The 116480-nt window shown below is 38.2% G+C and overlaps 5 protein-coding genes across 10 annotated transcripts in view; 1 reads left to right on the top strand and 4 right to left on the bottom strand.

Moving 5' to 3' along the window:
- Positions 1-5914: 5914 nt before the first annotated feature.
- On the bottom strand, positions 5915-12462 carry LOC131708106 (POU class 2 homeobox associating factor 3-like). Its single transcript, XM_059010241.1, has 5 exons — positions 12292-12462; positions 9702-9805; positions 8468-8522; positions 6937-7175; positions 5915-6581 (listed from the first exon to the last, which is right to left on the bottom strand). The coding sequence occupies exons 1-5, from the start codon at positions 12296-12298 to the stop codon at positions 6243-6245; spliced, it is 744 nt and encodes a 247-aa protein (XP_058866224.1). The 5' UTR covers positions 12299-12462; the 3' UTR covers positions 5915-6242.
- Positions 12463-19757: 7295 nt separating this feature from the next.
- On the bottom strand, positions 19758-70104 carry LOC131708110 (POU class 2 homeobox associating-factor 2-like). Of its 3 annotated transcripts, none has more exons than XM_059010287.1 (5): positions 70036-70104; positions 25719-25822; positions 23161-23203; positions 21919-22226; positions 19758-21512 (listed from the first exon to the last, which is right to left on the bottom strand). In XM_059010287.1, the coding sequence occupies exons 3-5, from the start codon at positions 23165-23167 to the stop codon at positions 21108-21110; spliced, it is 720 nt and encodes a 239-aa protein (XP_058866270.1). In that variant the 5' UTR covers positions 23168-23203; positions 25719-25822; positions 70036-70104; the 3' UTR covers positions 19758-21107. The 3 variants fall into 3 exon arrangements, with proteins under 3 accessions (XP_058866270.1, XP_058866269.1, XP_058866268.1); XM_059010286.1 differs by lacking the exon at positions 70036-70104 and adding an exon at positions 33399-33551; XM_059010285.1 differs by lacking the exon at positions 70036-70104 and adding an exon at positions 26437-26870.
- Positions 70105-74423: 4319 nt separating this feature from the next.
- Positions 74424-89546, bottom strand: LOC117397201 (zinc finger and BTB domain-containing protein 44-like). 3 transcript variants are annotated; one of them, XM_034912794.2, is made up of 6 exons: positions 89207-89546; positions 82320-83381; positions 81312-81396; positions 80404-80555; positions 78709-79009; positions 74424-77755 (listed from the first exon to the last, which is right to left on the bottom strand). In XM_034912794.2, exons 2-6 carry the CDS (start codon positions 83338-83340, stop codon positions 77458-77460), a joined length of 1857 nt encoding a protein of 618 aa, XP_034768685.1. In that variant the 5' UTR covers positions 83341-83381; positions 89207-89546; the 3' UTR covers positions 74424-77457. The 3 variants fall into 3 exon arrangements, with proteins under 3 accessions (XP_034768685.1, XP_034768686.1, XP_034768687.1); XM_034912795.2 differs by having other exon boundaries at positions 89212-89546; XM_034912796.2 differs by having other exon boundaries at positions 77613-77755; positions 78926-79009.
- A 3622-nt stretch (positions 89547-93168) lies between these two features.
- Positions 93169-106290, bottom strand: LOC117416249 (A disintegrin and metalloproteinase with thrombospondin motifs 8). 2 transcript variants are annotated; one of them, XR_004661721.2, is made up of 10 exons: positions 105153-106290; positions 100833-101072; positions 100160-100292; positions 99914-100081; positions 98776-99068; positions 98200-98386; positions 97621-97793; positions 97294-97469; positions 95815-96630; positions 93169-95677 (listed from the first exon to the last, which is right to left on the bottom strand). XR_004661721.2 is itself a non-coding variant. In XM_034912668.2 (9 exons), the coding sequence occupies exons 1-9, from the start codon at positions 105858-105860 to the stop codon at positions 95898-95900; spliced, it is 2811 nt and encodes a 936-aa protein (XP_034768559.2). In that variant the 5' UTR covers positions 105861-106290; the 3' UTR covers positions 93169-95897. The 2 variants fall into 2 exon arrangements, 1 of the variants encoding a protein (XP_034768559.2); XM_034912668.2 differs by having other exon boundaries at positions 93169-96630.
- A 3933-nt stretch (positions 106291-110223) lies between these two features.
- Positions 110224-116480, top strand: part of LOC117416311 (A disintegrin and metalloproteinase with thrombospondin motifs 15) — a 23784-nt gene continuing 17527 nt past the window's right edge. Inside the window, exon 1 of the mRNA XM_034027425.3 lies at positions 110224-111410. Within this exon, the coding sequence (XP_033883316.2) occupies positions 110439-111410 (972 nt within the window). The 5' untranslated portion in view covers positions 110224-110438. The remainder of the gene's footprint in view (positions 111411-116480) is intronic.

Here is a 116480-nt window from a genome sequence, read left to right as displayed (position 1 = left end):
ACATGCCAAAAGTAGATTATATATTTGCTTAGTTAGATAATGGAGTGTCCTTAGGTTACTTTTTATTATACCAAGCACCTAGTAAGAATTTTATTTGAATAAATTCAGTTAATATAAAAATTGGCCAACATCAAATGATCTTAATTATAGGGCTGGGCTTTTTATAGGGCTGGGCTTTTTTTTACAGCAGCATCAACGCCAGCAACAGCAGGAATACGATTTCTGCCTCTCTCGTCCATCTTGGTCCTCAACTATTAATGCCCCCTAGCCTTGCGTTACCACAAAAAAAAGAGTTCCTTTTCAAATCCCACATGCTGTGACATTCTTCTGAATAAACACTGAGGGTCAGGAGAATGACACAGAAAAAAACACAGAGAGTCAGGGGAATGGCTTGGAAATAAACACTGCAACGGAACACAGCACTGAACTGTTTAAACTGTAACGACTCCTTTCTAAGATAACAGATTTTATGTTACACTGGAGACCTAACATGGCATATTAAAATGAACATTTACAAGTAAATGATATGTTATTTGATAAACGGGCGATAAGGCCAGTGCCGATTGTAAATGTCAGCCTACAAACACCTGCTTCTGTATGTAAATTGTGCTGATTCTTAGAAATCTGGTGTATGTGGTGAGTGGATAAGGATTCAATGGCATCTGTTCAGAGATTCAAGGGAAGTGGGTCATTATCATCAGGGATTATGTTGTTTAATTCCCAAATAAGAGTGATTATTGGTTGTCATAGCATTAGCTGTTAACAACTGCCAGCGTTCTGACGTATTAATAAATGTTTTCATGGTGCGTTAATGATTACTTTTTATATGGTAACCGTTTTTTAAGTTAGAAAAAAGGGTCAACATGATCTCACCGGTAAAACAGCTTAACAACAATTAAAAGCATGTTAAAGGTACATTTAGAGACCTTGGCAAAAATGTAATATTGATATTTAAATAATAAGAAAAAAATACAACCACGTTATATTGTCAACTATAGGGCAGTGTTTGTGCATTCATATTCACTAGACAGGGCAATGAGGAGACAGGAGTGGTGCTGTATGATTAGCCCTAGGGGCCCCGTTCTGGTGGAGCCACACCTAAAATTAACCCTTCGAGGCAGGGAGGATAGTACACCAGAGGGGAGAGGCGCAGGAGTAAGAACAAAAAGCATACGGTCGTGCGCTAAGTTATTAGACCACCTCAAGATTTACCATTTACATCCTTTATACCTTTATATACCAACCTGCATATACTCGTGTGAAAATGTTAGACCGCTGTGTGCTTTAATTAGGCATCTTAAACAACTTTTAAAAAGTCTCATGTGTTTCACCATGTGTGGCTAAGTGTTCCTTTTGTCTTACTATTAAAGTCATCAATTAAATCAGACTCACTAAACACTTTAAAACAGAATCACTTTCCAAGATTTTCAATGACAGTGGTCTGATTTGACATGCACAACAAATCAAAACTACAAAAGCAACGGAGTGTTCTAATACATTTGTACACGACTGTACCTCAGAGTTCAAACAGGGGTAAGGGGATAGAAAATATCTCTGCCTGAGATCACCAAACCTACAGTTATTCAATATTTGATAGCACTGACAGCGACGGATTTCCTTTACATTTTGGATGAACAACTCTGTTTAATGTGTGGAAAGCTGATGCTGAAATTGAGCAGGCTGAGGCGTTACTGTGTGAAACTGCTCAATGGCAGCTGTCAGCAGTTTCTTAAAAGATCATTTCTGTGAAATGAAGTGATGATTGCTGTGCAATCTTTTTCTTCTAAATAACTGAAGAGTGAATGTCAGATGTTACATGAATAAAAGCACTCTGGGCAGCTGCAGTGAGGGACCCTTTGTTCATAGGTTTGCTTCTGCTTGGTTTATCACATGCACTTTAACAATGCAGGGCCTGAACTTGTGTTAGTTTACTCCTGTGCATTCTGTTACAATTACAAACCTCTCTAAATGTATTCTTTTTTTTTTTAAAGAATGTCATGACGGTGTGCATGTGCCGTGCTCCTCCTTGCTGGTGAATCGCTTCCAGGTTTTATGTACTCGTATTACTGAGAGAACATCCTATTTATGAAAATAAATGAGTAAAAACGGTCCAAAGCTGTGTCATATGTCTTTTTGTCACATTGTTATGGTTTGATGCATTTGTGTTGTGCACTGCATTAGGTGTATTAGTATGTGGAAAGAAAGCAGGTATAACCCTAAATTAAACAGCTGAATTTGGAGAATTACTTTCCCCTGGGATGTGGGGTATGAACTACAGTCTGAACAAGGATATGGCAAGCTGCTGCTTGCCCAACAGCACTATGCATTGTACAGTATATCCTGTATAGGTATAGTTTGACTTACAGACAGCATTTTAATCTCCTCTTGCTCTCCACAAGACAGGACTTGTGTGTGGAGCTGTTCAGGGTCATAGGTCACAGAATTCAGCAGCACACTTTCCTGCCTGGAGTCATGTAGGTTCAAGCTGATAAGCATTTTGCCACTCCTTAACTCTCCTGGTGAATCATTCACTAAATGCAGGGGAATTCTGTTAGTAGGGTTCTGCAGTAAGGAAGTTTGAACCAAGCCGTCCTTCTGTGCATCTTCACTGTAACATTAATGTTTTTACTGTGCTAATATATACAGAAAAGACCCCTCCCTCACCCAGCTTTTCCATTGTAAACCCATTCAAAAGGGGAATTCCAAGATAACAGCACACATGATTAGAAGGAAGGACAGCTGTGGGGTATTGAATTGCATTGAATACAGCCATAAGTAATTTCAGATAGTCTGAATCAGATGGAAACAATGTCACATTAAAGTTAGCCTTACTGTTTAACTATTCCTATTTAACTATAAATTATACAAAATATAGTATAGGGCGCTAAGATAGAAGCTTACATATATATATATATATATATATATATATATATATATATATATATATATATATATATATATATATATCTTAGACAGTATGTTATACTATGTTTTTTTATAATGTGTAGTTAAATAAAATGATTTTAAATTGTGTCTGTTCTTAATGTGATAATGTGTCATCATCTAATATCTGATTCATTCTGTTTGGCATTTCAGACAACCACATCACTTCAATTATAATGTATCCTAATTTGGCCAGAAATAAAAAAAAGGACATTTCTTTTGTGTTAAGTTTTTTTTTTTTTTTTTTTTTGTATATCTTTGAGGTTTTTAAAGGAATCACTTGTAGCCATCAGCCTGCCTTCAGGGCTACTCTGGGGCTGATGGGATCTGGAGTTTTTTGATGACAATACACGTGACACACAGAATGAAAGGGTTCATTTACAAAACAGTAACCTTGGGAGGGTAGCGCCAACGCAAACAGTCAGTGTGGAGGTCTTGGATCAAATTAGAATAGTCAATGAAACTCCACAGACAGATAGTAAGATAGCATATAGAATACTGTCCCAAAACACAATTGTTTTTTTCTAGTTTAGTCATTAAATACTATAGTATATTTCAGTGGATTTGGCTGGTGGTGCAGTTTTCACTTTAAATTGTGATAGATATATATAGATATATAGATATATATAGATATATATAGATATATAGATATATAGATATATGGTGTGTGTGCTGCTTTCTAAAGTCATATTTCAGTGTTCCAAATAATAACTCACTTTCTTGTGTTACAGTACACACCTAGATTTGCAAATATTATTCACATTAGCAAAATCATGCAAAGTCCCCTTTTTGTGTGCAAGATGTGTTACCCATGCTAGACCAGACCTGCTTATTTCATTCATTCCATTCCTTGTGTTAAACATGATCTGATCTCCAATCCACTTTTGATATGCAGACACAGGATATAGAAACCTATAAAGAATCGGGGTGCTGTAGTTTTTACATATTTTCGAATGCTGTTGTCTTTGAAGTCTGCATCGTCTTTCTCAATATTCCAGTGGTTACCCAACTGATTTTAAAGTTGCCGTAATAAGTCATAAGGTCCTTCATGAATTTGGGCCATCCTATCTCCAAGAACTACTAAAGCCCTGGGTCACATGTGTGTCTCTCGTGTTGCCTTGCAGTTTGAGGTGGTCACACGAGAGACAGGCATGCAGGCGACAAGCTGGCAACGCACAGGCAACAACGTAACGCAAACCAATCACAATGCATGCTGCTTTAACAGCAATGTTAGACGAGGAAGAGGAGGAGAGTAGAAAAAAAAGAAAGTTGTGGGTTCGGCTCTGGTTTATGAGATGCTGAAAGACAAACCTTATGACATTTGTTTCAACAGCACTGCAAGCAGATGTTTGCACAAAATGCTAGCAGAAACATGTAGCGCTATAAATGCCAAACTCAGCCAAAAAAAAAAAAAAAAAAAAGGCTTTTGTGTGTGTGATAAGATCTTCAGTTCATTCAGGGTGTGTCGGGGCCTGTGGGACTAAATGGTCTGCCAATCCTACAGCTTAGTATGATTTATAGCACTGAAGCCCATAGAAAACATAATGTTCATACACTATTCCTGAGAGTTTCCACAAAATGCCTGCTGCAGGTAGAAGCAATGGGGGTTGCTGAGATGGCCGCTTGGAGCTATTCCTCCCAGATTTTAATTTCCATCTTAAATAGTTTATCAGTTAAACAGATTGCATGCAGGTGTTAAGTGAAAAAACAAATTGGCTTGCAGTTGCCAAACGTAGGCTGAGTAATTTCCTAGCTGGCATGCACTGGGAACTGTGCATATGCCTTTTATTTAAAAGGACTCATACCAATGACAATATGTCAAGTCAAGTAATGACATATGATAGCCGTACCTGTATCTTGTAGGCCCCCACTGTTGGCACAACAAGCGTGTAGAAATGAAGGAATAAACAAGTGTGGGAGAGTTTCTTGTAGTATTATATTTTGGTATTGATTGATGTTTCTTAAGCCCAGGAGAGGTCAGAGCTGTTATCCATGGCTTTGCCACTTGAATGGGTGAAAATCAGCTTGTATCTTACACAGCACCTTACAGTGTATTGCATTAACACTATTTAAGAACAATACATTAACAGTATAGGCTCATTTTAATGTGACGTCCTTTCCACCTTAATACAAGTGGGCTCTTACAAATACAAAATGCAGATGGTTGTATCACATCAGTATCAAGGGCCCACTTCATATTATATAAAGATGTGGAAATATAGCAAGTAAACAGAAGGAGGTTAAACAATACATTTCTTCTTCTTCTTCTTCTTCTTCTTCTTCTTCTTCTTCTTCTTCTTCTTCTTCTTCTTCTTCTTCTTCTTCTTCTTCTTCAGTAACTAAGGAGGGTTGATATGAAATCTTGCATGCCTATGGGGTCTGGTGTGAATTGGGGAAAGCCTTCTGCTGTCCTTATTTCCATTGCATTTCTTTCTCAGTGACAATGTTTCTTTGACTCATACTATTTAGGGTCCCTCTGGTGGTTGGTTTAACACTAAGCCCCAATGGATTTGAACCAAGCCCTGTTTAGCGTGGTGGATTTGTTATCAGCCCTTGGACTGGAAGATTAAGGGATCCAGTTACATGCGCGTCTCTCGTGTTGCCTTGCAGTTTGAGGTGGTCACACGAGAGACAGGCATGCAGGCGACAAGCTGGCAACGCACAGGCAACAACGTAACGCAAACCAATCACAATGCACATCTTTGTGACGTGATGTATGGTGCTGGCCATGGCACTCACCATTGCACCAGTGAAGAACACATGCCATGCCTCAGTCATTGTGAACTGATACCGGAAATACCACAAACTGATCAATACACACAGCAGGCCTATTAGAAAATGGGAGGAGAATCTTGAGATGTTAAATTAGCAGATCTGAATGTGTAAAATAGGCAATACATACCTGCTGCTCTCCTATAATAACAGGTTTCAATTTGGGACGCTGCAACTTTAAAGACATACACAATATATATATAAAAAAAATGTTTTATAGGATTTTATTATTATTATTGTTGTTCATGATAAAAACAAAACAAAAATATATGTACAAATGTGTTCAAAATTGAAAAATATACAAGATTAAAAAAAAAAACCCACAGGACATAAAAACATAACATTTGCTCAACGGTCAACATCCATTCACTTCAATGGGGACAAGCGGTTCATGGTGCGGTCATTCTTAAGCCGCGTTCGTTACATCGGCACTCCAAACATGACGTAATTGTTCCTGACAGTCTTGATTTCTATTGGCAGTACAGGTACGACCACAGCCACACAACTATAACCCGTATTTAACAGCTTTAAAGGTAGCACATATCCCAGTTGTTCGGTTCTCGCCTAATAAAGCTCTCTTCTGTCATGGCGGAGGAATATAAGCAGTCGGAGGTGGAGTATGGGATGTATTCAGGAAGCTGATTCATGTGGGCTTGGGGACTGGGAGCCTGCGACAAGCAGCAGCCGTATGGAAGCGTGCAGTGGTGGGAGTGGCAATCTTCTGGGATCGAACCGTAGTGCCGCGGGTCCACGTGGGTGGGGGAGCCGTAACTCGACGATGCGGACGAGTAACTCTGCGGAGGTGAATAACTGCTGTAATCCACCGGGCTGGATACATTGGAAGAGTCAGATATAGAACTGGGTGCCTGGACAATAGAAAGGTGGAATTAATTATGATTATGCAAAAAAAAAACCCCGACAATAACAGTATTTCGAACGTACAAATTATTATTATTATTATTATTATTATTATTATTATTATTATTATTATTATTATTATTATTGAAAACGTGTTCTTAAACACCTTTTGACGTGTTTTCTTTATACTAAACTGCAGGTAGACAGAGAGAAACGTATTATTATTCTTTCAATTCAAAGTGTATCCCTGTCTACCTTCAAACGTCATACATACGTTGATCAGACAACATGATTCCAGTATATGTGATCTATTCATGAACGCATACACCCGAATGAATGGGATATTCTAGACTTTATGCTTACCATTGCTGAGTTGTAATGGTCAGCTCCTTGCTGGTAGTTTCCATAGGAGCCGTGCTGGGCGATTGGCATAGGATACAGTGCGCTTGCCGTGTAATTGTCTGGTTGCATGAGCATATCCATAATCTGCTGGTTTTCCAAAGCATTAGACACCATCTGCTCGTATGAAAAGTTGTCCGTATACTGGCCGGGCTGGAAACAGTTGGTCTCAGCTGTGTTTGCAGGGGCTGTGTAATATGGAGCTACCAAATGAAGAAGACATTTAAATTAGTACCGACTTCACAAGTGATGTCATGAGATCTCCAGCCAACAGTAAAATCACATTTGAATACACGTTTATAAAGGGGGGTTATGACTAAACAGAAAAAGAGAATAGTTTATCAATCGATTCTTCTGTCTCTCCTTGTAAAAAACAATCCACACATTCTTCCCAGCTGAAGGGCGAGGAAACTTGTAATGTAAGTTTTTTTTATTGTTTTGGTTTTATTTATTTTTTTGTTTCAACATAAATGTACTTTGGCAGCAGTGTTTGAATACTTGGTTCTCTGAGAGCATCAAATAAGACCTTGTTACAGATAAAAAGGACTTTAGCTGGAAAGTCTCAAAAAATGATTTATTTTCTTTGTAGAAATCGTTACATTTTGATAAAGCTTATAAAAACGGGTTTTAACTTGTACCAGGATTCCAACACACACCAGCATTGTATAGTTAGATGTGCAAACCCTGATGCAAACACCCTACACTTAAAATAGTTTTTCTGACACTGTTACTCAATTCTTGCAGCAGTGAAGAACTGTATAAGTCTTTCAAATAAATGAACCCTGTTATTAAGTCAGTTTGATAATGTGTGGCCTTTTTTCTTTTATTGCATTGTCAGTATTGATCTAAAATCGAATGGTACAATATTTCAGGTATGTTTTAAATGTAATAATGGCATACACATTATTTTTTGTCATTTTATTTTATTATATTTTATTTTATAAGGGGCATATAGGGTAGAACTACTAAATTGAATTACTATATATATATATATATATATATATATATATATATATATATATATATATATATATATATATATACCTGCTAATGGTATATACCTGCTGGGAATTAAATGTACTTAACTCAGTCTTGGCCAATTTTTTAAACAAATTCATTTTATTTAATCCCTACTTTATTTATTCCAAGAAAGTGCTTTGCCATGTAACTGTGAACTTGCTCAATATTCAAAATGCCGACCTATAAAATGGGCGGATTCTAATGAAACAAAGGAAGATTGGCACCGACCAGGGTACCAAAAAGATTCGATGATTCTAGGCCTATTGAAAAGAAAGCGATTTCTAACTTCCAAAAGAACGCATCTAATCTCTGATCTTGAGCTGAGACAGCTTTATTTTAAACAAGCCAGGATCTGATCCGTTCTCAAAACTCATCTGCATTGGACCTAGGGGTTTCAGGGTCTGTGATTTGAATATGAAACCAACTCTAAGGAGAGCCACGTGAAAAAAGGGTCATCGGTGAATTTTCAACCTACCAGCAAAGGATGTGTGACTTGGAAACTGTACGCTGTTATCGGTACTTTGATATATCTGCCAAAAAGAAAGAAAGAAAGAAAATGGTTAAAATAAAACAGGCTCACACAACCATGAAGCCTTAACATGAATTGAACTGTTTTTATTATTATTTCTTATCGGGTAAGTTGATGCTTCTTCTGTTAATAAGCTCTTTACGAATCTGAAATGAATGAATAATGATCACCGGTACACCGTCTTGTGAAATAATTATACAAGTGATGTGTGATTGTAGTAAAAAAATAATGACCGCTGCGCACTTCCAGAAAACACATCTTGGATTATTAGAAAGTGCGGCTTCTTCCGGATCAGCTGTTTTGAGTTTGTTGGAGAGGGGCCAGTGTTACCTTACATCTCCATACAGCACCACTAACGGGTATTAGCTAGGGGGTTGTTTTATTTCTCTATGTGCCTATTATTGCAAAACGAGGATACACATGAATAAACTATTAAATAGGCATGCTTCCCAGATTTCAAACACCCTTGTTTATTTTATTTTTATTTTTTTTACCGTGTTGGCTTAGAATGAATAGAACCATAGTCCATGCCTGTGCGTTCAGACATGTCCGAACTCAACGGGGACGTGTATGCTTACACGGGAGCTGTTTTGACACGGGTTACTGCGCAAACGATACCCCTCGGGTGCGAACCAAAACACGCACTGGGAAATCTTATCAGAGTTGACGAAGCGTTTAAAACAATGCAGTTTCCTTGTTGAGCGGATTTGGGTGTTGAGGGGTCATAACGTTTTTACAAGAATGGAATGTTATTTTGTTGAAACTTTTCATAAACTATGTTATTTTTTACAGTATATTGCTGCATAGCATGGTGGAATGAGTGGAATATAAAAGTTTATCCAAGGAAATAAATAGCTTTCATTGGACACGGGGGGGGGGGGGGGGGGGGTGGTGGTGTTGGTCTTAAAATGTTTTTATTAAAAAAAAAAAGTGTTGCAGACTGCTTCTGTGCTGCATTTTTTTGTCAGTTTTATTTCTGTAGCATTTCACAACTGTGTCTACAATATTACACATCTCCTATACGGCTTTTCTATAATACATGACTTCATTATATCACTGGTTACTGCAGTTTGCACTCCCAATGTATTGCACCTTGGGGCACGGGTGCTGTTTTCTACTTGGCCTGCAGGGGGGAGGGGGGGGGGGGGGGGAGAGTTAATGACAGCTTGAGTTGTCTTACCTGCGTTGCTCTTTCGGCTGCCTGAAGCGCCCTCCTCTGTTGTAGTAATTCTTTCACAGTAGTCTTGACTCTCACTCCCTGGTAAACCTTGGTCTTATTTATTCCTATTAAAATAAATAAATAAATAAATAAAAAATAAATAACACACCAATTGAAACAGACACGTGAAAAGCGATACACATTTACGAACCTGTAGCGCGCTTTTAGGAGTAAGAGGTCGTTGCTGTTTAATATTAAAATACAGTGATATAAATCACAAGGTATTATCAATGGGATTGTCATGTTCTATGTGTTGGTAACAGATAACTTAGGTTTAGGTGGGGTGATCGGGGTAATATAGTTTTTATAAGGTATACACCAGATTGCATTTGTTATGACATTTGCATTTTTTAAAAATTGCATTTGTCCAGTTGGAAGCGTTTTTACGCGCGTAAAATCTTTAAATATATGGGCGCTCCACTCATACTTGTGAATACAAGTGTGCAGCTGTCTGATTCTTTATATGGGTTTTCATGACGTCACTAAACTGTGTACACATTTCTCAGCAAACCAGATATAACCAGAACCACCTAAATCCAATGACGCTACCCTCACTACTACTAATACAGAATGTTTGGTAAAGATAAAACGAGATAATGCGCAGATATTTCTTCTGTTAAAATGGCCTCTGGTTCTTGAATGTCATTTGCCATTTTACTTCTAATGGGTTTCAATAGGTCCGCCCATAGATTGCTGAATACTCTGTACAAATGTAACAATTTAACTATTTTCCATCTAAATTAGTACAATGTGACTAGATACACGACACACGTGCACATATACCACTTGCATATTCTACTTTTAGGAGATAATGTTAAAACAGACTGCCTAAATGCACCCAAATAAGAATAAATATATCTTTTTTCAAGCTAGGGCGGCAGTGAAGAGGTTAAAGGTTCAGATTACAGAACTGCATTTTACTTGAAGACAGACGCTGTGTGGAAGCGCCATTAGTACATTTTAGACAAAAGTATTTTTTTATTGTTTTTGACAAAATAATGCTAGGAAAATTGATGAAATGTATTGTTGCCTCAAACGCTGGTGTTTAAGTCACCTGGTTATAATTTTTGGGTTGAACTCCAAAAGGCACATAACGAAATTACCAGGACGAGAACAAAACTTGCGGATTTACAGCTAAAGAAAAACATGTTGCTTGAACCGGGGATCTTAACGATCACGATAGATGTAACTGTGTAATAGAAGTAAGCGACAGAGCGAAGATGTAAGTAATGTTTTAAGTACCAAAAACAAATAAGAAAACACAACACTTATTGTTTAAATGCGTTGTTATTAACTAAGAAAGAGAATAGCCTACGTAAGCAGTTTTGGTATAAAGCACATTTAAGGCTTCTGAATGCAGTTATATTACGTGGCTGTGGCGAATTTGTGCATTTAACAAAACAAATAAAAACTATGGTGTATTTTGCATGAAATGATTAAACCTTGGAGTGCGTAAAAGTAAGTATAGTTTAGGCGCCCAGCCAACCTAGAGAACGTACTAAAATGCCTTTTAAGAGCCTTCTACTGTGATTTTGAGAACTGGGACCTTATCGTATTTGAATACTCCGAGAGTGTGCAAATTAGGGTTTGTTTGTTTATTTGTTATAGCGACCCAGGTAGAATACTTCCTAAAATGTTTCTCTTACAAACAACGCCACACCTTGGCTAGAAAAATAAAAGGCATCTAGTAACTGCTGTATTTTAAAACCAAACAAAAAACAATGTATTATAGGCTATTACCGGTAATAAATAAATAAATAAATAAATAAAAAGTGTAATGTGAAAGTAGAAAAACGCCAGCACGGACCTAATAAATATTCATATATTAAGATGTCTGCGTTATTTAGTAGGGTTTTAAAAAGTTGGCGCATTGAAAGATACGCCCTGTTTCAACGGCCACGCTTAATCATCACCCACAAAGCTTATGCTCCTGTCCTTACTGTAAATTACGTCTGTATATAGTTTTTTTTTTCTGTAACGAACAGAAACGTAATATACATTTATTTTTTTCTAAAATCATTAACTGTACCCCCCAACCACTATTACGGTCACGTGTTTATTTTCCGATCACTATTTGCCTTTCATAATCGAATGCATTTTACAAAATGTTACAAAAATATATATATATATATCAACAAATGCTTACTAAAAAACAACTGAAGACCCGAGGACAGAAAGCGCTGTAAGCGCACCTGAGTTTGAAAGTTAGTTAACATAAGCGTGCTTCACCTAAGGAAGTGTACGTTCTTTGAATGGAAACGCTGGTTCAGATTATACCCGCCACACGCACATGTTTATTTTACCGGTAAAAGTGTCAAAACTGCTTTCCTTGTACATGTGTAAAGTTATAGAAGAAGAAGAAAAAAATACTTGTATGTGTTAACCGTAGTTTTCTTTTTTTCTCTCTGTGGAAAAATAGTTAACAGCAACTGTGATGGATTCCATGCCATTAACTAACATCCTTGCATTTTATATCTTGCAGGTAAATGAAAAGGACGATTGGAAGAAACAACCAAAAGCACCAAATTAAATAAATAAACAATAAACTTACCAGACATGTTGGGAGACGTGAAAAAATAAACGCTGAAAATCTTCACAAATTGTTGCTAGGAAAGGCTCAGCCAAGCGCTTCTAAGTTCAATATATGGAATTAAATATTTGCAAAAGTGACTGAAAATCTCAAGTTAGTCTGAGATCAGGCTGAGGGCATAGAATAATATTGTATTACAGCTTGTAAAATATAAGTTTGACTTTTTCTCCTCACATGCCAACTATTTAAAACCTCCAGAACCCAATGATTTGACGATCAATGATTGCGCTATACTTTCAATTTGAATATTCAAAGGCTCTACAAAAAGAGGTATCATTCAGTGGTACACAGTGCATCAATACCTAGGAGAAGGTCCCTTGTAATAGGGTTTGATGCAAATTGACCCTCAGACCCTAAACAAGGTGACATTTTAATCATTTTATCCGCCTTTTGAAACGGATGCATTATGTCCCCTAAGAAGGTTCGCAATTTCCATGTTACAGACAAGTGCCACGTCCAAATACTTCCAAATTGTACACACAGCATCTTAACATGATTTTGTAATATGAGGTGTCGGTTTGATGTTCATATTTGATCATTTTAGCAGCATTTTTCACTTTTTTTAATAAAACTTGATAGTTTGTGGGCGTGGCATGATGCTGCCTCTATCCTCGCGACCACATGCTAACAGCATTCACAGCTTGCAAGCCTTCTATGAAATCACAGCGGCGTTGATCATCTTATATCTCGTATTCGTGAATTAACTATTCGGATGATTTTAATAAAGTTGTATTGAGCAGTTGTAACACACCCATGTTAATCATTCTACCCCATGTACCTGCTGGAAGATGTTGAGCATCTTTTTAATGAGCTTTGCTATTACGAAACTACTTGGAAACAACTGTATTTCATAACATTTGAATTTAATTAATTAAATGTTATGCCTTTTAAGAACTGGGGGGGGGGGTTGGGGGGGGGGGGGGGGGGGGGGGGTATGTTGATATATTATATATTATATATTTCCAGTTCCTATTCGTATATCAACATAAAATGTGTGTTTTAAAGAAACGTTTTGGACAATATTATTATTTATTAATCTGGCAGGCGCCTTGATCCAATATCTTTATATAGCGCCTTTCGTAGTGGACCACCATCACAATGCGCTTTACAGGGGGAGGCTGTGAACGATGCATGCAGAGTCACTTACAATAGGACATCGACCGCAGGATGGAGCACAAGGAGGTTAGGTGATTTGGTCAGGGTCACACAGTGAGGCAGTCAGTGGCAGAGGTGGGATTTGAACCCTTGACCTTCTCGTTACAAGCCCATTGGACTTTAACCACTGGACCACACTGCCTCCTTAAGAGCCTTATACTCGTGGCTCAAAACGCTTTTAAATCCAGACCGTCGAAAGTACCCATTCAAATGAGTGTGTGTGTCTCAATGGGGTATGTGCATGCTCTCTCTTTCGAGTTTGTCTTGTACGTTTCATCGACGAACTGACGTCTTTTCCCATACCATGCTAAAGTTCCAGTCAAGCGATCTCTACATCAATTACCCATCCCTATCTCCTATCTTTTGTTTTAATTTATTTTTTTAAATGTATTTTTCTCCAATACACACAACAGTTTTACACTTGATTCAATCTCAATTGTAATGTTAGTATTGCATCATTCTTGCCATTATATTAATTATTATTATTTATTTCTTAGCAGACGCCCTTATTCAGGGCGACTTACAATTGTTACAAGATACCACATTATTTTTACATACAGTTACCCATTTATACAGTTGGGTTTTTACTGGAACAGTCGAGGTAAAGTACCTTGCTCAAGGGTACAACAGCAGTGTCCCCCACCTGGGATTGAACCCACGACCCTCCAGTCAAGAGTCCAGAGCCCTAACCACTACTCCATACTACTTTCTATGACCCAAATCAAGATATATTTGAACAAATAACAATGTTACATGCAGCAAGTGTGCATTTAAGTGATATTATTATTATTATTATTATTATTATTATTATTATTATTATTATTATTACATGTAAATGTTGGTTAGGTTATGTAGATAACTGTATCCCATCCCCGAATTGTAAACATGTGAGTATCATTTTGACTTTTCGAAGCATCTTTGCAGCTTACAGTAGGACTTCTTGCCTAGAAACAGTCAGTATACATTCATTTTCATCAGCCGGATTGAACGGCTTTACCTGTGTTTCATTAGGTGTCGGAAACAAATACGCAAATCATTTATACAACACGTGCAATTTGAAAAATCTATATAAAGCATTTGAAAGAAAAGTTGAACAGAACATTCCTAACCTCAAAAACAAAAATCCTTCCAAAAAGTTATTTTGGAATCAGTTACTTTAAGCTACGAAAACACGCGGTTGTTATGGAGCATGGTACCCGTGCCCGACCTGGTTAAAACAGTTTAATTATTAAGTACGGTGCTAAGGTTAAAAGGTAAAACATTTCTACATCGCTTGAGGGCATTGCCATCCTATACATGAAAACTCTGCGGGGTTTGTTAGACATCGTTCGTCTAATCCTAAATAAAATACAATAAGATGGGAAACATACAGACATGCAATTCGTACTGGGGTAAACAACCCGATTTTACATGTATTTTTTTTTTTTTTAAATAACATAAAACAGCACATATAACTCAAAGAACCACTCCCTCGGGCACTGTGTTGCTCTGTTCGAGGAAACAACTAACAAAGTAAAATCATTTTCTGAGGAAACACCGCCATCTGCTGTCAAAATGCTGCTAGAAGCTTTAGCCAAAATAATCATAAAAAAAAAAATCGTTTGATTTTCATAATAATTTTGGCTTCATCCATTATGGAGGCCATAAAATACCTCAACCGTTGGATCAATATTAATTTAAAAAGTGTGTCTTAACTGATACCAGGTGTAATGGGTTAGGAGCCTAATCTATGACATGCAAAGTTTTCAAACTGGCTTTGATTAGGGGGCTCATCAACAGATCAAGGGTTTCACCGGATGGTGCCTCGTCTGCTGTGGTGCGGCAGTGCGGGCTGAAACGATAGCGAATGACTGTTACTGCAGTTTGACAGCTAATTTATTTGTGTTTGCATTGAATGAGGACCAGTAGTCATCTGGGATCACGTCGTTAATATATATTCTTAGTTAATAATATTCTTAGCTATTAGTTAATAATATTCTTAGTTATGGCCTCTGTGCACTTCGCTATATATTGTTGACAAGCCAGTTTGTGTACATTCCCCAAAGCACAACTGTGAGAGGAAGCTTTAGCTGTGGAGACATTTTGTGAGCCAGAAGTGGATATTCGTGCAGGAGTTTAACGACACCTCTGAGCACGGTTACAGGCAAGCCAGGGATTTAAACAAAGGATTGCATTTTAATACACCTTTCATTGAGTCGAATGAAACCTGCTGAATAATGTTACGTTAACATATTGAATTACATACCGCGTTGTAGTTTTCCATAGTCTTAACGAAAAACTGAAGAAGAAAAAAAAGCAAAATGTGACATTTTTACATCTAACATGAAATACTGTACAACTATTGTGGCTTCACATAGACTTTTCAGATATCATTTTGTAGTTCCTTTGATTACATGATGTTAAATAAAAGATCTAAATTATCTTCATATCGTTATTTTATTTTGTATTAAATGCCTCAGTCCTAAAATTCTAGGTGATGCAAAACTTTTGGCCACAGTAATTCTTTTTATAGCCTACTGATAATATTTTACCAGGAATGTCTACAGTGCTTAGGCCTACGCTTGTCACTGTACCGGGCTGCACCTGGAAGTGTATGCATTCTTAGGAAATGTAATCGGTTGATTATTTAATTAGACACGGGTGTTGAGCTGCTGGTTAAGCTGGTATAAAGTGAGCTGTTGAAAGCATCGCTGCTTTGGGTCAGCAAACTAAAATGATATCGTACCTTCATGGCGGTTCGTGGATTGGTATTTATAGGAGACGGTCGGTTATATATTTGCATGCTATAGCAATTTAATTTTTTTTTTAATTACCATAATGCTCCACGAATCGGAAACACGTCTTAAATAATAAACAAAAAGTTTCCATTTCAAATCTTTTTTTCATTTTTTGCTGTGTAGCAAAAACTAGTAACGTGCACTTCGTTAACATTGTCGAGTGTTTATTTCTAATTCTGAGCATACATTTCACTGGGATCAAACCCCAGCCCACATAAGGTTTACATTACAGTTGTCTGCCGGCTTTTAGGAAGCAATCCATTTATTTATTTTGATATAGCCTATGGATAAAGGATGCCTTTACTATGGCATGCCTTCGACGTCTCTGCATCATGAAGGATTCTTATTGCACTATTGTCTGAGATTGAGTAGTGTGTCAGCTTTTATCTTCTTTTGTTAAAAAAAATAGGCAAATTAGGTAGTTGTCTGTTTTAGCAGCCTCTTTTGCAGAACAGATGAGTCCTTTGACGTCAGTGTTGCAGCTTGCTGCTCGTACAGTTGCCGTAACAGCCTCCTCGGCCGTTATGAGAGTGTGCACAGTCCTGTTTATTTAGCCATCCCCATTTGTTTGATAAAGCACACAGATGAATGAAGACGATACAGACGTTAGTTAGTTTGTCTCTGTAGCGCCTTTCTGGACATGCAAAGTGTTCTCGTGTGAATTAAAACCCTGGGTTTATAATATCCCTGTACCCACAATTTGGCCAAACCTAAGAAAATACATATTTATACCAAAGCAAAACAATTTTAAACATGTGTTTTTACCTCTGCACATAATGACATTGCTAGAGTGTGTTCGTCGGTATGGAACTCGCAATTCAGCAAAGTTGTTGGTTTTAACAGAAGTAATTAGAGAAGTTATTTCAATATATTTGTATTTTTTTTTCTTTTTTTCAGATTTACATGCATTTGTTTTTAGATTAACGTTATGCTTCAATCCAAGCTTCAATCCAGGACTAGCTAACATGCAAGTTTGACTGTGACCCGTAAAGTGTAGCATCCAGTCGGTTTGACATAAACAAATACAATAGCTGGGCTACAGCTCGATTCTAGAATATAATTCCACTGAGGGGTCCTGGGACACCATAAACCACAAGAGCAAGGTCTGACAGAACCAAGGGGTTGTAATAAGACATGACAACTGCTAAATATATTATTATTATTATTATTATTATTATTATTATTATTATTATTATTGTTGTTGTTGTTGTTGTTGTTGTTGTTGTTGTTGGTATATATTATTTGGTTTTTAAGGCTGGTTTCACAGACCCCGATTAGCACTAATCTCGTTGTACCTAATGTTATTTTAGGTAAAATACTCCAAGATTAGTACTAATCGGTTAAAGCAGCCAATTAAGTTGAATTAATTATTATACTTGTTAATTGATTGAGTAATACTTAATTATATCATCTTACCCCTTTAACTGAATAAAAATAACATTTCTATCCGTCTTATTAGCCCTGAAATCGCTAGTAGCCTGTGTATGTGTGTGCGTGCGTGCGTGGGTGTGCGTGCGTGCGTGTGTGTATGTATGTATGTATGTATGTATATGTATGTATGAATATATATATATATATATATATATATATATATATATATATATATATATATATATATATATATATATATATATATATATATATATAGTTTAATTGATAACACATTATGGAGTCCTCATTGAGATCAGTCGATTGAATGCGACGTTATCAAGCAAAAATCATCCCATAGTAATGGGCCAGTAGGTACCTACTAGCCTACTAACCCCTAAATCTACCCCCTACTCCTAAACCTAATGTCTGGCAACTAACCTAATCTCAACCTCTAAACCTAACTGTGTTATTATTAAAGTAATTTTTACTATTATTTCAACAACGCTTTTTAGCGCCCTCTAACGGCTACTACACCCGACGTCCATTCAAGCGCTTGATCTGGACCTGCTCTACCTGTTGGGTCTGGTGTCGTTGTTATAAATCAGCCACCCTTTTTAAGTCTGCCTGGGTTATAAACAAGAGAGAAATAATGCTGTAAAACCACCAGGGGGCGCTGTTGTATCTGGTTCATGTCAGTGTTCTTTGGTGTTTTGTACTCTGAAGCAGTGAATAGACATTCACAGACGTTGTTTATACTTAATGATAGTTCCAAAGTTCCAAATTTTTAAAAATGTATAATCAGTTAACACGCCACGTGTAGGAGTGTCTCTATGAGATACATCATTTTCTGGTCCTGTCATCCAAACTGTGCAACATGACATCTCTTAAACAAGAAGGGACCACCAACACAACACATACTAACTTCAAATATAATGCGGTGTTTATCCTTCTATACAGTGTATACACAATTACAGCAGGCCATGTGGATCCTCCAGTTTGTTAACATTCCCCAAAAGTGGGGTTAGCTTCCTCCTTCCTTGCTTGTCTTAACGACTCGAAGTATTGAGTGTGTCTTTTTCAATTAGCTAAAACATGCAGCCCTTAAAATGAATAACCATAATCATAGTCACATAAACATGGTCCTCATTTGACTGTATTTTTAAATGTATGTAGCAATTCTACTATTCAATCACTAATCACTCCTTGGGTAAAAACACCAGTTAGAATAATACAGGGTTAAATAGCGCTGCTATCTGCTACTGTTCAGATCATTAAAACATACGCCACTTCTTGATTATACAGCGGAGAGTTGACTTTATAAGTATACCTAATTGTATATATCTTGCATCAAGTACTATTTCTTTACAATGTATAGCGCAAGAACATCCAGACAGCTCCATGCATTAGTATGGTGTTAGTTACATCCCTGTACTCTAAATATACAAAGTGTACCCAACTGCACTTTAATTGCACATTTTCTTACGTTCTTACCTGGATTCTTACACATGCAATATTTATGCCTTAGCAGACACCATTATCGGATGCAATTTCCGGTCACAGTAAACGGGAAATGCTGATAACTGTAAGATATGACGTCGTTCGGGGCTCTAGCTGACTGCTCTTATCATGACATTATCAGATAGCGCAGCAGACAATGGTTCCCTTTCTTTTCTGTTTTATAGTATTGCTGTAAATAGGACAGACAGCCATTCATTAATTAGGTGCATGGCTACCACTGGTGTTGTCTGAACAAGACAAAAACGACAGCCACAACTAGTTGACTTTTCTTAAGGTTTGTGTTTAATGTTTCAATATTTACGGGAATGTAGAGGTATGTACAGAGTTAGCTGTTCAGCGAGTTTATCGACACGTTTCCAGCGATTGTTCCTGTTAGCAAAGCAGCAAATTCCTGTGCTACTCCGCAAGTTACCGGATGAATTTATATACAGAAGTAGAACGTTTTTGAAATGCTCACTGTCCTTCACAAAAATGTTCAAAAACAAAATAAAACAAAAAAACCATTATGTTTCCAAATGATTTTCAATCGACACACCAATATTGTTTTACACGTCTATCCATATATCATACAGTCACAACAAGAGTGTACACTAACATTGAGAATCTATAGTAAATTACCGGTAAAGTTTACCAGCTTGAGATAGAAGAATTGCAGTTGATAGCATGTCATTACCAAAAGGTTACAGGTGTTTTGTGGGGCACATTTCAACTCCCATAGAAATGAGCATTAGAACGTGGGTTTGGGGTGATAAACAAAATCCCACATCAGTGTTTTAGGACCCCGCAGTTCATTTTAATTATTTATTTCTAGTTCCAAAAAAGTGTGCATGATTTTATTAAGAAAGGTAAAAACATTTAAAAAAACATCAGTGTTCTAAAGCTAGTGAGAATGTATAAGCAGTTTGTTGTCTCATTTTCAGAAAACCTGTAAAAAAAAAGGCATAGGGTCCAGGGCATTCCATTTAGAAACAAACAAAAAAGTTTATATACCACCCTGGTTTGTCATAGATAAATACATAATTTGCAAAGACACTGATGCTGAATAATTTCCTCAAATATTTACCCCGTTTCCCTCTTTAACTATATCTTTAAACACGCTCTCATACAAAAATACAGCAGTAGTAAAAAGAAACTGATAAAGAAAGGTGTTATAACAGTAGACAAACATTTCTTTGAGAAGTCTGTTGGTGCTTTTTTATGTACCGGGTGTAGTTGTTTGGCGAGGAAGTAAATTTTTTTGCTATTTTTGGAAACACAATGGCTTGTTTTCCGACTACTCTCCTGTACCATGAAGTCTGCTTGGGAGCTACAGAATAAGTCACACCAAATGGCACTGTCATTTTTGATAAAATCCCACCAAATGGCATTGATCAGAATTGATATATTATTATTATTATTATTATTTATTTCTTAGCAGACGCCCTTATCCAGGGCGACTTACAATTGTTACAAGATATCACATTATTTTTACATACAATTACCCATTTATACAGTTGGGTTTTTTTTTTACTGGAGCAATCTAGGTAAAGCACCTTGCTCAAGGGTACAACAGCAGTGTCCCCCACTGGGGATTGAACCCACAACCCTCCGGTCAAGAGTCCAGAGCCCTAACCACTACTCCACACTGCTGCCTCCGCACTGCTATTACAGTAGCGCTTTGTGTTGCTTGTTCTTTATATACATATATAAATCCCTTTGACCTCCAGATGCACAGAAATAGTGTTCCCAAAAACAGAGGCCTGGCATTTTAGTCAGCCTGACTTAGCAATGCTTTATACAGGAAAATAACTAATATAGTCCCTTGTACCAACTCTTCAGACTTCAGATTTATATCAAAGAACATACAAATAAAATAAAAAAACGACAAAAGAATGAATAATAGTCTCTTCTTCAAAATTGTTAGTCCTCATACGGACTTAGCCGGTGAAGCTCATAAGTCTTTGTTTTGTCTTATAATTAGTATGGCCTCCGGACTTCATATGGTGACCACGTGTTGCTCCCATCATCCTTTGTCCAGGACGGGGTGTCATTTATAGAGGTCGCTGGGTTGTCCGAGTCTTCGGAGGCGAGGTGGGGCAACTTGGAAGCCAGGTCGTTGGGCACAGTCATGTAAGGAGGGCAGGTGGAGTAGCTGGAAGTGCCAGGGTAAGCTGGCGGATAATGAATGTCATCAAGGGAGTGGAGGGAGTAGGGTTGGGTGCCTCCAATGCTGGAGCTCCGAGCTGTGGACCGGTACTGAGAGGGGCTCCCAGACTCGTGGTTCGTCAAGGAGTTGCTGGGTGGAATTGATGGCATCGCGTCCGGACAAAGACCCTCCCCTTGGCTGATGCTGTCAGGCACTGTCTGCTCCCACGAGTCTCTCTGTGGGTTAAAGAAAACAAGGCCAATTCACTACAAAGCAGCGTACAGGGTGGGGCATTTATTTTATCAGGAACTAAATTGGAAGCACATGATGTTTTGAAGCTGGAACAAATGACGTGTTAGGGAATTGGCTGTGCAGTAATAGCAGTAGGAGTTAGTGGCTGGGAAATGGGTAAAAACAAAGATTTTCGAGAGAGTGAGAGACATTATACAGTTCTGACAATGCTGTCCTATTTAAACTAGATAAATTGTAACACCTCAAGTGTTTTTGAACATACCTATAAAATACAGAAGATGTTATGACCAGTTAACTGCTGTCAATATCTGCACAATTTTTAAACACATTAACCGTTGAAAAGATAAATAACGGTGCCATTAAAGATCATTTTGTCACGTTAATACACACCAGAAGAAAGTGAGCTGAATCTCCAGAGAATGGTGGCAGGAGGGATGGAAGCGCTGACTGGGGGAAGATGGGGCTGCCTCCAGAAGAGAAAGCAGCGCTACGATAGTCTCCGAAGGACTCGGGGTAATAGCTGTCTATTAGCGGAGTGTACCCAGAAACCGACGAGGGGTCACATGACAGGGGCTTTCCTCCAAGGGATGAGGAGTAAACATCGGCTGCAAACTGCTTGCTTGGGTGACAGTGCGAGAACTCAGACTCAGATAAAAATGATCTTCTCATTCCATAATATCCAGACAGCATGTGTGAACCTGTCGAGGACAATGAACAACATTCTGTTATATAGCTGCATAAAGGCTAGTTTAACCTAGCTTTCAAATCTACTAGAATCAGCCTATTATCCCTTCTAAATGTTTACCACGATATACTAGCTTTCCCATGCTTTTCCCGTGGTTATGCAATTCATTTACCATAGCTTGCTATGGTTTGCCATGTTTTTGAATATGCTTTCCATATCCCTAGGTTTTACAGTGCTTACTGTTTTATTTTACTTTGCTAGACTTTTATTAATTTATTACTGAATTTAAATTTATATTGCACAGATGCACAAATGGTGTGACACGCAGTATTCCCTGTATATATATATATATATATATATATATATATATATATATATATATATATATAAAACAATATTTAAACAAAGCATATAAAGGCCTTAACAGCAATGTTTGCTGACTTATAGTTGTACAGCAGTATTGGAAGTTAGATACAGTTAATGGAATACCACCATTGTGCTGAAGTTCTTGCTAGTTTAATACAATGTAAATTATTTGATTACTCTCTGAAAATCTACCTTTGCAAAATATGTATCATATTTTCTTAGCCTCTACTCCAACATGAGTGCTATAGAGATCTTATAAAATGAGTTACTACATGGAAACGCTTTCGAAACATGGCCTACCACAGTGAATATTGCCTTTTGAAATAGGCACCTGTCTTCATATTTATGTTGTGTATAACATTCAAATGTACGGTCGCTCATTAAGAACAGGGGAAAAACATAACAAAATGTAGTTACAGTGTGTCGAGATCACAAGTGATCTAATCACTACAGTGCTATAATTCTTTTTTTTAACATGTCCTTAATTTTACAAAAGCCTCAAGGGTTTGTTTATGTTCACCTGAGGGATATCTGCCTTGGAGTTATTGAAGCGATCATGATGTGTTTAAACACATTCTTACCTGACATCTGGACAAACGCTGGCTGAGAAGTATTAGCTCCACTCTAAAATACAAAGCAATAGTTTGATCAATACACATACAATACACACAATACAATGCTGATTTACATAATGACCCTTACAGGAGATCTCTTCAGAGCAATGTCTAACTTAACCTGGTAAAAAGCTTTGTCTTTAGGTTAACACCCAATACCCATACAGGACCGTAGTTACATAGACAGGGAACTTTGCAATTAAAAGCCCTATCACTTCTGAGTGATAGGAATTGGTGCTTGAGAAACCTAAAACTAAACTATTGCGCAATCAAAAGAAAGATTATTTGTACTGTGGGTTATATTTGGGGCACAACTATACTGTGTAGAGGAAATAAAACCCTACCATCTATATATATATATTTTAAAACAGTACTGCTGGACAGATCTGTCATCATTTCTGTGCAGTACTGAAGGTTTGTGGAAGGTTGTATAATTTTTATTCTTACTCCCTTTGAAGAAGTCAAATTGGATATTATTAGGGCAAGGTTATGCAATTTGTGATTGTAGCTAATCTCAACTATTAAACAGAAATCATTTACGAAATCAATTACTTTAACCTTAATAATAGCCCCTCAAACATGGCTAGACATGTATTTAAACAGCTTGTTTTCTGTTTAACATTTCAAAAAGAAACACTTTGAGGTAACACTCTACCTTAAGTGCATCTAATTACTGTGTATTCACATAGTCGTTACCTAGTAAATGCATGTGTAATTACACATAGTTACAATGTTATTATGCATAGTTGCAATGTAAATGTGTAAATGTGTTTGCATGATATGACCCTAACTCTAGGGCAAGTTGAAGAAAACGTAAGCAAATTTCTATATAAAAAAAGTGTGTTGTACAAGTACAATCTGCTGCATATCTAGTAAACACGGAATTAACTGTGCTCAGTCCCTTAAGGAAGTTAGTCAAATGGAATAGCATGTAACTTAATTGACTACAATTCATTTCAGATGCTTTGCACAGAAATACTGTGTCCCTGAAATAGATTTATTAAGGGGATTTGCACATAAACTACATCAGAGCTATAAACCATTCAGAAACATGACTTTACATTTATAAATACATACAAATCCACCTCACTCGCTTCAATGTCAGTTTATATAAAGTAATGTCAAATATATTAGCTCTTTTACAGCTCAGGAAAGTAAAATAAACACGTACAAAAGTGAAATCTATCGAAAATCACAAAATAAATTACAAGTAAAGGTTTTAATAGCTTACAGAGCAATCGAATAGGTGCACAGATTTACTGCATTTACATTATTAAATTGCATTTAATAATGTAAATACTAAATACAAAAAGTATTTCATGAAAGAAATGCCGCACTTGTTAATTTCTGGTTTGATAACTTTATTGGGTGCTTTTTTTTTTCTTTGTGATAACAATGGAATAAAGAGTGTGAGTATCTCCACAGTGATTAATCGACCTCTAGCATTCACAAGCTCTTATTAACTAATGTAAAGGAAATGCCCAGATTAAACATCTAAAGCACAATTATAATAATACTCTTAGTCTAGAAAAGAAAAGAAAATCAACGTGAATTCATTTCAGAGTATGGGCTAGATTCTCAAAGCCATTTACTCCACAAAACGACATTAGCACATTTTGTGTCGCATTATTATCCACCTGTACACTACCCCCATGTCGTCATGCCCTGGAGGAATTGAGGTAGCATCCTCCTCGCACCGTCCCTGTCTCCCCTGCTTGTGGCAGAGGACGAGCTCCGAGGTTTGCATACTGCAAACATGAAAGGTTGCTATCAATGCAGGTTAGCTTGGAGGGCAACCAAATTCTGAGGACTTGATTTGAATGAAATTTGCCAATGGTAAGACTTCCCTGTAGCCGAGTCGATATGCCTCGCCGCCTGTTTGAAGGATCCATATGGAAATGATGTCGTTAAAATTCGTAACTGCAATACAGCAGGCATTACGGGCTGATATACAGAGGAGATACAAGCAAGGCCTCCAAGTGAGCAAGTTGAAGTGAGCTTTTATACAACAGACACCACCCACATGAAAGAGTCGACTGCCTCTGCACGAACAGAGCAAACAGTTTGCTCCCTGGTTCAACAATACCCCAGGCAGGGCTATGCTGTGGTACACAGCAAAACAAATGCACCAGGTGTTTATTCATCTGGCTTTCTTAGCTTGCTTGTTTAAACCATAAAAGCGACTAGACTGCAAGCATGTAAAAGATTTGATGTCTATTATTATTATTATTATTATTATTATTATTATTAAATATGCTGGATTTTATCAACAAAGGCTCGCTAATCTTTTTTTCATCTCAGATATCTGGTTTCATAAAAGCATATTCATACACACGAATGGTCAAAAATCGAATTCCTTTGCAATAGCATATACAAAACTGAGCCCCTATGATACCATTAGCGATTAGTGAATACGATATATTTAATTTTCTTATGAAAGAAAGAAAGAAAGAAAGAAAGAAAGAAAGGTTAACTGATCTACAAACAGACCAAAGTTAATTATACTGGTTGTTCAGTTCTCTTACGTTATATCGGCCCGGCACATTGGTCTGTCTTGATCTCTTCTCCGCTAGCAGATCCTTCACTGTATGTTTTACCCGGACTCCCTGGTACACTCTTTTGGAATATTCTGTATTAAAAAAAAAAGGAAATATATTTTAGAAATAAGCATTCTGTGTCTTTATTGTTTAAAAGACAGATACATACATACATAAAGTAAGAATTATTTACACATTAAATGTAAAAATGTATTCTTAAATACATACATGTATATATTTTATAAGTTAAATATTTAGGTCAGTATTATTTACATTTTAGTACAAAGCTAGTTCGTGCTGTATATTATTAACACAAATAAAACTATATCTCACTTTGTCCGTTAATATTATGAATGGTAATTTAAAATACTGTTTCTAAAGTAGTTGTTAAGCTAGGTGCACATTATATACTTAAGTCTATACAGTCGATAATGTGCTATTTATAACCGATAAATTACATTTTTTGTTGACTTGTCCAACAATTAAGCAGCATTACAAACCGAAGCTCATTAAGCAACTCTATACACATATACATTATACATTATAAACATGCATTTCCTGTTTAGTTTTTATTAAAATCTAAATTAATATATAACATATGTAGAATATATATATATATATTTCGACATTTTTTTTAAGTAAATGGTTCTGGATGGAACATATAAATCAGTTATCCCCTTGCAATAACATATTTAAAACTACTTACCGTCTGCTTGCAGGGCAAATAAATAGAGCTGTCGCATAATTACAAAGAGAAATAATCAATAAACGGTATAGTTTAAATGTAACGCCTGCCAGACTCAGGCACGCAGTGGTGTAATTCTGCAGTCCGAGTGAAGGGACAATGCTGTGTGTGAAGCACAATGCTCTTCGCAACATTTAAACCCAGAAACTTTAAACAAAATAATTGCAAATAAAACCATCATATCCAAATATGTGGGGGAGGGGGGGCACCGACGAAGACATTTGGTTATCAATTTCTAACAGGCAAAAATGAAACCAGATTACAATGAAGGCCAAAAGCATCACCGGATTTATGCAACCTTCCACACTGAAGTGTTGTAAAAAATAAATACATACAGAAATAAATACATACATACAATGCTATGCAACTCTGGGGCCACAGAACATGCGGAACTTTCCACTATCATGTTTACTTTAACAGTAAGATGTAATATATAGCAGTCTCCCACAGTTTAGCCTTCATAAAACAAAAAGGTAACCTCTTTGACAGGCCGGTTCGTTTACAGTCTCTCCATTGTGTGAAGAAACAACGAAACATACAAGGCCAGAAATGTGCAACACATTGTAATTATTATTCCTAGTCAAATAGCTTTAAGCAAAAAGGAACAGATGTATTTTTTTGTTGATCTGTCAGCGGGATGTGGCTGCCCGGTTTAACAGAGAAAGCCTAATCGGCATTATTCATTATCTAATATTGCCTATGGTGCCTATTGCCTATTGCCTTATGGGACACCCTGTACATTGTTTTCTGAGATAAGTAAAGAAATGAAATGTTAATATGAAAATATAAATCTCTTTATAGTCAACTTAAAGTGAACAGAAAATCCGCCCAAACTTCTTTCTCCATTACGATAAGTAGCCCTCGGTTTCATCTTGTGCTACTAAGCAAGGATTCCCTTATAAAAGTTTAGAAGTGCAAAGCGTAATAAAGTATAGTGAATGAATGGTAAAGCATTGCTAAGCATTGTAAAGATTAGCGAGGTATAGTAAAACATAAATACATAAATAAATACTGTGCAGAAATACCGTGGTAAACTTTTATAAGGGTTATTACAGACTGCAATAAACGATTCGCTAATCTCAGTGTTAATAACCATACCCTATGTTTTACAGTTACCTATAACACATTAAAAGGCAGTCCCCTTTAAGAAACGTCGTTTTTTCACACATTGAAGCAAGCAAATAACATTAGCCAGCTGTATACCAAATCTAACAATAATTACGTGACGTATTTATTGTTATATTCATGATCTCGGCGCCTATCGCATTAACCACAGAACACGCCAGTATGAATACATGAACTGACAAAAAGCCTATTCAAGGCCTCTCCTTGTCTTTAATTTTCAAACATCGTTTGATGCCAAGGGCACTGGTACACAAAACCGAGAGACACCTGCAAATCGTATTTAACCCCTTCAGAATCAGACACCGCCTTTATAAAAGCTAACATTGGCACAGTAATTTAGGAGTTTTATGCATCTATCATAGTTTATCTTTGTTTCTTTTTATTATTATTATTATTATTATTATTATTATTATTATTATTATTATTATTATTATTATTATGCATTTATTTATTTCTTAGCAGACGCCCTTACCCAGGGCGACTTAAAGTTGTATACAAAAAAAAAATATCAAGAATTACAGTACAATTAAGAGCAAGATACAAAATAACTTTACTGTAATTTGCTTTACCATACTTATCAAACACATACAGATATATTTGTACATCGATGTAAATAATACTATTTATTTTTCATTTTTAATTAAGTAAAAAAAAAACACAAAACGATCACGAGATTTTTATTTTTTATAAAGAATTTGTTTAACAACCCCTCTCCCTCACCCAACGGACTCAGCCACGACTATGATGTATCTTATTATTAGGAAGCCTATCAGAAACATCTTTTAAAAAAAAAAATCCTTGCTGCTTTGCGTGCGCCATTTGGTTAGTATTCGTTGTGGCGGTAAAACAAAAAAAGCAGACTTTTGCCTATTGGATTGTTTGGTATAAAGTTTGTCTCCTTGATTATTATTTTAGTTGTACCCTACATCTAATATTGTTAGTTCACAAACACATAATGTAGGTATTGTTGCTTTTTGCTATAACTTTTATAACTGGATTATCCAGTGTCTGCTTCAATTACATGTGTTAGCAAATTAGCACCCTGGCTTCCAGCTGGAGATATCTGGAGCAGGTGCAACAGAAAAGGTTACCTCAGGGGCTGTTTTAAAGCAACTGTAGCTCACATATCCTAATAAACCTTGTGGCACCTCCAGTTGAAGATCAATCAGCTCCACATTAAGATCACTTCTGAAAATCTCCATACATTAGGAACAGATCACTATTGAGAGCATTTTGCTGGGTCCCTTTGCAGGGATCCTACTGTAAATTCAAAGGCTGTGCACTCAATGCATGCTGTTATAGTGTTAGAAGGGCCACGGAGTAACCATACAATATAGAACTTGGAACTGTCAGCAGCTTGGCAGGAGTTTGTGCATTCGCTCACCTACCTTGGAGCCATTCCTAAAAGCATTCAAGTAAGATGAGTTTATACATGGCATTGCACATAACAATTTGGTATAAATGGCTTTGAGAATATCAAAATGCTATTCAATTCTCAGGAGGAAGTTCACAATGCCGCTTCTTCACACAGAGAGTGGTGAGGGCATGGCATGGGTTAACTAGTCAGCTTATTGGATCCTTCAAGACTCAACTTGACAAGGTTCTGGGCCAAATGGCCTTCTCTCATTTTAAAATTATTCTTATGGACTCCAAAATTGTTATTTGCTGCATTTTGTCTGAAAGGCAAAACACCCTTTAATTTATAAAACTGGAAATCAGTTTAGGAATACAGCAAATTAAATTGCACAGCTGTTCATAACAACTTCATATAAAACACCTTTGTGAGTTTCCCTATAAATCTTACACCTGCTACAATGCACACTCCCCAGCAAGTGGGATATAGTAGAGGATTTAGGCAGGTGAGGCTCTTGATCTAAATAGGCAAAAAACTATTCTCTTCAGATCAGGATGAGATGTAAAACTGAGGTCCTGTTGTAAGTGACTCTGCAGCAGCGGTCACTTTGGATAAAAGCTTATGCTAAATGACTAAATAATAATAATAATAATAATAATAATAATAATAATAATAATAATAATAATAATAATAATGTATAAAGTGTTTAATTTCATTGGATACGAGTCACTGATAAGATGAAATAAGAATTCGACATCACATCACCAGGCCAGCCTGAAAGAGATTTACAACAAAATATACAAAGTTGGACAATAATCAGTATTGTTATATTATTGATAATTTGCCTAGTCTGGGTTATGTTCTGGGGCCTAGGCTCAAATGGATTGGTACCACTGCTACCGACATGCTTTCTTCCTGTAGGCAACAGATCCTGAGCAAGTCACTTCACCTCCTTGTGCTCCGTCTTTTGGGTGAGACGTAATTGTAAGTGACTCTGCAGCTGATGCATAGTTCACACACCCGAGTCTCTGTAAGTCGCCTTGGATAAAGGCGTCTGCTAAATAAACTAATAATAATAATAATAATAATAATAATAATAATAATAATAATAATTTATCCATAAAGATATGGGGTGGCAACAGACATGGAATATACTTGTGATTTACAAACAGCATTGCTTTGATGAGCAGAAGTGTCCTCCTTAGCAATAGAAATTCAGAAATACTAAAAGAAACACAGTCAATTCAAGGACAGACACTTTGACTAGAAGAGTCATGCTGAAGACATTGAAAAAGGCTGCCAGTTGAAACATTTGTCACTGAATTTATGAAGCAAGTTTCCTTTAGTATTTCTGAATTCAGCTCTATTTGAGTGTTTCATGGTTACGGGTGACAGCAGTGGAAATGTAACATCTTGTGTGGGCACACTGTGATGGGAACAGTGTTATCATTCAGTTATGTCCAGGTGATAAGGAGATGTCAGGGAGTCTACTGAAAGATGCACTTTCTTTGTAAACGTGTGTTCTGTGGTCCTTCAGCCCAGATACACATCTTTCTTTGTTAGTCCAACGTATTCGCCTCTGCCTGGGTGTATCCCAGGGATCATTTGAATAAAAACCTCCCCCTCCTGGGCCTGCTGAACTCAGCAGCTGTTACTGTTTGTTTTAACAGACTTTTAAAAGATGGATATGAAATCAATTAGACCCATTGTTTCACTGGAAAAGAACCAGTGAACGTTGTTCTCAAACAAGAAAAGGAGATAAAACTGAGCAGAATCGTAGCATAACCTCCATAGTCTTGTATTCCTCAATGTTTACCACACAGCCCAACGCTTTGATTGCCTGTCCAATTGCCTCACCATATTGACGAGATACTGTTAATGATGAGTCCTTTATAACCCAGAGATCCGCTCCAAAGACTTTATCCCATACTTCCATCCCATCGGCTTATAGCAAGTGTACTGGAGAAAACACCTGCTTATAATAATAACAATAACTAAGGAGAAACGGCTCTACGTTGACCTACAGTATTTATCCCTATCATTATCATTATTATTATCATTATTAGTAGTAGTAGTAATAGTGTAAAACCATAGCAGATACAGTAGTAGTAGTAATAATAATAATAATAATAATAATAATATTAATAATAATAATAATAATAATAATAATAATAATAATAATAATAATAATAATAATAATAAATACTTGGTGGAACTTCTTGCTCATTATCAGATAACATGATTTTTAGCATTTGTATTCCCGTTTAAATATTTTGTATTAGTAATTACTTGATTTGTTTCATAACTAATGTGTCTCTGGAGTTAAAAAAAAAAAGCCATAATGACTTATGAAGGTTATTTTGTTAATGATTTTTTTTTTAAAATCAGAATATATATATATATATATATATATATATATATATATATATATATATATATATATATATATATATTCATAACTTTATAGCTTTAATTAAATCTGAGTAGTAAATACAATATCTTGCATTGATATAGTAGCTCTGGTATAATGGGGTTGGGATATTTTGTCCTTTCCTTCAAGTAAATTAATTCAATGACATGAATGTATAAATGTCGCTCGCTATGTAATTAACACCATTTGCACATGGTCATGATAGGAAATGCACAGAAAAACATAATGTTATGTAAAATATTAAAGCTTCATACAATGTAGATACAGATACGTGGCCTTGATAGACTTTTGAAAGTGCAGCAATCTAACTTAACACATATATATGCAATGTGACATGATTGTGGAAGGACCCATTGAAGATGACTGATCGTATTCGTTTGAAAACAACGATGGGGTTTCTATGAATGTCTCAGGTATACAATATTAATGACTTGAACGCGCTGATGATGAATATCATCATGAATATCAGCATTTAATACTGTAAAAATGTTTCTGAATGAAACGCAGATATTACATTACGGATTAAAATAATAGTGTATGAATCCATATGAATTTCAACAGCGTTTCACGAGGCTGGATATTGTTGTTCTTTTAATTTTAATAATAATGAAAAGATAAGATAAAAATTTAAAAAATGGCCACGCATTCACAACGAATTCAAGTGTTAGACCGCTGGAACAGCGGGCAATGCGTTGGAATTCAGAGGTGAAACCATTATTGTAACTGACTGTACTTTATAAATTAAAATGGGTTGATAATCTTCTGAATAAAATGTATGTTTAATTCGTAAACACTTATTACGTTTGACATCGCATCCATCAATTGGTTAACTTAAACATTTTTTCAAGATGTATATTTTTAAGGAATATTTGCTAATAAGCGCCTTGCACACAATCTCAAAACACATTTATTATTATTATTATTATTATTATTATTATTATTATTATTATTATTATTATTATTATTAATAATAATAATAACTAATAATAATATTTAACCTTTTCTAAAAATGTTGTAAAAAAAAAAAGATCAATACATACACGTATTAATAAATAATCCATTACAGCTATACTGAATAATATTCGATATATTAAACCCCTTGTAACGACTTGAGAAATAAACGTGTTGGCAGGTTTTGACATCTGAATGAAAAGGGTGGTATTTATTTGTATGTAAACAAATCGCCACAGGCCTACCCGTACGGTATCAATTGCATTCCCCACTCCCTCACTTAGGTACGGTATGACTGTGCAGCTGGCTATAGCAACATCTCCCGCAGATTGATAAATCATTTGAAATCAACCAAATCACACGAGCAAAGCGGTGAGCACGTGGGAGAAATCAAGTAAACCTAAACCCAAGTGTCCAAGATTTAAGCATACCACGTTTATTTTCAATTTAAATGGTTTTAGACTGCCACAATTTATTTATTTATTTATTTATTGTTACCAAAACAAACATTACTACAGTTTACAGTTTATAAATACGAGTATGTGTTTGTACTTTGTGGAATATGATATAGGTCATATCTGTTGAACACTTGAGTGTATAAGTATATTATGTATGTGTTAGTCGGCAAAAGACCACATTTGTTGTTAATGATTCATAATTTCTCTTTAGTTTCACTAAAACTAATACATTTTAAAGACTATGTTTAAAGCGAGTTGTTTTAAATAAACCATTACTGATAGTAACAAAAATAATAAAATACTTTAACCAGAAAAGGCGCATCAGCAGGCAACACATAGAGCGCAACACAGCTAGCAGTTACTGATAGTCCGGTATATCCGGTTCCCTGTTATCCGGTCCATTTATCAAGTTTGCTCTGCAGTGAATATATCTCTTTTTGTTTCCTCGCAAACCCAATGAGGGTTCTATATGGTGTATGTTTTAATAGGCTGCAACTGGATTCTGTGTTTATTTGAATTGTTTTTAAATAAATACATAAATAAATACAAACAATGCATGTAATATTTGTTTTCTGTTCTACAGGTAGAATAAAGAGGTACTTACCGGTTTCCATGGTTCTTTAGAACAGGGGTCACTAACAAGAACTCGTCGTGGTCGGTCTTGACAATGTTGTTATGCTTAAGAGTCTCGATACCTTTCAGCTAGCTAGCAGTGTGCAGTATAACAGATCATTGTACCAGGGAACTGTTGGATCGAAGTGCGTTTCGGGACATTTTAACATTTTATACCAGTGATATACTAGTTATGAAGCGACCTTTGTCGATTTGTTTACATGCAAATACTCGGCAGGACGTTTCTCTTGAATTTGCATGGACATTCTAGATTAGAGTCGCCGAGCACTATGGTTCTGCTGGTAAAAATACAGCACAGATCAGCTTTTCAAGACCTTTTTTAAAATTATTTGCATGAAACAAAAAGGACGCAGCACCAGTTTAAGAAGTCGGCCTTTATAGAGAGATTTGGTTTAATACAACTTTCATTCACGGAGATTGAACTCTATACAAGCTGTCAAATGCAGCAAATGCGGTACCGATTAGGCCTATGTCAAATAATGTGTAAGAGATATTGCGTGCGGGCGGGGGGGGGTTCGGGGTATAGGCGTGGTTGCTAATACACTGCATCCTATATGCTAAATAAGAATTCTACTGTAATAAACCCAGATCTAGATAGAATAACCACGTAAAAAATAGAGGGCGCAACTATACGCCCCCCTTTCAGCATGGTCTATTTAATAGTGTAAATAAAGTAGGCTATATCAAATAAATAAAAAAAAGCTGAATCAGCTACTGTATGAAAAATACATGGTACGTTTTTTATTTATGTAATTGAGAGCGTATTCTAATGCAGGGCCTAGTTTGATAAATGTGTTTGATCAGTTATTTAAACACAAGGCTGAATACAAATATATGAAGGATAAATAGGCTTCACTTGACACATGTATCATACAAGAGACATTTAACACATCACAGTAATGTTTATTTGTGCATATATTAACAAACTATTAAAATAAACACCAAAAAATGTTTAAAATCTCTTGCGTAACCCCCAAGCTTTTTTTTTCTGTCCAGTGATAATAATGATGCACATAGTATTCTTGGGTGAAGCAGAACCCAGGTGGCGGATGTTGATTACAGTAGCTCAGAAATTGATATTGTTGTTCTTCACTGTTTTACTCAGACTAGCTTTGCTGTGTGTGGCGGTATCTGGCGGGTTTGCAACACTATACTAGTTTTACCATGAGGTTAAACATTGGTGTTGAAGGCACCGCCAATAAAATCGTTTAATTTATGAAAATCTGGAAGGAAAAGCATTTTCTTGGAAAAAAAACAAAAAAAAAAAAACAAAACAAAAAAAAAAACATGGCAAACTATAGTAAATACATGGAAAATACTGCTAAATAACCGTGGCGGTGTCCTGTTTGTATAACGGGTAAGGGCGTGTGTATCAAACCCCATGATAAATGAGCACAATGAAAGTAATGACGTCAGATAATCTGCTTAGGCTCCCTGCAGCAGCGTCATTTCTGGCACCCTGGGGAGTTTAAAATGTCCCCCAGTCACACAGCGCCCTGTATCAAGGGGGAGTACCTTTATCGGAACCGCATTACCTATATGTCCTGCCGGAGGCTAAACCAGGAGTTTGTGGAGCAAGCTGTCTGCTGTTAGAAAAAAAAAACAGGACTCGTAGCTTCAGAGACAATCATAGTCTTATTAAATATGCAAAACTATCTCATCAAGTTGAGTTGAACTGTTCTTTGACGTGTAGCTGGTCGATTGGTATTGAGTATCTGTACTGACCACAACAACCAATAAAACAGACCCTGCGGCTCTCGTCCCCTTTAACAATACATGTATTACTCTTGTGATACATTATTAGAAACATGTAGCTGTGAAATGCATGCTCTGAAAGGATTTACTGTCCAAATATTGAAATGCATGGAAGAGACCAGATATACCAATGTTAGCGCCAGCGCACTGTAAAGTGTACTACATGATCCCGTGACCTGCTGTGCACGTTCATCATAAAGCAGTCATTCTGTGTTCATTATTTACGATACTTACAGCAACTCGCACAGGAGCACTGAAGGGATCCTCCGATCTCACCGGCACCTCTTCTCTACAAAGCGCGTCAAGGGGTCTCAGTAGGGTGCTGAGGTAGTGCAGCCCCAGCTAATGTCATCTTCCCAACCCATGCATCAGGGCCAACTTTGCACAGCCAGGACTTGAACCTGCGCTCCCCTGACTGCACGACTCATCCTGCACACCTTGCCTAGCCTACATACCAGGGGAGCCACTCAGAGATCCCTTAACCTTCTTATTTCAACACAGCATGACATCACACGATTCAGGCCAAAAACAACAGCATAAGATAAGAGGTACTAAGTTTATCCAGACTTTTCAGGGGTTTTTAAGCACTGCCCCAGTTCAGACCGCTTGCTTATTAAACATCTTCGTATCCTCCATGAAAATAACAATATATATTTGCAAATGCAGTGAATGTGTTTGTTAAATGGAGTGATATGTTCAGTGCTTTGCCTGCAGGCCTCGTTGAGAAGCGCCGTGGAGCATGGAAGTAACTCACAGCTGTGCACTGTCAACGTGCTGCCCGAATCCAATCTCAAGTAAACAAACATTTGGGCTAATCGCTTGTATTATCAGTCCGGCTGCTTTAAAGAACACTCGTGTATATTAGTGTGTTGATAACTTCTTCTCAAGGGGCACTTTCTGGTTTATTAAAGGCTACATTAGTAATACATTACCGATATTTTTTGTCCTTAAGCGTGGGTATAAATGTAGAGACCAAATGAAACATCAATGCTGAACTTGCAGGCAATTGAACTGGGTCAGTCTCTCTCTATCTCTATTAATAGCGGTAAACAAACTAAGTAAAAATATGGGAAATGCATGGTATTACCATGGGGGAGGGCTAAATTAGCGTGGTAAACTTTTATAATCCAGCTCGTTGCATTGTCAGGCTTTCCTGGTGTCTCTTGTTAGTAAGCGCTGAGCAGGAATGAATTTCCCTTGCAAATCACCTGTGGCACGGCTTTTTTCATTCACACACACGGAAAGTTTTTTTTTTTTTTTTTTTTGTAACTTTCCTTGTAAACTATTCCTGCTGCAAAACCTGAGCCTGAAGAATAAAAACCTTTAGGATCGGCGGAGAGAACATAATCAAACCTACTGTAAGGCATAACTGTGTACAGAATGCTTATTTTTTATTTTCTGTGATGCAGAAGGTGTTGCCAGGCAGAATCCGTGACTCATTCCCAATATAAGATAATAACACAATAATGGACTGTGTTTTTATACTAGGTATATTTACACCCCCTTACTCTTCTTGTTGAACTTGTAAATTAAAGGTGTAGTATATTATAGATTCAAATCGTATATTTTTAAAGCCAATATTGAATAACCAAATATGTGATTATTTTTTATACGCATTTAGATTTTATTTGTATAGCTCCCTGTATAATTGCATATAATGCACATTAACCCGTATATAGAGTTTTTAAATCCAACCACACAAACTCGTTGTATAGTATGGACAATATTATTAAAATATTTTGCTATGATTTCGCTATACTCTAGCTAACACATTGCTTTTTATCCTTGCATCAAATACAAATAAACTGCCATATGGAAGATACATTTATTACTAAGAAGTGTCATTCATGTTTATGTTTTTAACTCCTGTGGTACAGGACTTTCTACCTCAGCCCGGCGTATCAAACCATTCAACCGAATGAAAACGAAGTAGAAACTATGTGGGAAATACTGCCCTCTGCTGTCTGAAACAGCAACTACAAAATAGAGCGTTCTGCTTCACTGCTGACCAAACATTCGCGAGTTATTTTACAGGGCACTTTTGTAGAATAATAACTGTTAGACATGACTACTTAGTTAATATATAGCAACCTATGTGATTAGTTGTTAAATAGGTTATTAATGAACCATTAAAAACAACATATAGTAAAACGAAAAGTGCCTTAAATAAAGCGTTACCTTCAAACAAATTGTACACAATCCTAGCCTGAATAATTGGCTGCCCTCTCCTAAGCAGTCACTGCCAATTGTGGCTGGTGGTTTTGTCATGTGCTGTAGACACATATCCACTGTGGGCTGGACTGAATCCAGCAAACTCATTCTAACCTCTCTATTTAAAGTTCCTACCAACGTTTCAGTCTCCTGCCTTCAACCGTCTTTCATTAACATAAAATAAACTGGCATTGCACTGAGATTCCTGTGAGAGCTGGAGATGTGTGCAAAATATCACTGCATCATACCAGTATCACAGCCCGGTTTGAAATAGCTGTCATGACAAAGACATTATCCTGGTGAAACACCGGTAGACACTCAGCATTGCAAAGGGGGTGGGGGGCTTGATCATCACTGTTCAGGGGCACACGGAAGGCAGGAGTCTTCCAGGGGAATCAAAGGACCCTGTCTAGTTTGCATTATGCAAATGTCTGGAGGGTCGGATGCAAATCAGAGGGCAGGTGGAGACTGCAATAAAGTGCATGCATAGCTGCTAAAGGACTTCTTTACTTATATCGTGTGGAGTTATACTATTTCTAATGAATTGACCTGCAGTTATTTTAGGACCACAGTTTGATACCCATGTAATAAATACAATCATTCCATGGTCTGCTACCTGGTTAAGAAGAGTGCATGGAAGGGAGTATGTATGAAAGACTGAAGGGAACCGACATCAAGCAATTGAGTAGACTGGTTTCAAACCCCCCATAACCTGTTTGCTTTTCAATGTATTCATCAGCTTCGTCTTGCTGGCCTCCGTTGTCTGTGATGCTGTCACCTGCTTTAGAAAGCAATGCTGCTTGTGGAAACACCAACCCATTAAAGTCTATTAAAAGGCAACGGGTAGATCAGTCAAGAAAAATGGCACGCAAGGCATTTATTAACTAGCTAACACAGAGCTGAAAGCGAGCGGCAACACTGATTGGGAAGTGCTGTGGTTGCTGACTGCACAAATCACTACGAACAAGACAAGCTGTCGATCACCCACAAAATCGGATATGTGTACAATTTTAGATAACCCCAATGTGTTGCCCATCAGTTCAAGTCACATACATTTGCTGAATTGTGAAAGAAAAAAAAAAATGATATTAAAAATAACTTTAGGGGTCACACTCAGTACATCGCACCCCGTTCCTTGTTTTCTGAGCTAAAATCATTTGCGCATGCCCGGGAAAGCGCCGTACACGGAGTACCACGTTGTAATGCGTACTGCAAAATAACACCACACCGGTACTGCAAAACACTGCAGTGTCTGATCATTGCATTACATCGAGCAAAAAAACCCCATCTGTGACCAGCAGAGGTTGCTAAAAGGCTACTTATGTTAAAAAAATGTGGATGAACTGTGCATTTCTAAAAGCCGCTTTTTGTGTGAACTTTTAATGCAGACAGTATACAGCTCAACTTGCCTCAGGTGCTTTGAAACCATGCTTCTCTCACCCTCATTTCACAGCACGGGGAGCCATGACAGTTCCTTGATTGTGTTTATAATCATTTTAACAGCTTCAGGTCTTCTGCTGTGCGCATGCAGGACAGCCTTCCTGCAGCTGATGGTGACTCATCCTGCTTTTCACCGCTTTCGGAGGTAATATTTAATCTTACTGTCTCTCCCAGAGCTGTCACTGCAGTACACTGTGTACAGGTTAGGACAAACCATTGACTTGGTTTTACATGTAAGATGATCCAGCCAACATCCTGAACAGCTCGCCAGAGGTGTCAGTACAGAAGAGCTCCAGATAAACCGAGGCTAACCAAACTCTGCACCAGGTTTTCTATACCAAGGACACTAGGGTTTTAGTATGCAGAGGTGATGTTTATTATTCATTGATTACACAGTCAATTGCAGAATCGGTGATAGCTGAAAGATGCATGTCCCTCTTCCAAGCCTGTTTCAGTCAAGCACATCCAGATCTGACAGACTGCTGGGCTGATTGAAGACCCTCAGTTGGCATTCTTCTCTCATTGAACAAATTGACCGATCAGTGACAATCTCCACTAGTTTTCTGTTGCTCCCAATGCATATGAAGGAAGGCTTTATGCAACACATCAACAGGAGTTTATCAGAAAGCTCTGTCAAAAGTGCCTGCAAATGGGTACAGCAAAAACAGATTTTATTTACCGTCCCAGGTTTTTGTCAGGCTGCGAGATCTTACATATTGCAATAATGGGCTGATTAGTACCATTATGAGTTTTCATTAACAGGCACCAGCAATTAAGTAGCATGCATTAGTACCTAGGTATCTGAGCTGTGTAGAACAGTGCCTGCTCATGTCAGGCTAGATTATTCCATACCATTTCCAACGCTCATGACCACAGTTCAATTCATAACAGTCCATTGTATGGTAATGTCACCCTTCTGATTTATGAGCCTAGTAAATGCAAACAAAACACACAGCACCTAACTAAGCAGATCAGCAGAAAGAGGACTGTGCTGTACAGTGGTTGAACTGTACAGGGCTCCAAGCATGGCGCCATTGACACAACCCTCCACCCCCCCCCCCCCCCCTCCTGAGCAGATTAGAAACAGAATAGAAGCATTATTGTGGTTTGTAATCTCTCTCACTCAAGACAGGTTGAAAACTTGCTGGCAGGTCTCCAGGGAACAGAAAATAAAGAGGCTCACATATACCCTGCCTCGAATGCCAGTCCTTTACTGTAACAATAAACGAGTTGTGCTTGTAGGGGTACCTGATGAATATTGCATCAAATAAGAGAGTAACTTGAGTAAAGACCGCAGTATCACCCCTAAGGGATATGATTTATTTTTTAAGAACAAGGACTAATGGTTTTTAAGATGCAGGTTTATTTCATATGACTTGTTTACTTAATTTAATTAAAGTGAAGACAAATATACAGTTGGATTTGTTGTAGCTCGCCTGCAAGTGAAAGCAAATATATTCTATTAGACCAGGATACTCAACCAAAGATATATTTCTTCCTTGGACCCTCAGTAACAGTGAAATGGACTTAAAAACTGAGAAAATCCTCCCAATCAGACCCCTCTCCATAGACACTCCATAGAAAACTAGCCCTGGAGCTCACTTTATATCTTATAGCCCCTTGTGCATCGCATGACAGATGTAAAGCCGGAGTTGAGTATCTTGGTGTATAGAATATCTTTGGTGAAAGTGTAGATGAACTCTTAAATCAAACTAACTGTTGAGGATGGATAAATGATATTTACTACTTTTAAAAATATTCGTTATAAAGAAATATCAAAAAATAAGAGATAAAGAAATGATTATTATTATTATTACATTTAATTTGTATACATATATATACACACACACAGAGGTTAGTTTATCTCCCACATAAACTGTTTAAATTACACAGTAAAATGACTTGAGAATTACCTCATCAAATTCTATTCCTTCTGAAGAAAATGTATCAATCTTGACCCCCCCCCACGGAGTTTTCAGAGTCTAACACTCTTGTTACCATTTCATTCGACAGCAGAAACGTGGGAACCTCATTGATTGCTGTGTTGTCTGGTACCACCCACCGCTGTTACTGTTACCACCTGCAGGCTTAATTCTCTTAGCAGCTTCAGTAGTCCCAAAGCCTGAATTAGCCGATTAGGGGTTACCCAGCGTCTGTCACACAAATCTTTTCTGAAAGTAATGATCATATTGTCATAAATCTGCCACTAGTTAACAAAGACAGTTAATGTCCCATGTGCATTCAATCACATCCGTTTTATAATCCCACCATGCCTTTGAAACAAGCGGCCTGGGGAGATACCCTATAAATTAAGTTTCGATATATAGGAGCATTTTTCCCTTCAAGTGGTTCATTTAGCACTTAGCACACCTGACATTGTTCATTTATCATCTAAGGCCCCGTGGCCAAAGCACACCAGGTAGAAAAAAAAAGGAGAAATGAGAGAAAAATGATGAAAAGAATTGCAATGCTAGAGCGAATATCATAAAATGAGCTGCAATTCCTTTTTTATGAGTTGCAATCATGCTCTTCTTATTGCAATGACTCACATTTTGTGTTTTTTTTTTGTGTGTGTGTGTGTGTTAAGTTGCTTTCACCCAAGTTTGTGAACCGCTCTGTAGTTCTAGCTGCGTGCTGTAGACGTCTGTAATGTGGGCTGGATCACCCAAAGCACACCCTGTTGTTCACAGCAGTGTATTGCCACCAATCCGCCAGGACAGTTACCCAAAGCGACAGAACACTATATGATGCTGTCTCGTATTTCTACAAACACACTGCTAGCCTGGCCGTTGTGGTATATGGCAATGGCAGTCAGAAAGGATTGTGAAATCAAGCACTTTGACACAGACTTATCGGCAAGACGTTGCAATAAGATCCATCAGAATGAGTTCAGTCATCATAGAAAGGCAAGAGGGGGAAGATACTGAAGGCAGAGACAGTGGGGAGCCGTTTCCTCTTTAATGAACTCCCAGAAGGACTGCTTGGTCTGCATGCAGTTATATTGACTGGAGACAAGAATTGGAAAGTGACAGCTGCAGAGGATTCCGACAGGTGAAAGGCGCAGTGCATGGACTGGGTGAGCTGCAATGGTGCTGGGTGGATTTTCACCCTATACTGGAGAAAGAGGTTATGCAGCTGCAATACGTCATTTGTTTCTTCAGTAGGAAAATGATGACAGACCAAATCTTACCACTGCGAATCTAGGTCTTGCAAACACAATATCATGGTATTGGTGCAGTAAGACATGCTGTCTGACGTTTCCAAAGAGTTTCAAAAACATCTGCAAACTGAGCTCAGGCTTCTACTGCTCACATCAAAGAGAGACGCTAAGAAGACAATAGCTGGATTCATGCCCTTGGCATGCTGTGCTGGCTTTTAACTTGTGTACTGTCTGTTGATGATGATGATGATGATGATGATGATGATGATGATGATGATGATGATGATGGTAATTTAGTAAAAAACAGGCCCCTGCCTGAGGAAATAGACAACACCAGCTGCAATCTGGCAGAAGAATAGGACAATATTAAACAGTTTTCATAAGTGTTTTATTTGTGGGTTCTGGTATTTTTTTCATACAGAATTCCTTTAGAAATCTGCAGTCTGCTTTCCTGTTTCAAAGTAGTTTATCTAGCGTTTTAAAGTTTTAATTTGTGAACACGTTCATAAGAAACTCTCAGCCGGCTCTAATCAGTAGTGTAGAGGAATTGTGATCCCTACAGGCTACTGTCCATTGTCCTTCTAATTCATTCACATGGGTTACAATAAGGAGGAAGACTCCCACATAGCAACTCCAAGGTTCCACAGGCCTGACCTGTGGAACCGTTGCCATAGGGATACAACTAACCCCGGGCCTCCTTTTGTGGTGTCGCTGTGTGTGTGTGTGTGTGTGTGTGTGTGTGCTCATGGGAGCTAAAGCTAAAAAAAACGGCCTGAATTCATTCTGCCGACGAGACCTACATTTGACAGGTCATATCAGAATGATTTTTCTGGATCACTTTGATGTGGGCCTGGGTTGAAGGGTCTGCATTAATCTACAGGGGCCACCCAATGCCCATTTATATGGATTGAAAAGGACAGACATAGCCCCAAGAACAGCTTAGTTGCCACATGGTAATGAATGCTGGGAAACCAGTGAGCCAGGTCAGCCGTTTCCTAACAAGACTGTCTAAATGGGCTCTTAGGGTATTTGACAGGTTGAAGTGTTTCCTGCTAACAAGAAATCCATGAAGAGGAACTAGGGGACATTGCAGACCTTTCACAGTTTCCTTTTCTAGTCTTTCAAAAGATTTCCAAGCCGTTGACTCTTGGGCCACCGTGATCTCAACAAGGCGGCTTGGGGAATCTGATAAATGTAGCCCATTTCTGTAACATTTATTTTAATTTATTTTTGATTTCAGGAAGATCATACATTTGCTGCGTTTGTAAAAAAATATTTACCCAAAAAGGGGAATAATTTGGAGATTGGATTGGACTGTTTAATGACCTACAATGTAGCACAAGCACACATTTAGGCTGCCCTCCTCGTTTTTTTGTTCACAACTTTGCAGCCGCGAAGAATGGCACTAATCTGAGACAAAGTTAAACAAATGAGGGTTTACCGGTCAATCTGAGACAAATCACTTTGTAGACAATCCTCTTAGTTTCTAATTAGCCTGAAGCAATGGACACCCTGCATGGACAAGGGCTTAGCTGGCCCTGGTTGACGGCTGTGTCACCCTGTTACATGGGAAACTTCACTGGGAGGTCCAGAGGTGTCAGCTGCTCCACTCTCTAGTGAATTAAATGCCAGACTGGAGCGGAACTGACAATTCGTTTCTAATGGGAGATAATATCTTGTTACCTGTGGGGTGACTTTTGACATCAGCTGGGACTCTTTAATTGAGCTAAACAGCAGTGGTATTGGATACTCCCACCATCGCCAAATAGTGTTTCGACTTTTCTTGAAATATCAGAAAAAAGACTGGGATGCTTTTCAAGCACAATGCTTTAAAATGGCTGAAATAATTATTTTTGAAACCTTGTGTTTTTTTTTTTTTCTATTGGATGTTTTATTTTGTAATGTGTTAGAGGTATTACCAGGGTTCTTTTACTATCCCAGTGCATTACCCTGAGGAACCCTAGCAAAAGCATTATGATGCCACAGAATTCCAGCAATGGCAACACATTTGGAACCCTTTGGAATAAATATAGCACACTGATTCTGGCAATAGATTATTTTACATGTTGGTTTGTTCAAAATATATCAGTGAAAAATGTTAAAATAATGTACCTGATAATAGAATCACTCACAGAATAATAACAATAATAATAATAATAATAATAATTATTAACTCAGCGTTTTATTGATCTGGTCACATGCTTTCTACTTTATTACTTGGTCTAGTTGGCTTTTTGTTTTTTGTATACCAGTAGGTTTCAGAACAGGGAACAGTCAGGTGCAATCAAAGAGGTACTGAGAGAAACGGATATGCATTGTCCTCCTTAGCCCATGATTAGATCATCCTTTGATCAACCGGAAAAAAGAGAGTAAGGTATTTGTTGAAATCCTGAACTGATTATCTGGTGTAATGGCCGCGGTACTGTCAACACCTCCTGTGATATTACCAATACAATTATCCTGAAGCAGAGTTTGCAAGACTTATCTGGAGCCGCAATGCTTTTTCTTCAAAAGTTTGCAAAGTCATTCCTGTTGGCAGAAAATGTAAGCGGTTTTTCTCAGTGGTCAGATCTGAGAGGCGTTCACAGAGTTTGTTGTGGAATAAAACCAACTATAGGGGACACTCCAAGCCCACGGGAAAGCTGTGGGACCCTTCTGAAATCCCAGATCAAAGCGGCGTACGAAATCCTGGCTTCTGCACACTTTCATTTCAAAGGGGTTTTCAGCAAGCTTCTTTCTGGAGAGATGTTGACAGCCCACCTAACTAGTAGAGGTGTGAGTGACACAGAGAGTAGCCACAGTGATTTATGTGTGCAAGGCAAATTGCAACACGTCTAAACTGTTTACTGTCACAGGTGGGAATAAAGTTTCACTTGAGACACCGATTAATATTCCTCCAGCTCAGCTTGCTTTCTGCCAGGCATAGCTGAGTATTTACACTTTTCATTTTTCTACAGATGAATGATGCTCATTCTCCACCTATATTCTTTCACAAAAGGGCCTTGATAAACTGTTGAACCAACATTCTGTTAATCTTCAAGGGCCTGCAGGTGACTTACCTTTCAGGGCGTTACTATATAAAAAAAAAATAAACATTAGGTATTGCATTAAATATTTTACTTACACCCACGGACTGTGTTATTGCAGCTGTAGACAAGAGAAACGTTGACTTGATCTGACATTTTTTAAGTGCCCAATTATTTGACCTTTTTCTCTCTAATTCAGAACATCCACTTACACTTTCACACTGGAGCAATTCCCCACAACAGCCCAGGAGAACTGAAGGTCAGTGGGCTCCCTCTGATCCCACGACCAATTGCCTCTTTACACCCTGGTACTCAAGAGAGGATACAATGAGGAGAAACCTAAACCTGTGGAATCCCCAGCAAAGACTGGCAACTCTGCAGAGTCAGGACACAAACCATCAATCCCCTGACTGTGTGACTCACCCTACACACCACACAGCCATGCCTTTACCAGGTGAGCCCATCATGGAGACATTTTATGCTGATTTTATGTTTATATGCAGGAAACCAACAACTGCCTAGACAGTTACATGAATATCAACCTTCATGTCATAAATCACATCGAAATGATGAGTTATTAGGCAGTAATTCATGGGTTGAGAGAAAAGCTTTTTTTTTTGGCTTTCACACCTCTTCATACAAATTCAAATGTTTAATTTCTTAATCCTGTAACTTTTACCCAACCTATTCATTGATGTGTCACAGACCAGTGATTTATTATGAATGCTACACTTTGAAGATATAAAAAGTAGGACAACTCAACACTAAATGATTATATATATTTTCTTCTAAATGAATGCTTCTTTACACTTGCATTCTTCCTCTGTAAATTACTGTCACCAGAATTATACTACTGCCATTGTCCCTGAGGCACAACAAAGACTAAACTGGCAAGACCGTCTTTGTTGCACTTTGGCACAGGTCCTGGTTGTGTCCGAGCTGCGTTTATGAGATATTACGAGCATTCTTTCTGAAGAAAGGAGTCTCAGGTCTAGAGTACCTTTCTTTCTTTCAATTGGCGTCTCTTTAAGGTAAATGTTTCATTGTAAGAGAAATATACAGTACACACCGTACCTTTACAAATATAACATGCATCCAGCGTGTAACTTGCATAACATAACTAATGTATACATCCAAGCCCTGGTGGTTTTTTGTAAATGGCTTCAATATTGCTCTCAAACTATTCAAAGCCCAGCTGGTACACCAGAGTGTAACCATTAACATGTCTCCCCTGCAACACGCTGCCCACAGTGGATGTCAGAAATACCACATCCGCTCTGCAGTATGTATTTATTTATATATCTACAATAGTAAAAAAAAAAAAAAAAAATCAGATGCATCCTATTAGAAAAGTCAAGGCCAGTAAGGATTTATGTTATAAAGAAAGACGTTCATCAAAGATTCATCTTTTTGAGGCCAGAAGATTATATGTGTTGGACTGTGCCTGTATGTCTGCCAAACAAATAAGTTCCCCTTGCATTAAGCACCTTCTTATATTGCAGTCTAATTACACAAATCTCCTAAGACGGGTGAATAAATTGCTTAAATTGTATCTACAGGGTGTCACAGCCTTTATATAAGTACCAATTGTTTAGTAGATTAAACTTCTTTAATGGTTGCACAAGTGTAGCATTCCAGTGTTTACGTGATTTTGTGTGTTCATTTTTTACTTTACATTTGCCACAGTATCTACAAAAATCAAAGCAATTTATTTCCGTTTTCTATTACAGTATCGATAAGGGTGTTCAACCACTTTATTATTATTATTATTATTATTATTATTATTATTTACAAATAGTTAATGTTCCATTGGCTTTTAAGTAATATAAAACAAATACGTTTTATACATTTTTACAAAAGATCAAACAAAATCAACTTCTGTGTCTTGAAATCTGAGAAGATATATTCTTCACAGAACGGCTGTATAGAGCTCTTCTTCAACAGCCTGGCTTTCATTTCTGGATCCTGCTGTCCTCCACTGGCTTGATCTCTTACTCCGCATTACATAGACTGAACTGCAAACATAATACACTAGCTTTCAAGACCATAATAATAAGGTCATGCATTATTTGTTAGAATTAGATGTAAATTAGTTTGCATATCATTTATAGTTTGTTGCAACATTCTGAAATCTGAATCAATGTTTTCTTCTTCGTAAATCGATATAATTTGATTTGGATTCTGCTGAGTTTGCCAGGTGGTTTGCACAGCTGTTCCGAGTCTTCCCTAATCATGACCGTGGGTGTTCATAAAGCAGTTTTGTTAACCCAGCTTATTAAATTGTAGCTGTAAAATTGGTAATATGACAACACATAAATATATAATATACAGTGCTTTGCTGTAAAAAAATCAAAAAACCTTTTATATAACAGCAGGTGAAGGAGGGCTTGGCACACAACACAACAGGTTACCAGGGGGCTATTTGTATGAGTGGTGAGCCTGCCTGCATTGATCACTTCGATGCATCATTCTGGTAGCCAGATCTGCATGGGGAAAATACTGTACAGTACATTGAGTGGAAAGAACATTGTATCATGAAAGAATCTGAATTATATCCACTAGATGGCGCCGTTTCCCACAAAAGAAAACACGACGCTTTTAAGAACTGTACTCCAGTTAGTATACCATATTAGGCAGGCAGTGAGCCCCCGATAAAACACTTTTGTCATTCCTTAAACCCTCCTAATCAAGCGTATGAATCACTTCAGCAAATGTGTTTATCACAAATAACCAAAAAATTAGCACAGGATAGATCCATCCAAATGTCGCAACCTTGACAATGCTTGTGTTTTATCGGCTGCTGTTCAGGTGTACCGTCTGTAACATCCATGATTGTAAAGTATTCGATGAGCTTCAATAGCAGATATGAAAGTCCTTTATTGTAGACAGTAAACCATCTGCTGATGCTCTAAGCTCTACTTGAGCTTTAGTGGCTGTCTGTCCTTGTGATATTATTTCTACTTCAGGGATTGAAAAAAAGACTCCAGTTGCATAGCAGTTTGATCCATGCCTGGTTTTACTAGGAGTTAAGATACACTTGAGTGTGTTACCTATACTCTGTGGCTAATCAAACTCGTAGTAAAACCTGTAATGGGTAAAATGCTATGCAATAGGAGTCTTATTTCCATCCCTGTATTTAGAGCCATCGAAATGGTAAGGAAATTCATATGGGTCTAAAAATCCCATGGAATAAAAATAACACTACCTATTCATATACACAGTCTACGCCCTCAGACACAGTGCAGACGATAAGACCGGAAAATCCTGTTCCAAGCTTACAGTACATCGACAAACTAAATCAACAAATAAGTCATAGTTTTCACAGGGAATTCCTGTGTAAACACAGCTTTTGTTAACCAAAAACCACAACGTTACCCAATAAAAGGGAAATCTGAGCCACTCTCACACTGGAGGCCATTTTGGTTTATATTGTCATACTTGGTATCCATAACATATTATAAACAGTGATGCTAACCTACCTGGAGAAATCCTCCATTGTACCATTTCAGAACATCCTATCGCTTATCTATATATATAAAAAAGCTTCAAACGATTCATACTGCCTCCTCATTTGGTTTCCAATCCTCATAAACTCAACAAGATTATACAATATGAAGATATGCAGTAAAACTGATTCATTGTTACAGCATTTGTTTAAATCAGTGCCGAGTCATATCAAGTGAAGTCATGCCTCTGCTTCAGGTGGCCCGTGCTCAATGAACCCCTGTGGTTTGCTTTGTTTTACCGGGCGGTTTTTGCTTCACTTTCTTGTCAGCACACGTGTGTGGAGGGTTTAGAGCTGACGTAGGTCAATAAGGGGCTGGAGACAGTAGAGCAGGGGTGTGCAGTCACCGTCCCGGACGGCCATTCCACTCCAGGCTTACCAGGTAAAACGAGATAATCAACTTCGGCCTCCCCTGTAGTGGAGGATGAATAGCGGAGCCATGTGGGAGTGACGGGGCTCAACGACGAGTTTAGATCTTTAGCTCAGAAGAGAATGTCGGGTTCTAGGCTTGTGCTCCAGTCTTTGTAACCTTTGTTGAGCTTGTCCTGGGTGGCTTATTATGAACATTCTTCATAAAGTACCTCAGATACCAGGACTAATGCCTCCTTATGTGTGTGCACGACCAAAATGTGAAATTCAAGCTAACCTGTTAATTAAAAAAAAAAAAAAATACAAAGTGATATACCTCAAGGTCTCTTGAGAACTCACAAGTTGTGTGTTTCTCATCTTGTAACGTTTTTCTCCTTTTAAAGGAAATCGTGAAAAAGCGGCCTTTCGATTGTTGTGTAGCAATCAGACAGTCAATGCTTTCTTAGTCTGGGTTTCCGCACACAATCAGGGACAGAAATGAAATGTTATGAAAACGTGCGGTACGTTGCGTGAACGACTGATTCATGTTATGCAGTCTTTTTGTGTACCGGTGTTTAAAAACAAACAAACAAACAAACAAACAGCTGCTATTTGATATCAGAATGATCTTGGTCTGTCAGCACTCTGACAAAGCTCCAAGTTCTTTAATATAAATAGCATGTTTCTGATATGAACAGTTCACTGAAGGCATGTTACCATCTGGTTTCAAATCTACACTACAATAACACCGTGACTCTCCATCAGGCTTACAAGGCTCTGCTGCATTTGCAGGCAATGTTGTGGTTGGTTAATTGTTCTCAGAGGGTTGTTTCAAGGCATCAAACAGGTATTATAACGTGTTCTCTATGGAATGGTTTCAAACTTCAAGGAGGACAGCCTTACCATGCTAAATTTGCAGCTTCCTCCATGCTTTTCTCATGGTTATACTATGCATTTTATCATAGTTCACCATTGTTTGCCACAGTGTTCGTTTGTATATACTTTACCATTCCTCTCTGGGCTTTACAATGGTTTTATTCCACTTTGCTATGCTTTTACTATTGAACCTTTTACAGGGCTGATTTTTAAAGTTGTCGTAGTTAATTGGAGAGCTTGATTCAGGTGATCATTAAAATACAGGTTTTATTGTATTCAGAAGCAACTTGTATCTGCAATGGCTTCAGTAAGTGGTCTGTAGTGTATGTGTTGCCATGAAACCATCGCCGCGGGGAGTAAATAAAATCACACGACAGAGTTGAACGCATATGTAGGAAAAAGCCTTTGGAAAAAGTTGTTTTGGACTGGAAAGCAGAGAAAATGCGGAGGAGGAAAGTTACAATAAATTACGTATGTGTGCCAAGAAACACGGAGGATGGAGAGGGTCCCTAAAGGTTGTGTAGGAGAGAGCGCTTGGCAGACTTTTAGCTGACAAACAAGCCAAGCAGACGTTCACGATGTCGCATTCTACTGTGTAGCAACGGCAACTCATTTCCAGAGGGAAGCTATTTGGAGCAGGAATCACATTCCAATTGTACAACAGAGAGAATCCGACTTATTAGAGTCGGTTTTCATCATTCACCTTACCTTCGTCTTAAACTAGCACAGTCACTGAGCTGCAGTCCAGTTAGCCGCTACCACGGTGTCTCCCGGCTGGGAACATCCACCTTGTGGTTGTAAAAAAGCTTGTTCACTTTCATTAAGAAATATAAGGAAATTAGCTGAAGGGCCCAATCAATCATCGCTGCTGAGCTAACGGACGGGAATCTAAGAGATATACACAAAGATTTTCGGACAGGACTAACCCTGAAAGTGTTTCGACCAATTAGGTTGCAGCATTTCCATGCCCTAGCAGAGCCCTAACTCCACTCAAAACATCAAACCAGTGAACAAAATGGCCTTCATTAAGACCAACGGCAAACAAACTTACCAGATCTGACACACAAAATAATGAAGAGGTTGTGCTTCTGCGTCTCGCATTCTCTATCTTTTCTCTTTGCCAAAATGTTATAATAGTGCTACTGGGTTATTTTTCATGTGTTTACTTGCGTACCAGGACTTATGGTTTGTGTCATCCCACAGCACTCATCAGTTCGTCTGGTATTTGAATATTATTGACTACGCTCCAACAAGGTTTGGGACAGTGTTGCTAAAATAAAGGATCGTTTATAGGGGGAAAGGACATATGATTGGACTTAGTGAGGGCAGTGATTTAAACCAGTACAGAATTTTATATTATATATATAATTTTAATAAAGCATGCCTCCCTCTGATTTACAATTGCCTTGTGTGGTTTTCACCCTGTTTAAGTCTTCCAGCTTTCATTTAACTCTGTAAGACACAATGTTCCTTGATAATCATTAAAATTAAGGCACTATGATGGGTAGTTATTATAACATTGTGACATACACCAGACACGCGCTGACATGCAGAAAAGGAGTCCTGGTAAATGAAAGCAGCTCGATCCACATTACAGCTGTTCCACTCGCCTCCAAGGAAAAGCACTATATATGGAAAACTCCAAAGCAAGGAGGCGCATACCCGCTGTACATATCCTTCGGATTGCAATGGTGTTCTTGGGGAATTCAGACGAGATTAACAGGTTGTAAAACTTCAAATATGGAAAGTGGATGCATGTTCTGTACACTGGCGTGTCAAATTGTGAAAATGGGGTAGCGCTCCCTCAACGTCTGTCCTTGTGCTTTATGACATTTTAATAAATCTAAAATCCGTATAGGTTTTGTGAAAACTGAACTGACTGATACACAGTTTTTATTATACAATAGTGGTGCTTCAGAACCAAGACTTTAAAAATGCCCTTATTTCCACTAAAGGGGTATGAAACAAGTTGCAATGCATTATTTAATATTCCAGTTGTAATATTTAGAATGCCCCGGGTGAAGTTTCCTTAGCATTCCATTCTATTAGGCAATATGTGTTACAAATCCTCTGTGCTGTTATTGTTAGCAACACTGGGGTCACTTTATTACAAGGTCAAACACTTGGACTAAAAAGGTGTCCCAGTTGTACATTGCAAATCTTTTTGGAAAGGGTTATTGTCTGATTTTGTGCAGACATTACACCTCTTCTTCCCAAAAATTCAACGATTTTTTTTTTTAATAAAGGTTGTGTTAGTCACTCATTCTAAATTTTTTTTTAGTCTTTGCAGTTGAAAAAATAAAACAAGTTGTATCAACTAGCAATGATGAGTCACACACATGCTGTTAAGACACAAAGGCATTATCCAAAACATGTTGGCTACTTGTTGCTTATAGAGCTGCCTTATCGAAACATGCCAGGTTTGAAAAACAATGCCTACTTCAACAGAGCACAAGTATTGATGAACAAAGCAACTACAGCATAGCATTTTTATACCATTTCTTGGAATATGATTGGACTAGGGCCTGCATTAAATGAAATTTTATGGTAGCCCAATAGCTATACTTTATAATGGCTAAGGTACTGCTATTTAGACTGAATTCATGCCTAGATTTGAAAACGACACAGTTCAAAAACTTATGAAAAACAGCAGTTTAAAATTTCCATTTTGTCCAAAACAAACTGATTACATTTTCCTCCTTTCCGATGAAAAGGACTGTTTTACTCATATCTAAAATTGCCCGACCGCAAGAGACGTGATTTCATGGAAATTTCAATAACGGTTTTCCAGAGTTTTCATAATCTCTAACAAAAATGTTACACAACAGAAGTTCCATACCAGACAGAGCCACGCTGCAGTCAGGGAACATCAAGTTTAATGGGGTATATTATCATCGCCCTAAATCTGCTTGTAAATTCTTCCTTTTTTCATAGAAAGCAAATTGTTTTGCATTTTAAAAATCATTGAGCACATTTTTTTTTTCCAAATTAAAAGTCCTTTTTATCTGTTTGCTACTGTTAAAATGGTGGAGTTGATGCATAGTACTTTCAGAAACACTTTTCCTCAAAACAAAGGGGGTACTGATTTCAGGGTTAAATGTAATATGTTGTTTTACTTATTAAGAGCAAGCTAAATTGGAACCGAATTTCACCCAATTTAAAATCCCGAATGCTATTTTTAAATGTAATCAGCACCCTTACTAATAAAGTTGCAGCATTCAAAATTCTAAAAGGTATTGACAATGTCAACCCAGGGGACTTTTTCGACCTGAAAAAAGAAACAAGGACCAGGGGTCACAAATGGAAATTAGATAAAGGGGCATTCAGAACAGAAAATAGGAGGCACTTTTTTTTTTTTTTTACACAGAGAATCGTGAGGGTCTGGAACCAACACCCCAGTAATGTTGTTGAAGCTGACACCCTGAGATCCTTCAAGAAGCTGCTTGATGAGATTCTGGGATCAATAAGCTACTAACAACCAAACGAGCAAGATGGGCCGAATGGCCTCCTCTCGTTTGTAAACTTTCTTATGTAATTATGTTCTTCTAAATGCATGAAATAATGTTTTTGTATTTTCAGTACTGAATTACAAGCTTCTTTTTCGGATGTATTTTGTATGCATGTACAACATTTAAATTCAATATACTACTTCTAATTCTTGTTTTTAACCTAAAGTGATTTTTATTTTTTTTCAGAAACTTCACCTAGAAGTCTTGCAGACTCTGATTAGCACTGGTCTTCCACCACCGTATCTAGAGTAACATTAGGTAGTCCAAGTCCAAGACTCACCGGGATGTATAAACCAGCACTTCAGAATAGGTCCTTATTTGATGGGATGTATGGTAACGGTATAGATAAAGTTCTACTCAATGGTAGTTCTAGACACACAAGAGTATTTGCACTATGTTGCTGCTTGGCAGCATGTGTTTTCAGCAGAATTTTGAGAAAAAGCTGTTTTCATTAAGATTCCAGAACTACACACACTGCCAAGCTCAACTTTACAAGCCCCTTCTGAATTAATCTACTAGCTGACATCAAATATGCTGGAAAATGTCACTGGTGTCATGGGCTTTCCACTGTCATCAACATCCTACTCAATTTTCCATAGCTCCCAAGAATTGTAATGAAAACAGGCTGCCTCGAAAGAATGGAAAGTCTCGTCAGAAGTGATGGAATTTGAGTTGGTGTCTTTCCTACCCGCTGCTGCGTTCAGCGCCAGAGGAGTTGTTGATAAATATGTTACTAATCATTTAGAGTCTCTTTGTTTTGCTTTGTTTACCTGTTAACCAGTGTTTTGAAGGCAGACAAGGGGAACAGACAGGAACGGCTGTCACAGGCATGTAAAAAACGAGACTTTGGATGAGAAATGGCTTCTGGCATTTGACAAAAAAAAATCTGAAATAATTTTTTTTTTAAAAAAGGCATCAAATTATTTCAGCTCACCATTGCCAGAAATTCAAGTTTACAGTAAAGCACCGTCATAGAATAGCTCTGTTCTGATGCAATTATGAAATGTAGGAGCATTCCTTGATTTGTGAATACAGTACTGGGATGCCTTTGAATAATAGATGGATCCATTTTAATGACTAATTTGGTCATGCTTTTCTTTAAGGGAGGCTAGTTAATTAACTGTTAACAACAAGCTTATTAACACATTAACAAACGTTGTACAATTTTGGATAATGGTTAGTAGTTATTTAAACAATTAAAAAAAAGCCATCTAAAACTGTAAAGCAAACATCAGATCCTTACTTTGGGATTCCAGTCAATCATATCACTGAAAAGGGGCTGAATTTGGGATAACAACTCTTTTTAAGATGTTACTGTAGTAATGTTTAGCAATGACAAAAGGCTTTATTTTTCCTTAATTTTTTAATTAGTTTATAAATAAACTATTAACACAAAATGAACCACTTTTGTTAGCAAACAGTAAAAATGATGCCACCTGTGAGGAAGTGTCTCTATCCTTCTGTTCGATCTCCATTTAATCCCCAGCTGGGTCCTCTGGTCCTGGTGTCTGAGCTGCACTTATTGGTTAGGGCTAACTTTGTCAACTCCTTTGAAGATTTCAAAGACCACTCAAGACTTCACCCAATTCTTCTTAGTCCCAAGCACTGTAGCATGCCTTACTTTCAGGAAGATTTATACATCGGAGACCATTTCACCTTGAGAGTAAAATGATCCTCACTCCCCAAACACCTTATTCCCAGTCATTACCCAACCAGCTGCTTTCCCTGATGACTGACATCTTTTGCTTTGACCTTCAAGTAAAACAATAAAAGTAAGGCATGCAAGCATAGAACTTCATTTAGTGTGATTGCAGATTTCATTTTTCTAAATGAAAATACATGTTTCCCAGATGCATTCGAATGAGTGAATTGTTCAGGATTGCATTAGTCCAACAATAGAGCCTATAGATTCAACTAGGTGTCAGACAGATATACGACTGTCATCATCCAGTTAGTAAATCTGTTTTTATGAAAGACACTGACCCAGGGATATATAATCCTCCACCATCTGTAAAGATTAACGTCAGAGATAAAATCAAAACTTGAGTGATTCGATGTTCGGTTCCAAAATGTGCAAGCAGAAAGACAAAGACGGTTCCCCTGGCAACTGCAATAAACAATTCCGCCTTGAAGGGAAGGATACTGCCAGGAATCAGATCCCAATATTGTTGTAAGAATTAGCCATTCTTGGAAGAAATATCCAAGCATTTATTCATCATTTCACCTCTCTCCAGTTTGTTACAAATCTAGCAATCCTAGCATATTCCATACTGTCCTTTATTTTATTTATTTTTTTATAAAATCTTGCCATGGTCTTGCCAATGAGTTGTTATTTTTTTTAGAGACATGGGTCACAGAGTCCGTCAAGATTTCTAAACAGTTTGGGGGATTATCTGTCCTCAAGTGTTGAGACAAGGCAAGCCTTTAATAATTTGGTGGTGATAAAATAAAACTTTTGTTGATCCACATCTGCCTGACCTAGTCCTGTCATTCACAATTGCACTGCAGCAGCAGCAGCAGGAAAATAAAGTATTTTTCTCAGCAGATCATTCTGTACAGTGGATAACGTACACATTTCCAACTCCAGCAATTCCAGGGCACGATGCATGAACCTGCTGATTGAAACACTTTGTTTAATCCTACAATTCTCTATGAAAATAAGGAGTTTCAAGACTCGGTCACCATCTGGAATCCTAGCTCACATATCTATTGATTGCACAATAAAGAGGATGGCTTAAAGGCTTCTGTTTTCTTCTAATATCACACAATAAAGGGGTGCTTTAAATAACCTGCATTTTCATGAAGTTTGCTTTCTTACATGTGTAATATCCTATTGTGTTTGTAGTCACCGTAGCAAAATCTATTGCAATATCATCTGAACATCTCGATGCACTGCTGTCATTTTGTGGTTTTGTTTCCCTTAAAGTTTCCCATTATAAAAGCCAAGCAAAATGCATTAAAGCATATTTTTTAAAAAACACATGGCAAACCATGATAAATGCATACTATAACCACAGGGTAAACGCACAATCTTCATGGTAAATGAACTATGAAGTAAGGGCTACCAAGGCTGTATTAAAAAAACAATTTAAGCATATTATTATGTGTAGATGTGTGTCTAGTATATATTGCAAATACTTTGTCACAGAACTCCCTTTGACATCTTTGTTGCTTCACAAAATTCCGATCTATAAATATACCTCTCCATAGTTTATAAATGTTATCTTGCAGGGTTTTTTAAATGATTGCACTGAATGTCTGTTCAGCACATTCATATGGTAACCATGTGTCAGAGCTCTCAGTCTGCCAAATCTGGACTACAGGTTTCAATTATACAGTTTTCACACTGAAGCTTCAGTGGTGCAAGGTAGACATTTCTAAATAGAAACTGATTTACCGCTATTTAAGCAGAGGTGTATTCACTTACTTAAAGTTTGAAAAGCGTAAATAACTTGTTTAAAGAAAAACACTTTGAGAATAAGTAGGCTATCCCGCTGCAGTCATTTGCATCTGCTGATTGAGAACACTGAAACTTGTATTCTGTGTTGTTGACACTATTCCCCATTAAATCCATTACAAAAACTCTGTATTTTGGTGTTCAGGCTCCTTGCATACCCCTGGTGTTTGGTTCATTCAGGGACAATCACTGATTTCCAGCTCATAACGTAGAATCTGGATAGGTTGTAACATTGGGACTCGCAGCTCTGCAATGTCTACGGCCTTTATTACTTTGAAAAACAGAATAGCTCCTGTGAACACAGTGCTGCATAACCCACATTCCACATCTGGTGGCAGAACAATACTTTATTAATGAGAATACAAGCTGTCCTTGAAGTTCTTAGAAATGTCAAAATATTGCCAACAGAAAGCTGAAATGCCACTCCATGATTTGCACTAGCGGTGCAGACTTGAGCGCTTTTTCAAGCAGGAAGCAATTTTTTTTTTTTAAATGTAGTTTGTTTTCTCCCCAGTTTACAATATCCAATTACAGACCCTCATTGCAGCAATTTCCTACAACTGCTCAGGAGAACTAAAGGTCCCACCATGCCAATTGCCTCTTTACACCCAAGTGCTTGAGAGCAGATGTCGGCTGGCTAGCGCCCCCTAGAGGGCCAGTGTCTTTACACTGTACAGCCTGCGGGAACGCCAGAGCCAATGCAACCTTCTCTATAGAATCCAAGACCGACGACTTTGCAAACCGACACTAGGATGTGGACCAGATATTCTGTCATGTTTTGTGCTGGATACATTTCTAAAGGCTGTTAAGTAAATAACAATATTGGGGGAAAAAGAGAAAATAAGAGAATATGTTATTCCATCCAAGCACTGCAGAATAACTGCAGCTTGACCCATCCAGTGTGTTCCTACAACAGTGATCACAAAGGCCTCCTTCACCACTCAATTATATTGCAGGCACATGCCAAAGGAAAGAGTCCTGGGAGCTTGCTTTGGCTCACCATGCCCTAAAACAATGTCTTCCATTATTAAATGTAGGAGATACAAGATTTACACTTGATCATGATGTTATAAAACAGGGTGCCAAGTTTGCTCGCAAGCCTCTGCTTTTACTGCTTGTGCTGATCAGCAGAGAGATGCTGCAGTTATATATTACAGATTCTGTCGAGGATCTCTCTGCCAATCAGAGGGCACGTTTCACCTGCTGTATTCTACGACACACTACAGAGAAACCCAGTTCATGACATCACCCATACCATAGTGAGTTTTTACTGTGCTGTATTCTCACTATCACCTACCTCAGTCACTTAACGGTATTGGCTTCACCACCTTTTATTTTTTGTCCAGCAGCTGAATATTGTGGCATGGCCGTCATTCTCTGACGTCATGATGACATACAAGACATTAGCATGAATATTCCTCTATACGGCGTGGTCGTCATTCTCCGACATCATATAAGACATTAGCATGAATATTTCTCTATGTGGCGTGGCCGTCATTCTATGATGTCATATAAGACATTAGCATGAATATTCCTCTATACGGCGTGTTCGTCATTCTCCGACATCATATAAGACATTAGCATGAATATTTCTCTATGTGGCGTGGCCGTCATTCTATGATGTCATATAAGACATTAGCATGAATATTTCTCTATGTGGCGTGGCCGTCATTCTATGATGTCATATAAGACATTAGCATGAATATTTCTCTGTGGCGTGGCCGTCATTCTCCGACATCATGATGACATATAAGCATGAAAGGAATATTACAACAGATGCAGCTGTAAAACAATGTTATTTTATTTATTTCTTAGGAGACGCCCTTATCCAGGGCGACTTACAATTGTTGCAAGATATCACATTATACATTATTTCATATATCACATTATATTTTACATACTATTACCCATTTATACAGTTGGGTTTTTACTGGAGCAATCTAGGTAAAGTACCTTGCTCAAGGGTACAGCAGCAGCGTCCCCAACTTGGGATTGAACCCACGACCCTCCGGTCAAAAGCCCAGAGCCCTAACCACTACTCCACACTGCTACTCCACAATGTGTTAGTAATCCTGTCAACCCTGCCCTTTAACATGCAGTACAATCCAGAGGCTTTAATTAGAGAAAAAACTGGTTTCCTGCTGTTTTAGCAGGGCAACCTTTCATTAAGCTACTGTTTAAAATACAGTTCACATGGTACCAAGGATACAAGCATCTCACCAATGACGTCAATCATGAATCCAGACAATGGGGAACCCGGTTTGCAGTTGGGGGTCGTGATTTTAAGGTTATCCAGCTACTAATTAACTTAAAGCAGATGCCAAACACACACTAAGATCTGAACTGGGTTAAGTACCGTGTAAACTAGGGGAAGAGAAACTTTTAAAGGGTTTGAAGAAAAAAAACAAAACAGTGCTTTCTTTTTGCTCTAACAATCATTGGCTCCAAATGAACTTCTGCTGCCAGGCTGATACGGTTGCCATGGCAAATTTATCCAGACAGCTACTGTAGGTCATGAAATGATCAGATGCAATTTCTTAATCCAAAAATTCTGGTCTTAAAGGGTCTCAGTGATTCAGGCCCAATGAGGCTAGGTAACCCAACCCATTCCCTCACCACTGTCCCAAGTCTGTCCCCATTTCATTCCAATGTCCTCTCGTCCTGGTTTCTGTGCCGAGTTTAAAGTATTGGCTAAGGTTAACTCTGTCAACTCCTTTTTAGATTTTAAAACATAGCAGAATACCTTTGCATATGATGGCATTAGACTATCAGATATACATTTGAGAATAAAGTCAATCTGAAACACTCTTTGTATCCCATTTCAGGAAGGTATTTAACAAATAGTGAATCAGGGCTTAAATTGCTAACTGGTAGAATCGATTGAATTCTTTTGTCCTGTCGGTTGGAGAGTATTTCGCCTTCTTTATTACCTTTTAAAGGTTTCTTTCCTTTCAGTTTATTTGGCACTTTTTTTTCTTCCTCTCACTGTGTAGCTTGCTGGTCTAATACTAAAGGAGAGTACAGTAAAGTAGATACTTATTCAAATCAGCTCTTCAGTCATTACCACAGGTCCTCTTTAACAAACAGCTGGGGATTTTTAATGCTGATGGGTTTCAGTTTCCTCTTGGAAAATAACAGCTCCTTCACTGACAAGATTATGGCAGATAAAATTGCATTAACTAACAGTGTTCTGCATTGCTTTCATAGATTGATAGTTATTGTAGATTAATAGTAGAAATGCCCACCTACTCATATCACTAATGGGATTTCGGAGATGGGTCCCCCAGCAGCTCACGTGGTAAAGGCACATCTGTGTGCTGTATAGGAGACATGCACACAGGAGAGTGATAACACGCATCCTTGGCGTCCATGGTGTGTGTCCCTACTGGCCCTGGTGCTCTTGACCAGGCTCCGAGTGAGCTTGAGCGGACACCTGCAGGGCTGGCTCTTGTCAAGCTCCTGGGTATAAAGAGGAGACTGGCTTGGTATTGGAATACGCTCGCTTTTAGTTTTAAACTCCAGTGCAAATGACCGTTTACAGCGCGGTCACATTATTGAAAAGAAACCACCGCGCAATGTCAGTTTGTGTAACTCGGGGGCATCGGCACGGCGCTTCACCACAGCGATTTGTTAAATGGCGTTTTTGCATGCCAGCAGGCTCAACTCTGACAGCAACACTGGAGTTGCAGAATAATGACAGTCATGAAACAATAAATTACTCATGAGCTCATAAACAGGAACACACTGCGGTCGAGAAACTACTGTGCGCTTAGTTATTGGTACTCATTTATTGTTCATATGGTAGCAAAATGTAGTTTCAAGGATGTACTGTGCTTTTGCTTGGTTTCATTTATTTGAATTGTTGCTCCAGAATTGTTTTTGCTGCGGTATACCGAGTGGTTCATTTTGTGTTATGTACAGTAATAGTATTGGATTCTCATTAGAATAGCAACACTACTTCTACTTTTGCTCCTCACTGACAACAGTCCTTTCATACCACAGTCCTGTACAGCCTATATTTCAAAGACATAACCACTAACCATTCTACTAAATCTTTAATAGGCCAGACTGCTGAATCAGACAATTTCCTGTAAAAAAAAAAGTACAGCTGAGAAATTAAAATCGAAATAGCCATAATCTCTTGGCAGCCACGAGAAGGGCTTTAAAATCCTGTGTTATATCAAATGGAAAACCAACGTGTGCTTGATGATTTCCATCTTGTACTATTATCTGCCTGCACTATTTTGTTGCAACCCTAGAACTGGTGAAAAATGATTATTAGGGCCAAGAAATAGTTGGTAGAGGATTTTATTGTGTAATGAAAATGGTTTTTGTTGAGCTCTGACAGATGTGGCAGACAATCATTGCAGGCAGCCTAATAGCATCATTAGAGAATGGGGTGATCTACACAATCTTAACTGGACATCATGTTTTGACATTCTTAATGTATTGAGTTTGTTTGTTGTTTCTAGATTTATGTTGGAATCCACAATTTGTAGGTGAATGTTTTGTATTTTAAAAGCATTTTCTTTCAAGCTAAACTTTATAGAATATTCCATTCCCCCTCACGTGTATTTTGAATGTCAAAAAATCTTATAATCCATGTGGAATCTGGTATGACCACAATAACTGAACAAGCATCTTGACTTCTGCTACGAAAGTCAACCCCTTAACCACCATTTTGACATATAACCAAGCCACATCTGTAAAATATCTTGCAAAGCCTATTGCATCTAGTATTGTACAAATAATGACAGAACGCATCAGTTGCAGTGATTTGTCAGCAGCAGTAATAAACTGATACATGAAGACATGCTCCAATATTGAGTGAAGATGGCTCTAAAGGAAGAAGAAGAAGAAGAAACAACACTGGATATGTTTCATGCTTGTGTTTACTGTACGTCTGTCTGTGTTGGAAGGTATTAAGTGCAGAAAGCTTACAATTTAAGATTCCTGATCTCTGCTCAAGGGCATTGCTGTACTCTGTGATGGATGATACACAGGGTCCAACAGCTTTACTCATCACTTAATAAGAATCCACTCAAGCGAGATGACTGTCTGCAACAGAAAACATCTGTGGTCTATGCTAAACCAATTGTTAAAACAAACAATTGATGCTAAATGATTAAGACAGTCATCATACAGATTTAGCACACATATTATTAAATTTTGGCACAGAGTTGAGGAATGTGAAAACCCTCCATTTTTGACATGGCAAACTACTGAAGGTTGTATTACATTATCATTACAGGACCTACAGGAGACCCAGCGGGTGCATGCAAAGAATGTCTTTGCTCACTGGTTTTCCATATTATTATCCCAGGTTTCCAGTTCCCAGGAAATCTGGGGAGCAAGCTCACACAGAATTCCTCAAAAGAAAAAAACAAATGCTATATAGCATTACTTTCAAAAACCTTGAACACAGCAAATTAGCTGTTTAATGTATCTTTTCCAGACATTGCAATATCATGATCATTATTTCACTCATGAGGATAGCTGTAAACAACCTGGCCATATTTGATTATTCACCCATTCTCATTAATGGAATAACTACTATACTTTTTGAACATCCATGGTGTATCTGCTATGTACAATTATGCAAATTTTAACCCCAGGGGTCAGCTGCAATAAGGCCAGGTGTCCAGATCATATATTTCCCCAGTTAAAGCAGTAGAATCAAGCCAGAGATGTAATCAGTGATGATGCTACGAACTGCAAAAAGCAAACTGATTTTAAAACATTGGTTAGCAATCCGTTAATAATTGCACTTAGCGGTATACAGCATGCGATAGAGGGGAGCTTGCTAACCACACAAGAGTCAGGCTCGCTTGCAGGAGCAGTTATCAAGCTTTTTGTGTCATCTCTCGTCGACAGGGTCAGACTCCATCACACAGCACTGCCTGTTACGCGAACTGGACAGGAATGCAACGTACAGAAGACACAACACTTAAAGCTTGACGTTACCGGCCATATAGTTTTGTGCACTGGGGATTAACTGTGATCCTATTAAAAAATCTTTGATCAGCTGTGACCAGACTATAAAGAGCATTCTTCTAAAACAGAAGCATATCTTGGATACCATTGCTGCTTTCTAGAATAATGAAAAGCAAAAAGATTAAAAGCAGCCTACAAACCCACCCCCACCACCTTTTGTTTGTTTGACTCCAGAAAGTGAACATTATTTTCAGGTGAAACAAAACCCCTTTTCTGGGAAGTACGATCTGACTTGTCCGCGTCTCATCATTTTAAAAAGTCCTTGCCAAATCGTTTAAATGTGTTTTCTTTCTATAACCCCGTCTGTTTACAATTATGTCACAGCAATCCTTATCCCATTTAAATAAAGTAAACCACTGCAGAGGATGGAATGCTCGATGGAGCTGCAAGATAACTGGCTTTCCTTACATTGATTTTGTAATTTGGATGTTTATGCTTCAGAATACTCCTCTGGCAAGGGGTTGTAATGAGAGTAATGACCTTAAACGCCATAATGGTTTTTTTGTCAAGCGTTCGGTTCTGTAATAAATGCTACATGCACAAATGAGGCGTTTTGTTTTGTTTTTCATCTAGCAATTGTAGTTGTGTGAGCAAGTTTTCGCATTTCTATGAAAACAATCACATTTGGAAATGCAACGTGATTTGTAAAGGACAAGAAGTATCCTCGTACAAATGACCTCTAAGGAGCACAATGCATTTTATGGAACACCCCTTTATTGTGGGGTTTGTATTGGATTATTTGCTAATGTGAGGATACTATAATAATCGTAAAAAAAAAGGTTATTTCCTCCAGTTACCAATCTTGCAAGTATAATGTACCATCAAAAGCATTGTGACAGTTACAGTACATTTCACTATCCATAATTAATGTGTTAATGTTAAGTCCATGTGATTTAAAAAAATGAATAAATCAAATATATATAAAAGAAAGTACTTTAAAACAGCAATAGTATAATCCAAGTATCTTTATTAAGTGGAGAAATAGCATTTAAAAAATGTTTGCATTATTATTATTAATATTACTACTTTCTTTGGACTATCTTTTTTTTTTTCCCTGATTAATCTCTTTTTAGCTCCCAAAATTAACACTAAATCCAAGCCTCTATTATTAATGAAGGATTAAGATTGTAAAACTTGATATTGAGAAGAACAAGCTTTAAAACGAACAAACAGCCAATGCAAGCTTATAAAACACATCAGTACAACAACGGAGGCCCTTATAAGGCAAAGATCTGGAGGAATAAGAAAGGGAGTGCTTGCCAGGTTGTGAGCGTGGATTTGGCACATGCTTATAGCGAGAGATATAAATCAGTTGCTCTGGGCACAAGTTACATCTTACTGGCATTCTGTGCGAGTGTTTGGCTTTATTGTACGGCTTAGATATTTTTTACGTACACATTAAAGCATGTAAAAAAAAATAAAAATAAGCAACTATTTTTCAAAGATCCGTACGTGCTGTTTTCACAATGAGATGTAAGAGTAAGTGACTGTCTCCTGCTCTTTATATGGGGTTTAAATATCCAGAGCCATTGCAACTCAAGCCTGTGTCAAGATGCTTTACCTTTAGAAGCTGCTCCTCAGTGCTAGTTGCCTGCCATAGACATACTGTACTGTATGTAGCCTTACACAGAGTTCCCATAGTAAAATCACAGCAACGTGTAGAACAGCGAAAGCATGGTAATGCATATTATTATTATTATTATTATTTATTTCTTAGCAGACGCCCTTATCTAGGGCGACTTACAATTGTTACAAGATATCACATTATACATTATTTCACATTATACAGATATCACATTATTTTTACATACAATTACCCATTTATACAGTTGGGTTTTTACTGGAGCAATCTAGGTAAAGTACCTTGCTCAAGGGTACAACAGCAGTGTCCCCCACTGGGGATTGAACCCACAACCCTCCGGTCAAGAGTCCAGAGACCTAACCACTACTCCACACTGCTGCCCTGCTTGCCCATAGGCAAGCATTGTAAGGAACAGCAAGGTATAGTAAAACACATGAATAAATACGGTTAACTATGGTATAGAAAGCCATGGGAAAACTGCACAAACACCATGGTAGACTTTTATAAGGGTAACATAGACTATATCAGCCAAATAGACTATAATTATTAGCAAGCACGGGTACCACCAAGAGCACAGCAGCATATTGCTAGTAAAACAGAAGAACACTTTGGTCAAAGTTCACTGGACGGGGCTGGAACTGAACATCAAATCTTCTGTTGCACGTTTCTACTATTCTTTACAAAGGCCCTTGTGACAGTATGAGCTAGTGTACAACAAAAGGGGGTGGTGGGAAGCAGGGTGAGGGTCCTCGGACAGGTTGCCTAGTGTCAGGAGCCAAGAGAGGCGACCACTGCGATATAGTCACAGGTCACGCTTCGACACACTACCGCCTTTTCAAATGGTCTGCTTTCTATATGATGCATGAAAAAGATTAAATGACCAATCGCAGTTTGTATTTTGCTAACAAGCTAAAAAAAAAAAAAATGAAATGAGAATGTTTTCATACCATAATACCATCATTCTGGCTCTAGAAGCTGCCAAGCCGTGCTTTGGGCCTTCTGAATCCCGATACGTCTATACAATACTCAATCATTTCAAGCACAAAGTGAACCTGGTACTTGATATACAGACTATGAATGGACATTAACCACAGAACACAGACAAACAGATGGACGATAGATGAACACATGGTTTCATTACCACTTTAAAGCATTTGAGGTTGCAAAACTGCTTAAATTGTTTTTCCTTCTGCCAAAGCAGTTCGTACCAAGGTGTCTCCAGAAATCTATCTTGCTGAATTGTCAAAAGATTTATTGGGCACCGTTACTCTTTACAGTCTGCACTTTTTCATTGCAGAATCTTGTTCTTTTCAGACACATTTTAATGTTTAAGACTCCCTCCGCTCACCTAAAATAAGAGAAAAAGAAAAATAATAAATAAAAATTGCATTAGCCAAAGTGCCAAGAAGACCAGATTCTAGTAAATCCAGAAGATGCACAAACTAAACTGATGGATTGCAGAACACAGGCAGCTCATGCAGGTGCTGGTAAATATAGTGCCTTTTCTGATGGATTTCTGTTTTACTCCAGTCACTGTGAGCAATACATTAGTTGCTGGGTGCTTAAAACTAGACATCAATCTTATATCATAAGACACAGGTTCAACTGTACATATTCATTTCAAAACGTAACACTGCTTGCAATTTTAAAGACTTACATTTTCTTCATCACAGTGTTATTTGGTACTTTTTAATTAAAATGTAAATTGTATTGCCATTCAGTTGAATTGCGTGGTGGTTTTGCGATAAGTGTGGGGCCTCCGCACTTAGTTTAATTGTGACTTGCCTGGTGAAGTAAATCACTGCACCACCTCACTACCACCTGAACCTTTTGCAAACCATGTTTAAGAGGGTTAAGTAGAGGAGCAGAACAGATGAAGCGATAAGTATGCAGCTCAGTGCTTTAGTGCCGGAGATTTTACAAGGCTTGAAATACACAGTATACATGGAGTGTTTGATCCCCAACTGAGAGCACAGTAAAGTGAGGCATCAAGCTTAGGCATTCTAACGGAAATACATCACCGCTGGCATTGAGTGATGAAGCACCATTACAGCAAAACATAACAGTTTACAATTTCTTTCTTTCAAGCTATCCATCCCTACATCATGTATACAAGTACAAATGCAAGACATGTCTGGCCCTCAGTCGCTTACGCAGAGAGTGATATTTCTTGGAAGAGGAAGGTGTTAAGGATCTTTGCTTTTGGACCAGACACAGATGCACTGCTTTGAGTTCAGTGTTTAACTATACAAGTCCTGGAGCTGCTTTCAGAGGCGTGTTTTCAGCGTCGTGGGTGGATTGTTATAGTACTGGTATCAGCAGGGTTCTTTGTTTTAATTGTTTTTAGGAGTGCACAAAGTACTGCGATGAACCACTCACCTTGTGGAGTGTTCGTTTAGAGCTGACTTCACTGAAATGTCATTAAACCTGTTAATAGTCAGCATTAAAGTACTGTTTTAATTTCCTCATGTCATGCTATTTTGCAAAACAATCAACAGTGGCTTCAGAATCCATTGGTTGCTCTGAAGGGCGAGTGCTGTATTGCGGTATTTTGCGTGCTCCTGAAAAATAACCGGAGAAAACAGGAAAAAAAAAATGATAAAGTGTCACTCGATGTGGTTTAAAAGTTACTGTATGTAAAATAAAAGGAAGTTTCGACTGCAGTGCCAGCAACAGCAAGAAGCAACACCTTCTACACTGAGAACAGAATGGGACAGGCTGGTATATGAAAAGGGGACCCTGACATTACCACCTGCAGAATGCACTTAGCTAGGATTAGATCCTAGTTCACTTTGAAGCATGCATTTAAAAAAAGACTGATTCGTCATGTAAATGGCAGTCGGTTTCCAGTGAAAGTCAACACAAGTTGCTGGTACGACTTGGCGCTCAAGAAGATTCTGTGAAGGTTCTCTGTGTAATTCTGCCTGGCCAGAGGCTCTAAGCTAGTTGAATAAATACACTCTGGCAATAAAGTAAACATATGAGATTACTTATATTGGCGTTCATCTATTTTAAAGGGACCTTGTTTCTGAATAATAAGAAATGTGGCTAAGCTGGTTGTTGCATGCTGCTGTGTGAGGTAAAAAAATAAATAAAATGCTAGCACTATGCTTTATAACTTCCCTTGAAACAAGAGAATTCCCTGAAGTGCAGTGAAAAGATGTTTTTTTTTCTCCAGTCAATACCAAAAATAGCAGCTTTTTTCTGTTTCTCTCTAAACGAGAGCTGTACATTCTGTCCCATAAAAGCGATTACGATCTTGGGACATGCTGTATGACCAAATAATTCAACTCTAACAGGTGGAAGTTTTTAAAGACAGAGGCGGATTCTCTTCTGAGGAAATTATTACTTGGTTTTCACACTTTAATGACTCACCATGAAGAAACTGAATCCCTAAAATGAAAAATAAAATAATCACAGCATGTGTGCGTCTAAATAAGGCTTCAAAGCATTTACCAGAGATAGCATCAAGGCTACACACATGCATTGAGAGACAGACCTGGGAATCTCACCACCGGTGTAGTGTCAGAAAGGGGTACATCGGCAGAATGTGGTACGCGTACCAAAACTTGACCCATATAATGTCAGAAAGCTGTACGCTGTCAGATTTTGGTACAGGTGCGATCAATTGCGATCTGATGGGTGTTTTCCTATTGTCAAACAGAGGTACGTTTACCGTTAATCATACATTATTTTTTTGCAAACTTAAACTGGAAACAGACAATTTCTCAAAAAAAAAAAAAAATCACGACAAACAAGACAATGAGAAGTCCGCCGCAAAGTTGCACAAGTGAAAAAAAATGTACAAGACCCGTTGTATTGCATATGATAAATATCTGCATATTATGTTCTTAATGGTGGACAAATATGATAAATTAAAAAAAAAAGATGTAAAAGACCGAAAACAGCATAACGTACCAGATCTGAATGGGCGCTTCCCTGCTTTCTTGGCAGTGCGCTGAGTACCACTTTTTAATGCGTACCTGAAAATAACAGTACACCGGGTCTCCGATAGTAGAAGATCCATAACGCATGGAAACTGCACTCCTGATAAAACTTGCTTCTACGGTGGGATGACCTGTAAGATTAATCACTAGAATAAGCACTGGTCTACGTAAGAAAAAGTAAAGCAGACCACTTTCAATCCTCCCCTTATGACTAATCTTGGTAGTCTATGACTTGTGCCAGTTGGCTTTCCTTCATTAGATATGCTAAAAAGGATACTTTTCTTAAAGTTGTATCTCATAATGTGTAAACTCTAACTGAATCTAAAACCAAGTCAAGGAAGGACAAGCAGATGGAGCCTGTCATTGCACAGGCTTGCATTATTATTATTATTTATTTATTAGCAGACGCCCTTATCCAGGGCGACTTACAATTGTTACAAGATATCACATTATACATTATTTCACATTATACAGATATCACATTATTTTACATACAATTACCCATTTATACAGTTGGGTTTTTACTGGAGCAATCTAGGTAAAGTACCTTGCTCAAGGGTACAACAGCAGTGTCCCCCACTGGGGATTGAACCCACAACCCTCCGGTCAAGAGTCCAGAGCCCTAACCACTACTCCACACTTTGCTTACAAGTCAGAAACCTTGAGAAATAAAACCGCTTGTGCTTATTAAGATGCTCATAAAACAACAAAATTACACTGTAGTGCGTCAGGCGAATTCGTTATTTACATCTATAGAATGCTTAGTAAGAAGGTTTTCTGTTAATTTCTTCTCCCCCTTGTGAAAAGAAAAGGAAATATTTGTGGTACATAAAAGAATCTAGGATCCCGGCTTTGCTGTCTCGGCTAAATTCGCAATCCTGAAAGTTTTCACACAGGAGATACCTGCAAGGTTTTCTACAGGAAAAAAAAAAAATAGTGTTTTACTTTGCACAAAACACGACCAGAGCAATGAGTTAATTACTGACTTCAAGAGTCAGTAGGCCTAATTGCACAGGTGTGTTGTAAATATCAAGGCTGGGTAGTTAAATGTCAAGTCGACTTGATGGAATATGGCGAGTGTCTATCTTTCAACAAGTGTGGTGAATTAACCTGAACGAAGAAATCAATGAATCCAAGCCTCCCCTCTCAAGATGGGATTGAAAATGGGAGGAACCAGGCTGGGACTGCGTTACAGAATATATTTCAGTGGTCTAAAAATTCAGAAAGATGATTGGCTGAAGAAAACGTAGTAACCTCTAGCACCTCATTACAGGAACCTAACAAAAATATTCCATAGCACGTGTAGCCTACAAGTCATTTTGGTACTGAATGCATTTACAGCCAACCAAATAGAGGCATTTACCTTTAAACTCTTCAGAATTACCATGTCTAATTTCAGCACTGTGGAACAGTGGCGGCAGGGAACAGCAAATGCAGTAACTGCAGACTCAGACATGTGGCTAAACTCCGGGGAGTACTCTCATTCACCAAATAAACAAAATATTCACTCAAACCAACAGCTATCATGCTGATGAGAGTGCACAGATACTTACTCTTCTTGAGTTATATCCTCCACTGCCATCCCCCTTAACCTGACCACATTCTCACATGGCTTTTCAGTTCCCTTCCAATCAGGCCAGACTTAACACAGTACAGCTATAGTCTTGCATGGTTGGCTCTCCCGTTCGTCAGCACTGAACAGAAAATATGCTTTCGTGTACTGAACTGTGGCCACACACAGTTTCTAGTTATCACAGTGGTTCAGTATAAATGCAGTACAAAGAACCGTTCAATTTACCTTCGCAGGGATATCTGGGTGCAGCTGTTCAAGTGTGCAACGGGGGAAGACCTTTGGCTCTGGATAGCTTCAGTAAGCACCACCCACGACACTAATTAATCACACTTAGCCACGCCATCATTAAGGTAATGAGGAACACATTGAGAGAATAGAGAAATAGCCATTAGGGAAATTAGAAACACCTGGGGACTGAGACTGTCTGATACTCAGCTAGGCAGGAGAGACAAACCACAGATTATATCATTTATAGCTGAGGGTCCATTTAAAACCAGCACTGCTGTACTGTGCCGACAGCAATTAGAAATGTCAGAGACTGTTATTTCATTTTCTGTTTACTTTTTTTTTAATGGTTAGGTTGCTTGTAAAGCTAAATGTGCGGTCTGTAAGAATTAGAATGCATTTCCCTGTCCCAAAACCATCTTCACTATAGAGACCGTTCATGATGTCATTATCCACCTATCCGTGGTTGTCCTGGGTTTATTTTCACAATGGATCCTGGAATTAAAATGTTACTGTTGATGCAGGATCTATACCATTTTTATATTTTCATATTTTATATTCTCACATCACAGTGAAGGAACAAATATGAAGGCATAGCCGAAAGGGGCTGATTTGAGCTGATTTGAGCAACCTATCTGAAATAAGCAATTTTTAGATCATTTTTCAGTACCAGGGAATTCACCAAGATCACATAAATGTGCTTTGAAGGATGTTATTAATACTACACAGTTATTATTAATAAAAACATACTATAGCAATACTGTAATCAAGACATGTAACTGAGGCATTTAAAAGAAGCCTTTGTGTTTTTTTACTTTACTGTAGTGTCATTAAAATGTTATGACTATAAGCTGTTGAATCATACAACGCTGCTGATGTGTTCCTCGTTCTTATCAGTCTGCACTTTCATTTATTATCTTTCTAATTAGAGGTTATGGCCCTTGGTTTGTACAGTTAATCCATTTTGATAACAGCTGATCTCCTGCCAAGCCAGCTGGGTAAATGCCCCTCGTAAAATTAGAGATCAGAGTTGAATAGGCGTTAAAAAAAGAATGAAAAAAGAGAACAAAGAATACGACTGAAGAGCTTGATGTCCACTCAGTCCACCCTGGTCCAGGTTTTTGATACGACATGAATTGTTTTCCATTGCTCTTAAGACAGCACTTACAGTCTCTGAGACTTCAAACAGTGTGTAGTTTAAGGTTTGCATCTGCCAGTGGGATTGACTTGAAATCGATTTGAAATCCACCGGAGGCAGATGAAGATCAGATCTCTTTCAGCCCCAGTTAAGATTGTGGGCTGGCTGAACCTGATCTCTCCAACGCCCGCTGAAGGTGGAAGTTGCCTAATTTGAGCAACCTATCCAACGCCAGGGACGCGGGAGTCAGAAAACGAGGGCTGTGAATATATTCTACATGCAGGGAAATGGAGAATTCAATTTTTAAATAGGAATTATACAAAAACCTGACACATACAGGTGTGATGTCTGCTTGCAGATTGGATTGTAATTATTACATGGGAGTAGCTGTTATTTACTTCATGCTAACACCAGACTTTTGCCAAGGTATAATGAGATAGCAGCAGTGGAGACCGAGCTGGGTGCTTTTCCTCCAGGTAACATGGCTTTCATGACCTGGTGTTGATGGCTGAAATGTAATACTGGCTCAGCCTGTCTGCGGCCTCCCTGGTGCACCAGCACACAACATAGAGACCCAGCCCCCTTTTTTTTGTTTTTGGAAGGCAAGGGTATGCATTCAAATTGTAACACTTCATGTCTACACATATAAATGACTACAGAGAGGAAATGCTCAATTTATAGACATTCGTTTCTTGCCTTCACCCTTGCAAGTTAAAAAAAAAAAAAAAGTTTCTAGAAAAATAAAAAGTTCATAAACATGACTTATCACCCCTGCAGGGCGCAATAAACTTTTAATGGCTCCTGAAGTGAATAAAAACAATACAGACATTTGATTCATACGCAGCCTTTAACTAAAGTAAGAGTCTGACATGAATGTATAATAGGGACATAAATGGCTCATGTCAGCTATGTTGGTGGTTTCTGCCTGTGAGAGACAAAGAAACAGTATTTTAGTTGCAACAATGAAACATGAGAAATGTTATGAGTGTGCTTCTCAGTCGTTAGCAAGCTTGCTGCACCTGAGGCTGTGTGTGGGTGCTATCAACAGAAACATTGTCTTATTTAGGAAACCCTGAAGTAAATACTTTATTAAATCTGACAGCATGGCGTTGAGACAAGCTGCGGAAATGTAATGAATAGCATACAAGTGCTTTTACAAGCTGAAAACCAGATGACAAAGAGTAATGAAATACTGATCCGGAATGGAATTTGAAGGGTTTGTTTTCGATATCATTTTTAAAAAACAATTCCACAAGTCCATATGAATTTCACTGCAATGGTTGTTAGACCTGTGATACCCCGTATGTGTGGCAATAACATTAAAGTTAACATACTTTTGAATATATTTGCTGTACAGATGTTATTCTCTTGATACCCTATTTGAAGCAATTAGACAATAAAGAACCCATAGGTGAGGCTAGCTTGAGGGGCATTGTGGGATGGAACCATAGGTAAATTCCCAAGATTGCTTTGCTGTTAACACTGCTGAGCTGAACGGGTACAATTCAAAGTGACCCGAGTTCTGTAACCACAGCGATACTCATTCTCATCGTTAAACATGTCCTTTTACCATCTCGGCTCAATCAGAGCACAGATTTCCCATCCACTGTAAGTGAATCTGAACCTGCAAACATGCATTACAAAAATGTGTTGATCTGCTTGTTGCTAGCAGGCAGTATAACCCTGATTAAATAATACGGATACAACTCTGCAGCTACTTTATAATAAAAGCAGTAGTAGGTACACTACCTTACCAATATTCACCTCTTCTAGCTGTAGTGCAGTACCCCTTTCACATGTGTCTATTATCAGAGTTTGATAAACATTTAAATGCAGGATTGTGTCAAACTTTTAAATATGTCTGTTTGTAAGACATTTTGTAATACAAATAGGCAAGTATTGTGTCATAAATAGATGGTTGCTGGGGAAATTAAAGACACTACATTTAAAGTCTCTTTTTATTAATGTTTATTGAGAAAGGAATCTTGATTTAGCGTAAATGCTTTGTTGTTTACAACACATTTCAGAAGCTGTTTCTTTCTAGATGTATATACTACAGAAAAAAGTGAAGTAAAATCTGGTCCTTAATCTACTCCATGTTGAATTTTGTATTCATTGTCAAAATGATGAATTCTTCAGCAAGTATAGGTTTCTGCACTAAAGCAGAAACCCATGAAACCCCAACAAGTTTGCACATTTTAAGAGAGCTGCATTTCATATCATGGGATAATCAGTGGGGGGGAGATTACAGATTTAATGACTGGCTATGCATTCCTAGAGTCACAAGTCATTAAACATTTCTTGAAATGGTACAATTCTGGGGCAATGTACTTTCCAGGCTGCAAAATTCTATTTTCAATATCCATAAATATGACGTTACTGGTATATCATGCCTAGTATTTTACAGTCATTCCATCCATGAACAGTTCTCAATCTATAGCCGAAAATGTAAATGTAATACACAGAAGTAGTCATGAATAAACTCTTTTGCAGGTGGTACATTTATTTGAATACAACTTTTTTTACATGAGAAAGCAAGTCTGGGCCATCTAAAGAAGCTCATAAATGTGTAGGGATGGCTAAAGGCAGGGTAAGTAAATGCATACAGTATATGGTTTGAGATAATACCTATAATCAAGATTACTCATATCTAAAGTAAAAGTAATAGACTTGCTGTCTTAAGGAGCGCGGTTCTATTACAGCAACTAACTGCAACCCTTTGAAATAGCACAACCTTATTTTTGCAGGTTTCTTCAAGCTAAGCTACTTAGCCAGCTGTCTCCTGGTGAAGAAATAAAATATTATCTTAATTGTTGGCATCAACTTCTTGATTGGTGCTGTAATAAAGCGGAACAGTGAACTGAAGCAATGCATACAATTATTTACCATTAGAGCTCTTTCAATCACAGATAAGGTTATATAGCAAAGCCTTGAAACTTGACACACAGACAAGAGAGGCTGAACTGTAATTCAGAGTTAATATTAGTGTAATAACCAATAAATCATATTAGTCAAGTTCTAGACGGAAGGCAGACTTTATCATGGCTTGAGGTTCATTCTATATAGTTTGCAACATTACAATGCTGTACAATCTATGCAAACAAAAGCATGTGGAGACTTGCACCTGTATGTGTGCACATTATGAAGATTTCGACAGCTTTAACCCTGTCCAAGATTCTAGAACTACTTTGATTGGGAATTTGCAATGTTTTATTGTTTTATAAAAATCAAAGCGACCAATTAGGATTTGTATATACTTTTTTTTATTATTTACAATTGTAACTTGTTTGTACAAAACTTTCCCATACAATATACTCACAAATTCAGAACACACTGGTTGACTACGCAAGTTAAGGATTCTTCCAATGAAATGGTTAGTAAAATGAAACAAAAATATATAGATTTCAAATTTTGTGAATCTCTAGAAAACCAGAAAAAAAACTATTTGTTTTTCCTGCACTAAATTGAAATGCTTCTTTGTCAGGAAACCACACAAGTTTATTTTTCGAAATTGTGGAAAATATCACCAGTTGTGTAAAACCGTTTAAATAAACTATAGATAAAATATCAAAAGTCACACGATACAATGTTTTGTTCATCAAATCAAACTATGTTTTAGCTTAATGAAACTATACAGAATATATACATTACAAACATAGTCACAAAGCGAACACTATAAGGCTCAGAGTTGTTTGACCGTTTTCTGGTATTCACATTGATTATAACTTTTAAAATGACATATTTAAATCGAACATTAATTAAAATACAAAAAAAAAGAAAATCACAAAAATATATAGTGACAAAGAGCTAAGCTTTCTGATGAATACTACTAACCAGAGTATAATATATCATATATAAAAAGCATATAATATATCATATTTGTTACTTTGCACACAGATGTATCAGAAGCGACATTTTTTTTAAACAAACAAAAAACATGCCCAATGATATCAGGTACCGGCAGATAAAGTAAGATGCAACAATAATAATACAATCTGGCTTGATAAGTTGTTTCTTCTAACCTAAAAGGGAACATTATTCAGTTCAATAGGTGAAGCAGGCACATGCTCTTAGACTACAGAAATGTAAAGGTGTTTAAGCCATTTCTGGGTGACACTCTTTGAAACTTTAACATTCTTTTATATTGATATGATTATCAGCCCGGTGTTTGCATCAATCGTCTGCTATGTACTGCTAGTTCACGTGCAATCACTTTACAACTGATTAAACCAAAAGTGAAACACTATTCGTTATTTTTTTATTATTTTAAAAAAGTGTGTATTGCACATACAGATCTGATATCATTTATTAATGGAAAAACATTCCCATACCATATTGTATCTGCAAAGCAATTTTTAGTATTTTTTTTTTTTTTTTTTATTGGCAAGAAAAATGTAATACATTTCTCCACTCAGTTACATCAAATGAAATCCATTTCATAGCTTTTAATTTAGTCAGACAGTTTAAAAGGCTCTATGTGGACTGATCATCACAAGCTCCAATTTGTGCGTTAAAACAGCCACTTTTTAAAATGTGAGACCCCCGTGAAAAATTAAAGCTGGAGAAAGGAGTGTTTGCAATTGGATTACAGCGTGCCACTGGCTGAGGTCTACAGAACAAAAAGCATGAGGCATGAATGACACAATACTGTAAGAACACACAAAACTTAATGACCTTACATTAACATGTGTAGGAGACTCTAGCACACCTTACCACTGCACCAATGACAAGATACCTGCTCTGAACTCAGCCCTGTAAACATCTGTTTGTTATTAATATGCCTTAAGAGATAAGAACACTAGGGGTCCCCAGCGGCTCATCTAGCACTGCCGTGTGGGGTGCAGGGTGAGCTGTGAGACTGGGTTTGAATACTGTTCCTGCAGGGTTAGGGTGGGAAGTAATCTAGGGCTGGTACAACTCATTGCACGTCAACAACTTGTCAGGCAGGTGGAAACTTCCCAGACTGGGATCAAGGTTACAATTCCCCCACTGGACTAGGGAAATGTTAGGTAAGTGGCTACCAATGACATGTATTAAATAAGTACTGTCCAAATAAAATTCATATTAATTATAATAATAATAATAGAAAAGTCTTGGTTGTGTGTGAGGAAGACACTAAATTAAATACGTTGGCATTGCAATTTAAAAATGCCATAGCTAATAGAGAGACAAATACAGTGTAACTGTAAGAGCTGGGGTGGTTAGGTGTGTATCCTGCTTATTTAAAGAATGTATTGCTAATGACTACCAAGACTACTGAATGCACGTCCATTGACCAAGAGACCACATACAAATTAACACATTGCCCCTATTACTAAAAAAAAAAAAAAAAATTATATATATAGACACACACACACGCATACATACATACATACATACATATCAATGGGTAAGCCTGATTATCCATTGATTTTACATTTGTATTTAGTGTTTTGGCTGGTGTTCTTCAGAATTTACTGAAGTACAAATTCCCGGTGCAAAACTGAAATGAATAACTGTAAAATAAAGCAACTGCTAACATAGCAGGGCTCACAGTATCCCACATCTAAGTCACATTGTATCCTGCAGTACAGCTATTGCATGCAATTCTACTAAATCCATTCCAGACATCTTTTCAGTTCACAGATGTCTCTAAGTTATATTGAATGCTGTGGATCCAGAAAGTGCTTGATATTCTGTGCATGACAAATTATTTTCTCTTAGGATATTAAAAGTAGAAACAAATAGAAATACTACACAACAAATACATTTCTTTTTTTTTAAGAGGATTAGTACATTAGAACACATAATATTGAAGTCCAGGTGCCTGCAAAAATAATGATCAGTCAATTTAACCAACACCCAGCTTCTGGCACTAAAACTGTTTTATCAATATTTTATATTTTTCTTTGATAAACTTAAAATACCATAACATGGTTGAGATTCTGAAGGAAACACGCACACACACACACACATCCACAAACATTAAAGCGTCCAGCCCAGCATTCAAACTATTCAAAACAAAAGCAATAAAGAAAATAACACCTAAAAAGTATTTTTATCCAACAGCACAAGAAACCTTATACAAAAATGACACCTTTTTTTAATATGAAAAAAAGGGATGCAGGATCATTATGTTGTTTGTTGAAGTAGGCTCAAAAAGCAATTTTTATTTCCTTAAATATATATATATATATATATATATATATATATATATATATATATTTATTTTTTTTCCCATTTGCATGATGCCGTCAGAGTCAAAAGAGAACAAATTCAGGCACTTTCCAATTGCAGGGAGGGGACTATTCGATTGTAATAGAAGCCAGCTCTTTCTTTTGAGGGTCCTTTTCTGTTTCCTCAATAGCCTTTGGCTCTTCAGGTAGCTCCTCCTCCTCATCCTCCTCCTCCTCCTCCTCCTTATCTCCCAGTCCACCCAGGCTCGCCAGGGGGAAAGTGCTTTCACAGTTCTGTGTGGACGACACCTGGGATATGACTGGCATTTGGATAGAAGGGTTGCTTTCGAAATGGTGGTCTCCTAACTCATACTGCCCCAACGCCTCCTCCTGTACCTGATTCAGGTAATCTGGGACTAGGAAATCACTAGAAGAGAAGGACACACAGCAGTGAAACATCTCCACATACACAGGTGTTTTAGCTCAGAATACCTTATTGAGTAGATCATTGGTTAATGCAGTATTTTTTGGAGGTCAGAAAACATCTGGAACCCTTTTAAATAAATCGCCTTGCTCACTGATATGAAGAAAGGCAAAGAATAAAAGGTTACATTTGTAGTACAACCAGAGGTTGGTCTCCCTAAAACAAGGCAAGTTCAAAATATGTTTAGACCCGCATCCACTGATAATGTATTGGCTGAACTGCTTTTCATAATTTTCATATACATTTGCATATAAATTCATGTACTTAAGAAAAAAAAAAAAAACATCATTTGTGGCAGGTTTTGCTTGTTTTCCTACAACACTCACTCTGCATTTGGCAAACATAAAGTACATTGAATTATGGTTATTTAATGTTCTGGGAAATAACTAGTTACTTCTTCAGGGCTCAGGTGTCCACAATTCTTAATGATGTCCACATCAGAACGCTGCACACGTACACTTGTCAATTCTATCACTTCATAAACTGCATACAAGCTCTATGGATTGTTAGGCAGCACTGCAGGGCCATGCTACATATTGCACATTAATGAAATAAGGTATACTTTCATTTAAGAATAAATGAATAACAATATTCTTACTTTGATACAATCTACAATACCAAGGCATGTTCATCATTTTTACACATTTCTTAATATCGAAGAGCAGGGGTGAGAACCAGAAGAGCAAACCTTGACGTTTATTTTTTTGGTTTTATTTTTAGAAGTTAGTAAAACCAACGGAAGCCAACCAAAACATTTAAAAAAATTTAGCTAATCTAAACAGACATGCTTGCAAAGTCTTAGTATCCCCTAGAAAAGGGACTCGGATTCCCTTTTAACAAAAACATGTATGTGCAATTGGGGGGTGGATATGGAAGGGGTTTGCTGTGTGCCTCACCTGCTCTGGAAGTAGTTTGCTAGCTCTGACGCTTCATGGTTCAGACTCCTCAGATGTACGATTAAATTTCCAGAGTTGGTGAACATGGCGCCGCACGTTTTGCACTCGTAAATCCTCGGCTTGCGGATAATGTGCCGGGACACCCGCATGTGGTGCTTATATTCACCGAAGGAAGTGAAAGTGGCGCTACATATCTGGCACCGGAAACAGCGTTTACCTTCGTGCTTCAGGCGATGCATCTTTAAGGAGTATGCCCGAGTGAACTTTTTCCCACAGCGATCACACTGGAAAGGTTTAATGCCTAAAAATTAAGGACAAAAAAAAAGTGAAATGACGGATAGGGAACTTACATAGGGAATGCCTATATAACTTCTTGGGTATAACAAAAAGCCCTTTTAATACAAGTACGATAAACGGATATTGCCTGAACATTTTGAAAGTCTTTTTGCAGTTGTTAACATAGAATAACATATTTTTAATTATTAATGAAACAGTACTGAAATGTCAGGCTGTACCATTTTACTGACTTCAATGATCATCTTTCTGGCTTTTGTTTTTAAAGGTTTTTCATCAGTCAGACAAAACAACAGCTGCGTTTACCCCATTCAGCCAATGCATCTGAACCATGGTCTCAGCAGAACATCTTTGACTGCAGCTGATCTACATTTTACCCTTACTTTGCTCTCTGCCCTTATATACCCTACAGAAGATGAAATGGACGAATTAGAGCCAATTACCTTTGGTGGTCTTGAGAAGCTGTAAATAGTTTCACCAGAACTAATTTCTAAACAGATGTCGGAACAAATTGACTACATATTTTATTTTGAACTGTGATCTAACATGCAGTAACAATGGAATAGTGCATTAGCTAACAGTTCCAAAGATACAAAGGATTATTACAATACCGTTTATTAATTCTTTTTTTTTTTCTTGTCAACACCCCTATACTCTGACGCACAGCTGCTGTAGCTGGGAGGGCAGCGATTACAGCTACAGAGTTATCAGAACTCATATTAGTCAGCAATGGCTCTCCAAAAGCTAATACCCGAGAGAAAACAGCTGCCATTGTTTTTAGACTCAGGTTGAGCACTTCACCTATGGCACCCCTCCAAATAAGAAGGGCCTCAATACAGCACACAAGATGACTTTGTTCATGAATTCTGCCTTGGCATTTGACATAATCAGACATTCAGCTATGGCTTTGTGTAGTTCTTGCTCACATGCTCCACCAGTTTGTTTTTCTAGTTTGCTCAGTACAGCACACTGTACAGCTACTGCCTAGGGTTATATTTATGTTTTCAGGTGCATGCTGAAGTCTCTACTTGTTGGGCAACATTCACATTCAGCCAGCAATTAAAAGGCATCAGTTCCTTCTCCAAGGCTGTCATGCCTTGAAGTGCAAACTTGTGCATACAAGAATAATAGGATGTGTTGCGTTGGTAGACTGGGACACTGAGCCCCCTTTGAGCCCTGTGTGATCAATCACCCCGCAATGAGAATGCATTACTAGCAGAGACAGAATAACCTACACGCTGCTCATTAAGAATGGTTACCAGCACAGCTATCTGGGAAGCAGAAACACAGCATTAGATTCTGCTGATTCATCTATATCTGCTGCACCAAATCACTGCTTTAACAACCAGATATGCTGTGGCACATTTAAGAGGTTTATATTTAACCCCACAATATACATACCAGAGTGGATAAGCATGTGTTGTTTCAAGTTCTGGATGCGTGTAAACCTGACTCCACACGTAGGGCACTGAAAAGGTCTGTCAGGGCCATTTGTGCTAGGTCTCGTAGATGGGGTTATATACAGGTGATAGGGATACTGTACACTTTCGAGCCTGTCAAATCAAAGCAATTCAATACAATGTTAACATTTTACTTTATAGGTGTTCCTCCTTTCTTCATAAGTCTGAAATGCTAGAATAAAACTAATACATATCAAAGAAAACCCACATATACACAAATTGCTCAGGGCACAACACTCTGAATAAATGGTCTTGCAAGCCTACCAGGTTTGGTATCCTATCACCTCCAGGTACTTCACAACACGATGAAGCTACAGTGTCACAACATTTTTTTTTTTTTTTTTACTGATTTCTAAAGTTTCAAATTTCGTCTGTTTACAGTTCAATTTACAAGTAAAAATATATAAATATATTCAAAAGGTTGCTTAGCAGCACTTAAATTTACAAAGAATGGCTACAGACAGCCATAAAAACTTCTAGCTTAAAAGATTCCAAAATGTCCTACTTCTGACAAGCAGAAACACCAGCAGTGAGCCAAGCTCACATGGCCCCTTGAGTGTATGCAAAGCCTACTTTATAACCCTAGCACAGCAGCGACTGTAAACCTCAGGTTGCCTCTAATATAACTACTGTTCTTCGTTTTGTGTGTTTTTTTAATTTTTTTTTATAAGGGCACACATATATAAGACATTAATTCGAAGGTTCAAGACAAGCAAATGGTGTGGGATAGTTTTATGCCATCCAACTCTCTTTATTGTACCTGGATATCTTCACCGCTTACCACATTCACCCGAAATATGACCTACGACGCCTTCACTATTGAAGGTTCTGGAATTCAGATGCACTTACCTTTCATCATCATCTCCATGGCCTCCAGCATTTGAAGTACTCTGAAGTGACGGTAACCCCTCTGAGACTCCTTCATCGACTGAACCTGTGCCACAGGACGAAGAAAGTGCTTTACACAATGTGCTGGTCTTTACAAATCCAACAGGAACTTCAGTAGTGCCACTTGACTGCATGTACCATTCTTAGTGAATATAAGCAAAGTATATGTTCTGTTTTGCCATATGATATGACAACCTGTCTAATGTGACCAGCAACCACAATTCTCTTACCCAGCAATGGACTCAAACCTGTATTTAAGCACCTTTACACAGGGCTATTGTTATAAGAAAAATACGGTTTTAAATGGCAAGTCCTAAATTTTTTAAACATTTTGTGTGACCTGAGACAGGCAAGCATTCATTACTTTCACAAAGTAATGTTTTGTAAAATTATCTAAATGAATGTTATTAAATTACATACCTCCTTTTGTTCATATTACATCTTCTGGCTTTTACAGTGTATTTAAGACATACATAAATTACAGGAAAGCATGTCAGAGATAGAAAATTCATAAGTTCTAAGCCCTATTAGACTGTCCTTTGAGTGGTCTCTTGATACAGGTTTGGCAGTACTACTTTTGCATCCCAGGCGGTTTATATTTTCTGACAACACCCCTTCACAGACCGCCATCCATAACTGGTTTAAAACAGAATAAATGCAGTACATTTACAGAAAATAAAGATGATCAGAACAGAACCGAGTGACACATATTAGTGTTAACTGTCATTTACATTAGTTATTTTGTCAAGTACAGCACTTCAGGGTTTTGGCCAAATCCAACAAAAAATTGTATATAGTCAGTTGGCCATCCGCATTAAAGCTGTAGTCCCTGGTTTAACTTACAGCAGTTATGTTAGAGATTTTAATATTTCATAGTCCGAGATTATGTACTGTACAGGTGAATGTAGGAACTCACATCAAATGCACAAACTGCAGAGGGAACATGAATCTAAATGCCTAAATACATACCAATCGAGGAAGACTGTGGGCTAATTAAAAGATCTTCATGGACTTGCTCACTTCCTGGCACAGTCTGCTGATCGCTCAGCGAACTCTGTGAAGCACTGACTGGCTGAGAGACTTCCTCGGGCACTTCTTCATCACTTAGTCTCTCAACCTTCACATGGACGTCCTCCTCGGCCACCAGTGGGGAAATGGCTTTTGTGCCCTCACAGCTCAGATAGTCATCCAGCCTTCTGGTCACATCTGATGGACCAGCCTGTTCCAAGCTCCTGGGGCTCTCAGCCTGCTTGGGTTTCTCTGACTGGAACCTCCTATCAATCCCAAAGGGGAAAGTCCAAGGAAAAGCCAACGATGAGTCCATAGGATGGGACTGCGTCTCTGTGAAGGAGGTTGTAGCGTTTTGAATCTGAGGGGAAGTGTTTTGCATACTGCATTTAAGGGGGCTCTCGGGCGACATCATGATGTAGCTTTTGCGTTTTCTGCGAGACTCCCGGCATACGGGTATGGTTCTCTCTATAACGCTGCACTCAGAGGAGACTGGGGACACGCTGCCATCCTGGGGAGTGAAGGTGCAGTTTGTGGAGTTCTCCGGGGCAGACTCCTGTGGCTTCTCCTGCTGTGTGTTGTTCGCACTGTTCCAAAGGATACTTGATTTCATGAACTCTGAACAGGTACTGGCTACAGTAAACATCTGCATGTAGCTGGCAGCTGCCAGAACATCAATGATGTTCTCTGTGTTTAAAGTGAGGGTAGACGTGTAGGCGTACTCCAGTAGTGGCGTGAAGCCACTCACTGTCACATGATTCAAGTCCAGGACGCATTTATCCTCCTCTTGTAGTTTGCCCACGAGTTTGGTGCGGAAGAATTCACTGCAGGACGCCAGGACGACCTTGTGTGCCATGAAGACTTTGTCTTGGACACGGATGGTGACGTCACAGAAATGCCCCTCATTCCGCAGCATGTTCAGCTTGCCCAGCATCTCCTGGCTGTGGGTGGGAGAACTATGGGTAAATGTTTTGACACCCATCTCTCTAGACTTCCAGCAGCAGTCCAAAAGGAGCAGCTAGCCTGCAAAAAAAAAAAAAAAAGAAAAAAAAAACATATATATAAATAATCCAAATTTGAAATTAATTTAAAATCTGAAGAGTTTCTTTATTTATTGTAAGTTAATAAAAACAACATTCACAAGCTTTATGGGGCGGGGGGGCTGACTAAACAAATCCATCAGCATTACCTTGTGGCATTTGGTTTCATTTTTAGTTTTGTTTTTTCAAGAACATAAATCAAATGATTTCATACGATTGGTTATGAGTAATGCATCTTAGCTCAATTAGTCTACTATTTTGTACTCCAGGAATCGAAAGTGAATACTCTAATCATGTAAAAGACAAAGTAAAATTATATATATATATATACACACACACACACACACACACACAGAAATATTTATGAATTGACAGTCTTTGAATAGGCAAAATAGTAGTTGACACAGAGATGATCTTGTGTGGCACTTACGTAAACAGAGAGAATGTAGCATGCAAAACATACTGTAGGTCCTAAATATTTGACTAAAACAGTTTTTCATTTACACAAACCAAAAATGTATTCAATACTTCAGGTATGAAATTGTAAAGAAAGGAAGTGGTTGTTTTAAAGACTCAGTCATGAAATGAAGTCAGTTCTGTTATGGTTACAGTGGCTATGTTGCTCTTCATCTCCAAGTAAGCTACATGACATGAGAGGTCCTACGATTTCAAACAATTCCCAAGAGTGATTTTTACTGCTCCAGGACACTAATTAAGAGAAATGCAATACCGCAATATTGAGATAGACACACACACACACACCATACCATGCCATAGCACAGTTGTGTTCTGATGATAACGGTGCTCTATACAGGTGTGCTAATGTGGTTTAATGAACAGCACCTTGTAAAATTGCAGATTAATAGCAATGCGACACACTGATTACCTACAGAAAGCTGTGCAATGCAGTAACGAAAGGAACAGCTGGACGACTGAGGCTGGCATCATGCCTGACATTTACAACTCAAAAGCCTTTTCAGCTCAGGATTCATTTCAAGTCTGCCTTCCTTTGGCTGGATCTTATGTCGAAACACAAAGCAGACAAGCCACTGCATTGCTTGTTAAGGCAGTCTGGTTAAAGAATAAAATGATACTGTGCCTAATTTAACTTGGTAACTGAAATAAAAATTAAAACTATGACCTAAAACTTTTAAAGACAGAATTACATGGAAGAAAATGTTCTTGGGAAAGTTATGCGTTACAAGGTAATTATCTAATTATTTGCATTACACTTTTGTTTACAAAGGCAAATATATTCCACAGTCCTATTACTCATTAAGAGACATCTAGCAATGGCCACTCAACTAGGATCCTGAATAATACCATTAGTGATAATATATTCATTATTTTCAAGTGGGGATAATTATCCACAGAAAAGCCCACAACTTGGGCTTTATTTCAATGCTGTATCACAAATACGTATCCCTTGAAACCATATTTTATTGATCAGAGAACAAAATGTAATTACATTAAAATAGATTAACTCTGCAAAACAAAGCATAGAGGAAAACAAATACCACAGGGCCTTTGCAGACCAACATAGTCACACAGAATGTGGTCCAGTGGTTAAAGAAAAGGGCTTGTAACCAGGAGGTCCCCGGTTCAATCCCACCTCAGCCACTGGCTCATTGTGTGACCCTGAGCAAGTCACTTAACCTCCTTGTGCTCCGTCTTTCGGGTGAGACGTAATTGTAAGTGACTCTGCAGCTGATGCATAGTTCACACACCCTAGTCTTTGTAAGTTGCCTTGGATAAAGGTGTCTGCTAAATAAACAAACAATAATAATATAATAATAATACAATAACACTGGCCCACCCACCTTAAAAAACACCCAAAAGTAAAATGCCCATTTTAACATACCGCTTGCAATGGGTTAATTTCTTGGCTGTAAAGATCCATGGTCTTCAGTAATTAAGTATGCTTACTGTCTATAAGGCATTAAAACTTGTTCTGCTGACAGAACTGCACAGCACTGTAAAATCTTACATGAAAGCACTATGCTTTGTAATTTTTGTGTTTACACAGAAAGACAGCCAGAAGGCTGACAGGTTTGCTAACTTTAAAACACACACTAACGCAGAGAACCATCTCCTGTTTTGCATGGTCGCTGTCACTCAAAGTGTCATTTTTAAGTGCTGACCAAGTCGACTTAAAGCTGAAAACAATCAACCCACTGTTACAGGTTACAAATCTCAAGTGTGGTAATATTCTAAAGTACGCCAGTGAAACCAGGTGAAAGGGATGACTGCTAGGTGGCAAGGGAGAGTGTGTTCATAATAAATCATATTTGTACTTGTCACATTTACCATTCTACAAGGTTTACAGAACATCTGTGTAAAGAAAGTGTGCCAGCCCTGGTTGGCAGGCTGCTGAAAGTACCCATCTTCAACTTTTAGATAATTGATGTATCAGTAAAGCTGCCCTACTGAATACCAGAGTCTTTTTACATGATGGAGTGTGTTCTGCACAGGGTGTTCTTGTCTCTACTCCAAATAAACAAAAAGCACACACATCTTGTATTGCAGTATTTACAGTCGCCCCATCACGACGTTATATTTCAGCCTGTAAACGTTTTGTTAAAACAGATGAATTTCCACTCCCCCCCCGTCTGTCTACAAACATCGAATCAGCAATAAATGAGGTAGCCAACATTGATTTGAATAACTACAGCATCCTCCCAGCCCGGAACTCACTGGAAACATGTTTAAAGTTGTCACATGGGTTGTAAGTTACCAAAAGGAAATTCTAGATTGTGGGACATTGAAGACACCACTGTATATGGTTTCTAGTACTGGTAGAAGGCCTTTATTGTAGGATAAATAAATAAACTTTATTTAAATACTGAATAAACTTTACAAAATGCATGCTAGATATAACTTATTGACAATTTCCTGGACAATGCAATGTGTTGCATGCAAAATTGTGCACAAAGACTAATTCAGTTTGCTGCACCTTTGGGATTTGCATACTAGAGTAGGTCTACATGTGTTACATGTATTGCACCACAATCTTCCACAATTAACAGTAATTTATTTTAATATACCCTAACGCTAAAAACATTTTACTGACCTCTTACAACTGGTCTTGAATAGTGTTCTGCGATACCTCATTTAGGGTGCATCGATATCATACCATGCACAGTATCATGATATTTGATACTATCACAATACTTTGGATCTTATGTCCATTACATGTTAAAAGGCTGCCAAATTCCTTTTTTTGCAAATACAAAGTGCATAAGAGGCTAATACACAGTTAATAATGCGACAGCATGGTGGAATGCTTGCTGTTTAAATCTTTCCAGTTCCAGTGTATTCAAAGGTTGTTGCCACCGACTATAACATTCAAATAAAACTGGTAATAAAGCACAACACTTAGTGTAAAACATACCATTTTCTTTATTTCTTACATATAAAAAGAGATATCTTTCAGACAGCTTCTTCAAATTACATTTACCCCAATTACAAGGAATCTCTAATTCTTATATATAACAAAATAACATAGAACGACTTTTTTTATAAGTAGGCCAGATGTTTTACATACAGGGGTATCTTAGAAGTGCTCTAAAAACGTGAGCAAGAAATGAAAAAATGAAGCACTGCTGTTGAAGCTGATTCACATGGATACTTCAAAAAATGGCTTGATGAGGTTCTTGCTTCGATCAATAAACAACCAAATGAGCAAGATGGCCCAAATGGACCAAAGTTTTTTTTATATATATTTTTAGGATGATATCAAATTTGTCCGCAATTATAAAGCAAAAAAGCATTTTAAGCATTTGTTTCCCCCTTACAGTCTACGAGAAAAAAAGACAAATCTACAGCAGCTGAGCCGCAGCCTGTCTGTTTGCGGTAAGCGTACGCCTAAGGAAAAAAAAGTGGGTTCTGAGCTATCTATACCAGACCTCAGTGCTCTCTGCAGCAACTCGCTTCTTGTGCAACCAACCATCCACGGGTACCGAGATAAAAATGGTCTGATTGCCAGTGATAATCTAATAGTAGATGTGACAAAAACTGAATGAACAAAGAAAAAAAAAAAAACATTTAAATAACATAAAATATTACATTTTAAAATGCAACTCTGATTTCCAGGTATTTCTCTCACTTAAAAACAATCGACTCCTAAACATGCTCTTCCCTGCTGACAGAGTTCTCAATCTACAGCAGCAGCTGTCTAAGTGCGTATTCTAACATTACATAGCCTCAGTACATTTTTTTTGAGTCAGACTGGCAAGTATCCTGTTTGTCAGACAGTCAGTTTTGTTCCACATGAAGCATGCATCAGCAGATGCTGTGGGACCCCCAGGACTCATTCCTGGTAATGTATATATTTTTCATCTTCTACCAAACTTCTTTATAGGCAATCATATGATGGTACTACAGTACATTCAGTTTTGCTTTCTTTCTGTGAAACAGAACACTTTACATTCTCCCCATTTCCCTCGTGAATTAAGGAATCTATTCCCACAGCAATAAAAAAAATGCAAGGATAACACTAGGGAACGAAAGACAAGAATTATTCATTAATAATATGAAACTATTTCATTCATACCTTCCACAAAAAAAATTATGCAATGGATGCAAGGACCACACAAAGATTTTGCAAGACTCTGAACTAAAAGGATTATGCAAATGTTGTGCAAGAAATTCGTGAAATCCTTCATAATGCCAAGTTGCATGGTTCCTGCATTAAATTAGCATATCTTGCATGCTCCTTGTAATTCATTAGAATGGGGTTAATTTGCTGTTCAAGAACAATATTAGCAGAGAAAAGCTGAAACAAGGCTACACAATATACAATGGTACAAGCGAAGAAAGGATGAGAATGTCAAATGACATTTACATAATCTAGTAGTTCTCAGAGAGAAAATGAGATGGTTCTGATGAGCTGGTGTTTGCTGGAAAAATTTCACTAAAAGGCTGAGGGACAAATACCTGTTGAGTCAAATCATAAAAACACCCACACTCCATATATATCTCGATGGCTTAAATTCCACACTGTACCATAAAAATGACTAATAATAATAATAATAATAATAATAATAATAATAATAATAGGGCAATGACCAAAAAGAAAAAATCAGCTGTGCCACAAAACCAACCATACCATCCACACCATTCACTCAAGCAATATTAACTGTCTTGATAACAACGCTGCAGTTATCTAAATCGTCAAGCTCAAATAAAGTAGTATCAAATAAGTACAATCAATGCAGCAGAGTATCGAATCAACAGCAGGGTATTCACGCGTTACTCTGCAGCACGTCATTACATTGGCAGCTCCCAGTCTCACCCCCGTTTGTTTGGAGGGGAGGTTATAATCGTTCCCCTCCACAGCTGATCGGTTACTGACTCGCTTAACTCCGCTAATATTATTTAAACATCCGTGTCTTGCACGAAAGTGTTGTTTTATAGTGTTCCTGAACAACGCAAAAGACACATGACAGTGTGACACCGCGCAATTGTTTATACGCTACAGGTCCATGCTTGGTGACGATGTGACTGAAAAGCATTCATAGTAATGGCAGGGAGTCGCATAGTAAACATCATAAATATTCAAATTGGCTGAATCACAACGGGTAGGTTCACATTGTAAGGTCTACTTAACACAAATGTTCAATTCTAGTTAAATGCGGGCAGTACGTTTAACTATAAAAACTGCAAACCAAAGTTGATCAAAATTGCGTCACGCGTTGTTTTCTCTGTTTACCTACGTGCAACTGTTTAGCCATACGCTTCATACCGCTACAATAACAAAATAAAATAAAACTCACATTATGATCCAAACAGTTGTAATAGTTACTGTACCTTACGCAAAAGAAAGAAAAACGATCCGGCCTGCTGTACCGCTGGAAGCCTCGGTATTGCAGAAGGGTGTCTGGCCGTGATAAACACACCAGCACCGGGCTTGTGGGACACAGACGGCGGGCTGCTTTCCTTTGCTTATTAAACACCCATTTCTAAGCCGAATTTGGCGTCCGGCATATTATTTAGTTTTCTGGCTTCTTGTTTATAAACATGTACGTGTGGTTGGTAATTTTTTTTCCCGGTTTATTGGAAATGTTTGAAAGTTTGTAGTAGCCCTTTACGCTCCTTCCTGTTTTCTCTCTTTGTTCCCTCTGCAGATATTTTTGCACTTTATTTTCCCCCAGAATGCACCGCGTAGCCTATACTGTAGAAAAAGGCCCCTGCTGTAACACTACAAAACTCAGCTACGTGTAACTAGATGCAATTAAACAAAATACGTGATAAAATATATTTAAATAATGATAAAGCTTTGCCTTTTGAGTTCAAATTCTGCAGATAATGCAACTATCATCCACAAGACCCAAAGATTTAGTCGCCTTCTTAATTCGCATAACACCACCTAACTCACAAAATCAGTGCTTTTCAAAAAAACATACTTTTTTTTTCATCAGTTCTGAAGACTATGAAACATTTTCCATGGCTGAGTTTGTTTTCATGCGTAATATGTATACCTATTGTACAAAGACAGTTATAATTTGTAGTATAAATATTTTGGAGGTTTTGGTCGTGCTTGGGACTGCCCGCAGTACATTTTAGAATGCCAACAAGTTCCAATATTGAATTTTGTTGTACAAAAAAAAAGTAAGTAGCTTCAAATTGCATTTCTATTTGTTTTTCCTGTTCCCAAGGTGCAATAAGAAACATTCAGAATGATTAGAAACATCATTAAAGATAAATAAACAATCTAAGAAGATGAAACCTGCTCTTTAAGACGTGTCTTTCATTGTAGGCCTTTAATTGGTACTGTATACCCAGATTGGTTTATAACAAGGTTCAGTAAGAAACACTTTATTAACCCTTTATAGATGATGAATACATAGTATATAAACTATGAACACACATGTTATACATGTTTATAAAGCACCTTATTATGAATGCTTTATAAGGTCTGCTATAGATCTGAATACACTACACTGCAATACACTACACTGCAATACACTACACTACACTGCACATGTGTCACTTGAAGATACATAGCAGAAAACACTGCACTTAAAGTTAACATTGGTACAGTACCTAAACCAGAAAGTACTGTTCTTACAAGGTAAGTATTACTTTATTATTATTATTATTATTATTTATTTCTTAGCAGACGCCCTTATCCAGGGCGACTTACAATTGTTACAAGATATCACATTATTTTTACATACAATTGCCCATTTATACAGTTGGGTTTTTACTGGAGCAATCTAGGTAAAGTACCTTGCTCAAGGGTACAGCAGCAGTGTCACCCACCAGGGATTGAACCCACAACCCTCTGGTTAAGAGTCCAGAGCCCTAACCACTACTCCACACTGCTGCCACTACTTGCAAGTAGTTAATACGATACACAGAACAGAATTTCCTGTTCTTAAAGGTACCAGGGAGTACCAATGAGGCATTAGACTGTTACAAAAACACACAAAAAACAGATCTGCTACAACATACTTATTAAATCTTTGCACACAAGCCAAAGCAATCAAGGAAAGTATGCTGGTGTTTGGAACTGAAAATTCCTCAATGAGAAAGTGTCCTTTCCCAATTACTGCTCATTCATTTTGTTTACGGTTGATTGCGTAGTGGTGCATACCATTCACTTGAGAACACTGCTTCTGTCCTTAGAAAGTAAAAGATGACCTGGAGTCAGTCAGTTTTCTTTAGAGCTGACTTGAAAAAGCATCTGTCTTGGAAGGCTGTATTTGGGAATAGGAAATGAAGTGTGTTCCTTGGTAATGGTGACAGAGACATAGAGTATGTTGTCACACAGAAGGTATGGACTGGCCTTTTGTTCATTAGTACTATGAGGCTGAATATGGCTCCTTGTCTTGCCGTTTTCAAAGTTACTCCAGTCTAATTAATAATAATAAAATAAACAGAACAAAACTACTTACACGCTATTTACACTACTTCAGTAATGCAACATGTATAGCAAGAGATTGCCAGTCTCTTCCTTGACAGTCACATATTCAACACATGTGACTAGAACTATAAAGAGATGTAATCCAATGTTTCATAAACAGTCTCTAGTTTCTTGCTCATGAATGTGGCATTTTCTCCTTTCAACAAATAGGAGTTCATTCAAGACTGCAGGGTTAGAAAATAAGTTGAATGGACAAAAGTTTTGGCTCAGGCCTTCACCCGTCTGTGTTTAGTTGCATATGTTCTAGTGATTTCAGAATGATATGCCTGTATTTATCCACTGAAATAACAACTTAATAAATGTGCCCTGCCTGATCGAAGATGTCACAGTGACAGTCGCCAATATTCACAGTTCAGTCTTCCTTGCTCAGAAGCGTTTTGAGATCTCCACTTTCCCCTAACTTAATAACTCCGCTTTCTGCAAGCGTAATTCACAGGAAACAAGCATCTTACTTGGGCTGAGACAGCATCATTAAGGAAACAGTCATGTCCTGTCCTGAAACAGAAAATAAAGTGTGCTGTTTTCTGTTTCTTAAAAACGTTAATTTGCAGAACTGTTTAAACAAGTTGTTGTTGATACTGTATATGCGATGCCTTGGGGGAGAGTGTAGCTTCATAATCCTTTGCTGGGGTTATATTACTGGATTCATCTGAAATGTGCATTGGTTATATTGCTCTCAGTCTTCACACGTCAGTTTATCATACTAAAAACAAAACAAAACATGGAAGCACTGTCAGTGAAATAATACATTCATACATTCTCTGCTTATTATTACTTCAAGATTTCTGACAACAGTTTTGAAGCCTGGGGGAGTTTCTTTTATTATTTCTTAACATTTTTGACAAGTGTAATTGCAGTGCTATCGGTACATTTTTGAAAGACAGATTCATACATTCTACCAGCAAACAAAGATACAAAGACCCACTTCTATTTTTTTTTTCTTTTTTGTTCTAGAGTCAGAGAGAGATTTCGTGGTGACGATTTTGAAAAGTAAAAAAAATAAAATAAATAATAAGACTCCTTTAATCCTCTGTTTTTTTGCACTCACTAAAAGTAGACATTTTTGGACAGAACTAAGGAACACTGTAAACAAGAATTTCATTTTGTAATCTAGCTTCACATTTCATAAGTCTCTTTCAGCAGAGCAATTTGTTGGAAATTTCCGAGACCAGCTGAGCGCCATCAGTCAGTTTGTTATTGTCTGTGGTGAAGGGATTTTGGATTCATCTCTCACAGAGAGGCTTTTGAACATGCAGAACAATAAGGGAAAGGTCATTCAAGAATGGTACTTCTTTAAAAAAGCAGTGCGTTAGTAATCATTTTTAGGGTCCTCATTCAAACCTGTATGTGTTGATCGTGTCCATCTGCCACACTCTACATGGTCAACACAACAGCTGTCTTGGATTTTGTTCCACACTTTAGACTCCTGACCTTATAGACCTTTCACATTGAACTTGGGTATAATTGTTGATTCTATACAAATGTATAATATTACACTGTTTTTATTATGACAGAGGAATAGACTGCATCACTTACTTCTATAGGGATATCCTACAATATACTCACTTAGTACAGCATGGGTATATCCTGCAATAAACCCAACATTATGAAGGCTTTACTTCTAAAACCACGGCACAGCATCCAGCCACTGAATGAAACTGGCATCAACCTATGTAGGCTTTGTGTAGGAGGACAACTTTGAATGTGTTGTGGTTACATACTGGAATTAGGTGATTCAAGAATCGAAAACTTTGATTTAGAATAGAGTATAAAGTAATAAGAATAAAGAAAAAGAAAACAGAGAACACCACCCAAGAAATAAATTGTGAGTCCAGAAAAAAGGTTGTATAAAAATTAGAAAGTTTATTTAATTTTTTTAATTTTTTAATTTTTTTTTTAAAGATCGACTGGAGATCTCGTCACCTATTACAATTCAGCTAACAACAACGACTTGTACAACAAAACAAGGTTCAGATCATGGAGACAGCGTTTCTTCTTTTTCTTTGACCATTCTCGAAGACAGCAGCATCTAAAAACTGAAATTGTTGTATACTGGCGACAAAAGTTAGAAACTGTACAAAAATAAATAGCTTTAAAAGGAAGCTCAACAATACAATACTCAGTCCTTCACTGAAGGGAAATAATGCCTTAGTCTTTGTACAGCTCTGGAATGCTACATTACACAATTTGTTTTAGAGTTCCACTTAAATATAGAACAGATTATTCAAATACAATATAAATGGTAGTATTGTGTCATAAGTTTAGATTGCTATACTAATTTATCCTGTTTGCTGGACATGTCTAAAGTTAAAACTGACACAGCAGCAACAACACAACGCTGCAGTTTAACCACTAGCTCATGGTGGATTTCTGTAGCATGGTCTGTCATGCAAATATAATAATTAGAAAGAAAAGAGCTTGGCCTTTTATTGCATTCCTTTCTTTGGTAGCTCTTTAAAGTGATTCTGAACCCCAGATTTTAAAAGCTGACGTAGTCCTGCAATACCTTGTTCATCACAATCGCAATTGATTTGACATCCTTGTTCTCCTGAAATGTTTTGTGGGTTTAAAACCCACGGCTTGAATGACCCTCAATATGTGCTTGAAACACACTCATCTGACAAATATGTATTCTTTAAAGTTATGCACAGGCAATGTTTAGAATGCCCTCTGTTGAGTTTAGGACATGTCTTGGAACTAATTTTAAAATGCTTTTTAAATGAGCGTTTCCTAAAGTAAACGGTTGTTAGTTATTTAAACGAGCGAGCAAAAAGGCTGTACAAACAGAGGAATTGTCACTTCCCTAGTATTATCCAAACGAATGTCTAAACCATTACAGGTGACAACAGCTCAAGATTCCTCTCCCCTGTTGTTTTTTTCCTGTGAACATTTCAAATGTGTTTTTTTTTTGGACAATTATGAAACCAGAACAATATCAAAGCAATGGTGATTATTTTGACAAGGACAGCATGTGTGACCACCACAGTCTAGACTGCCGTATCTGAAACATGGGTGCCTAATCATAGGTAAGTAATGTTAGAACTTAAATCCTAATTCTAATTTACACATGTACAAGTGTCATCAATTCTACGAAGCAGAGAAACAGGTGAATACCTCCACCGCTCTGCTATTCTGATGGGATTAGTCAATAACTCCTGTCAGTTAAAGAAAGGAGGCCGTCATGTTTTGGTAACACTTGATAATAAGTGTCAGTAATTCGAATGTTATTACATACAAAACTAGCATATTCCTATTCATAAGAATCAATGTCAATTCACAATACATTCCACACCTAAACCCTCGCCCTAATATGAATAGGCACTTATTATGTGCAATTTACATTGATACGCAAGGTGTGCATAGAAACTTAATGTGGTTCTTTTGCATAATGTTACAAAAGATAAGCCACATTGCCATCTGCCACTGTAATTGATTTGAAATCAGACTCATCCATTTCCATCAGAGACCAAGTTGAATTGGGACTCTGTCAGCCCCAGTTAGGACCGTGGGCTGGCAGAACCCATACTGATGGAAGCAGTTACCTCATCAGCGTCTGATGTGAACGGCACGGTAGACGCAATGGGTCTGGTTGCAGATTGGATCGTGGACTGTACACTGCATATGGAAACATCTGCAGCCACAGCTTGGTACTGGAACGAAATCAGAGTTTTAAGATGAAAATGTGGCATTCATGGATTTGGGATTTTAGAAAGGTAACCTTACCTAAGGGGTTTACTCGGTGTTTCTTTATGACAAAATAATTGTTGGTAACAAAACAGCAAACAAAATTGTAAAACAGAATCCTTAAACTGAAAATCTACTGCAGAAACATGTCTTGATACTGAAAAAAAAAAAAAAAAAAATTTAGATGGAACCCAAGTAAAAGGTAATTCTATGAGTACCAATACACTTGGAAGGAGTGTGGTTTCTCTTTTGTAAATGATAACAAAGGCTATAGCAAGCCTTTCCTTCTCACCAACAAAAATCAGTTCCCCACGTGCTAAACATAAAAAAGTGACCAATTCATTCAGACTGTAGCACCCAGTGGGATTATCAGAACCATTACAATCATTGCAATCATTCTAACATCCTGTGGATCTGAGTGAAAAGACATGTTCCAGTAACAGTAATTGTCAGAACGGTACAGCCCTTAACAGAAATAGACAGCTGCCTGGCAGTCCTTGACCTCAACAGCAAAGCACTAAAGAATCCATCAGAGCAGTCCAACGATGTTGTCAGCAGCAGGTTTAATGCAAAAAGGTTGCTTCCCTCAGTTGAAACAGCAATATACTCTACAGTATATTCACCTCATATTTAAGGCAGTAAATTAAGTTATTCTCTGAGGTAGATCTCTATTGGGTAAAAAAAAATAAAAAGTAAAATCAATAGTGGTTATAAAAAAAAAATAAAAAAAAATAAGTCACGTTAGTCTTTCGAACAGGTCCAGGATTGTGGCCCGTTTAGGTCAGTTAGTGCACTTTAAACTCACCTATTGTGTCCCTGCTTGTTTCGCAAGCACGGTCAGGGCTAGTTAGTAGTTTGCTATTCTAACGCCTTGTTTTCTGAATCTGCTCAGCACTCGTCGTAAACACAGTCCCCTGTGACCGGCTGGGGCTGCTTTGAAGGATCGCACTTTTCTGCCTCCACTGTTTTCCCAGTGTAGTCAATACAGAAGATGCTCCGCCTGCGCTCTCCCTGGCCACAAGTTCGTGAGCAGGAAGACCACGGGCCCATTTGCCAGATGGGACACGGGAGATCGGCGCAAGGTCTGATGTCCTCTGGCTTCAGGGCTCTGTCACATTCATAGGAGAGCTGCCCACTGGCATCCCTGCATTCCACATTCCTCCTCAGCCAACCGGAGCCGCAGCTTTTGGAACATTCTGACCACTCCCCCAGGATCCAGTCGGATAATCCGATTGGCTGGACGATGTGCAAGGAAGGTTTCTTTCCTTTGGGCTTGCTGAAGGAGACATCCTTTGGGATGAAGAAGGTGTACTTGACTTTGGGAGGGGACATCTCCCCCGCCATGGCCAGCAGCTGCACTGTGAGAGGCTGGCGGAGTGTGTGGAAGCTCTGGACACGCTCCAGGGTGGTGGAGGAGCCGCTGTACTTCAGCACTGCCCCGTTCACAGGGATGTCCTGCTCCACTGTTGACACGGAGAAGTTTCCGTTCAGGATGTAGCGCCCGTCCTCTGACTTCACCGCCAGGTAGTTGCCGTCATGTTTGATACCACGGTGACTTCGCTGTTTGACGTCAATGTTGGTGGCACCAGCAGGGATTGTTACAATGTCATTGTAGCCATACCTAAAACAAACAGAAGAAAAAATGATTTACACTTGACAGTATTCATAAATTATGATTAGGGCCGGCGTACGTATGGGGGATATAAGGGAAGGAGTTAAAACAACAACCATTTTTCGTAATGTAGAATAACACGGCAATCCAATCTGCTAATATGACAAGCCTTTGGCTTTTATTCAGTTAACAAGCCTCTTCACAATATGCAGTCCCAAACTTGTGAGTGCTTCCGCAATGAAAACTTTGCAGTGAAACATCTTAAAAAGCAACTTGGAATGGGTGGGAAATATAATTAGGACTTCTGTTTTTCAGTTTTTATAAATTACATTTTTAAGTGCTTATTTGTAGCTATTTTCAAGTTTTATGTCAAGTCAATGAACTGGATAGCCACCGATTTCATTCATTTTTTTGTATCGTTTCTTATCGGCTAAAACCAAAAACCAGAAGCCCTAAATATAATGTATCTTAGCTAGTGTTTGTAGGGTATAATGCAACTACACAATGGTGTTACTTGCATTTCAATATCTGACTTTTTTTATAATTAAAATCCAGGACCTTAATAACAATCCACAGCCCTCATCACATAACGGTACACTGAATAGGATTATTACACACATACAGCTCTGTTCAATTCCGCACACGGGGTGTGTAATATTAAACTGCACTCACCTGGCCTTATTCAAGGAGCCTGTTATTTTTCTGCATGTGGACCCATTCTCTCCACACACCCCACATTTGTCCAGTTTCTTGTTTGACCCTATGATGAGATCACAGCCTGCTTTGATGCACTGGCCTTGAACACAGATGGACGTGGTGTCTGGGCCACATGGCGTGCCATCAATAACCTTAAACAGCAACAATAATATTTCTCAGCACTTAATTAATAACATATTAGAAATGCTATTTATCAATCTGTTTTAAGGACATTGAATTGGAATCCAGCCTGGACTGGTGTATTGCCTGTATAGTCCTGCCTGTAATGTGTGAAATACCCACCTTTGGTTCAAACACTTTGAATTCACTGCTGCCTCTTGCCCTGCAGAACAGCTTGCACCTGTCTCTCGGCGACACCCCGGCATACTTCGGTATCCACTGCTTGACATTCCCGTCCATGTCAAGGTAACTAACGCTGTTGTATTTCTCACACTGCTCTTCCCGGAAGCTCTTCCCTGAAACAACAAAGCCAGGGACACATTAGCACGTTTGCAGCGCTTCCTTTTCTCCCTCTTCATTGCATTGAGAATGGCACGGGCTTCACTCCCCTCACAGCTCTACAATAACATCACAGTCCTGCCCTCTCCAGCAGAAACTGGGTCCACATGTGTCAGTTCTTCTGTGGTTTTCTCATATAGATTATGCTAATGTCCACCGGTGTGCACATGTGAACTGTTTCAATTTGAACCCAAGGCATCTGGATGTGAAAGGTTGGTAAATGAACAGTAATTTGCCTCCTCCTCAGAAAGTGTGTATTTGCTTAAGGCCCTGGGTGTTTATATTGACAAATGTGTATATTACTTGCTGAATTGATACAGAATATCTGATCGTTTTTGCTTTGTAAAATCCGAACTGAATTACCGTTATCATCGGGGCATTCTTGGATATTGCAGGACAGGTACTTGACTCTTTGCCCCTCGCAGTACTTCCCACCATTTTGGGGACCAGGATCATTGCACTCCCTGTAGGAGAACTGAACTCCTCCACCGCATGTTCTGGAACAATCTCCCCACTCTCCCCAGGCACCCCAGTTTCCATCGATTTCAGTCTGAAAGAAAACCAAGAAAGCTGGATTGCAATAAAGCCTGATGTTTATCTTTAAGTAATGCACTTAAAGAAAAAACCTGGTTCTTAGAGATATACTGAGGCCACAGTGGGGCTTTAAACTTGAAAAAGAAAACTCACCAAAAAGCAATGTCTGACAGAAAATGATAAAGTGGATCTCAGCAACAACAAGAATGCATTTGTTTGCACTCCTTCATTTTGGTCTCTTAATTAAAGCAGTTGATTAAAAAAGACACAAGCTTTGATATTGGACAGCAATCTGAATGGATTTGTTTAAAGTCTTTTTTTATTAATAAAACACTGTCTGATATTCATGACTGCACTCAGATATGCAGTTCATGTAATAATGTTAAAATCGCAGTTGAGCCATACCTTTGGTTTCATGAGCTGTTCTTTCTCCACACACTCATTGTTAAAGCAGAGTCTGTCCTTTCCACATGCGGTCCCGTCAGCCCAGGGTAAGCTGCCGTTCTTTGTGGTACAGAGTGGCTGCCCCTCAACTCTGCACCAAAGCTGGGAGCAGACATCAGAGTCTGCGGTGTTGGGACAGTGCAGGAACTCCTCCCCAAACACCTGCTGGCACTGCCGGTCCAAATCGTACGACAGGCCTGGCAAGCCAGTGGGCAAGGGCATCGTTTTAGCTGGGGCATCAAGCAGGCAGTCTCCTGTCAGTTCAAACAAAATTCCATTGTAAAACAATTGCGTTCCAAACCCGCGTATGACAAATTGAGCTGACACTACAGTTTGTTTGGGGTCTGTTAATGTAATACTGCTAAAAGTCAGCTTTCAGTGCTCTGCTATTTTAGGGACAAGGACAATTGACAGAAATAAATATATTTCTAAACCAATTGAAGAAACCGAATCCTTAAAGTGTACGATTCTTTGTCAATGCATCAAGCGGTTGGCCTGCCTGCTATCTGTATGTCAACCTTTATATTTAAATCTATTTTCCCTCTGTTCCCTTTACAGAAATACATCAAGATTAGGATGCAGAACAGTACTTGACATGATATACGATGACATCTGAAATGTCAGCCTCATGCTGTGTGACCTACAACAGTAACGTCAACATTTCTTCTTGACTGCCAGACTGCTATCTGGATGGTATTTCCATCTGTTAGCTGTGCATGAACTGCGTGCATTAGGCCTGCATATTGTTTTTCAATGAATACACCGCAAACTGTTCTCTTAAACTGGATTTGGGAGTCTGCCATTAGTTACTGTCGCTGTACTGCAGCTGCAGAAGATGTTTTGTAATGTAAAGCTTGCGTTAATAAAAAAAATAGTTGAATTAATACATTCATTAACTGAATTAATACATTTAAAGAACTGTCAAAAAATATAGCAGAAGTGTTTTGTGATGCGATAGTGTTTCTAACGTCAAGTAAAAAAAAAATTCAAGTAGAGAAATATTTTCAGCTAGCACCTTTCTCAGTGCAACCTTTGCCAGCTTGTTATGCTTTCTGCGCTTCAATAATGACAACACGGACTCCCTAGTAGCTCTGCTCACCGTGTCCATTGTCGAAGAACTCTGTGATGTACATGGCGCTGCACGGAGACCAGGGCAGGGTCTTGTTGAGGTGGATAAATAGAGGAGCCATCATGTGATGCTTCCCTAGGTCACCAAAGAGCTTCTCGCAAGTCTTGGAATCGTCGTGTGGCATGCTGAGCACGTGACCTGAAGAGAGAACAATCACATTACACTCCATAATCTCTGTGTATTCCCTCTCGGTTAATGACCTATTGCTGCCCCTACCTAGTTCATGGGCTGTTGTGAAGGAAGCCTGGAGCCCATCGTCTTCAATCACTGAGCAGCTCCTGTTTGGATCACACATGGTCCCCACGTCTGCGACCCCCAACGTATCACAACTCTGGTGTCCACAAATATCCTGGGAAGGGGGCAAGAAAAGGCTTTGAATATTCCTGAAACATTCTGAGAAACAGCAGCTCCGTCACTGGAGACTAGTCTGATTGGGGAATGATTGATTTTTTGTAATAATTTAGGTTGTCTCATTACTCTCCCAAACCACAGCATTTCCACACAACAGTTCAGGAGCTGAAGGTCAGTTCAAACAGCCACTCTGGAGGACAAAACCCAATCCTGCAGGCTCCTGACCAGTAGGGTGTGCTGTAGTGCGATGAGAAGAAACAGCAGTCCCTAGCGATGTTGCCAACTTAAGTTATGGGAGCACCAGAGTAATACTCTTTGTAAACAACTATGCCAATAGATTAATACATTGAACATCTTTGAGAGCTGATAAGAATCTTGCTATCTGAGATCCTCTAGTACCTGTTGAGAAATGGTCCTAGATCCCTCTTGTTAAGCCTTGCAGGCTTGTCACAATGAATCAGAGTTGCCCTGGCTGCTCCTGACAGCCCTGCCCCTCCTCGCAGTGCTGTGACAGGTGTGCTGAGGCTGCGTTGCTCACCTGTCTGGTGAAGAGCAGGGCAGTATCGTAGTGCTCTGGGTGCCGGTCGCTCGGTGGATTGAAATGCCGCTGCCAGGCACAGAAGTTGCGTAGCGTCAGCCCACCATTGCTGGAAACGGCTGGTCCCACCTCCTCATCTTCCACGATCAGCACCTTCACCACCACCAGATTCACTGAGTTCTTGATGCTGGGGTGTTTGTACATCCGAGCTGCCACTGAGATCAGCGTCAGAATATAGTGCTATAAGAGAGAGAAAAAACAATGCAGGATATAATTACATGCATGCATCTATGCAGTATATACAGCTATGACCAAAAGCGCTGAAATCGCCCTATAGAATTAACTCATTTTGCTTCATAAAGTCGAAATGAAACCTGCTGAATAATGTTAGGTTAACATATTGAATTACATACCGCTTTGTAGTTTTCCTTTATAATTAATGAGAAACTGACACATTATTGCTATCACTAAGGGGCAAGACCGGTCTAAAAGGACAGAGCTCCGACTTGAAGTTACTGGTCTGATGCAACCCCCTTCATTTTCTCACACACATGCTAATGTTAAAATAAAAACGCACTATGCTAAGAAATTCCCTACACTTCCCACGCACAACATACTTTAGTGCTGTCACATAATCAGTCAGATGATTTTTGGTCTACATAAGTGGAAAATATGTGTAAGGGTGCTGACCGGAATTAGAGAAGAATGCTGTTGTGGACTGGACTCACATGTGGCAGGTGCTAGCATTAAAAAGACTGTCCAGACAGATGGAAAAAACACACAAGTGTCCCAGATATTTAAAGGTGCAGTGGGCTATTTGGGGAATATATATATATATATATATATATATATATATATATATATATATATATATATATATATATATATATATTCCTTTGAGTTTGCTCCAAGTTCATCTAAAGAACAGCCTTTCCAATCTAGACAATCCCAGAGAAAATAAATACAATCTTCTTTTGTACTGCTATCCATTGTTTTATATCTCCCCGAGGATCTGTCTCGTTCACAGGGTGTCAGTGTGCACAGAAAGCTTCAAGGGGTGCAGAAAATTAATGCTAAAACTACCTTAGGTAATGACAACATGCAGGCAAAACTAAGGAAGAATGGTGGGGCACTGTAGCTTTAAGAAATGGCACCAGGCAGAACCTTTGTGAGATATCAGTACGACTCACTGCCAACCAAAAACATATTTTGCATAGCAGATCATGCTATATGTCTTGGACTTCCAAAACAGATAACAGAATCTGCAGTGTTGTTTCATCACCATATAAACATTTCAGGCCTGATAAATCATTTGGCAGGAAATTCGATTCAGATGCAGCTGATCTGTGGCTGCTATTTGAAGCTTAATCACCTAACTGTCCTGACTAGCTTTCATTTAAAAATGTTTTAGTTTCTATGTATTGATAGGGTATTTTAAATTACAGCATGGACAGTTTTTTTTAAAGCAACATTGTGATGTTTTGACTGATGTGAGAAAACGTTGAATTGTTGACGGCTGTGGGAAAAGTGAGCAGTTCTGTTTAAAAATTGTGCACACATGCTATTGCGGAGTGAACTGAAATATAGGTTAGTATTACAGTGGAGGCCTCAGTAATTGTTTCAGCTGCTGAAACAGCAGCAGCTCCTGTGACCAGCTGGAGAGAGGTTTGCTTCCATGCTTGAGGTTGGTTAGCAGTTGGGTTACCCATTATCCAAGTGAAATGTCTGAAGACTTTGCCACCAAAATGCCAAAGAGCTTTTCTAATCTGTGTAGAAATGATCAGAACCAGTTTCACTGCTTTCAAAAGCACTGCTGCCAATTCTTTTAATATTTAAATCATAGGTCTTAATGTCTAGAAATGAAAGGTTGCTTCAGAAAAAGGAGACAGGTTTCCAGGTCAGACGATCACATATACATGTAACGTGAAAACTGCCAATCTGTCTATTTCTCTTAGTAGAAGCTGTCTTCTATTAAGGATGAATGTAAATGCAGACTGGCAGCTGTATTGAACAGCAAAGTAACACAATAAAAGGTAAAACTATAATAATAATAATAATAATAATAATAATAATAATAATAATAATAATAATAATAATAATAATAATAATAATGTTTTCTATTTTTATATAATTATAACACAGGCTGGTGATACTGAAGAATACAGTGGTCTTAAAGCATCGTTAACATAAAAAGTAGAACAAAAATCAACATCTAAAAGTTACTTTTAACTTCGAAATTATTCAAATGAAATAAAAATCATATTATCCCTGAATATCGGAAATCATAAGCTGTGGTCAAGTTTGCAAACAAAGCAAAACGCGGTTGATAGAATAAGTGTTTATTGCATTGACCACTCAAGTATGAGTTCCCCCCATAGCATTTATTACTAGCTTCTACAGTTTACTGTAAGTATAATTTGGTTGTACTTTTTCAATAAGCGTCAGGAAATCAAATGCAGCTATGAACTACAATATTATCCCCTATTCAATTCCAATGAATAAATGTCCGATTCTAAAATACATGTCACACTAAGTCATGCAGTATGTTTTAAGTGCACGAAGGGCCAAACTATATAAGAATTTAATAAACACGTGCCAGTAAATCATATGAAAAAAAAGTAGGAATGCAATCGATAGGTATTGCAGTTTATAGCAATACCCTCCAGAAAAAGACGCTTATCGGACTGGATTTCCGCACCAGTTTGTTTCCAATAAACCTTCCTGGATTTTCACCACAACACAACCCCTCTTGAAATTGGCAGCGGAAATAGCGAGACTAATAAAGTAAGATATGCCCACATGCCATAATGCCAAAATTTTGGGCTACGTTGCAGAAGCAAACTTGGGTTGTTTTTGGCTCGGATCTGTTGCTGGCACTGCAAAGGGGATCGTCACGTGCGAGCGTGTGGGGCGCACACTGCTAATATATCTCGGTACAGGGAGGGCTTTTGAACGGCATCATCCTTAATGGAAAAATGTGTAGGAGTGACCTGGCGCGTCTAGATACAGGGCAGACATAACACACTGTACACACAAACACACAACTCATTCAATTCACGCACTGTTACTGTAGGGAAAGGGATGAGGTCATTCAGGCATGGGCTGTTCCTATCTATTTGATGTCTTCAATAAATCCACAGTGAACGCATTGTGAAAAGGTGCAGTTGTAATCCGTCTGTTGCTTATTAATTATTATATATGAACAGACTTTCTGTGCATTCAATAAAGACAACAAAAGAGTAAATACGATGGGAAAAGCATACCGCACCTGTGTTAAAATGATCCTTCGTTATTTCTATTGGAGTTGATGTGGATGATAGTTTGATTTTGTAGAAGAGAGCAAGTTCTTTTAAAAATGCGACACTTATAAAAAAAAGTTTATAGGCATATTATGACAGCATACCACTCGCAGTTTTAACTGCTCGTGGTATATGGGCAAACAAACCCACATCTGAACTTTGTCAACATTAACGCCAGAGAACTTGAATTTGACAATAACGATGATGACTGCGTCGCCTCCAGACAGTCGCTGAGTCAGCATTTAAACGGTCCATGGCTATTTGGATTTCCAATAACACATAATCATAAAAACAGCACATGGATTAAACCCACCCACATAAAATAATGAACCTCTTTCTCCACAGTTTCCTCCTCCAAACACACTTCGAATTTGGCAGCATTTCTGTTTGCTGGCACAATGCACATGATATAACATCATGTCATAATCACACTTCTAACTTAAGGAATGCGTGATTCTGTACAATCTGTTGATCACTGTAGTTGGCACACACTAGTACATCAAGTCCCATTCAGCATGCATACTTGAATTAAGTTGTTGATAGACATAATTCAGTCACTGAACAGCGTCTAGTCCAGATCCAAAATAATGAATCTGAATTTCACGGTTTCAGTTTAGTTTCTCATTTCAATTTTCTGATTTGGGATTATTTAGACAGTAGATCCCATGCATCACATTACTAATACTGTACTGCTAACGTCTTTTTTAGTCCATTAAAACACCGGTAATTAGAGCTCTTTATAAGAAAAACACAATAAACGCGCAATAAAAGCAATGCGATGTTGCATTGCACTTTATGCTATAGGCGTATGCTATATTTGGACACAGTGACTTTTTGATGATGTACAATACGATATAATGTATTGGTATTTTGCACGACAGTACTATTGCTAATTTACGACCAAAAGGTAGACCACTGGTCTTGCATTAGTTTTAGGGTGAGTGGTCTTATGAAACAGATTACATGTTTATCTGTCAGATTTGAATGCATGCATCTAAAACTTGTATTTGCATTTCATTACCTTGATGTCTTCGCCATAAAAACGAGCCATTGAAGAGTCAGCCACCAATAAGGTCTCGACAAATCGAGCCTCCGACACAAAGCGCTTGTGCCTGGAGTGCGAATGCGCATCCAACACCTCCGGAGACAGCCCACTTTCTGAAGAGTCTGCCTGGGAACTCTCTTCCCCCATTTCATCGAAGGTGATCTTGGATCCAGTCGACGTGTTAGTGAAAGCCCTTCTTTTGATTAGATGGAGCTGCGTGGCCGACTTCTTTCCGTTGCCAGTGGCTTTGGGCTCAATCAAATACTCATCTCCGTCGCTTAAAAACGAACCTTGGATTCCCTGGCACAGGCTGACAGCCACCACGGAGTCTTGGTTGGAGTCCACGGTACCCGAGTAGAAGCAGCGTCTGAGATAGGCTTCGACTCCTTCCGTTTCGTTGACACTTGTCAAAATGTCACTAGGATGGGGATGTTTTGCTGTGATTCGCTGGATCTTAAATTGTGGAGCTAAAAAACTGTCATCGGGTACCAGGTGTAGGACAAAGTCTCTGCCAAAAGCTGAAAGCCTAAATGTGGGGAGATCTTCGCTCCTTTTCCAAAAGCGCCCGCTGTTTCTGCTGCTCATTCGAACAGGTTTTACCTCTTCCGATTCGAAGAGTTCACCAGAAAATGCCAAGGTGATAGAAAAAAGGAAAAACGAAGCAAAAAGCTCCTTGAAGCGCATTTTGCTCAATAACTTATACGAACAATTTAGGATAAGCTTTTTATGTGAAATTTGTTTCTACAATATCTATATATAGATATATATTTTAAAAGTAAAATTGCTTACAATGAACAATAAATAAAGGTATATTCATGATATATAAAATAGATATATTTTCGAACTTGCGGTCCACTTTCTTTAATCTTAGTTTCTTGTTATTCTTCTTAAAAGTTAGATTGTTTATTGATCCAGAGCAAACTATAACCAGTGCTGAAAAAACAGACTAAAGTTTCCTATGATTTCTATGTGTTATCTTGGAGCTAGTGTGCGAGAGCTAAATCCAGATCATTGAACTCCTCATCACCAGAGCAGGTTGCTGGTGGCAGCGGTATTTATACGTTCTTACCCTTCTTTCACATAAGCGGGTTATTTCTGATCCGACACCACTTCATTCTCCCCTCCCCTCAGAACTCGATGAAAAAAAACAACTTTTGGCTCAGATTTATCCAATGGGGAGAGAGAGACACTCCCCCTTCCTTTATAGTTGAAATCCGACTTCCAGACGGCTATTATTAACTTAGAACTCCACTCGCCGGTGGAGTGTAGCAGTCCCATCATAACTCGGATGCTTCACAGTCCAGCCATTTCGGCAGTAGAGTCGTACTCGCATTTTAATGGCCACCAGTTCCGACCAAACACTATGCAAGGGGAAACATTTAGTTATGCCGTTCTTTCTTTCTCTCTTTCTTTCAGCTAATTCCATAAAGCTGTATAGCCTCCAGCTTATGCATGATTAAAAAAGTGATTTTATGGTAATGTTTCACAGCGTAAGCTACCCATGCTTTAACTTCTATTGCTTTACCGTATTGCTTCAACGTATCAATGAAACTAAAGCACTGTCTGTGGTGACTTTACCCCCCTTTTTTTAAAAAAAAATCACCGTCTGGATCAACGAGAAAAACGAGATAGTCTTCAACACAAGAGCGCGAGCCAGTTCTGTTTCACAACAATCGCATTGCTTGCTCGACTTCTGTTTTTTTCATTTGAAAAACAAACAAAATAGAACTTGAATGGACGTTACACGAGCTTTTTACTTAGACAAAACGGGGCTGCAAATCGGACTAGCTTCTGTTGTGATGTGCTACAGCAGTACTCATAACTTATTTAACGAGTCCCTTGGGGGGGACTGTAACTGCAAGAACAAGCCTTGGATCACTTTGCTGTGGCATTTTCTAATCGGAAACGCATTGAAACTATTCTCACCTGGTTACAAAGCAAAAGTAGTTATTCTTAAACAACAAGAAGAAAAATGCTGTTAACTATATCAGCCTACGCCCTTAGGAGATATTTTTGACACCTGCTAAATTGGAACGCTTGTCCAAAAAAGTTCTTATTCTCCGTTTAGTGCTGTACGTTTCCTTATAAGAGCTCTGTGGTACAGGCTAGTAAAGTCGTGGTTTAAAACATTATAGACTAATAAATTCCGTTTTCAGTGCAGTCATCCAGATGCAAGACTCCTCTTTGCAATGTCATCCCAGCCGACACTGTGTACCTGTCTATGGTCGATCAACGCCAGCTGTTGAGCAGTGTGGCACTACACTGGAAAATCCACTGTTTACAGCATACTTTCCCACCCTCCACCTAACAACATGGTGATATTTAAACAGAAATCCAGTAACTACATTTGTCAAAGTGGAGATCTTCAAAAAATTATTGATTTATATTCAGGTCATATTTTTAAACTTATTTTTTATTTTATTCGAAATATTTTAAATTTCATAACCTACTATACTTTTTATTTTACATGTAACTGTGCAATTTGTATATGAACTGTATATAAACAAATAATAACAATAGAAAAGAGCCTGTACCGTGTCTGAAATGGAACTTACTTCCTCTTACAGCCCCCAGGTGGCGGTGTTGTCTTACTTTTGTGAATTCGTCTCTAAATCTGGTACTTCCCACATTAAAACTGATTTACAGCATTATCCTATGAAATACATCTATTAAATAAATAGACATTCGTGTTTCAGGTGAAATAAGATTATTTTTCTTGTACTGTGATATGCAATGTAATTAGTTCAAACATAGCCCGTTTTTGTTGAATTGTATAACTTATATAACTGTAAACGAACCCCTTATGATTAATGCGCTTAAATATAATCCAATAGAAGTGCACAACTTGTGATATTCAGTTATTATTATTATTATTATTATTATTATTATTATTATTATTATTATTATCCTCCTCCTCTAAGGGCAGAATCTATTAAAAGTATTGTCAGGCGTTTATTGGCAAGCACAATAGTATTTAATATACAGTAAATTCATTCACTCTACCACCAGAGGGCTCCCTTGGTCGTTTTTATTGTCCTTACGCGTTCTTCAGATCTGCGTTTCTTGATATAGGACTATACATTGCATTTTGTTAATATTATTCCATACTGGTTTATTGATATCTGAAATTATATTGACAGCCTAATAGTTTTTCAAAGTTTTATAGCTAAGGAATAATAATAATAATAATAATAATAATAATAATAATAATAATAATAATAATATGATGATGATGATGATGATGATGGTGGTGGTGGTGGTGGAGAAGGAAGAAGAAGAAATGTGGTTTGAAGAACATGTGATGATTTTAAACAAGAGATGATTGAATATTAATTGTGTCATAGAAATGTCAGTAAGTGTAATTTTAATTAGCACATTTGTTATTCAGGCTATACAACATAAAACAAGTACATATACTTTTAAACAGCGAGGCTTTATAAGATACCATAAACTGTAATAAATGCAGATCAGTGTGGTGTTAGTTAACAATGACTTGCGAGTTATAACATGTGACCAGAGGGGGCGCTTTGGTTCTGCGTTTGATGTCAAGACAATGGTATCAACAGCACTACAGTCCTCTCATACAATCATAATAAAAACTACTACTGCTACGACTACGACTACGACTACGACTACGACTACTACGACTAATACTTCTACTAATAATAATAATATTAATAATAAATGCATTTAAAACATTTTTAAAATAACATTTTAAACATTCAAATAAAACGTTTTACGTCTCAGATTCGTACATTTATGCAGCAAAGCACACGTTTAAAAATGAAACATCCATTTTACGCAACACGATTTTAAACACAGCTCAGTATTTCTATGCTATCCGCTGTAATGGCGTTGGTTACACGTGTGTTTATTGTGGGTATGCAGTATGCCTATATTCCCAGAAATTGTATTTAAACATTAAGGCATCTTTTAACACCTGCTTCGTGCAATTGCGTTTAACTCCTAAACATCTGGCTTCACAGCGTAACAATGCCACCTAGTATTGTACTGCTTATTCTCGTTTAGAAGTTGATTGTTGATTGCGACGAGTTTAACAGCTTCGGGTGGTGCGCATTCTTCACATAGTTCCACCTTGTTGGAGATGAAGATATGTCACAACATTTGCCTTCAAGGCACGATTCTGTTACGAAAAGCTAATTGCTTTGTTGTTAAAACTACAAGTCGGTGGCATTCATTTCAATACATTTTACGGGTGAAAAGGTCTGTTTAAATCTGGGTGCTAAATTGTGTCGTTGGAAATGCGAGCTGTACTTACGCGAACTGCTTTATTACTCCACATATTTGCTGTCGTGTGGCAAAACGAACTTCTGTTTCTCATAAATAGACCACGTGTATGGCAAAAACAATTTCTCAAAATGTCAGCAGAAACCTCGTATTACATGTACAAATCAAAGAAAGATTAATCAATGTTCATGAATTCGTCATTGATATGTTAGTAGCACCTTCATTGCAATGTAGCGAGATGTTTCTTTCACTAGACTGGTGGGTTATGCGAAGCAATACATATAATAATAATAATAATAATAATAATAATAATAATAATAATAATAATAATAATAATAATAATAATAATAGCGTTATTTAATTGTTCTGTCAGCATATTGGATTTTGTAAGCACAGTAACTGCTCATTTTCAATGAATGGTTTGGAAACTGCATATGTGTGTCTGCCTCTTTAAATTGCCTGTACCGAGTGGGAGGGAACCGTGCGCCCTGTGCAATGTGCTGCAAAGTGATAATAATATTTGGTGAGCTACAAGTGGCTGAGACACAAAACACAAAACTAGAGGCAGGTCCAATGAGCTATTCCAGAACCTCCCCCCCCCCCCACACACACACAAAACACAACTGGAGGCAGGTCCAATGAGCTATTCCAGAACCTCCCCCATACACACACACACACACACACACACACACACACACAAAACACAACTGGAGGCAGGTCCAATGAGCTATTCCAGAACCTCCCACAAAAAAAAAAAAAACGAAAAAAAACCCCTCTTATTACAATTCCTTGATGTTTACACATGACACAAATGTATAAAACCCGCAGAAAGAGAGCCATCTCTGCAGACAGGTAGAAGATGGGAATTGACCAAAGGCTGGGATCTTTACACTGAAGGACGCACAGTTTCAGACATTGTCTTGGATTACTACATGCATTCATTTTCTCAATCACCAGTGCTAGCACACTGAACCTGCACACCAAGCGACACTTGCAGCCCTCTCGAGTTCAACAATGGTACTGATGATCATCAGAACCCTTACAATTCTTTGGAATGTTTTATTGTTATTTACCGAGATTAGCTCTTCCATGGAAAGTGAGATTTTTACTCCCGTGAGATTGGATTATCCTAATCCCGTAAAACACAATTTTGTAAGCAGCACAGACGAAGCAATCCACCGCAGAGTTGCTTTTAAAATAAGCGCATTTAATCAGGATTTCTATCTCAGCCTGATGCCTGATTCCAGTTTCCTTGCGCCTTCTTTTTCCATGCAGATGGTCGGTGCCTCTCCACACCCAGTGACTAATCCAAGTTTGAGCCATTGCTTTTATTCTGGTAATGTCAACTCCGACCGCAATTCATATGCAGCCCTCAGCCTTTGCAAAGGGTTACAGGGCGCTTTTGGCTACAAAGGGTCGGAGTATCTGATAAGCCCCTCTGAGAATGACACGACTGCAGGAAGCTTAAAAAGCATCGAAAGGGCCCACGTTATTCGTGTCAGGAGCGCATTTCTCCAAACCGACAACTCTACCTCCAGATGCGGCGTCGGATCTGGTTTAAATCGGGCTGTGTTAGAAGCTTTGGATAAATATAAAAACATAAAAGGACACATCAAAGCCAACCTGACCGAAACTGTCCTGAAAACCCTCGGTAGATCAAAGCGGTTCGCTTCTATACCCAGATATGTTGAGATCCTCATGGTAGCCGACGACTCCATGGTTAAATTCCATGGCGATGACCTCAAACACTATCTCCTCACCCTCATGTCTGTTGCAGCCAGGCTTTACAAGCACCCCAGCATCCTTAACTCTATCAACATCGCAGTGGTTAAGTTTATGGTGATAAGCGAAGATGACAAGGGGCCAAAGGTATCCAGTAACGCAGCCCTGACTTTGCGCAATTTCTGCAACTGGCAGAAAAAGTTAAACAAAGCCAACGACAAACACCCCGAATACTGGGATACAGCTATCCTATTCACTAAACAGGTAAGTTGGCCAGACACGTGTGCAGTTTTTACTGTGGGCCAGCAGGAGGTGCTGCTTTCTTAAAATGGCTCATTAATGTATGTACCGGTTGGTGATTATCTGCATTTCTGAAGTATGTAAGGGAACAGCCCGCTTGGAATTTTAACGCAGCCCCAGTTACTGTATATTGAATGAATCACGTCTCTAAGTAGATGAAATGTGCACGTTGCATATTGGTCCAGATGGTTTTTAAATGACACCAAGATATCTTAGGATTGTGATTGAAAAACGGAAATCAAAATATACAACATCGAATTACACTAGTGTATCAAAATATACTCATTCCCCTCAATTACAAATGTGCAATACAGCCATTTACCAGTTTGGCATTTCTTAAGAGGAGCGACAGTTACAAAAGCTCCTTTCCTCTCCAAAATCATATTGCCGCTAAACACATACTCCCACCACTACTTTAATTATATCTCAGTTTAATACATGTTGCTAATAAATTAAACAATATAATCCCTTTAATGCTGTGCCTCTTCTGCAATGTACTGTTCAATGCTGTTAAGAATTAACTTTGTTATCTTGTGATAATAATGCATATACCACCATAAATCACTAATACCAGCAATTTCTTCAAAGTGTTAGCATTGAGTAGCTTGGATTGTAATTTTCCCTATCATAATCCTCCATTTGTTTCTGTTTGCTTTTAATGCAACAATGCACCCACGTTGAGGCGATGAATGAGCGCTCAGCTGTTGCTGGCATCATGCCTCATTCAAACTCATACCACTGTGAATAAGAAAGCCCTTTCCACTCACAGCCAGGCTTTTTGCTACAAGCCTGCTAAATCCCACAGTCGCTTTACCAAGCTTTTTCAAGAACTTCAAACCGGGGTCCCAGATTTACCAGGTGGACATATTTCATGTCTCTTGATAAATCACCTGCCAGAATTCTTGAGGAGAAAAAAAATCTTTAGATTTCTTAATTCCCCCCGAGTTGTGCTCTGCGTGCCAGGAGCTTGGTCACTCCCTAAATTCCACAATTGTTACAATACTGATAAACGGTCCTGTTGGGATGCTGGATGACCTGTTGCTGTGGAGCTTGCCCTAACCTCTTTATCCAAAGGGGATGGTTTTAACAGAATGCCGTGGCACATGGTACGGATCAGAAGAAACACCTGACCCGGTAATTAACCCCTTAAACACAGAGAATACAAAATAACTCGTTCAATACAGCACACCATTGCAGAGCTCCGAGAACACTTTAGGAGATGGATGACTGCTCAAAACAGCAGAGCCATGATCATCTAGGAAAGATATCTCCACTCGCCATGGCAATCCCACAAGCTTGGTTTTGCCAAGTAGATTTCTGAGTACATTTCAGCCTATACTCTGCCAGGATAAGCATTTAATTAGAGCATTTCACAGCACCAGGGAATCCCCTTGGATTGTATCCACCACCCATTAGGGGACATACCGGTTATCTGATGAAATCCAGGTGCATTTGCCTCTGCTGTAAAATGCACTCTTCAAATCTAGAAGGAGCTTATTCTGGTGGGTACAGGATGATTTAACTGGCCCCTTATGAATATATGATATACAACACCTGTTAAATTAGTTATACAAATTAGAGTCTAGTTCGGAAAATTGGTTGAATAATCGCCATAGGGAAATTGTAACATTACTCATGCAAAATGACATTCATGCTCCACATCCATCTGCTTTTAAAAATAAGATGAGATTTGTACACGTTTGCTTGGAATTATTTGTGCCAGCTTGTGAAATTCGATCCTTTTTTTTTTTTTTTTTTATAGGTTGAACAGTTTGATAGCATTAACCGCTACGTTATGGGCTGGGTGTGTAAAACATATGGGGGAGCTTTGAGAATCATTCATTTCTCACTGCTGTACTCTCTCCAGATGTGGCTCATCTAAAAGTCCTCCAGTTCAGAGTAATGCTTGGCATCTACTAGCATGCATTATTAATGTATAGCACTCGCCTCCACTTGCTTGGAACATGTTGAAATACAGTCACTCTCAAACCCCAGTTTGGGAATAGATATTGTTTAGTAATCATCAACTGTGTTAAAAAAAAGAAAGAACAAACTTAACCCAGGTGATGGTAACTGCGAGTTCCCTTGGAAATGTGGCTTATTGCATAGCAATGCAAAGCCATCCTAGATGCAAGAATCACATTGCAGGGTGTGTTTAAAAAACGCAAGCGTTTAGGAGGGGGTTGCCCATAGCAACAAGAGCTAATTCATTTGCAAGAACAATGTCTTTCTTAGCTCTTCATGGGCAGTATCGAGTCGAGCTACTGAGCTTCATGGCAATGCTGTATTGCACAAAGTGTTGTTAGCAACGTTTGAGAGGGTCTGCACCAGAGATGCATGTGAGCTAAACCAGAGAGAGAGAGAGAGAGAGAGAGAGAGAGATCCTTTACCATCATTCCTCATTCTTTACCATGCCCCCCCCCCATCATTTACAATGCATTGAATATGCTTAAGTATACAGCACTGCAATATTAGATCCTGCAATTAGATTCCGCTTTAAAAAGAATAGGCTACTTTACTCCCTTATAGTTCAGCAGCTCTCTCTGCTTGCAGTCACAGATCTTTCTTTGGCATTGGTTAAATGTATTAAATCACCTTCTTAAAACAAAATACCGTGTTTATGGAAAATGCGTTTCCATGGCAGCATATATCATTACATTAAAGTTGGTTGAAGTCAGTGCATCCAATCTTGAAATGTAACTTTGGTAAGCACTCCCGGTGCCAATACTGCTGCAGCGATCCCCCCTTGTCTAACAATGATTCAGTAATCAGGTTAGTGTGCCTGCGAAGGTACTGGGCAAATATCCACAACCCCATCAGTCACAATTAATAGAGCTATTTATCAAGAGTGGCGAGCGCATGACACATCCATTGTGCATTCCTGCTGCAGCATGTGTTAAACCAGGCTTGTCTGCTTTTGTAGTTATAGAGCTTTTAACCTCATCTCACAACACTGCCCTTTAAAAACTTACAAATCCATTCTCCTGCAATGTTTAAAATAAGTGTACGCACACACAGTGATTGTCAATGACAGTGTATTGACATTACACTGGTCATGTAACAAATGCATAGGCAATGGTAGCACAAGGGGATCTACAAAACCACGAGGCTTCCATTGGTCAACGGTACCACAGAGTGTATTTGGACTTAAAATGTTTTCACTTCTAATAATGCCCTTGGTGTTTTTTTTTTTGTTTGTTTTTAAGAAAGTTTTACTTTAACTTTTTGGAAAAAAATACAGTTGACTCTTTAATACCATATAAACACTTTATTTAGTTTTGTATTGAATAACCATGCCCATCTATGAATCAAAGGGCCTTACATACTATGTCCTTCTGGTTGTAGAGAAGGCAAACGTATACTGTAGTGTGCGGTATTATCATACCAAGGGGTGTGGTTGAAGTATTCTATACAAGTCACACTTTAGAGGACCGCTTAACAAATTATAATGAAACTTGCACAGGACAGTCTTTAACAGAAGCTATTGTCAGTATCAGGAGGGATATATCTACCAATTGTGTAGAAATGGGTTTCATCATGATTAGTAAGACATGTGTTGCTATATCTGTATTGTAGCAAAAGTTATGCTTTAACTTTAAAACACAGGGACAGATTGTATGGTAAACCACCGCAGAAATGTTCTCAGAAATCTTTGGAAATGATTAATTGGACTCTATTTAACTGCACCTGTCATTATTGGCCTTCATTGAAGATTTAATGGCTTTCCCCTCAGGTGTTTACAGATAACAATAGTTCAGGTCAAACTGAATTTGTTCAGAATTGTTTTCCTGCGTTCCAAAAGTTGCTTTACTCCTCCTCTCTCCCACCTCCTCCCTCTCCTTTCTGTCTTGTAACTGTGAAGTAATACTGTTATCAATGGTGTCGACAGATCTATCTGTACTTCCCAGCACACATAGTATTTGCTTTGTTGCCTTAGTTACAGAACTGTGGATTGAATTAAGCCCCTCCCCCCACATTTCTAGTTGCCAATTATTAAACAACAAAACAATGATCATTTTAACAACAACTTTTATTTTATGGACAAGTTCTGAAACTCTATACTGCAGATTTCATACAGTCCATATGATGTTTTAAATGCACATACACAGTTTTGATTAATGTAACAAGGGTTTATTTGTATGCCATTTGTCTTGTACTGTAGACAGAGCAGAGGTGTTTCTAGGATGAGACTACCAGCCTTAGGCCAAAAAATGTTTTCTTATTACATTTTTCTTTTCTTTTCTGCTGATAAGTATTTTTTCTTGTTCTCAATAAGTCTGTTGGATATGAAAAACTAAGTCAAGCAGACAAACGGGTCACTTCGGGCCTTCATTAGTCAAAACGTTTGTCTGTTTGATACAAACGGTTAGTTTAGTTAGTGCCACCATTAAACCAAATGTTTGGTTCAGTTAGTGCCTTTAGTAGCCAAAAACATCCATCTGCTTGAACCAAAATGGTTCCTTTGGTGCCTTCAAAAACCAAAATGTTTGTCTAAGTGACTTGACTTTGAACTTTTAGCTGCCAAGGAACAAACAACCTCATTTAAGACGTCTAATGACATAAAAGACATGCAACACAGTTTCAGGCTGGGATACAGATGCTTCATCAAACTGGACCCCCACTATCATCCCTTTCAGACTCTCAGAAATGTTGTTAAACTGTTTTACAACCAACGATGAACTGTGCTACTGACCAGTCAATCATGGCCGACATTGTTGAGCTGAATTGCATAGCATTATCTCACAATGGAGCAGTGCTATTTGAATATTTCTGCATCCTCATTGCACCAAAAAACATGACTTTGATACATCTAGCCTCCTGTTGTCTTCTTTATTTCCTCATAGTTCCACATCAATCAGCACACCATGAAGCAACATGTCAGAATCAATCACCATGAATTTCCATAATCTGGGACACATTCAAGGTTTGGCTACGTATTTCCTGAGCATATTGTTCGTGCGCTGTTTTTATTTTCAGCAAATTTATTCCTCCCGTAACTTCAGTGCCTTGGTATTCAAACACAGACTGGCACTG

This window comes from Acipenser ruthenus, chromosome 40 (assembly GCF_902713425.1).
Source record: "Acipenser ruthenus chromosome 40, fAciRut3.2 maternal haplotype, whole genome shotgun sequence".
NCBI classification, from domain to species: domain Eukaryota; kingdom Metazoa; phylum Chordata; class Actinopteri; order Acipenseriformes; family Acipenseridae; genus Acipenser; species Acipenser ruthenus.
The sequence above is the reverse complement of the archived record's forward strand: the minus strand, read 5'-3'. Positions and strand labels throughout refer to the sequence as shown.

What these genes read in the sequence shown, in the direction of transcription:
- LOC131708106 (XM_059010241.1), bottom strand. An exon ending in CAGCCGAAAGAGCAACGCAG is followed by an intron (nt 8,523 to 9,701) that starts GTAAGACAACTC and finishes TCTTTTTGGCAG; the next exon opens with ATATATCAAAGTACCGATAA. An exon ending in ACCATTACAACTCAGCAATG is followed by an intron (nt 6,582 to 6,936) that starts GTAAGCATAAAG and finishes TCTATTGTCCAG; the next exon opens with GCACCCAGTTCTATATCTGA.
- LOC131708110 (XM_059010285.1), bottom strand. Translation starts at nt 26,473, where the DNA reads ATGCGACAGCTCTATTTATTTGCCCTGCAAGCAGACG. An exon ending in AGCGTTTGTCCAGATGTCAG is followed by an intron (nt 22,227 to 23,160) that starts GTAAGAATGTGT and finishes TGTCCTCGACAG; the next exon opens with GTTCACACATGCTGTCTGGA. An exon ending in ATTCAGCTCACTTTCTTCTG is followed by an intron (nt 21,513 to 21,918) that starts GTGTGTATTAAC and finishes TTTAACCCACAG; the next exon opens with AGAGACTCGTGGGAGCAGAC.
- LOC117397201 (XM_034912794.2), bottom strand. Translation starts at nt 83,340, where the DNA reads ATGGGTGTCAAAACATTTACCCATAGTTCTCCCACCCACAGCCAGGAG. An exon ending in CCCACAGTCTTCCTCGATTG is followed by an intron (nt 81,397 to 82,319) that starts GTATGTATTTAG and finishes CCTGTGGCACAG; the next exon opens with GTTCAGTCGATGAAGGAGTC. An exon ending in CATGGAGATGATGATGAAAG is followed by an intron (nt 80,556 to 81,311) that starts GTAAGTGCATCT and finishes TTGATTTGACAG; the next exon opens with GCTCGAAAGTGTACAGTATC.
- LOC117416249 (XM_034912668.2), bottom strand. Translation starts at nt 105,860, where the DNA reads ATGCGCTTCAAGGAGCTTTTTGCTTCGTTTTTCCTTTTTTCTATCACC. An exon ending in CCCTGCTCTTCACCAGACAG is followed by an intron (nt 100,293 to 100,832) that starts GTGAGCAACGCA and finishes CCCCCTTCCCAG; the next exon opens with GATATTTGTGGACACCAGAG. An exon ending in AGAATGCCCCGATGATAACG is followed by an intron (nt 97,794 to 98,199) that starts GTAATTCAGTTC and finishes TTGTTGTTTCAG; the next exon opens with GGAAGAGCTTCCGGGAAGAG.